The sequence below is a fragment of the Vulpes lagopus genome, chromosome 23 (assembly GCF_018345385.1).
Source record: "Vulpes lagopus strain Blue_001 chromosome 23, ASM1834538v1, whole genome shotgun sequence".
Lineage (NCBI taxonomy): Eukaryota > Metazoa > Chordata > Mammalia > Carnivora > Canidae > Vulpes > Vulpes lagopus.
The window spans coordinates 50,034,361-50,156,256 of record NC_054846.1 but is presented as its reverse complement, the minus strand read 5'-3'; the positions used below and the strand labels follow the sequence as shown (position 1 = coordinate 50,156,256).

The 121,896-nt window shown below is 53.3% G+C and overlaps 5 protein-coding genes and 1 long non-coding RNA gene across 16 annotated transcripts in view; 4 read left to right on the top strand and 2 right to left on the bottom strand.

Annotated features, from left to right (window-relative positions):
- The first annotated feature begins 3,755 nt into the window (after nucleotides 1-3,755).
- MOB3C (MOB kinase activator 3C) lies at nucleotides 3,756-13,048 on the top strand. Of its 4 annotated transcripts, none has more exons than XM_041739082.1 (4): nucleotides 3,756-3,917; nucleotides 7,604-8,072; nucleotides 10,597-10,799; nucleotides 11,124-13,048. In XM_041739082.1, exons 2-4 carry the CDS (start codon nucleotides 7,655-7,657, stop codon nucleotides 11,151-11,153), a joined length of 651 nt encoding a protein of 216 aa, XP_041595016.1. In that variant the 5' UTR covers nucleotides 3,756-3,917; nucleotides 7,604-7,654; the 3' UTR covers nucleotides 11,154-13,048. The 4 variants fall into 4 exon arrangements, with proteins under 4 accessions (XP_041595016.1, XP_041595018.1, XP_041595015.1 ...); XM_041739084.1 differs by having other exon boundaries at nucleotides 3,775-3,891; XM_041739081.1 differs by lacking the exon at nucleotides 3,756-3,917 and adding an exon at nucleotides 4,453-4,568.
- A 3,034-nt stretch (nucleotides 13,049-16,082) lies between these two features.
- On the top strand, nucleotides 16,083-58,643 carry MKNK1 (MAPK interacting serine/threonine kinase 1). Of its 5 annotated transcripts, none has more exons than XM_041738970.1 (14): nucleotides 16,083-16,202; nucleotides 25,472-25,643; nucleotides 32,456-32,562; nucleotides 34,746-34,847; nucleotides 36,963-37,060; nucleotides 40,200-40,279; nucleotides 41,859-41,932; nucleotides 44,465-44,569; nucleotides 48,144-48,199; nucleotides 51,714-51,809; nucleotides 53,926-54,120; nucleotides 54,744-54,908; nucleotides 56,143-56,186; nucleotides 57,312-58,643. In XM_041738970.1, the coding sequence occupies exons 3-14, from the start codon at nucleotides 32,547-32,549 to the stop codon at nucleotides 57,544-57,546; spliced, it is 1,266 nt and encodes a 421-aa protein (XP_041594904.1). In that variant the 5' UTR covers nucleotides 16,083-16,202; nucleotides 25,472-25,643; nucleotides 32,456-32,546; the 3' UTR covers nucleotides 57,547-58,643. The 5 variants fall into 5 exon arrangements, with proteins under 5 accessions (XP_041594904.1, XP_041594906.1, XP_041594908.1 ...); XM_041738971.1 differs by having other exon boundaries at nucleotides 16,152-16,221; XM_041738972.1 differs by lacking the exon at nucleotides 32,456-32,562 and having other exon boundaries at nucleotides 57,312-58,642.
- A 3,001-nt stretch (nucleotides 58,644-61,644) lies between these two features.
- Nucleotides 61,645-67,883, top strand: KNCN (kinocilin). Of its 3 annotated transcripts, XM_041739066.1 has the most exons (4): nucleotides 63,725-63,875; nucleotides 64,993-65,061; nucleotides 65,951-66,025; nucleotides 66,815-67,883. In XM_041739066.1, the coding sequence occupies exons 1-4, from the start codon at nucleotides 63,725-63,727 to the stop codon at nucleotides 66,892-66,894; spliced, it is 375 nt and encodes a 124-aa protein (XP_041595000.1). In that variant the 3' UTR covers nucleotides 66,895-67,883. The 3 variants fall into 3 exon arrangements, 2 of the variants coding, with proteins under 2 accessions (XP_041595000.1, XP_041595001.1); XR_005985319.1 differs by lacking the exons at nucleotides 63,725-63,875; nucleotides 66,815-67,883 and adding an exon at nucleotides 61,645-61,890 and having other exon boundaries at nucleotides 65,951-65,990; XM_041739067.1 differs by lacking the exon at nucleotides 64,993-65,061.
- Nucleotides 67,884-70,666: 2,783 nt separating this feature from the next.
- On the top strand, nucleotides 70,667-76,675 carry TMEM275 (transmembrane protein 275). The gene is given in 4 exon segments (XM_041738003.1): nucleotides 70,667-70,709; nucleotides 76,077-76,265; nucleotides 76,268-76,427; nucleotides 76,429-76,675. Coding segments are annotated over 4 exon segments (639 nt in total).
- A 17,675-nt stretch (nucleotides 76,676-94,350) lies between these two features.
- On the bottom strand, nucleotides 94,351-98,691 carry DMBX1 (diencephalon/mesencephalon homeobox 1). Of its 2 annotated transcripts, none has more exons than XM_041737775.1 (4): nucleotides 98,529-98,691; nucleotides 95,970-96,148; nucleotides 95,363-95,711; nucleotides 94,351-94,799 (listed from the first exon to the last, which is right to left on the bottom strand). In XM_041737775.1, exons 1-4 carry the CDS (start codon nucleotides 98,680-98,682, stop codon nucleotides 94,351-94,353), a joined length of 1,131 nt encoding a protein of 376 aa, XP_041593709.1. In that variant the 5' UTR covers nucleotides 98,683-98,691. The 2 variants fall into 2 exon arrangements, with proteins under 2 accessions (XP_041593709.1, XP_041593708.1); XM_041737774.1 differs by having other exon boundaries at nucleotides 95,970-96,165; nucleotides 98,531-98,682.
- A 21,301-nt stretch (nucleotides 98,692-119,992) lies between these two features.
- LOC121480919 overlaps nucleotides 119,993-121,896 on the bottom strand; it is a 14,190-nt gene continuing 12,286 nt past the window's right edge. Inside the window, exon 3 of the long non-coding RNA XR_005985147.1 lies at nucleotides 119,993-120,335. This is a non-coding gene — a long non-coding RNA (uncharacterized LOC121480919). The remainder of the gene's footprint in view (nucleotides 120,336-121,896) is intronic.

Sequence of the window (121,896 nt, the reverse complement as noted above, 5' to 3'; positions counted from 1 at the left end):
TGTGTGTCTTTCATGAATAAATAAATAAAATATTTTTTAAAACTTTATTAAAAACATAATTTTGAAAAAAAATAATTTTGGACTGACATAGAAGTTGCAAAAATGATAGTTCCCATTTGCCCCGCCCCCATGTCCCCCAGTGACAACACCTTATGTAACCACACTAAGGATCACAACCAGGAAATTGATGTTAGTATAATGCTATTAAAACCACAGACTTTAGGGGCGCCTGGGTGGTGGGTAGTAGGTTAAGGGGCTGACTTGGTTTTGCCTCAGGTCATGGTCTCAGGGTCCTGAGATTGAGACCCGCATCTAGCTCCCTGCTCAGCTCGGAATCTGCTTGAGATTCTCTCCCTCTGCCTCGCCCTTCCCTCAAATAAAATAAATTAAATCTTTAAAAAACAAAAAAACTACAGACTTTATTTCGATTTTATCAGTTTTTTTATGCACTCATTTTTCTTTTCTTCTTTTGTATATAGTTCTATGGGATTTTACAGCACATATAGGTTTATGAACCCACGATCAAGACACGGGTCTGTAACCCAGAGGAAGTCCCTTGCACTATGTCTTTAGAGTCACATTCTCCTTACCAACTCTAACTCCTAGCAGCCACTGATCCGCTGTCCATCACGAGTAGGGTTGGATAGAACTTCCTGTAGAGGCTTTGTGGTGGGCTATATGAAAGGCTGAGCCTAAGACACTGGTGAACTCCCCCCCCCGCCCCCCCCCACCTTTACTATTACCTCCCCTGGGAACTAACCGGAAACTAACCCCAGTGGTTGGACGGTGTGCACCTAGGGGAGGGGGCTATGTCTATCAGATCCATGTTGGGGGGCAGGGCAGAGGGCTGTGAAATTGTCCCAAGGCCCATATGTACACGCTATGCCTCCCACTCCAAGGGTGGGTGGGGAGCCCGGCCAGCCTGTGTGGTTGGAGAGCTCGGATGGATATCTGCCCCCTGCCTTCCAGGACCACAGGGACAAGTGCAACCCCTCTTCTACATAAAAGCCTGCTGGAGGCTTGACGGCAGCACCCCCCCAAAAGACTGGCTACAGCTTTCTGCAGTTTACAAGGACTATCACCTTTTCAACCTTAGCTTCCTCTGTCACATTCCCTTGAGCCTTGTCTTCCTCAAGCTAAAGGAAGTCTAAGCTCAATTCCTCTTACTGCCATGACGTATCCCTCACTTTTTTTTCCTCACTGTGCCAGGATGAAAGACTCAGGATGAGAGATCTTGCCTCTGGGCAGGGAGGGGCAGAAGCTGAAATAGAAACTTTTTCTTGGGAGAATGAGGGGACTGTGGGTGCCATCAGGCTACAGGAGCTGCCGGATACCTGGTGGGGTGAGCTGCAGGGGACTGTAGTTCAGTCTGGGAGGAGTATAGAAATGAGGGCAGCTTCCCTGGCATAGGAGGGGCTGGGGAGTCCCCAGGGAGAGGTCACTCTGTATCGGTAGAGTAACTGGGTGCAGGCCTTTGGGGGCAGGAGCAGAGGGTTGGTCCTGAAAAGGCATTTGGAATGGTGTGGCTGAAACCATTTTGTGGTACAAATGGGGAAAGTAGACTTTCCCAGACACACACAGCAGGACGGTGCCCAGGTCTAGACACAACCCAGCGGCCACTTGGAGCTCTCATAGAGGAGTCCTGTGCCCAGGCTGTGTGATGGAAGAGAGTGCATCCTCCACTAGATCCTTGGTGACTCCTCAGGCTTCAAAAACAGGGCCTTAGTTGAACCACTTATACTCAGGACACAGTGGCAGGGACCAGTGCCTGTCCTGTAGGGTTACAGCATGCCATCAGAGAGGGCAGCTAATGTGTCGTATAGCCAGGACCTTGTTCTCCAAGGTCTGGGTCTTTTTTTTTTTTTTTTTTTTTAATTCATGAGACACAGAGAGAGACGGGGGCAGAGGGAGAAGCAGGTTCCCAGCGAGGAGCTTATGCGGCACTTGATCCCAGGACCCGGGGATCACGACCTGAGCAGAAGGCAGACACTCAACCACTGAGCCACCCAGGAGTCCCAGCAGAGCCTTCTGGAAGGACAGTCTCTCTTGCCTAAACTGAGAGCCATACAGGTGTTTGAGGGATTTGGGTCATCTCTGGCTTCCTCTGCCCTTCCATCTGCCTCCCATCCCACCTGCCAGCCTATCAGCTTGTATTAAGGCAGACACCAGGGAGCAATGTGGATAAGCTGGGAACTTCTGAAATACCTTCAAAATGGATCATTTATATCTCCCACAACAGAAGGTCCTGTGCTTTTCACTCTTCACCAGGCAAGCTCCTGCCCATCCTATAAAACCCAGCTCAGAGGGACAGCAAATAACCATGTTCAAAGCCACAGGGGGAGTCACGTCACATTCCACAGAATCTTACAGACCATGATCTCTGACCACAATGCAATATAATTAGAAGTCAACAAGAAAAATATAAGCCTCCCATAGCCTGAGACACTAAAACCATAGTTGTAAATCATCCGTGAGTTAAAGAGGAAATGACAATGAAATTTCGAAATATTTAGAACTGAAATGATAAGGAAAGCATAAGCAGTTTCCATTTCCTTTATGAAGTCACAGTCTCTGGGCCCACGTGCCAAGCATTTACCTTCTGTTGCCCGTCCAGCTACACTTTGCATCCTCCTCCCTCCAGCCGTAGGGGAATGCCCACATCTATGGGCTGCACAGAGGTTCCTTTGTCCAGGGCTTCCGTGGGATTTGCCCCCCAGTCCTTGGCACCATGATTGCTCTGAGCTGGCTGTGCTTGGCAAGCGTAGACTGCAGCTCCTGTCAGTAGCCCCCTCCTCATAGCCCCCACTTTCACCACCCTGTCCCAGCACCCCCTCAGTCAGGCTGACAGCTTCCGCCCAGGGTAGCTAGCAAAGGGCTGCTCTTGCTAGCCCTTGGTGATATGCCACCACTGTGGCCGCCCTGCACCCTGACTACACCTGTAAACGATGCTTTCTTTAAACTCTCCGCAGAGGGGATCCCTGGGTGGCTCAGCGGTTTGGCGCCTGCCTTTGGCCCAGGGCGCGATCCTGGAGACCCGGGATCGGGTCCCACATCAGGCTCCCGGTGCATGGAGCCTGCTTCTCCCTCTGCCTGTGTCTCTGCCTCTCTCTCTCTCTCTCTCTCTCTCTCTCTCTGCCTGTGTGTGACTATCATAAATAAATAAAAATTAAAAAAAAAAAAACTCTCCGCAGAGTGCCCAGTCTGAGTTTCCAAGAACTTCCTATGGATAACCCCACTCTTTCGAAGCGCTGGCCAGCAGTCCAGAACAGTGTTCTCACCGCTGGATGATGGAGCTCCGACCTTGCGTTCTCCCTCTGTGCGTTGTCCCTACTGCTGACTTGTCAGCACCTGAGGTCAGTAGCTGGGCGTGCTTCATCACCTGATCTTCTGCCCTCAGCGCCCAGACAGGGTATTGATGAAGTCAGCAATATGATTGTCTTATAGGGGATTTGGGGCAGAGTGAAGATTCAGACATCAAGAAGAGAGAGAACTTTAGACCGAGACAAATATAGGTGCTTAACAGAAGACTGAATCCTCAGTTCTGAGCTGGGATTCTTAAGGATTCAGTCTGTTCTCAGGCCATCAAGCGAACAGACGATCCAGACACAAGGGGAGCCGGGTGGGGCATCAGGGCCACGGTAGATGCCTACCCCCGGGGGGGCCCGCCCCACCCGCTCGCCCCCGCCCCCTCCGCCGGGACTGCCGGAGCCCATCTCGCTCCTCCCACCCTAGACGGCCTCCAGCCTTCCCTCCCACCCCCGGGCGGAGTCAGCCACCGGGTCTCCGGGCCTGGGGGCCACAGCACCTTGAGAACTGGTTTGGGACACCTGTCTGCCCTCAGGGGAGGAACCTAAGTTGGAAAGTAGAGAGAGAGCAGACCAGGTCTTAAAGGTTTGGCTTTGGTTGGAAGGAAGGAGGTAAAAAAGATCTTCCAAACTGGGCAGAGCTGGAACAAAGGCCTGGCGGGGGGAACGGGGTGACTTGGGTGGGGTGAGGGGTGAGGAGAGTCCGCGCAGCCTGGGCGAAGAGCCCAGCCCGGTCGGTGGTCGGAGGCGGAAGGGTCACCTGGCCTTCTTCAGGGCCTGTCCTTTCCGGGCCGGGTGAGGGACCCCGCCCGCGCGCCCCAGCGCAGGCGGGCACCGAGTGCGTCCTGGTGCCAGGCACCGCGCCGGGAGCTGGGGGCTCGGGTGGAGGGCAGCCCCGATCCCTGGCTGAGCTCGGGGCCCGGGGGCGGGGACCCACCGGCGGCCCCCGGTGCGCTCCACGCGGCGCGCCTCCGCGCCCACTTTACAGCCCGGGAAGCCGAGGCCGGAGCGCGGCGGGGCCGGCGGGGCCGGCGGCTCGGGGCCTCGTCCGCAGGGAAGCTGCCGGACGCCGCCGACTTCCCGGAAAGGCGGGCGCGCGAGCGCTGGGAGGGGTCCCCTTGCCCCGCCCCCCGGGCCGCGGCGCCGCGGGGCGGGGGGCGGGGGCGGAGGGACCGCGGCCCCGCGGCCGAGAGAACCGGCCCGGCCCGAGGACCCGGAGGAGGCGGCGGCCCCGCGGCCGGAGGAGGAGCGAGCGGCCCCGGGGTGAGCGCCCGCGCCGGGTCGGCCCGGCCTCGCCGCCACGCTCAGGGCGGCCCCAAGGCGGGCGGGCGGCGGCGCGCGGTCGGGGTCCGAGCACGTCGGGGGGCGGGGGGCGGGGGGTGCAGGGGGCGGGGGGCGTGACTCGGAGCGGAAGCGGGCCTGCGCCTCCGGGTCCTAGAGCCGCCGGCCGGCCGCTGGGCGAGTGGGGCGGGGGCCCGGCGCGGCCGGCGGGGGGTGGGGGGGGTGGTACCCCACGTCCACCTTCCTCCTGGCTCTCGGCCGTCGGGGCGCCCGCACCCCCAGCGGGGACGCTGCGGCCTGGTTCCCAGGGGGGCCGGCCCGCGGAGTGGCAGGTGTGGCCCTGGAACGGGCCCGTAGTCCTGGCTTGGGAAGCCGGTTGCCCACCGAGGGAGTGAGGCATCCGGGGCACTTAGAGCAAGGGCCGCCCAGAGTCAGGGCCCCGGCGCTAAGGGGCCCAAGTGGCCGTAGTTCAGGGAGGGAAGGAAAGCCAGTAAGGACACGGGAGTGGAAAGTGAAGAGACAAGTGGCGTGCGGCTTGTGTAGAGTCTCCCTTCCCCTTCCCCTTCCTGAAGTCTAGCTCACTGGTCTGGACACTCAAGGTGCTGGGGGGGGGTTCAGCATATTGGGGGAACAGGAATGGGGTGGGTCTAATTGATGGGAATCTTGCTTCCCCTCTCCCTCTGCTTCCCTCTTTCCCCCTTAACCTCCCCCAGACCAGTGACCACCCAGCACAAGAAAATAGTCCTTTCCTCTTAGTGATGGGCTGAACCCACCTTCTCCCAGTTCCCAGTTCTGCCATTGGAGATCCCCTGCCAGTAACTTGCTTTGTGAACAGTGGCTGCTCAGAAAGAGGGCCTCAGTTTCCCCATCTGTGCAAGAAGTGGGTTGGTCAGTTGATTTCTCAGGGCTCTTACAACTCTGCAGTTCTTGATTCCAAGCTTTACTTAAAGCCTGAGCATCAACCATATGCCAGTCCCTGACCTGGGCTGGAGGGGAGGACAACAGTAGCCAAAAGAGCACCTTTCACCCAAAGAAAAAGACATCTGGGTTCAGTGGAGGGGGCTGTGGGAGGAGATGCCACTCAACCTGACCTTGCAGAGTCAGACAGAGAGACCAGTGTAAGAAAACACACAGAGGCAAGAGTGTGGGGACAGGCTGGGGGATCAAGTAGCAGCCCCCTGTGGTTGGTGGAGGGAAGTGGGCAGGGAAGATAGGCTGAGGTGATCCAGGTGGGGGTCTGTTGGTAAGTGTCAGTAGAGGGTGCTGTGCAAAGTAGGACAACCAGGACCCCCCTCTCGCAGTGGGAGTGATTTTGGAAGCATTCAACCCAAGCAGAATTTGGAATACAGGTGCCATGTGAAGTGTGGAGATCTGTTCTGGAGTCAGGGAACTCAGCGTCCACACTAGGGACTTCTTTGGGTAGAAGTCGAGGATCAAGGAATGGATTACATGACTTTCTACATCTTTGAGGGATTTTTTTCCAAGAGGACAAGATCCTGCTAGGCGACCTGCCCCTACTTGCCAAACACCTGTCATTCACTTAACCATCCCCATCCTGGCCTGCTTGTTGTGAGTACAAGGAAGAATTCTTGTTCCAGACTCTTCTACCAGCATGGCTTATTGCCTGACATGTCACCTTCCTCCAACTATCACCTTGTTCCTGTCCTTCTTCCCCCCCATCCTCCCTGAGCATTATTAGAGACGCTAGAAAGTTCAGTGCTCCAGTGCTCCAGTGTCAGCTCTGAGGTTAAAGCAAGGCTTTGTTTGTGGCTGTATTCAGCCTCAGTCTAGGGCTAGAGTCAGGACTCAGATGATCAGGGTCAGGGCCAGGTCAGAGGTCAGCTTGGAACCACAGCTCAGTGTTTCGTCTACACTCAGCCTTAGCCCTAAATTCTGGTCTCAGCGGGTACCTGGGGCCACCTTTCCCAAGGGCTCACACACCCATAGGGCAGGTGAGATGACTACCATGTGAGTCCCAGAAACCTAGCCTCTATCTGCATGACCCAGGACATTGTATGGGCCAGACTCATGCCTGTTACAGTGGTCACCAGCCATGGTGGAGGTGAAACTAGAATCCAGGACTCCTGCCTCCAAGCCTGGGGCTCTGACTGTTGTTCCAAAGTCTGCTCTGACTCTGAGATGCCTCCATTTAAGAGGCAAAGCAAATTTGTCTGAATTCTAATAGGCCCAGCTGGGTAGATCTCATTGTATTTTTCCCACCTCCTGGTGCCAGGCACGTAGTAGGTACTCAGAACATGTACCATCAGGTGCAGGAGGAGAGGCCAGTGGTTTGTTCTGGTTTGGGGCTGGAGGAGGCTGGCTTGGTGGGGAAGGATCTCTAGCCACTGTCAGAGGAAGTGGCACCCATCTGGACCTGCCACCTCCCCCTCTCCTCCAGCACCTGCAGCCCCACTCAGAGGCCACCCAGCTGGCCATATCAGGGCCCTTTCCTCTTTTGGGGTAATAAAAGGAAAGTACATTTTTGGTAGAAAAGTCCCTTCTGCTCCCTGGGAATCCCCGGTGGCCGGATGGACTACGGGATATCCCATAGGAAGCTGAAGGCGGAGCCTTGCCACTGCCCCGACCCCCAGCACAATGCAGCCAGGCTCTCCCACGCTGCATCAGCTGGCCCATGGGGTGCTCCTGAGGTCATTTCATCCAGGCCCCTGCCTCTTGGCGGGCCTGCAGGAAGCTCCCGCCACCTCTCTAATGGTCAACAAGAAGACGGATGAGCACCTGTTTGGAGCCCAGGCCCAGATCTCTGTGAGATGCAGTGAGAGGGGAGAGGAAACAAAATGAGATGGGAGGGCTGTGTCCGCTTGGCAGAGGGAGGCAGGGGGCGCCTGGAGGCAGGGCAGGGGCCTGGCCCTAGGGGCTCCGGAGGATCTAGACTCCGGGCAAAGGCCGCAGAGGCTGGCCCAAAGCTGAGGGTGTGAGGGAAGTGATGTGTTGGGCAGTCAAAGCCTTTTGGTGAGGACCTGACCACCACGCTCTCTCTGTGTCCTTGGCCCTGGCAGGGCATCCACAGGTCCTGCCCCTGGACACCTGGCCCTCGGCCCAGCCGGGCCATGGCGCTGTGCCTGAAGCAGGTGTTCGCCAAGGACAAGACGTTCCGGCCTCGGAAGCGCTTTGAGCCAGGCACACAGCGCTTTGAGCTATATAAGAAGGCGCAGGCCTCGCTCAAGTCGGGCCTGGACCTGCGCAGCGTGGTGAGGCTGCCGCCGGGGGAGAGCATCGACGACTGGATCGCAGTGCACGTGGTGGACTTCTTCAATCGCATCAACCTCATCTACGGCACGATGGCGGAGCGCTGCAGTGAAACCAGCTGCCCAGTCATGGCCGGGGGGCCCCGCTACGAGTACCGCTGGCAGGACGAGCGCCAGTACCGGCGGCCCGCCAAGCTGTCGGCACCGCGCTACATGGCCCTGCTCATGGACTGGATCGAGGGCCTCATCAACGACGAGGACGTCTTTCCCACTCGCGTTGGTGAGTGCCACCTGGCCGGCCGGGGAGGGAGGGAGCCACCAGAACCCATTCCACAGATGACGCATTTAGTTTAACATAGTGATTCCGTAAGGGGTTGGGGTTGGGGTTGGAGGGGGGGGCATGGGTTTCATCCCCATTTTGTAGAAGAGGAAACTGAGGCTCGGAGGTTAAGTGTCTGTTCAAGATCAGGCATCTTGAGCTAGGACTGCCTGGCTCTCAACTTGGGATTCTTCTTAACTGAAGCTTAAATGTGCCTCCAGGAGCCACCCTGGCAAGACCACTATGATTCTTGGAACCTTCTTGAAGAGATGCCTCTAGGTCCTCCTAGCCTGTCACCCTTCCTGGGTTGACTGACTTGCAGCCCCCTGTTACCTCTGACTCTTGGCTCCAGGAAAGGGAAGGGGGTGGGGATTGGGAGGGCCAAATTGTATCTCAACCTCAGAGGGTTCTGAGAGCAGAATTTTTCCTTGTCAGGCCCAAGCCGTGGGGCCTTCTCTTATCTCAGCTGGGCAGCCCAGCGAGGGTGGCAAGAGGAGATGAGTAAAGCACACTGGCTCCCCACCCAAGGGCAGCAAGAGGGGGCGTGGGCCCAGGCGCTGAGCATGACACTGTATTCATCATGGCATCCCTACCCCCACCCCTACACCCCTCTCCCTGCCCCGCCCAGCCTCCTCTTCCTCTAGGTTAAGGCTATGGGAATCAGAGATGGGTGGGGCAGAGTGGGCAAGCCCAGAGGGGAGAAGTCTGAATACTGAGAGAGGCTGGGCAATGACTCACAATTCAGTGCTCACAGCCCCTCCCCATCTAGGGGCCTGCCATTTCCTGCACTATCATGCCCAGCAGTGGACACCTGCATTTCCCATAGGAGGAACCGAGGCCAACAGAGGGACAGTGCATTGAATCAGAGATTCGGAACTGCAGTGTGGGTCTGTCGGGGTCCAGGGCCGCAAGTCTAGATGAGCAGGACAAGTTTGAGGAGCCTGGGCTGGGCGTGGAAGGGCTCACAGAGAGGCAGGGCTCAGCCCTATCTGAGAGCCGTTAGGACCCATATGGAGCAGGGTGTACCAATGTGGGCCTGTGTCTGGGCTCTTACTACCTTCTAGTCTTAACCTCCAGGCCTGGGAGACCCCAGGTGTCTGCCTTAATCCTGGGGATGGCTCTGCCACAGCAGAGAAGAAGGCATAGTCACCAAGATCTCTACCCTGAGCGCGGGGCACTGTGCAGAAACTATGCCTTTTTCACAGATGCTGGAGCTTCCCTTGGGCAGGAGCTGTGGTGTTATCTCTGCGGGTTGCTGCAGTGCAGGGCCAACAGCATTTGAATCGGCCTCTAGTCTGTACTAATTAATAGCATAGGCTTGGGCAAGTGGCGTTGCCATCATACACTTCTACTTTATCATCATATCTGGAAGGGCTATCCCATATCATATGAGGCAAAAGATGCAGAGGATCCAGCACAGAGCCCGGCTCAAACTTGGAAGGTTCTTTGTGTTACTGTGTAGTTGAAGGGATGAGAGGGACCTGAACTAGTTCTCAAGGAGATTGTAATTCTCAGGATTAGGGATCTGGGGCCTGCTGTGTGAGTGTATGAAGAGGAAGGAGTTGGGATGGGGCTGGAGGAAGAGGCTGGGGTCAGATCATGGAAAGGCTTTGAGTAGCCACCATGCTGCGAAGTTAGAACTTAATCCTGAAGACCTGTGTTTTTTTTTTTTTTGTTTTTTTAATTTTTATTTATTTATTTATTTATGATAGTCACAGAGAGAGAGAGAGAGAGGCAGAGACACAGGCGGAGGGAGAAGCAGGCTCCATGCACCGGGAGCCCGATGTGGGATTCGATCCCGGGTCTCCAGGATCGCGCCCTAGGCCAAAGGCAGGTGCCAAACCGCTGCGCCACCCAGGGATCCCAAGACCTGTGTTTTTTAAAATGGACTGTAGATGTTGATAAACTCACCTTAGAACTATATCCAAGATGTCATGGGGCAGCACCTGCAGATGCACATATTTCTGTGGAGAATTTGGGCAAAACTTTCATCAAAGTCGAAGAAGGCTTGGTCAGTGACCCCAACATGGTTGCAGAGTCCTGCTCTGGGTGATGGGAAAATGTGGGACATGATTTGTATTTCAGCAGGGGAGGAGAGGCATAGTGAGATCTGTGCTTTGCTTAAAAGGGAAGCAAGGAGGGGTGCCTGGGTGGCTCACTCAGTTAGGTGGTTGCCTTCGGCTCAGGTCATGATCTCAGGGTCTTGGGATCAAAGCCTACATCAGGCTCTCTGTTCAGCAGGGAGTCCGCTTCTCCTCCCTCTGCTGCTCCCCCTGCTTATTCTCTCTCTCTCGTAAATAAATAAATAAAATCTTTAAACAAACAAAAGAGGGAAGTGGGAAGAAAGCAGACCTTGGTCTCCCTGTCTGCTGCGGGGCAGTGGCCATCCTGGGTGAAGGCTGCCTGTGGCGGGGAGGGCAGGGTTGGGCAGCGTTTCACCGCCAGGATGCTGATCCCCTCACTGCTGCCCATCCTCACCCCCTAGGAGTTCCCTTCCCCAAGAACTTCCAGCAGGTCTGCACCAAGATCCTGACCCGCCTCTTCCGGGTCTTTGTCCACGTCTACATCCACCACTTCGACAGCATCCTCGGCATGGGGGCCGAAGCACATGTCAACACCTGCTACAAGCACTTCTACTACTTCATCCGCGAGTTCAGCCTGGTGGACCAGCGGGAGCTGGAACCACTGGTGAGGCCAGGCCCCTGCTGCCCTGCCCTCCTGGGGCTGACCTCAGGGCTTCCGGATCTGAAGGCTGCCTACTTGCAGAAAATCCAATACCCAAATTGATAAATTAGGGGAAGGCAATTCATTTAACAGTGGATTCTTTAATAGAGAATTCATTCAAGTCTCAGTTTAGAGACTCAGACCTACAGCTTGGAGTTGGGGTGGGCAGGGGGCTGGGTGGGAAGATGCCAGGTTTAGGCAGAGCAACAGTCAGGCCCTGTGGTTTGGGAAGGGGCTGCCTGGTAGGCTGAGCTCTGAGTGACCCCTTGCTACCTTATGTCTCTGCAGAGGGAGATGACAGAGCGTATCTGTCACTGAGCCCAAGCCTGGAGTCGCTGCCTGTCAGATGGACCATCTGAACATAGAGTCACTGGGGAGGGGACTCTCAGGAGTCTGGTGGTAGAGGACCCTGAAGTCCCTGGGACCCCTCCACACACACAGAGCCCCTGGACTTGTGGTTCTCTGGCATCTGCCCACATGCCCCCTGACTGCTTAAGGAATGGAGAAGGGGAGAGCAAAAGTGGGCAAACAGAAGGAAAGGAGCTACATCTCCACATGATGTCCAAGAGTGCGATAGGCTAGGGTTCTGCTCCAGGACTTACCCCTTCGGTAGTGGTTCCCACACCTATGTGGGGAATGTGGATGTGGCTGAGTTAGCAAGAAACATACAAGAGCGGAAGCAAGCTGTGTGTGAATAAGTGCAGATGACTCTCTGTGAGTGTGTGATTCTCACTGTGGGGTGTGTGTGTAAGAGCTGGCTGCTGTACCCTCCCTGGCACATAGTAGGCCCTCCCTATGTGTTAGGTCAGTGGTTGAATGAAAGGAAGGAAGTAGGGATTGGGACCACCAGACCATGACCACTGTAGGAGTGACGACACAGGTCAGTGCCCCCACTCAGTGTGTCTGACCACGTGTGTAAGTGCACAAAATATGATGTAGATGTAGCTCTGTATTTGAACTTTCAGGCTACCATCTTCCATAAGCATTAGTTCTGGGGAGCAAAGGAACATAAGAAGGGAGTCTTGCCGTGAGTACCTAAATCCTTGGCCCCCCACAGACAGAGATTCTGATTTGCTCACCCGGAGATGCCCAGGAGCTGTCATTTCACTCATCCTTCTGCCTCCAGGAAAGTTTGATTATAGACAGCCTCCTGAGGGCTGGGGACTATCCCTTATGTCCACATAGGTCCTCTGGTCCTTAAAGTGGGAATCATACACTCCAGTCTAGCTTCCGGAATCTATAGACTTGGCTCTCAGGATCTGAAGCCCAGCACAAGATAATCCTCCAAACCAAGGAGCTAGTGAACTCGAATTCAGAAACCCCAGAGAATTGTCTCCCATCCCAGGGCAGTGAAGACGTATTGCTAGTGAATGGACTCTTCTAAGCTTGGAAAGCCCCCATTGTGCAAGGACCTGCCTCCTGCCCAGCCATCCCCGAGACATTCCAGCTGGTTGGATAGCTGTCCACAGAGAACCTGGGATGTTCGTTCGACACTCCATTACCCCACACTGCCACGTCCAGCCCTGTGCCCAGACCCACAGGTGGGGAAACTGAGGCAGGGGATGGAGAGCCAGGATGGAGAGCCAGAAAGGGCCTGAGGATCCCTGAGGATCATCCAGTCTTACAGAAAAATCTGTGTACATAGGAGGAAGCCGAAGCTCACACAGCAAGGCTTTTGTGGAGCTGGAGTAGAAACCAGGAGTCCTGACTCCCACCCCAGAGCATGTGGATTGCTGCATAGGGATATGAGCTGCATGGGGGAAAAAGGGCTTGACAGCCCCTCTCTAGGGCACAACTGTTCCTGCTTTGAGCAAGGATTTCTCATGAATGCCACAGTGCCCTGCAGCCCCTCAGGTCTGCTGGAGCTGTATGCTGAGCCAAGCCTCCAAAATTATGCTCCTCTCCGTGGCCCTGCAGCTGGCTGATCTCTGAAGAAGCAGATGGGGCTCCTGGGGCCTGCCAGCTGGACCCGGGACCGCTGCCTCTGGAGAAGTTCCCAAGGGAAACGCTGACCCAGCAGCCTTGCCAGAGGCTCTGGGGTGCGGTGGGGTCCAGGGGTCAGAGATTCCCTGTAGATTGGAAGATGGGTTCTAGGCTGTGGCCAGTGCTCACTGGGGAGGGGGTGGGAGACAGGAAATCTATTTTTGTGAAACAGAGGGAAGAGTTTATTATTGTTATTTTTGGTAAAATAAAGGAGGCAAACTAAAGCGACATTGGTGGGAAGCTATGGTCTGGGTGCCACATGGCTCCTTGGCAAGCTATGGAGGGAACTGGGCCAGAATGGAGAAGGGAGGGCTTTTTGTCCTGAGATCCCAGGCCATGTGGAGGGCTGGCTGGTGTGGTCATGTCTGGTCTAGCTCTCCAGGGTGGAGACACCAAAGTTTTCCCAGGGCTCTGGGAATTCTGGACCAAGAATTTCTGGCCTAGTCTAGGACCCCCGGAGTAGGGAGGGCTGGCCCTTGCCTTCAGGGAATTCAGTGTCTTGGGAGTCTTGTTTCAGTTCAGGTTCCCTGGCATGGGTATGCTCACCTCACCCTCTTAGTCCGGGTGGTTTATTGGAGCTAATGGGCCAAGGCACAGAGCAAAAATACAGTCCTAACCCTAATCATAGAAAAGGAAGCCCTTCTCAAGAAAAGGCTGTTTGTTGGCTGCTGGTTAGAGCTCAGAGTGGGGGTGGCAAGACATGGGGCTGACCTCTGAGCTTATTCCTCAGGAGACAGCTGAGCCTGTAGCTAAGGACTTGCTGTCATTCCACTGTCTCTTACCTACCAGCTGCCCAGACGAGTCAGCAAAGGGCCACCTAGAGCTCTTTCCTCTCCCTGAGAAGGAGACAGCCCGGCTCTGTGCAGTGGCCCTCCTGGGGGGCAGAGGCCTGGAGTCCAGTCCCAGCCCGGTCCCTGAGGTATGATGGTGGGCCTCTTTCCCCTCTAGACCTTGATTTCCCAGTCTGTTTCATGACCAGGTGTGGGAGTAAGAGACTGACTTATCTCTGAGCTCCTTTATTACTCACAGTCTGTGGATCATTCACAATCATAAGAGTAATAGCTAATACTAAGTGCCGGGCACAGTTCTAAATGCATGACATGTAATAGTTTACCAAATCAAGTCTGTCTTTGGCTAGCTGCCTGGCTCCCTTCCTGGTGCCCAGTATCCCTGCTTTCACTGCTGTACTATCTGGAAGGCCCTCCACTCTGCTGCTCCTTCTTTGGGCTCACCAGAGGAGGCCCAGCCCAGCATTCTAAAACGTGCCTCTGCTTGCACACCCCTGTGACAGGTCACCCACTACCTCCTCAATGACTGGACAGCTCAGACTCAAAGTTCAGTGTCTGGGCTCGTAATTCTTTTGGAAAACACCATGGCAGAGAAGGTAAATTTATCTCAGGACTGTGTGGCCAAGGCCCGCATTTATCATGGGAATGTCTGAATACATCAGGAAGACATCACAAAACTGCTTTGAGGAATTCCGAGAGGGATGCTCAGAGAAGACTGGACAGAGGTAGGGGAAAAGGAGGATGCAGACCAGAGAGCTGGTGCCTCAGCAAGCCAGAGGAAAGCAGAGAGCATTTCCCCCACCGCACAGGGTGGGACTCAGCAGGAGAGGGTCTTGTGAGAGGCAATGTGTTAGGGGTAGAGGGGCAGTTTGGTTGGGCAGCCACTGCAGAAGGCTTTGTTTTCCTGACTGTTCAAGATCCATGAAAATATTTAGAGCAAGGAATGAGGAGGAACCAAGGCACTCTCCCCATTTTGGGGCAGAGGCACGACATTGGCCCTGGTGAACGCCGTAGCTTCTTCTGTGAGGTTTCCTGCTGCCATGCCCACTCTCCCACCCCTGGGAGCTGTTTGTAGTGCGTGGGGAAGGGAGCCACAGTGTGGCTGGAGGTCCACTTGACTAGGGAGCTCTCCTGGAGCCCTTCCTTCTCAGAGCCCTTCAGAGCCTTCACCTAGTATTAACTGAACTTGGTCACCATGAACATAGAGACATAGCAGTTTTGAAAAACTAGACTGAAACAAAGGCCTGAGAGATCAGGACCAGCTGGCTAGTGAGATATTCAAGGAAGAGAGAGAGGAACAGGCCGGCATGGCCACTGAGGACATGAAGCTTGAGGAGCCTAGAAAGTGATGGGTGGGAGAGGTCAGGATATACAGGGGCTTTCGGGCTGGACTGCGGGATTCTGTGACTCAACACAGAAGCTTGAGAGAAGGCTCCCTGTCCAGCCTTCACTCAGACTGAGAAATGTAGCAAATCCCTGATTGTTCTCTCCTGTTGCAAACCTCCTTCCATCATGCAGATGCAAAGACTGAGCCCAGAAGAGGAAAGGAACAAACCTTTATCAGGATGGTGGGATGGAAGTCTCAAGAGGCTTTTAACTAGCGGTGCTGACCACCCCCACACAACAGTCCTGAGACAGGGAAGGGAGATTTTACTTCCATTTCAATAAGGAGGAAACACACTCAAGAGTCAGGACCTGAATTAAACCCAAGTCAGCACTCGCATTCCCTCATTACACTTGCAGCCTGGGGAGGGTTGGGGGCTGGTTGAAATAGTAATGTGAATGCAGTTAAAATATTAATTTTCCCCAAGAAATGAACTTTTTAAGTGTTTTATTTTGAACTACTCGGGGTAACGCTCTACTCAAGGAAACCCTTTACAGTGAAATGCTAGGTACACAAACGTCTGAAAGTTTCTTTCTTTTCTTTTCTTTTCTTTTCTTTTCTTTTCTTTCTTAAGACTTTATTTATTCATGAGACACAGAGAGAGGCAGAGACACAGGCAGAGGGAGAAACAGGCTCCACGCAGGGAGCCCGATGCCGGACTGGATCCAGGATCACGCCCTGGGCTGAAGGCGGCGCTGAACCACTGAGCCACCCGGGCTGCCCCAAACGTCTGAAAGTTTACAGAATTAGCCCTCGTTTTAGGAAAGACTGGCAGCATTTCCCCACGTGCAAAAGGCACTTTAAAAATTCCATCCTAGGTCACGGAAGCTCTAGGTAAATGGTAATTACACCTGCCGCTGCTAGACCGCCTCCCGCCTGGCGCTTCCCCGACTTCCCGACCTTCACTTTGAAAACGCAACCAGCTCGGAGCCGGACTCAGCCAGCCCACCCCACCCCAGCGACCTCCCCGCCCCGGCGACCTCCCGCCCCGGCGACCTCCCTGCCCGGCTCCCGCGCGTCTTCCCAGTTTACTTGGCCCGCCCCGCCCCGCCCCGCCCCCAGGACGTAGCCGCCAGGGCGCACGCGCGGGCCCGCCCCCTCCAGCCGGGCCCGCCCCCTCCGGCCGGGCCCGCCCCTCGGCTCTAGCACCGCCTCTTCCGCGTTCTCGGAGCGACCGGCAGATGGGTGCGCGCGACCGGTGCCGCCGCTGAGGTAAAGGCGACGTGGCGAGGTATCCCTCCTAGCGACCCGGGGCGGGGAGGGGGGTGCTGTGAACGAGTCGGTGTGCCCGGGACGGGGCAGGTCAGGGCCTTCGGAGCGGCCCGCGGTCACGATCCGATGGTGCTGCGGAGGGACGGCCGACGGGAGCGCCTCCTGAGGGCTCCCGTCAGGGACCGGGTCTGTGACCTGCGGGGTTGCGTCTGCGGCAAAGCTCAGGACGCGGCGCGTGTCGCCGCCCCGGGCGCAGCCGGTGTCTGGGGTTAGGATGAGTCTGCGACAGGTGCCCGGGTCGGAGCTCAGTCAGTGGCCCGCCTGAAACTCCGTCCCCACCAGGCTGTTTGGCTCATAGTCCCAACAGCGCGAATCGATTTTCACGTGCGGAGTTTATCATCCGTGTGCGCTACCTTGTCTTAAAAGTTAGCTGTGGTCATCTGAGCGCTCTGCCCATGTGGGGGGCGCTGGACAGTGAGAGAGGAGGCCAGGCGTGTTCTCTTCTTTTTTTGTTAAAATTTAATTAATTAATTAATTGATTTACTTATTCATGAGAGACACAGAGAGAGGCAGAGACACAGGCAGAGGGAGAAGCAGGCTCCACGCGGGGAGCCCGACGCAGGACTCTATTCAGGATCACGCCCGGGCAGAAGGTGGCAAGGCCTGTTGTCTTCTTAGGGAGTCTCCTGAACACCTGTCAGATGGTCAGTGGCAGGTCAAAGCCCAGCGCAGGTGACACGAATGAAATGTTGGACGTGCTTGACGTTGGGCTCCATAGTCCTAGGTTCCTTTTTTTTTTTTTTTTATAAATTTATTTTTTATTGGTGTTCAATTTGCCAACATATAGAATAACACCCAGTTCTCAACCCCTCAAGTGCCCACCTCAGTGCCGGTCACCCAGTCACCCCCATCCCCGCCCTCCTCCCCTTCCACCACCCCTACTTCGTGTCTCCCCCCTGCCGCTTCCTAGCCGTGTGTCCTTGAGTCACTTCCCCTCTCAGAGCTTTGGCTTGTCTTGTATAAAAGGGGTGTCGTAAGGTCGTTGTGAAGGTTGACGAGGATGATGTGTGTCACCTAGTATGGCACCTATTCTAGCGATAGGTCATTTGGGATGGGAGCACTTCAGAGAGGCCCTTGGGGAAGAATTGAGCTGATCCGAGTCTTGAAGCGCCTGTGGACTTTGTAGGTGGAACTGACCGTGCAGAATGGGATGGGAAGGGGACTAGTGCGTTTTGACCGTGGCTCACGTGCCAAGCACCTCACTGGACCATTGATGTATATTGTCGCACCAATGACACTAGTCGCACTAGCAAAAGAGTGAGGCTGGAAGTGTTGTAAAAAGAAGACCCAGGGTTGGGTTCTCATATGGAGCTGAACCAGCTGGAGACTTTGGTGTCCCCTTCCCCAGTTTCTCCCACTTGCGTGCTTCCTTTTCTGTGATCCCAGAATTAATTGGGTTCTTGACTTTTGGGAAGCCTGTTACTCTCGTGCTGTAGCTGATTTTGATGGTTAGAGGGGCTGGCAAGTGAGCACCTCTTAAACTTAGATTGCGTGAGGCTGGACATTGGCAGAGAGAGGCTCTGTGAACAGGACCTGTTGGATTCCAGCACGTGCTTAGGAAGTGTGTATGGTCTCCTGTTATATCGTCGCCTAGCAGTCTAGTCATTTGGTTCCTTTTGCATCCTTTTCGTGGGTGCCCATGTGATCTTCCTCAGACAATGTTCTCATCATGTTATGTCTCTGCTCAGAAACCTTGGCAGGCTTCCTTGCCTACTATATAGAGTCTGGAATCCTCAGCCACAGAGACAAGCCCCCGTAATCCGTTCTCAGACTTCTCTCCTGCCTTATTTCCCTTTGTTCTCCCAAACCTGCACCCTGTGCCTCAGTCAAAATAAACTAGTTTTTGTTCCTTAACCACCCCCTCCATGTTCCTTGGCTTGTACTCTCTTCGTGGCATTCCCTCCTCCTTCTCTCGTCTTTCAAGATCAATGTCTCATGTGACCTTCTCAGTGAAGCTTCTCTGATCCCCTTGGCTGAATTAGTTGCCCTCCTTCCCATCTTCTATAGCAGGGGCTAAACTTCAAATTTAGCTCTGATTACTGTCTACCTTGGGGTATGTCTCCCCATGTGTACTCATGTCTGTTTCATGCCTCCTCTTCCTGGCACATAGTAGGCCTTTGCAGTGTTTGTGGTTGAATGAGTCATTAACATTTTTTATGTACTCACTTTGGTCTTTGTTTTATGAGCTTTCAGGTTCAGAGTGGGCCTTTGTGTTTTTCCTTGTCTTTGCGCCTAAGGAGAGCCCTGGTTTAGATTGATGATGCTCTGACTACAGGCATCAAAGGCAAGAAAGTGCAGGAATTCTGTACAAGGCAAGATTATTCATTGCTGTTATTGTTCACGTGCCTTTGCTGTGAGTTGTGTTGGAAGGTGGTACTCTGTTCAAGGACCTGAGCTGAGTGTGATACAGTTCATGCAGGGGAAAACTCACAGGTGGTTTATTAATCTGGTGTCCTGCCTTTGGGCTTGGCATTGGCCCTGGTTCTTTCCACTGGGAACCAGCAACTACAAATTCAGTTTTCCTTGCCAACAGCTTCAGCATGTGGAACAGAAGGCTCTTTGATTATCATAGAAAAATGCACATTGTTGATGATAGAAGGAGCTTGGGAACCATCTGGTTCTACCTCTGATTTTACAGATGGGGAGAGGACCCAAGAGGGGAAGGACCTGATTAAGACTGCACAAGGAATCAGTCAGTGGTGGAGATAGTGCTAAAAGTGAGATAGTACTAAAAGCGAAAGTCCTGACTCTCTTTCTTATTGAGCACTTACTAGACAGGAAATACTGTTTTCATGCTTTAGATGTAATACCTTATATGTAGCTACGTTATATATTGACTCCAGAGTTGTACTGGGTAGATTTGAGTCCTGGCTCTATCACTTGCTAGCTGTGTGACTGGAGCACACAGTCTATAAACAGACTTGGAAACTGAGGCAGACAGAAATCATTCAGATCTACTTTCTGATTCCACTGCTCTGATTTTTAATATGATGGAAATGACAGTCATCTCCTTACCAGTGGAGTGGAACAGTTTTCTAAAGAGCTTGCTCCCAAATCATGTTCTCTCTATGAGTGAGAGATGTCCTCCTGGCAATGTCCCCCTGTAACCTGGGGAAATGTCTTGAGAGGAACCCGGAATGTGTTGAAGGAATGAATGAAAAAATGAAGCAAGCCAATGAGTATTAGTTTATCATGTTTATCAAGTCAGGTAGTAAGTGCAGTTTTAGAATAAATTCAGTCCAGGATCTTTCTGTAAAAGTACCCAATCAAGGGTGGCAAGATTCAATTCAATAAACACATATTTGTGCTCTTGCTATACACAAAACCCTGGTATTGAGAAATACAGAGGAAAACAACACATTTTCTGCCCTCCTATAAGTAATTATCTTCTCAGAGCCTTCTCCCTCCAGTGCAGTTGGGAAGACAGAGAAGCACATAAATAACTGAAATCAGACTGGCTGTGGTAAATGTAGTAAGGAATGTAAACAAAGTGGGAGTTTGGGAAAAGGAGAAATCAATCCCGGCACAACCAAAGGGGGTCTAGAGGATTCCTGAAAGTGGACATTTGTGCTGGGCTTTGGAAAAAAGTTCATTCCTATGAGAAGCTGCAGTTTGAGCAGTGGTCTAGAAGTGGAGATGAACAAGTGTGTGTGTGTGTGTGTGTGTGTGTGTGTGTGTGTGTAGGAGAGGATTGGACTTCGTAAGGAGAGGAAATAAGCTGAAGTGGTAGATTGTGGCCAAAATGTAGAGGAGAGTTGGGAGGAAAAACATTAACATTTATTGAGGGTCTGCTCTGCATTGTGACTTGCAATATGTTAGATGCTTTACACACTATAATTAATCCTCACAATCCTACAATATGGGTATATTTTTCCCCAACTTAAAGATGAAGAAGCCAGACCTTAGAAAGATTAAAGTGTCCAAGGACAGGTAGCAAGTAAGTGACAGAGCTTGATCCAAATTTAAGAGTGTTGGATTTCAAAGACCTATGTTCTTTCCATTATGCTGCAAGGCTCCTAATACCATGACTTGGGCTTGTTTACTCGGGCTGCATAATGGAGGCCAGCCTGGAGCAAAGAAGGTCCCAGAAGGAGAATATCAATGAGGAGCTGTTGGAATAATCCAGTTCAGGCTTAAACTGTGAACCACCAGCCTAATATGGAAGTTACCTGGTCCAGATCTGCTTGATTAGTTTAATGTGTGAGCATTTTTGGCAGCTGCTGTAGCACCATCAACCAAGTGAGTTGCCATCCTTTGCTAGTAGAATCTCAGAATCAGTTTACAGAGGCTGCTGGCAACCTTATGTTTCACATTCAGTTCTAATGTGAGATTAGCAGTTCGTTACAGAAGTGTCCGGGGAGGAAACCCATTTGGCGGATACCATTCCTTCATTTTCTTACCATCATATTCAACAAGAATCTATAATAGAAGAAAGAGATCCACACTCAGAGTCACTAGGCTGCTACATTCAAGTCCTGGTTCTGTTCATTATCATCTATGAGCCCTTGATCTCAGCTTCTTTCTCTGCAATATTGTATCTGTGTTGCTTTCCTCTTCCTGGCTTGGGGTAGTGTAAAGAAGTGGCCAGGAATATGCACCTGGATTCTGAGAGATTAGGCTTTAAATTCCAACCTCTTATTCTTCTGGATTGACGATAGTTAGGTTATATATAGACTCCAGAGTTAGACTGGCTTAGATTTTAGTCCTGTCTCTGTCACTTGCTAGCTGTATGATTGGAGCAAGTTATTTAACCTTCCTAGGTCTCGGTTTCTTCATCTGTCAAATGGGGATACAAATACTACCTACTGCATAGCATTGTTAACGAGGATTGAGATAACATGTCAAACACTTAACACAGGGCCCAGCACAGAGTAGGTGCTTGATGAATGTTAGCTTTAGTAGTAATCATATTAATAACCATGATTATTAATGCTATTGTTTTTATTTTTATTTTTTTAATTTTTATTTATTTATGATAGTCGCACAGAGAGAGAGAGAGGCAGAGACACAGGCAGAGGGAGAAGCAGGCTCCATGCACCGGGAGCCCGACGTGGGATTCGATCCTGGGTCTCCAGGATCGCGCCCTGGGCCAAAGGCAGGCGCCAAACCGCTGCGCCACCCAGGGATCCCATAATGCTATTGTTTTTATAGAAGATATATTTATTTGGTTGATTTTCCCTACTTTCTTACTCTGACATCTATTTTTCTTGCTTTCCATTGCTTCATCAGGAAACTTTGAAATAATACATTGTTCTATCACAGAGCTGCAAAGTATAACATGACAGAAAGTGCCTGCAGGAAAAGGGTCAGTCGAAAGTCAGTGGCTCATTATAAAATCTTACCTGACTTGTGTTTTCGCCTACCTATCTCCACAGTAAACAGAAACAGAGCAGCATATTTATTCCCTTTTGCACAGCCTTCAACAAAAGTGCTAAGTAAGACCCCTCCAATTCACTTGCCGAAAAATACAGTAACAGTATCTCTGGAAAAGTGGTACCTAATTTGGTTCTTCTTTCTCTCCAGCTTAAACGCCTCTGACCTTAACTTAAGTCATTTCTTCTTATTCCATTTTCCATGAATGTGGAAAATTTTCTTCTGATTATGAAGGCAGGATGAGATCAAGATTTTCTCAAGAGAACCTTTTGTGTACTTAAAGCCAGAATCCAGTTAGGCCTCCTCTTCTCTTCTCCAGGCTAAGCAGTCTTGGTTTCTTTTACCTCACTCTTAAAACCTATTTTCCGTTTCTTGGATCACATTGGTCATGCTTCTTTTCTTTCTTTTTGGTTTTTCTACTTCTTGGCAGTGACCCAGACTGCTTTGTCTGCTAATAAGAGTCCAGCTAAAACAGTTTAAGAGAAGAATAACTTCAGGTGTTTTCATTCATTTATTAACATTTATTGGGTGTTTGTCCTGTGCCGGGCACTTTGCTAGATGTAAGGTATCCAGAGAGAAATCAGACATAGTCTTCACCCTATTCCCAGCCTACAGTCCAGGGGAGGTGTACAATCACATGTTACATAAGTGTGGAGAGCTGGAAATTGTTGAGGGCAATAAGTAGAAACAGATCATCCATTTTGCCTGAACTATAGGTCAGGATTTCTGCAGAGGAGAGGTAGGACATAATGCAGGAGGGGCAAGGTTGAGGAGGCCCTGAGTGACAGCCCAGGAGTTGGGTTATTCCAATGGTGGTGGACACCCATTAGAAGTGTTGGAGCAAGGAGATGACAGGCTCAAATTGGCTTTTCAGACCAAGGATAGAGATACTATAAGTTTTAGTCTTCTCTGTCCTTCAGGGATGTTTTCATATTACTTGAAAGTAATATGATGGATTCCTTGTTTGTATACAGGCTTTTTGCTCTAAAACTTCTATAGAAAAACTAGTTCTTGAACTCTGGAAAAACTTCATTCTGTATACAGGCAGGAAGTTCAGAAGAAATGAGAGGGAATTGGGTGCCCAGCCTATATGAGACCCAGTGGCAGGCTGCTATATGTAGATGTGTTCCGGCCACATTCATCCTTTCCCAGCCCTGTCCCAGGAAAAGGTCCAGGAAGGAAGAGAGGGCTCCAGAGCTCATTGGGGTATTTAGTAAGCAATGCTGAGAAGATTCAGGCAGAGTGAGAGTCAGAAATTCTTTCTGAGGAGGATAAGGGGCCCAGAGGAATTTGAAATGATGCCAGAAGGAATCAGGGCCAACCAGGCCCTTAGAATCCTAGGTCATGAATCTGAAAACCTCCCAATTCTATCTCTCTGCCTTTGTACTTTGTTATCAGTTTATTCCTTCTGGCTGCCTTGTTGTGGTTTACAGAGTACTTTTGAGGGCCACAGATGATCTGGGGAAGCCATATCTCAAGCTAGAGTCATAATTGCTATTTATTGAGTGCCTACTCTGTGCTAGCAATTGTGCCATGAACTTAAAATACATCAGCTCATTTAATTCTTACAACAACCTGCAGCATAGGTGTTCTTGCCCCCATTTTATAGATGATGACAGTGAAGCAGAGACATTAAGTATTGTGGCCAAGGCCACTTCATTAGTAAATAGGAAAGCCAGAGTTGAATCTAGGCCCTCATGGCTTAGAAGCCCATGCACTTTCTACCTCCCCAGCCCTTGAGTAGTTCCAAACAACAGAATAACACAAAATCCATAAAGGGGAATTCTGTTTTTATTATAGGCCTGCTAGAGATGGAAGTGAACAGAGATGCATTTGTGTCCGTATGTGAGCTGGGGGGAGGGGAGGAATGAAGTTAGGAGGAGAAATAAGCAGGGTTGCAAACTATGGCCTATATGCCATTATCTGGCTTACCACCTGTTTTGTATGGACTACAAGTGAAAAACACTTCTTATATTTATAAATGGTCAGGGGAAAAATTCAAGAGATTATTTGTGACAGGAAAATTATATAAAATCCAAATTCGAGGGGCACCTGGTAGCTCAGTTGGTTAAGCACCCAACTCTTGATTTTGGCTCAGGTCATGATCTCAGGGTTGTGGGATCAAGCCCCATGGTTGGGCTCTGCGCTCAGTGCAGAGTCTGCTTGTCCCTCTCCTTCTGCTCCTCCCCCACTCACACTCACACTCTATCTTCCAAAGCAAATAAAATCTTTAAAAATAAAAAATAAGTTAATTAATAAAATCCAAATTTTAGCATCCATAAGTGAGGCTTTATGAAAAAAATAGCTGCTACATTTATTCCTTGTTGTCTATGGCTGCTTTCACTCTACAAAGGCAAAATTAAGTAGTCATGACAGAGGTCATGTGACATAGCCTAAAATATTTATTATCAGGCTTTTTGTAGGAAAGAAATATTTTATGGATGAAGTAATTTAGTCAGATCTTTACTAGAGCCCTTTTTGAGCCAGATATTAGGTTAGATATTAGAAATAAAAAGATGGAAAAGATCCATCCCCACTCCATTTGAGGAGTTTATGGCCTAGTGGGCAAGCCACATATATATGTGAATCGCCAGCTCTGTAACATGCCGTGGATGTGATGAAATGCTGGATGAGGTAGAAAAGAGCTAGGGACTGCTGTAATCTGTGGGGCCACTTTCAGTAATTCGTGAGGGGCCCTGAAGATGAATAGGTGTTATTCTCAAGAAACCACATGTCGGGCTGAGGGACAGCTTGATCGTGTGCATGTTTGGAATGACAAGGTTAGAGGAGAAAGAGACTGTGGAAATGATTTAAATGATCTGTGGCTAGGCAGCTGGCAAGGCAATAGAATTCAATAGAGAAGAAGGGAAGGGATGAAGGATAGGGGTTGGACAAGTTGAGTTTTAGGATACATGATTTGAGGTCATGGTGAAACATATCTGGCTTCTAGTTGGAAAACCATTTTAGAAATGTTAGCACACACACACACACAAAAAAAAGAAATGTTAGCACAAGGCCCCAGAATTCAGATTTAAAAAAAAAAAAAGATTTTATTCATTCATTTGAGAGAGATAGAGCAGGAGCAGGAGGAAGGGACAGAGGGAGAGGACAAGCAGGGAGCCTGACGCAGGGCTCCATCCCAGGACTCCAAGATCATGACCTGGCCTGAGCCAAAGTCAGACACTTAACTCATTGAGTCACCCAGGCACCCCAGAATTCAGATTTAAACTGCATGTTCAGAGCTTTTCCGCTGGAGAAAGGGGAAGCAGGTACTCATTTGACATATGGTAGCTAGAGTCTCAAGATTGAAAATTGCAGTGGACATATAGAAAATGAAGTCATCACATGGTAAGCTAGCGATAATTATGCATTGTTCATGTTTATACTGCCTGCTGCTTTTAGCATCTTCTTTATATTTCTGGCTCTGTGGCCTCCTGTCTGAGACTGGGACCTAGGCACCAAGAGATGGAGTCAGAGCTCATTCATCTCTAAAAATGTGGATGCCAGAGAGGTGTCAGCTTTTACCTTCTGCAGAACACACCTCAGTGAACAGAGCTGTCCAGATCTGTCCTCCAGGTCCAGGTCTGGAATCCCACAGTGGAAACAGAATCTGAAAACTTTTACTCAGACTCTCATTAAATCTTCACATGCTTAGTGTTTGCATTTTCAAATGATCAAATGCCTTATTTTAAAGACAGGAAATCTGTGACAGCCTTGTGTATATCTACTTACCAGTGTGATGTATAGGTTTGAAGGACACATAGGGTGATCTTTATCTTCTCTGATCATTTTAAAGAAGTCAGATTTTTATATCTTTTCTTTTTCTGCTCTTTAAGGATTTTCATGCCAGATGAAGCAAAAGCCAGCGGGGAAGTGAAGAATGCCTGCTACCTCCAGAGACTATTGAAACACTTCCTGTATCTGGAAGACGGCAGCCCTCTGGCAGGAGCATTACTTCATTATTTCATTTCAGTTTACAGAGGATTTAGTTCTCAGAAGCTGGGCAAGGTAAGGCTGGATACACATTTTGCTTAACCTTTTAGATTGCTTTGGGTTGGATGTGGGTGGGAGATTTTGGTGTTCAGTGGGCAGCTAGGATTAGCTGGGCTGCCTGGCATGCCTAAGACAGTCACTTAGTAGGGATGAGCACATTTCTACCAGAATACAATAGCAGAGAAGGTCATAAGGAAAACCGTGTAGTAAGTAAAACATACTTATTTACTTTTAATTATAAAAGTAAAACAACTGTGCCATAAATAACAATATCAAATACAAGGTATCAAAAGTATAATTCTGTACCCACCCAACTTCCATCTCCCAGAGTAACCATTGTTAATAATAGCTTGAGATGTATCTTTCTAGTTTTTTCTTTTACTAACTTGTATTTGTGACATACATGATGCTATTGTGAAGTGTTCTTGAATGCCTGAGGCTCCATCCTGCCTGGCAGGTTAGAAAAAATGCCTTAGTTGTAGATTGAGTCAGATGAAGGTTGGGCAAGGATGGTTTGAGTCTGATCTGTGAGCTTTTATAGTCCTTTGTGGCTGTGTATCACCCTTCTTCCTCTGAAGCTTCCCAGTGACACACCGGCTTCCCTTCGCCCCATTCCCAACCAGTTCCCCTTCCTGAATTCTCCCCTTCTTTGATGGTACCTCTGCTCTATGGTTACCTGACTTTAGTTCAGAAACATATATTGAAGTCCCCCTCTGTGCTGGCTCCCTGCTGGGTAGGGGGGACACCCAGAGAAAATAGGCCCCCTTTCTTCCTTCAAGGAGGATAGGCATCTCTGACTCTTCACCATCTCTAGCTGCTTGGCAGAACTAGAACCAGTTCTGCCTCCAGCTTCATCCCCTCACCTCTTTCTCTTCCTTCCATCCCTGCCTCAGCCACAGGCCTTCCTTGCTTTTTTGCTGGCTGCGGCAGCCTCTTTCTGCTCTCCCAGTCCCCGGCCAGCCTCCACTTGGTTCTGCACATCACAGCCAGTTTCATGGCCCAGTCTCTTCTCACTGCCTAGAACAGTGGTTCACAAGTGGTGAAAGTGGGCTCTGCAGATGTTGGGGGTCCTTAAAACCTTTACAGGGTATCTACCAGGTCAAAACTGTTTTCATAATAGCACTAAGATGTTATTTGTTGTTGCAGAGTGGCAGTGGGTAGAAGTGCTGGTGCTTTAGCATGAATCCAGGCAGTGGCCCAGAACTGTCCTAGCAGTCATTGTATTCCTCATTGCTACACTTTCAGTTTTCTTAAAAATGCCATTTTCACTTAAGAATGTCCTGATGAAGCAGTAAAGATTGCTAATTTTAGTGAATCTCAACCCTTGGGAACACATCTTTTTAATATTCTGTGTGACAGAGTGGAAATACTCGTAAAGCACTTATGTGCATACCAGAGTACAGTGGTTGTCTCAACAAAAAGCATTTGTGGGATTGTTTGAATTACAAGCTGAACCAGCCACTCTTCATTTTCCCTAGAAAGAATGACTGGGGCTCGGTAAGGCTGCAGAGTATCTAGGAACCAGATGCCAGAGGGCCTTGTGGCCACATTTATAAGCCTCAGTGATGTGATTTCAGCCTGCCCTTTTCAGCTTTTTATCCTGTCCTGCTCAAACAAACACAATCCTTCACTCTTGCTTGCTCTTTCTGAAGCAAACACTTCCTTTACCCAGGCTCCATCCTTCCTCTGATTATTCCTCCCCCCAGGAGATGCCATGACAGTTCTAAGGCTACTGTGATCCCAGAGTCAGAACAGTGGAAGAAGATGGACCTGACTCCAGACCTTTTCCCTCTGGAAATCTTGCTATCCCAGCCCTGTTTGAGGTCTGCTGTGACTTGGCACCCTGCCAGCACCCTGGTGGGTCTCTGCCACTCTCACTGCGCTTGAGTGAGATACTGTGGTCTGCCTAATGAGAGCCGGCCTCCTACACACAGGACTCCTGGGTAAAACCTGTGAAATGGCCTAGCCCCTTGGAATCATGCTCACCGACTGTCCTTTGATTGAGCTGATGACACAGGTGATTCCTTTCACCCATCATGCCTTAAATTGACTAGCTTCTGTTTAAGTGTACTTTTTCCTTGACCTTGTCCCCTACGTAGTAATGATACCATTAGAAACGAAATCGACCAACTAATAGGTCAGAGAAAAGAAGAATGTAGCCTTGTACCTGATACCAGAACTATCATGAAATAATGTGGTTGGACTGGTTTGTAGCTCATCCTCAGTAATATGCCAAAACACAAAATACACAGTTATCTCCAAGTAAAACAAACTTCTGATAAATCAGATTTCAGAATAATATAGTAATGATAATGTGATGATAATGCCTTTGTATTGTGTAAGCTAGAGCAGCTTTGCCCAGGCTTTTTGACATCATAGCACACACAGAAAATGATACTGTTCAGCGCAGTGATGGGATCAGTATCTTCCATCATTCACAGCACATCAGTAGGGAAGCTCTGTGGTAAGGTTTCTAAATAAAAGCATTCTTGTTGGTGCCTGGCTCACTCTGACAGGCTATCCCTCCTGCCTCTCAGCATGAATGCTTAAACATAATATTAATAATATTTAATATATGAAATATATAATATTAAATATACTGCTAATAATCTCATAGTTAAAAACTTGAATTTTAAGCCAGTTTGTCTAGATTTAAATCCTGGCTCTGCCACTTACTAGCTATGTGGCCATGGGGAAATTAATCACTTAATCTCTTTGTACTTCAGTTTCTTCACCTGTAAAATGTAGGATAATTATACTTCTCTCATAGAGTTGTAAAGATTAAAGAAGTTAGGCTATGTAAAATGTAGTGTTTTGCAAGATGCTTGGGACATTGCCTGGCAGCTGGTGAGCCCCATCTAAGTGTGTGTGCTGTAGCTAGTAGCAGTGTGCACCATGGCTGCCAGTAGTACTCCTTCAGAGAGTACTATTGATGAGCTCTTTCTTCCCAGGCCCCTCATCATTGCCTCCTCCTCAGCCTCATGTTTCTCAGTCTTGGTTCTTCCTTAAGAGTGTCTACCCCCTTCCTTTCACTTCGTCAGGTTTCCATTGTTTGGGGGCCTCCACCAGCTGGCGACTAGGAAGCGACAGGATGGACCACTGTACTCATCAGCTTGCTCTTACCACTCTTCCTTCTCTGGAAAGCCCTTGTGACTGAGGGAACTAACTCTTATAGGTTGGGAGGAGGAGTGAACCATAGACTTTGAAAAGGACTCTCGAGTACTCGGGAGGAGTGAATTGCATTTGCTGAGCTGAGTTAGCCAGCAAAGAAATGTTCTTATGGGGAAAATGATCATCTTCGGTATCACACACCAGATGCAGGAGCTGGTCAGTTCTCCATAGGCTCCACCAAAACATGGAGAACAGATCTGCTGATCTGGTGGGCAGTGTGGCTCATACAACTTTTTGGAGAAATGACAGTTCTTTCAGAGGTATGGGCCTTAGGGTCCCCTGTGGGGAGGCCAGCAGATGAAGAAGACTTGCCTGTTGGGAATATCTGTCCTACCAGTTGAGATGCCTCAGCCCCTCCTCAGCTGCTCTGGGAGTTCTCTCTGATTCACACTGACTGGCCAGGTTGCCTCTCTTTAGGCTTAGCACGTGCTCTGTCTCTGTCTCTCTCCCCAGGCCCCACCCTGGCCAGTTCCCACTCATCCTTCAGATGTCAGCTTAGCTGTCCCTTCCTCTCATTACCAAACTGGGTTTGATATCTACTTTCACTCCATGGCACCTGGTACTTCCCTGTCACATGGCACTTGTCCCACTCTATTGAAGTTGTTTTATATGTCAGTGGATTTAAATTCCTAAGAGCAGGGATGCTTGGGTAGCTCAGCGGCTGAGCATCTGCCTTCAGCTCAGGGCATGATCCCGGGTCTGGGGATTGAGTCCCATATCGGGCTCCCCTTGGGGAGCCTGCTTCTCCCTCTACCTATGTCTCTGCTTCTCTCTGTGTGTCTCTCATGAATAAATAAATAAAATCTTTTAAAAAAAACTCCTGAAGGCAGAGACTATGTCTTCTATTCTCACTGTCTAGCACGGGACAGTCGGTGGGTGCCCAATAAATACAGTATTTGTTGAGTGAGTAAGTCAGCGGTGCTTTCACACCATGTCTTCTTTGACCCTCACCACAGCTTAGTGGTGTAGGGAGTCCAGGCCTTACTCTGACCTCTTGCGGTATATGAAGAAACTGATACTTAAGAGAAGCTATCACAGATAGTAGACACAGTGGTGGGGAGCCAGGATTTAAACTACTATCTTACAGGCTCAAATGCTCATTACATAATTTTGGTTTTTACAGAGTTTTTCTTTCTTTCTTTTTTTTTTTTTTTTTTAAGATTTTACTTATTTATTCTTGAGAGACACACAGAGAGAGGTAGAGACACAGGCAGAGGGAGAAGCAGGCTCCATTCAGGGAGCCTGATGTAGGACTCGACCCCAGAACCCCAGGATCATGACAAGCCAAAGGTAGACGCTCAACCACTGAGCCACCCAGGTGCCCCAAAGTTTTTCCTTTAAAAAAATATCATTAAAAAAAATTAAAATAGTGTTTGTTGTTTTTCAATATCATAAAAATAACATTTTCAAAGCACTAGTATTCCTGAAACATTTTTTCCTCACTAACTGTTGAGAATCTGTACAGAGAAATCTAGATACAATTTTATTTTAAAAGATTTTATATGAGAGAGAGCACAGGTGAGACAAGGGACAGAGGGAGAGGGAGAAGCAGACTCCCTGCTGAGCAGGGACCACCCTCCAACACGGGGCTTGATTCCAGGACCTTGGGATCATGACCTTAGCCAAAGGCAGATGCTAAACCAAATGAGCCATCCAGGCATCCCTAGACATGATTTGAAATACTGTATAATTAGATTCTAAATTCCAGTGTATGTTGGAGAAAAATTATTGTGTGTTTTACTGAAAATAAAACTTGGCTAAAACAGTAATAGCATTAAAAAGCAACACATTTCCTTGTATAAAATTTGGAGAATGCTGGAAAATATAAAGCAGAAAATAAAAATCACCCCATCACACAGAGAAAACTACTGTAGATTAGAAATGTCCTGGACTTGAAAGGCAGCATTGAGCTTGAATCCTAGTGAAACCACTAATAAGATGTTTGGTGTTTGGTAGATTGTTTAACCTCTGAGCCTCAGTTTCCTCACCTGAAGTATAACAAAATATTTACCATATGGGATTATTATAAGAATTAGAATTATTGTAATGTATGTAAAATACCTAGCGTGGTTCCTGGCATATATTAGGTACTCTTTCAAATTGTAGTAGTATTAACATTTTTGTGTATTTCTGTCTAGTATGTCTACATACCTGTGCATACAAGTATTTTTTTAAGATATATTCATTCATTTTAGAGAGAGAGGGAGAGTGAGTGAGTAGGGTGGGGAGGGGCAGAGGGAGAGAGAGAGAGAAGCCCCAGCAAACTCCCAGCCGAGTGTGGAGTCCCATGCAGGGCTCGATCCCACGACCCTAAGATCATGACCTGAGTCAAAATCAAGAGTCAGATACTTAACCGACTGGGCCACTCAGGTGCCCCATACACCTATGTTTTTCCTGCATATTTATATCAAGTATGTCCTTGGGTCCTCACAGGGTTGCTGTAAAGGGCAGATATTATTTTAAAGTCTGTTCTGTAGATTAGGAGGCTGAGACTCTAAGAGGCAGAGTAACTTGGCATAGCCTTGGTAATATCTGAACAAGGATTTTCACTTTGGTCTCCTGATGCCAAGCTCACATCCTCCCCTGTCAGCAGTGTGCTTCCTCTCCAGCTCCACCTCCACCAGTACATGCATGGTAGACCACTGAGCCCTGACCATGGGGAAGGTAAGGGCAGGAAGCCATGAAAGTACTGGGAGCCTTCACACCAGCTGGGATCTATCTGAAAACTTAAAAGAAGTGCTCATTTCCTCCTCTGAAATAACAAACACATTGCCTGATCCTATAGCAGAGACCAGGCTTCTGGCTAGAATATCAAGAACCTTCTAGGCCATAGAGCTTTTTCTCAGGAGGAGTTTGTCAGAGAACTCATAGAACTAAATAGCTTCACTCTGTACTCTGTAGGGCAGAGGTGTACCCACGTTTCCTTCAGCAAGTGCACTTGTTACTTAAAGGGCCTGGGTGACTTGCACTGCACCTAACACTAAGTATGTGCATCATTTCATATCATTTCATTTCAGTGCAAGTTTTCTGATGGTTGGCGTGTATCTGACACTGTGCCATGGCTTTTAGGAGAGGCAGGGATGAACAAGCAACAGTCCTGGCCTTTAGGAACATTGAAGAATGGGAGCTCATGGCCAAAGCCCATCAGTGCTTTAATAGAACTTCTAGCAGGGTGTTTGGGAGCAGAGGAGGAGCACCATTAGTTCTGTGCAGTAAAGCCATCTATTTGCCTAGTACCTAACTGATTTCCAAAGTGTTGGTACAAACTGAACTCATTCAAAGGGGGTGGAGACTTTGGGGGTGGGGGGAGCAGAGACTTTTGAGCTGGGTTTTAGTGGCTGAGAATAAGTCTCGGGCCAAGGGAAGGAGGTGAGCCAAGGACCAGTGTGATTGTGGAGCCTTACGCCCCAAGGAAGCTTTCATCAAATGTTTGCATACTTAATGAATTAAGGTCCCACAGACCCTGCCAGTGGACTGTCTGTGATAGAATAGAGATTATGGACAGGCTTCAGATGGGGAACCTGTCAACCCCTCAGTAGGATGATGACACCTCTCCCTCCCTTCCCCCACGATATAAACAGGGAAGCTAAGCATGTTGTTGTTGTTGTTGTTTTTTTTTTTCATTTCACTGCCTTCCTACATTTTTTTCTTTCTAGTTTCAAAAACAACTCTCCTTCAACAAGTTCTGTTTCCAAGGAAAGTCTTAACCATTTGTCCCTTCTGGCGTACCCTCTTCCATTGAAATCCATGCAGAATAGACCAGGTACTCTGTCTTTTTGTGTGTGAAGCCATAAAATCTAATATTGAGTATGCGGCAGTGCTCAGAGGTATGATTCTTCCACAAGAGGCTCCCTCAGCCCTGCTGTGGTAAAAGCCAAGTATAAATTGCCGCTAACAGGGTTTTCTAGCCAGAGTCGTAAGTATGTCTGAGCATCCCCTATGAATTATAATGCTGCTAGCTCTCTTGCTGCTCCTCTGCATTGCCTGCCTTTGGCTGTTTTGCTTGTCCTTAGGCCTTCCATCCAAGTACAGGCAGAGGAAGGAGAAAGAGAAGCAAATCCAGAATCGGTCCACTCTGCACTTACCTCGCAGCACTGATGATAAAACAGATGGACTGGCACTGGACTGCACACAAGGGCAGGGCGAGAGGGACAATGGCTCCTCCTCCTCAGCCTGCGTGTCGCAATGGCTAGTGCCCCTCCCTGTGCTCTGGAAGAGACCCCAGGGTTTCATTTCTGTAGAATTTCTTACCGTGTTGGGCAGCTTTTTCCCTTTAACTTAGCACAGTGAGGATGGATGTTGTGTGCTAATATTTAAGTTGGATCCTCTGAATTCATAGTGTGTTGCAGTCCCCAGATAGATCTTGTGCTTATACTGTTGGCCAGAGTAGTATTTTGAGATCCTCTGTGGATTCCTTTTGTCCATGTGTTTATCTGTTCTCTAAAGTATAATTGAAAACCTGCTGGCATCAGATCCAAAAATGGGAGGAAGAATGCACCTATACTGAGCTTTCAGACACTTGGCTTCCTAACCATGCTTTCCGGATTATGGTTGAATGTACCATTGTCATGTGTGCTTTCTCCTGATGGCTGTTGTGTACTCGTTTCTGAGAACGATGTATAGATGTGCGTTGGCCCTAATCAGTCTTCTCCAGCAGACTTGCCATTTCTCTGACCGTATTCAGCCAGGGTCCTCTGAGAAGAAAGTGGGCCTTTCCCCCCAATGGGCAAAGAGCCAACTTCCATTACAAAATCTCTTAGAAAAAAAAAAATCCAACAAGCCAGAGCCTGTGTTTATTGAAGGTTGGTCTAAAAGTCTCTTACACTGAATGCCCCACCAGCACCTGAGTGCCTCTATTTTAGAAGGATGTAAAGGTTTAATCACTCTGGTGGGGATTTAGACCCAGAGACTTCAGATAAATCTTATTATTTCTAACTGCAGGCAAAGAGTATTAAGGCTCCACTCTGGATCAGGGGCATGACATGTTCTATAAGTAATTTATCTTTAACAGGGGAAGGCCCTTACTAGAGTGTCTTAGAAACAGTGCCATGATTCGGCCCTGGTTCCCTGTTCCTCCTTTCTCTTCCCCCCTCTCAGCCTCCTACCTATTCTTTCCATCCCTACCTACCCTTTCCTGCCTGGTGTGGCCAGTGTTGAAATGTCTGCCTCACAAATGCTCCCTTTAACATGGGGAGCCTCCCTTTAACCTGCTGGCCAGTGAGAGATAATAATATTTTTGCAACGAATGACCTCACCCAGCAGCCTGGTGTAGACTCATCAACTGCAGACTTTTCAGACTTCTAAACAGACCCTGACCACGTCCTCTCAAATTAGGAGCTGGGGAGTAGGGGAGAGTATGCTTGGGGTCCCACAGGTACTCTGGTCTGTGCTCCTAAACATAAAGTAATTTAGGCAATCCTCAGAGCCGCTCTCTGTCCTATTGTACCTCCAGGGGCAACTCCACTGAGGCCTGTGGATCCCTGTGCACATCCACCTGGGTGTCACTGAGCCTATGATTTCATTTGCATGGGCCCCTCCCAAGCCACACCCTTGTAGCTCCCTGGATCCTGCCTTTCTGGTGCTGAGGCAGGAGGACGTCACAGGTGGGATGCTGCTTATGGATTCATTGTTTTTGTTGCAAACTGCAGTTTGAGTAGTGGCAGATCTGAATCCATGTGCTAATGAGCTTGGTTAGAGCAGGCTCTGCTATCCTCTTTTAATCTAGCCTGTCTATCTGAGTTCCTTTCCACAGTTAATGATCTCCAATAATGGCTTTGCCTTTAGTTTTGCCTCCTGGGTCAAACAAATCAATAGTCCTCATAGATATTTAAAAACCATCAGTGTAAAGCTCTTGGTTCCCCCCACCCCTCCCCTTTTTTTCCCTTCTGGGTGAACTTATGGCTTGATCAGTATAGTGATATTTCCCTTACATCTCTTTTCCCCCAGAGATGGGCAGCAGTGAACCCCTTCCCATTGCAGAGGGTGACAAGAGGAAAAAGAAGAAGCGGAAGGCCCGGGCCACTGACTCCTTACCAGGGAAGTTTGAAGGTTGGTCACACGACTTCTCAGATCTGGGCCTGTGGCTCCCCGGGCATGAGAGGAGCATCTTGGTAGCCCATAGGTGTAGATCAGAGCATGCATCATCTGAGTCAGCTTGTCCTTATCTGTGTGACAGGGATGAATGATGGGATGAGAGAGCTCTTGGATGGTGCACTCTGAAGAGTTTCAGTGTTCACTGTAGGATAGAAAGACCAATCTGTCAGACTTGTGTATGGAGAGAGATTGGTTGGTACATTTTAGCCCTTTTCTGATACGATCTTTTCCCCCGCTATTCCTGGAGTCACTGCTGAGAGATAGAACAGCCATGTAAGAGGATGAGAGAACACCAAGGGCCACAACTCCAAATGAAAGTTAAATCTTCTATAAACAGAGGATTTGACTCCTAGACATCACAGCTACTTGTGCTGTATGAGTTTGAGTCGATTTTAAGAGTGCATGCTGTGTTCAGGGGACACGATGTTGGATCGTCAAAGATTCTGAACACTGTGTGAGGCAGAGGCTCAGTGCTGATCCTGTCATCACTGAGTATGTGATGATGAAGTGAATCATCGAACACTTCTGCAAGGGCCTAAAAGGATCAGTAGCTCCTCCAGGAATGATATGCCCCCTTCATCCATTGTGTTTCTTTCACTGTGAGACCTGAAATACCTTCCCCTCATGGTCCCTCTTTCCAGTGATGTAGGTACACTAGTGAATTGATTGTTTTGTAGAGTGGTTCCAATAACAAGCCCTTTATGAATCATGAATATTGGACTTCCACCCACCAAGCTATCCTGACATGTATGAAAGGCTAATCCAAAGTATCCATTGTGAGTGAAGCATGTCATTTAAAATACTTAAAAACAACAGTGTGCATGCTTATAAATAACTGCAAGACCATACCGTGATGGATCCAGGATGGTACTAAGTGTAGGGTTTGTCTGTTTGTCTTTAACTTAAACAGTATATATATATGTATAGGGGTGGAGGGAGGGATGGACAAAAGTCTCAAGGTTTTTAGAATAGTTTCCAGATCAACAGGTCTTGCTCTTACAGTGAACATGAGAGTATTTCCTGTTATTCGAGGATGACTTGTACAATTATAGGCCTCTCATGCTAAGAGTGATAAAATCTAATTTCATGGTTTGAAAGTATTCTGCACACCCTGTAGGTTTAAATGCTGGGCTGCCTCAAGAGGAAAAAAGGTAAAGAATGGAATTCAGGGGAGGAGGAGGTCAGCTTGGCAAAGGCCATGATGGAGCTGTGGCTTCCTTTGGAAAGGAATCAAAGAGTCTGTGCTATTTGTGAGCTTGGGCAGGTCACCTAAATGTTCTTTTACCCCAGGCCTAATACTCTGTTAGAACTGCTCTGAATCAGCACCCTAAAAACCTCGAAGCATCCGTTTGCATCCTCCTTCTGTCTCCTGTTTCCTGTGGGTGACTTCAGAAACTTCTCAGAAACCTCCAGTGACTTCTATTAAATAAAATAAAATAGTGCTTTATTTCCCTTTTTATCACCAGGGTCTAGCACAGAACTGGGCATAGAGCAGGTGCTTAACAAATGAGTAAAGAAATGAATGATGTCCATTGAAATCATACTCCTGTGAGGATCCCATGGTTTCCCTACACAGATCTAACCTTTCCCTCCCCCTGTTTTTTTTTTTTTTTTCTGTGTCTTGTCCTTTTTTTTTTTTTTTTTTTTTTTTGTCTTGTCCTTTTATGGTAGTGCTTACTACTGCCCGGTTTATTCTGGGGTCACTTGTCTACATGTCTGTCTTCCCCACTGGACTGTGACCCTCAAAGGGCAGGAACTATATTTTATTCCTCACTCTGTCCCTATTAATAAATTTAATACATTGTTTGGTACATAACAGGTGCTCAGGAAGCTTGGGCAGAACTGAAATTCACTGACCTCATCTCTAAAATGAGGAACAGGATGCTTTCGATGTGGTCTAGCTGTTGAGAAACTGAGTCCTGTGATGACTGGAAGAGTTGATGGTCTTCCTTGTCATTGTGTGCCCGTGCTGTCACACCAGGGAAGCTGAGTGACAGCAGCTCTTCTGTCCATCTGAGCTTGCAAAGGCATGACTTATCTTGTTTTTCCTCTCACCCATTTCACCTCTAGACACGTACAAGCTGACCTCTGAACTGCTTGGAGAGGGAGCCTATGCCAAAGTTCAAGGTGCTGTGAGCCTACAGAATGGCAAAGAGTATGCTGTCAAAGTGAGTGTCTCATCTGGGTGCCAGGCTTTAGCTGGTCCGAAGCCAAATAAATTTTATATTCTGCAGTATGACAGCTCAGTAATAATGGGGACTCCAAAGATGTTCTCACTGGATTCAACTCTTGGTTTCTGTACTTACTTGCCGTGTTAACACTTTTTTTTTTTTAAGATTTTTATTTATTTTTGAGAGAGAGAAAGTGAGAGAGCACAAGCAGAGAGGGAGGGAGGGGGTGAGGGAGAAGTAGGCTTCCCTGCTGAGCAGGGAGCCCTGACTTAGAGCTCCATCCCAGGATCCTGGGATCATGACCTGAGCCGAAGGCAAAAGTTCAAGCGACTGAGCCACCCACCCAGGCTCCCCATTACTTAACACTTCTATCCTTCAGTTTCCTTCTCTGTAAAATGGGTATAATCATAGGGACTGTAAAGTCTTGATGTGGGGATAGAGTATGTGTACAGTACTTAGAACAATGCCTCACTGATAGTAAGCTACCTCTTATTATTCTGAAAAATGGAGTAAACTTCAGAGAATAGACAACCAAATATCAGATTAGAAGGCCTAACTGAATCTCGGTTTTACCAAACTGCTACTTGACTTTGGACAAGTCTCTGAAATTCCTTCAGCCTCAGTTCCCACATGTCTAAAATGAGGGTAACAGTACCTGGCCTTCCTGTCTCAACAGAGTGGCTATGAAGGTGAAAATAAAAATGAACACTGGTAGAATTAGAAACACTACCAAACACACAGTGCTATAAAGTGATGTGCAGTTATCATCAGAAAGAGGACTGAGCACTCAGCTTTGGGGCAGGAGAGGTGGCTCCTTGCTGCATGGCCTTGGGGTGTCTCACTCTACCCCTCTGTGCTTCCATCTGCTGGCTCCACATGGAAGAAGGGATAGATCTGGAGCACTGGTTTTCAAAGTGCGGCAACATCAGCGCTGCCTGGAAACTTGTCAGAAATACAAATTATCTGGCCCCATCCCAGACCTGCTGAGTCAAAAGCTAGGGGTAGGCCCAGCAATATGATTTTAACCAGATCTCCAAGTGGTTCTGACACTGAGGTTGGAGAAGCCCTGATTTAGGGCTGTTTTACATTTAGTGTGGATCAGAATCATCTGGAGAACTAATAGCACAGAGACCCAGTTTTCTTGGTAGAGGATAGGGCCTGGGTCTTTGTAGGTTCACCAAGTTCCCCAGGTGATTCTTATACCCATCAAAGTTTGGGAACCACTGATCTAGAAACGAGGTCTCGTTAAATCCAAGGGGGCGAATCAGATGTATTTCACATCATCCACATGCACCCCCAGGTCTAAACCCTGCCTCATACAGGCAAACCCAGCCAAAGTGCCTCCTGAAAGAAGTGTTTCTTCTCTTAACCAACTGGCCATAGTTCTAGCTGTGGATTAATAAAGGAGAACACTTCTGCCAAGCCACATTCCTTTTTGCTGAAGTGTGGCTTCATGTGGTAACAAAAACACTTACCTCAATTCCTTTTTGGAAACATCAGTATAAATTACAAATAATTTTTTAAAGAATATATTAAGTGTGGTAATAAGCCACAAATATAAGTTGATTTTCAAAAGTTTGGGACATTTATGCATCCATCCAGACCTGTTTCTTCAGGATTGGATCATAAAAGGAAAATCTGGCCCTCTGTGCCCCTGGGCATCTTTGGTGCAAACATTGAACCCTGGCTTGGTCATTCTTTGGTTTGAGCAGTTCGGCACATGTCTCTTATCTCTCCTGTCTTTTGGAAACTCCCTAGAGATGGGCTACTTCTCCCAGCATGGCCCCACAACATTTAATTTTATTAGGGCTTCCCTGTAGCCATCCAAATGATGAATCCTAGAGTCTCAGGGTTGAAATGAAATTTCAGGATAATCTGGTCCTGAATTTCTTCCATAGCTCCTCAAATAGTTGTCCATGTTCTGCTCCATGACCTCTGATAGCAGGAGCCCATTACTTCTGCAGAGAAAATAATGCCATTGCTGAATAGCTTGCCTGCTAGAAGGTTCTTCCTGACTTTAATCTGAAATGCTAGGTAAATGAACGAGTTAAATAGCTTCTGTGCCCCAGCATTGCACCTCTCTGACTGCCTAGAACATGGGCCCATGATGGTTTACTACCAGACATGGACTGTATAGACAGTTACACCTGGTCATGGGTGTTTGTGCTGCAACACACTGAAGAGGTTTGAAGTATTCTATGCAGCGGTCTGGAAACAAAGGAGCAGGGTGTTGCCATCTGTGCTGCCCACTCCATACGTAGGACCTTAAGGCAGAACCAGCTCTGCTGAAGACATGCCCCCAGGCTCTACTTGCAATGGTTTGGGGCTCTCGGTGGGTCTGTGGAGATGTTCAGAGTTAGCCAGTCCCTGTTTTAACCACCTGTTCATCTCTTGGCTCACCCAGGCCTTCAGTTCATACTTGCCAAGCATCTCTAGGTATAGGTGGGAGAGACAATGCCTCTAGGTTCTGTGAGAGAAGCTGGATGGCACATAGACAGGGATAGGATAGCAAGGCAGCTCTGGGGTTGAATGCCAACCCTGTCACCACTTATCAGAGCTGCGGGCAAAATGTTTGACCTCTTCCTGTCTTTTGGGATTGTGTTATAAGAAATAACTGAAACTGTACCTGAGTTGCTTAATGTACTGCCTGCAAAGGCTAAGTTCCCTGCAAAACTGCAGAGATGGGGTCTGAGCTAGGCCTTGGAGCTTTAGTTCCTCTCCACTGTGTCCTCCATCCCCCTTGTTCTTCTTCCAACCCTGGAAGATCCTTCAGTGGAGGTTGTAAACCTTGCCCTTAAGACAGGAAGAGATGCCCTTGAGGTAGGAGCTGGGTAGAGGTAGCTTTATCTTCTTGCTGGCAGCCTCAGTGTCCCCTGGTCAGCTGGGGACAAACAACCCCATTGGTTTCCACAGTATTTGCTTGTCAGAGTCAAAATAGGCCCGGCCAGCCTGGAAAGCCCTTGGCTGGTCTCTTGTGTTGCTGGCAGGGTCACAGTGCCTGTGTCACCAAGGCCTACTCCATGCTTGCCCTTGTAACTGGATGTGGGCTGAATTGGGCCTTGGATTCTCCCAGAGGGCTCCTGCTGAGAGGTGTTTCAAGGTCAGATGGGTATGACAGGTTTTATTCTTCCCACAGATCATCGAAAAACAAGCAGGGCATAGTCGGAGTAGGGTATTTCGAGAAGTGGAGACGCTCTATCAGTGTCAAGGAAACAAGTGAGTACAGTCTTGGGTCCTGTCTCAACAGAGTGGCTATGAAGAACTTGCTGCTTCTCTTGTGGGGATGCTTAGCTGCAGAAAAGGTCATTTCTCATCACCTCCTGACCCCAGCATTTAGCTGTCATGCCTTGGCCACAACTGTGGAGGATTTTTTCTACTTTCCGTGTTTAAAGAGAGAGAATGGAGAGAGGAGACGAGGCAGCAGCCTTTGATTCTGTTCAGGCTGAAGTACTGAAGTACCCAGGCAAGTCGGAAGAGTGAGCAATCCGAATGAAGGGCCGGGAGAAGATGGGGTCCCTTCCTTCAAGTGCCTATGGGAATGAGGTTGACGGAGTGTCGCCTGGTACACGCGGGCCCAGCTTTTGGGACTAGCTGAGGACAGGAGAGCTAGTACGAATCCTTACTGTGTCCCACACCCAACATAGTAGTGTATGTGCAGCTGCCACTCAGGCTCCAGGAGCCCACTCTAGAGCTCTGCTGGCCAGCTGGGTCCAGGTGGTTTCCAGCCCCGCCTCAGCCAGCTCACCACTAGCTCCAAATGAGTGGTTCTCCCATGGTGGCTTTAAATCAGGGTCACCTCTAAGACTCTGCTTCCCCCCCCCTTCTCCTTGCACAGCAGGGTCAGCGGGGAGCCAGCGGCCAGGTATTGATGGCTTTGTCATTAAGCTTGGAGGATGGGGGCTGCTGTTGATTTAACTCCAGGCACTGCTTCTACAATCTTCTTTCAAATCAGGCCATTTTAGTCATCTTATTTGGACGCCTTCACACTAGTAAAAGCCCGGTGTCTCCCAAAGTGGTCAGCATTTTTTTACGAGGGACAGATTTTTATTTTCAGCCCTGCAGCTTCTGAGTTCAGCATTAGAGCCTCTACTTGGTTTATTTCGTTCTTTAAAAGAAAAAAAGCCCCCAACACGTCCGATATCCAGGCCGGTAGCTTCCCTCCTGAGTTATAAGACGACCTTGTTGGCAGAGCTCCGTAATGCTCAGGCAGACAGGGAGTGCTCACCGGGGAAGGCCACAAGTGCTACGGCGGCCTGGAACGCGGCCGTTTCATTAAGCAGCGCTTAGCAGTTAGGGTCTAGCGGTGCCCACGTTAGGCCCCAAGTCTATTTGACAGATGTTTCCATTTTCTCCAGGCAATGTAAATACTGCCCCGTGATTTATGGGCAAGAGGGAGGGCAAGTAATTATTTGCTGCTTGCCTCCAGGACACACACCTACTATTCAGTGTTATTAGCCGCAATTGCTTCCAGTCGGCTGCAGATTTTATTCAGTTTAATGTGACCGGGACTTTTTTATAACTCTACCTAGTGGGTTTTAGGGTTGGGGTTTGACAGCACAGACTTGGTGAAAACACCAGAGACTGAACATTATGGAAAGATAAGGTGACCTGAGTCTTGCTAACACCATTGGCTGCTTCTCAAATATGGGTCTTTAATAAGCATTCTGATTTCAGGTTGATTTCTGCCCTGCTACGGGGCATTGTATATTTTTTTCATTGTATATTTGTAAGTGGGCTTTAATATATAATACCATTTCCCTTTTTTCCCCTTTCCTCCTATTTTTTCCTATTTAAGGAACATTTTGGAGCTGATTGAGTTCTTTGAAGATGACACAAGGTTTTACTTGGTCTTTGAGAAATTACAAGGAGGTACTTACTGTTGAGTATGTGTTTGGATTTCTGATTAAGACCCAGGCTGGTGATCATCCATCATGAATCCCAGAGACTTCTAAAATGAGTCAAGCTAATAAAAAGGATGAAGGACTTAAAACTGCCCTTGATTTGGGAGAAGGGAGGCCGGAGGGAAGGATAATAATTAGCATTTTGCAGAGCCTAGAATGTCACCTGTGTGGACATTCTACAAATGCCTTCTCATTGTAATAGGACTCATATATAGGTACCTTTAGTCATCAATTTATCAATCTATTGTTTTGACCTGTTCACTATTAAGTTAATTATTGGGTGGAAACTCTTACATACATTGTGAAGTCCAGAAAGGTTCACCAGGGAGAGGAGGGTCCCATGGCTTAGGACATAGATCCAGGATAGAGAGGAGGCCTGAGAATCTGTATCCTTCAGATGGAAAGATGCCACTCTTGACTGTCACCACCAGTGCTATCACCCACACACATAATCACTGGAATGTGTATTAAACTTGCTTGCTTTTCTGACATAAAGAAGAGGATAGAGCAGCCCTTGCCCTCACCATTACTCACCCAGCCTAAGGATAGATTTGCAGGGTGCAGGTTAGGGAGGATATCTGGAGCTGAGTGGAGAGCCATGTGGCAGGGTTTTGGTGGCTAAAGGAGCATGCTTTAGAAGCCAACAAAGCTGGATCTAAGTGTAGCTCCATCACTTACTAGCTGTGTTACCTTGGGCAAGTCACATAACCTTTCTAAACAGTGTTCTCATCTATAAAATAGGGATAATGACAGCACCTTTCGATAGCCCTGAAGATTAAATGAGATCTTTCATGTGAAATGCTTGGCATAGTGCCCTATAGACAGTAAGGGTCCAATAAATGTCACCTATTAATATTATTAAAACAACTGGGTATGCCAAAGGCTATCTTAGAAGTCAGTAGTATATTACTCTCCATTTGCCCATTTAACAAATTTGGAAACAAGAGACTCACTACAATAGGGCAAACCTGAGACCTAGCCAGGAGCCAGTTATCTGGGAATGTTCCCTAGCATGCTGGGATCCTTTCATTGTTTGATCTGGCAAGTAAGAGATGTTTCATCCCCTCCCCATGCCGAAAACCAGCAATAAGTAAACCTATGCCATTTTTTAAATGATTTATTATTAGGGAGAGAACAAAGGGCTTATGGAGAGGAAGAGAATCTCAAGCAATCTCACAACCCTAAGATCATGACCTGAGCTGAAATCAAAGAGTCGGACACTCAGCTGACTGAGCCACCCAGGCACCTCTGTGCCATTTCTAACATGCAGTGCTGGCCCCTCCAGCCCAGAAATACTAGCTTCCAGTGGTGAGCACAGACTGCATGGAACCAGGCCATGTGCTCATGCCTGTGCCATATGTTCACACCCCTGCCCTGCCCAACAACACCAAGATGTTACATTTAAAATGCTGGGAGATGGGGCAGTTGGGTGGCTCAGTGATTGAGTGTCTGCCTTCAGCTCAGGTCATGATCCCAGGGTCCTGGGGTTGAGTTCCACATCAGGCTTCCTGCTTCTCCCTCTGCCTATGTCTCTGCCTCTCTCCGTGTGCCTCTCCTGAATAGATAAATAAAATCTTTAATAAATAAAATAAAATGCTAGGAGTTATTTGTAAATGTATTGCTTAGAGTGCAGCCCTACTGAGGCCAGACCCACTGCAGTAGGTAAAGAGACTACGGTTGGCTCAGGGCAGCCCATGCCCCAGCAGTTAGACCACATATCCATTTGAGGGACAGTCTAGTCTGGACAGGTGTTACAGCCACATTTACTGGACTTAAGTCTTCCACATACTGGTATTTCATCTTGAGCAAGTTGCTTAGCCATTCTTGGCTTCAGGTTCCCCATCTATAAAAGGGGATAGCCATATTTTGTACAGTTGTGGTGAGGCTAAGGTAATCAATCTATCTGAAGACTATTATTACATAGTGCTTGGCACACAGTAACTATCCACTAAATGTTAACCATTGCCAACAAAATAATAATAATAATAATAATAATAATAATAATAATAATATAATAGGAAATTCAGAAGGAAAGCACTTTTCCCCCTTCTACTAGACTTTCTAGACCTTTACATAACTGGCAAGGTTGGGGCATTTCTGTTTGAAGGCTTGTGCTCTTGTTTGAATCTGATATCAAATGCAGAGGGGGAAACGTTCTTATGGAGAGGTCCCCCAACCTTATGTGAATTCACTTTTAGTTCTTTCTTATTTCAGAAGCCAAATCTGCCCCAATGACATTAATATTTTTCGCCATGCAAATAGTTGTTGTCTCTCCCTTCTGTGCTCATCATGGGCAGGTATAGAAGATGGCAACCCAATTCTCTTCAGTCCATTTTTGTGCTGGCACCTCCTTCTCTGTGCCAGGTACCACACTTGGTGCTGGACATTTAGTGATGAATAAGGCTGTATCCTCACCCCAAAATTATGGCAACTTGACCTCTGAGAAGTTATACTCCTAAGGCCCAAAAAGGCATACTTCTGTGTCTTGTCTGTTCCCCAGGCTCCATCCTGGCCCACATCCAGAAGCAGAAACACTTCAATGAGCGAGAAGCCAGTCGAGTGGTACGGGACGTGGCCGCTGCCCTTGACTTCCTGCACACCAAAGGTGAACCAAGTCTTTGCCTCAGTGATTGGGTTGGACCAGCCAGTCTCTGGGGACTGAGGGAGAGGTGCAGGCCAGGCAGAGAAGTAGGCCAGAAGCTGGTACAGCTGGCACCCCCACCCATGAGGGTGAGGGAGCAAGCCAGGATGGCACTAGACTTTCCATGTGGATGGTGGGCAGATGTGGCACTATTAAGCATAGGGACACAGGAGAAAGAACGGGGAGGAAAAGGTAAACTTAACGTTGAATAAGATGTATGAGTGTATGGGTATGGAGGATCTCCTTTTCCTGTGACAGAAGGATACAACCGCATCATAATACTATTCTAGTGTAAATATTTGGGTGTTACTATTTCTAGTTGTTTTTTTTTTTTAAACTCAGGACCCTGTGATCAAGACCTGAGCTGATATCAAGAGTCGGATACTTAACCAACTGAGCCACCTGGGCTCCCCCTTTCTAGCCTTTTGAAATATGTCCTCTGTATCTCTCTTTTCAAACTCGGCATGGTAGTTTATAACTAGTTTTATGTCTTGTTCATGATAAATAGAAAATGCATTTTTCTCTTAAGATGGTTAAGTTTGAGATATCTGTTGAACATTATGATGATAAATTGCAGGTTGCTGTTGTTCAAACTACACTTCAGTTTGCAGTCCCTTATCTAGAACTGATTATTTAAGAACTCTTATAGTGAATTAAATCTTTTTACAAATTATGTATTTTTGTATTTTCATAAATGTGTTTGACTATTACATTTTTAAAACATGCCTAACAGCAGTGCCATGGAAAAACGAATTCTGGCGTTACCTTTTTACGAGCTATATGCTCTCTCAGTAATAATGTCTACCTGCAGAGTCATGGTGAGAAGAGAGAGAATTATATCCTCAGCAGTAGTCACCAGTGCTATAGTTAGCGTTAAGCACTGTTCTCACTCGCTTATGGAACCTGTGCACAGCCTATGTATGAATTGTGTACCTATAACATAATTGGGGCCTAGTGCTTGGCACATAGTAGTTTTTCAATATAATAGTTACTTTTTAAGATTATTTATTTATTTATTAGAGACACAGAGAGAGAGAGAGAGAGAGAGACAGGCTCCATGCATGGAGCCTGACGTGGGACTCGATCCCAGATCTCCAGGATCACGCCCTGGGCGGAAGGCGGCGCTAAACCCTGGGCCACCAGGGCTGCCCCATAGTAGTTCTTCAATATTGTTCTTTCCTCCATCCTAATCCCCCCCACTTGACAGAAAGCATTTTGATTCCTAATATTAATTACCTTAAAATAAAGTATTCTGGGGTACCTAGGTGGTTTAATTGGTTAAGCGTCTGCTTTTGGCTCAGGTCATGATCCCAGGGCCTGGGAATGGAGCCCGTATCAGGCTCCCGGCTCAGTGGGGAGCCTGCTACTCCCTCTGCTCCTCCACCCACTTGTGCTTGCTCTCACTCTCTCTCTCTCAAATAAATAAAGTCTTTTAAATAAATAAGTAAATAGAGCATTCTGTCTGGATGAGGGGTCGGGGTGGATTGAATAATTGGTGACTTAGCTCTGCTCCCTTCACTGTGGTGGATATTGGCTGGCCACATAGGTTGTGAGTGCCTAAGAACACTTGTAGGCATGCTGGGCATATGTCCTACCTTGTGCCAGCAGTGTAATGCAGACTGGGGAGGAGGGCACGTGTGCAGGGAGTTAAGCCTCACTGGTCTTACCTCATTTCCTCCTGCGGCTGAAGGGAGGTCTCCACACCGACAGTGCCCATGTTTGGCGCCTGACCTGCACATGCGATGAAAGTTCCTAAAACGGGTGTCTGTACTTGGCCCAGCATGATGAATAGCACTGGTTCTGTTTCTGAAAGCCAGGATGCATGTAGGTAACACCTGCTTGACAAAGATTTACAACTGTTCCCCAAGCTGTGCCTCTGCAAATTGCAAAACTGGGTCATGCTTTTTGTAAGACCTATACCTTAGAGGCGGGGCAGAGGCAGTTTTATTTTTTATATATTTATATATTTATTTATTTTTAGAAGAAGGCACTAAAGGGAACAGAGCTGGTGTGTGTTAGGAGTTCTGAAGTGCTTGCTAACATCTAGCCAGCCAGTTGCCCAGGTGACTTGAAGTTGGGATGAAAAACAATTTCTGGCTGAACTTGGCTGTTTTCTAAATAACTTCACACTGGGAAGATGAATTGGGCAGGAATGGTTCAGCCCGGAAACAAGTTCCACACTTTTAAATACTGGGCATGCCGCAGCTTAACCTCTGGGAAATGAAGCAGAGCAGCTCGATGGCTGGCGTGCTCACAGAGGCAGGCCCATTATTCCAGCATGGCGCTCAGTTCTCAGGCTGGGGGACGACTGGGCCATAGGCACCTATTTGGAGAGCAAGTCTCCATGTGTGGCTCGTGATCCTTCTGTGGGAGCACTTGGTGTAATGGAAAATATCTTTCACTTTTAGTGCAGCTAGCTGTAGCCCGACTCAATTTGTACAGGCTGGACTGAGTTGCTCTGGGTTCTCATTCAATTAGGTGACTGATGAAGTTACTTAGCCTGCTGGAGCTCAAGTTTTCCCTCCCTGGTGAAGTACCTCAGTTGGGCTGGGCCTCTGCCTCCTACCAGGGAATTGGAGGGCTGCCTGAGAAGTTGGTCATCAAGGGAGTTTTGGAAAAGCAGATTCTGCTTTTCCCTATGACTCCATGAATCCTCTGAGCATTAGCTGTTTGGCTCTTGCTCCACTTTCCAGCCCTTCTGTCTATACATCGTACATCCCGCAGGAGGTAGGACGGTTGGAGTTTCTATGTCCACCGTGGCCCTATGAGTTGGTTTTCTGTCCCTGTCTGTGTTCAGAAGATGGTCCTCCCCCCTCGCCACTGCTGCCTCAGTGCCTTGTTGGCCAGGTCAGCCAGGTCAGCAGCTTTTAACCACTCATGGAGTAAGCTGCTATCTGCTGGCTCCTTCAGGAGATCTAGTCAAAATGCAGGGAAGGTTCCTCTTAAGAACAGCCCCCTTGAATCAAAGCAGTCTTTGTTGTGCTTCCGCCAGGACTGTCTTGGACATGCAGAACAGGTGAGAAGGGGATCAGGCAAGCTTTGGAAGATTTGTTAGCTAACCCTTGGTCCTCTGAACATTCAGGGAGTCCCACCTACGGAATCTTTTTTTTATAGTTGGCCACACAAGAAGAAATGAGATAGAGCAGCTTCAGCCCCCTGAGATGCTCTTAAACAAGGCACTAATTATTTCTGCATTGCTATTCCAAGCCTGGCCATTTGCAGGACTCTGCTTCATTTTAGGCTTCTTATTCTTGGTTGTCACTGCAGTACTGAGAGGTAGGCTGGCTGGGATTCATTTAGCCAGACTTCTTATCCCTGCCAGACTTCTAAAGCTTCGGGTTCAAAAGAACTTGCAGAATCAACTGTGCTTTTGGTTTGTCCCTGGTTACTTCTGCCTCCTGCAGCTCGTTGATTTTTTAATGTACCATAATTGGGAATTAATCTACGAACAACAGCATTTGGAAAAAATTAATTGTGTGTGGAATGTTTGATAATTATGTGCATATGTTAACCATTTCTTTGCTCTTTGTCATTTCAGGCATCGCTCACCGCGATCTGAAGCCAGAAAATATATTGTGTGAGTCTCCAGAAAAGGTACATAGGGCTGACTTGGGGAAGGGGCAGTGTCAAAGTTTACATGATGTGGGGAAGCCACCTCCACTCTCAGTTAGGTCGTTAGCAGTTTCTTGGCCACAGATACCAACCTGCACTGATTATTACGGACACGTGAGAATGTTAGACCAAATGTGTAGTGTTTCTGCATTCCTTTTTTTTATTTTTATTTTTTAAGATTTTATTTACTAGAGAGAGAGAGCAAGAGAAAGAGAGCATGAGCGGCGTGAGGGATGGAGGGAGAAGCAAACTTCCCACTGAGCAAGGAGCCTGATGGGGAGCTGAATCCCAGGACTCCCTGGGACTCCAGGATAATGACCTGGGCTGAAGGCAGACACTTAACCGACTGAGCCACTCAGACGCCCCATGTTTCTGCATTCCAAATTGGGTTAATCCCTGTCTCATCTTTGCTCTTTATCAATAGTGTGATTGGCTTAAGCCTGAGAATTTGTAGAATACATAAGACCTGCACAAAATGTTTTCTAGACTAGTGCACCTGTCTTTAGAGCGGTGGGTGTGAGTCATAAACAACAACTGAATCTTCTGTGAAGCAAATCTTTGCCCTAAAAGGATGTTTATGCTATGGTATATATGCCAGCTAGTGCCCACCACTTAAAGTAATAATTAGGAAGCAAGCTCCTGAAAAGGGTTTCTGCTTCCATTTGTATTCCCAAAAGTGCCCATTAAAAAGCAAACATGTATATGTAGTATTGAACAGATGCAACCTATTTTAGACTTGTACTAGCAAATGGAAGCATTTGCACTAGCTATAAGTGTGTCAGCAAATGGAAGCATTTGCACTGCTATAAGTGTGTCAGGATCTGACAAATTCGGTGTTTCTGTGAAGGGATTGAGGCCCTGGTGGTTCTGCTGGCACATATTCATGGCTCTGTGTGTATGTATATGGGTGCGTATGAATGAACACATATTGTTGGGCTGAATTAAGGGATAGCCTATAAATAGGAACGAGTGAATGTGTTGAGTGTAAGCTGCTGCTTATAACTCTTTTGTGGGGAGTAGTAATACATTAGCTCAAATAAGGTCTTGTGACTTCCTGTCAGTGGGTCTGGCATAAGACTTCATAATTTGTAACTGTTATTATGATTGTTAATAATCATAGTTAATAGTTCTTGAGTGCTTACATTGTGCCAGGCACTTATATTTTATTAAGTACTTATAAAATCTTATGAGGTCAGTACTATTATTATCCTCACTGTATGGATGATGAAACTGAACTGCAGGTAGATTAAGAAGCCTGCCCAATGTCACCCAGCTGGTAAGTAGTAGAGTATAGATTAAAACGAAGATAGTATGACCCCAGAACTCCACAGGCGCTCTGAACTATTCTGTTGCCTCTGGGTACAACATGCTTTCATGGCTTTTGTCCTCTCATTTGATCTTAGTGGCTCAGGATTGTTGCTCCTTTTCTGTGATTGAAAAACTAAAACTAAGAGCGACTGAGCATCAAAAGGCATTATCCAGAAAATGAAAAGATAAGCCACAGAATGGGAGAAAATATTTGCAAAGCATGTATCTGATAAGGATTTAATATCCAAACTATAAAGAAATTCTAAAACCCAACATTGAAAAGACAACCCAATTTTAAAAATGGGCAAAGGTCTTGAATAAATATTTCTTCCCAAAAAGTATACAGAGGGCCAGTTATATGAAAAGATGCTCAACATCCTTGGTCATTAGGGAAATGTTGATCAAAACCACCATTAGGGGCACCTGGGTGGCTCAGCCAGTTAAACATCTGCCTTCTGCTCCCAGGGTTCTGGGATCATCTCCTTCCCCCATCCCCCAACACCTGACTCCCTGCTCAGCGGGGAGCCTGTTTCTCCCTCTCCCTCTGCCCTTGTCCTGGCTCATGCTCTCTCTTACTCACTCTCAAATAAATAAAATCTTAAAAAAAAAAAGAAAAAGAAAAAGAAAAGAAAAGCCACCATTAGACACCATCTCACAGCTACTAGGATGGTTAGAATTTTAAAAAAAGGAAAAAACAGCGAAGAGCAAATGCTGATGAAGCTGTAGAGAAATTGGAACCCTCATACACTGCCGGTGGGAACAGAAAATGGTGCAGCCACAGTGGAAAGCAGTGTGGCAGTTCCTCACCAAGCTTAACACGGGGTTGCCATACTGCTCAGCAGTTCCACGCCTATGTATTTATCCAAAAGAACTGAACACAGAGGCTTGAACTTGAACATTAGTGTTCATTGGAGCATTAGCCACAACATCCAAAAGCTGGAAACAACCCAAATATCCATGAACAGGTAAATGGATAAACAAAATGTGGTCCCTCTGTACAATGGAATATTGTTCAGTTCCGATCCACACTACACTGTGGACAAACCTTGGAAACAGTATGCTAAGTGAATAAGCCAGACACAAAAAGACAGATATCGTGTGATTCCATTTACATGAAATACCTGAAATAGCCAAATTCATACAGATGGAAAGTAGATCGGATGTTACTGGAGAGAAGGGAGGAATGGGGAGTTTATAACTGATGGTTTTGTTTGGGATGATGGAAAAGTTTTAGAAACAACACTGGAGATGGTTGCAGAACAGTGTGGGTATAATTAGTGCTGCTGTGTTATACATTTAAAAATGGCTGAAGCAGATTATTTTATGTTACACATATTTTATCACAAAAAGGCTAAGTGGGGGAAAACAAGAGTACAAGAGAGAAAAGAAGGAGGAAGGGAGAGGAGAGGAAAGAAAGGAAGGGAGGAAGGGAAGTTGAGAGACTGTGCTGGCTTCCTCAGCAGGTCAGTGGCTAAGCTGGGACGCCCACAGCCTGCATTTTTGAGGGGCTCACTGTGCCGTTCCGCATGCACGTGAAGTGTCCTCCTAGTTGGCTCATGCTATCTGTGGTTTCAGGGGCAACATCCAGTTTGGGTGACCAGCCATCACAGTTGGTTCAGGCCTGAGGGGTTTTCCAGGATACACAACTTTCAGTACTGCAGCCAACAAAGTCCCAAGCAAGCAAAGACAAGCTGGTCATCCCAAGGCACCTAAAGTGGTACCCTCCACTGAATGAGTCACAAGGAGTCTTTTCACGAATACATACTTAGTTCTGTGATTCTGCAACCTACACCATCATCTGTCATCTGTGGGCAAGAGTTCCATAGGTTTGCTACTTGTTTTACTAAGTTCACAGTAGTCTGACACCACGTACCACACCCACTTTCTCTTAGGAAGTGAAAAAAGAATATGGGGCAGAGGACACCTTACAATAAATCCTCAGGTGATTTCTAGTTAGCCCAAGGAGAGTAAACATGATGTGACAGATAAAGCAGGGCTTTGGCATGGCAGCCAGAGAGAGAAAGAGACAGAGTGTGTTATGTGCAAGAGTGAGAGTCAGCGAGTAAGAGGCCCCTACCCTCCACACGGGGGGAAGGAGTGAGGGAGGGTGAGTGTCACAGTCACATTGGTCTCTTCATGCCCTTGGGTTTCTTATATTTGTAACCTTTGATTTTTCCTTCGTTTTCAGGTGTCTCCAGTGAAAATCTGTGACTTTGACTTGGGCAGTGGGGTGAAACTGAACAACTCCTGTACCCCCATAACCACACCGGAGCTGACCACTCCAGTATGTATGGCTGGGCACCCTGTACCACCTCCTTCAGGGCTCCTGTACATTTGAAGTACCCCCAGCCCAAAGGTGGAGTCCAGAACAGAGGGCTAAGGAAGGAAAATTGAGTGTTTCTACCTCACTACCAGCTGCCTGAGTTGTCCTTTGGCCACGGCTTTGTGAGCCACCGCTACCCCGTCAGTGCTCAGTTGCGAACAAAATTGACATGAGAGCTTTTAGTTTGGGGCAGGTCCTCTGCCAATGATGAGACAAATTGTATCTATGGGAACAGACTGGGCCCTGACTCCTGTCCCAGGTGGAGACAGACATTATCCCACGCCAGCCCTTTGCATCTGAGCACATGATAGCTCTGAGTCCCACTGTCCCTGGCAGCATCTCAGCACACCCCCCTGTGATGGAGGATGGAAAGTGTGGTCTCTCTGTGGCCAGAACTGAGAGGTCCCAGCTCTCTCCATGTAGAATCACTTGGCTAAGTTACCTTGTTGCTTCCTTCACTTCGCATTTCATGCCCAGATGTGCAGCTAGGAGCTGTTCTTCCTAAGACGTCTCTTGTACATACCTGATGTACTATAATTATTATGAATCTTTTGAGATTTTCACGCTTCATAAGTGAATTTTCCTAATAACCTTTTTTAAGACCTGCATTTCAATATGCTCATGTCTTATTAAAATTGACATTATTAGGGATCCCTGGGTGGCGCAGCGGTTTAGCGCCTGCCTTTGGCCCAGGGCGCGATCCTGGAGACCCGGGATCAAATCCCATGTCGGGCTCCCGGTGCATGGAGCCTGCTTCTCCCTCTGCCTATGTCTGCCTCTCTCTCTCTCTCTCTCTCTCTCTCTCTCTCTCTGTAACTATCATAAATTAAAAAAAAATTGACATTATTAGAAATGTTTCTGTATTAGCTACCTTGTTCTCAAAGTCATTAACTCTAATTGCCAATAACATGGAAAATATCCTTTCTCTACTTCCTATCTTCCCATCTAATTAGTTGTGTGTGTTGAAGGCCAGGGAGGTATCTCTTGGCAAGCCTGAAATAATGAAGAGGGGATCAAAAAGAATTTGTTTTGTTTTTATCAGCATTTTCTATGCAAAGATGAAAGGAAAGAATCCCAAATTCTTTTTTTTTTTTTTAATTTTTTATTTATTTATGATGGTCACAGAGAGAGAGAGAGAGAGAGAGAGAGGCAGAGACACAGGCAGAGGGAGAAGCAGGCTCCATGCACCGGGAGCCCGACGTGGGATTCGATCCCGGGTCTCCAGGATCACGCCCTGGGCCAAAGGCAGGCGCCAAGCCGCTGCGCCACCCAGGGATCCCGAATCCCAAATTCTTATACTGGATTTACCACTCATGTGCTTGAACCATATCCTTACCCCAATCTAACCATTGTTTTCTCATCTATAAATGGGAGAAGCAGGGAGATTCGATTTGTTCTAAGAGCTCTCCCAGCTTTGATGGTATCTTAATCCTATATTCTCATACCTCCTTTGTGTAAGCTGGAGGAGAAGCTTGGCAGGACTTAACTTTAAGAACTCCTTGTTTTATTGGGGGAACCTGGTGGTTCAGTCAGTTAAACATCCGACTCTTGATCTCCACTCAGATCTTGATCTCAGGGTCATGAATTCAAGCTCCATCCTGGGCATGGACCCTACTTAAAATTTAAAAACAACAGCAAAAAAACAAGAAAAACCTCCTTGCTTTATGGGATTGAGTGTCCACAGATGCCTTCCCAGAACCGTGCCCCTGGTATGTTGAAGTATCTCTATATTAAGTGTCTGCAGAGAGCTGAGGTAGAGATTCCTGCAGCTTCTTGACCAGGGGCCTCTGCCTATCAGAATAGGACCTGGAATGATAGGAAGGTGACCTGGAACTGGTCTTGTGGATCATGGGGAATGCTAGGACTCACTCCATTTATAAATGCTCAGTCGGCCCAGCTTTTCTAAGTGCCTTGGTGGTATCAGCCAAGCCCTGGCTGGCTGTCCTGACAACTCCCTGCTCTGCAGCCTAGCCTCCGGCTCAAGTTCCATTACCTTCTACTCTTCACCATCTCCTCTCCCTGTGACTAAACCTCTCCCTTCTCTGCTGTTTCCCCTCCTCAATCTTGGCCTCCACAGTGTGGCTCTGCAGAGTACATGGCCCCGGAGGTGGTGGAGGTCTTCAGGGATGAAGCCACCTTTTACGACAAGCGCTGTGACCTGTGGAGCCTGGGCGTGGTCCTCTACATCATGCTGAGCGGCTACCCCCCCTTTGTAGGTCACTGTGGGACCGACTGTGGCTGGGACCGGGGAGAAGTCTGCAGGGTGTGCCAGGTGAGCACAGGACCCACTGCACCAGCCTTGCTGGGGGTGGTCATTGTGGTTATGGGATGCCCAATGGGACTGGGCTAGAGGTGGTTTCTGCTCTGGAAGGAGGTCTCTAATGCCCTTTCCCCTTCTGCCCAAGGGCCAACAGTAGGGTGAGAGAGAGATAGTCAGACACTTAGCCCAGTTGGGCATTCAAGGGAGAGTTGCTAGAGGGTAACAGACCTGAGCTGAGTCTTCATGGGGGTATGAGACAGCTGCAAGCATGTGGGGAAAAAGAGTGTAAGTATAAGGTTGGTGCTGGGGGGAGCCAAGACCTGATAGTTTGCCAGGGGCTCATTTGTGAGGGCCACATATGAAGGGCCAAGGAATTTCGGCTGTGTTCCCTAGTTGGCATACCCACCCAGCCCTCCAAGTGGCCTAGCCACCCCTCCCTGTGAGGGGCATTCTGTGTGTGGTCTGAAGACAGCAGGAAGTAGGGATCAGGGGAGGGGCCCTGGCTTCTGGCATCCTGAAGCCATGAGCTGCAGCTTCAGCAGAGGCTGATGTGACCCAGGGTGACCAAATCAGTGGCAGGCACATCCTGCTTGTTCCCTGGCAGGGTGGCCTCAAGAGGAATCTTCTTTACCTAGAACAAGCTATTTGAGAGCATCCAGGAAGGCAAGTATGAGTTTCCTGACAAGGACTGGGCACACATCTCCCCTGAAGCCAAAGACCTCATCTCCAAGCTCCTGGTTAGAGATGCCAAGCAGAGACTGAGTGCTGCCCAAGTCTTGCAGCATCCGTGGGTGCAAGGGGTGAGTAATCTGGGAGGGGCGGCATCCTATCTCCTCAGGTCTGTGGCCTGGCCATGAGGAAGCTTTTATAGTAGTAGCAAGTGCTGGACGGCAGCCCAGGTGCTCACCTGTGCCAGAGGGAGACCATACGGCAGCTTCAGTCCTTGTGCACGTAGAGTGAACTGGCCACTGATGTTGCCCCAGAAGGAGCCCCTTAACCGGTCATAGACTTGGCTCTAACCTTGGCCTAAGACTAGGCTCCTAACTGACCCTTGCCTCTTAGGAATGAACAGAGGCCTCTGGGGGATTTGGCACATGCATCCTGCCGTTCTTGGAGGCACACAGTCTGGGAAGCAGCCTGGTATTGGTGCTGGGGGCCTGTGGCACCCTCCCCTTATATAGACGTATAATCAGCTAAGAACGCCCAGAAGCAGGGCCTTGCTTCCCTACTTACAGTGAGGATGCATTGGAGGCACGTAGATTCTCCTCGTGGTCCTTGGGTGCAGCTTGCCTAAAAGGGAAATGGTGGTATTTCCCCCAAACGAAGGATCCAAGTCTTTACCAGAAAACATTTTTAACCATCCTCCTCAGTGAGTCAGGTACTGACTTCTGCCCCTCTGAGGGGTCAGCCAGGCCTCCGTGATTCACTGTGTCATTGGGCTGCCAGGCCCTGGCCAGCCTCACTGGCCCTTCCAGGAGAAGGAAGCAAGCTTTGCCAGCCCCATGTTATGGGGGGGACCCAACCTAAGAACCTCTGAGTGGCTAATTCCCAGCCACTCAAGAATTGCTGTCTTTACTGAGCACCTACCCCTTGCCCAACTCTGGCGAGACTGGGATGAGTAAGACCCAATCCCTGTCTTCTTGTCTTGGTGGGGAGAGGGAGACAAGGGAATAAATGATGGAACAGTGTAGCAAATGCTTATCGAAAGTGCCAGGGGCACAAAAGGACGAGGCTTCCCCGCTGCTTGGATGGAGGTCGGGAGGTGGCTGGAGTGGGAAAGTCAAGTGACCCTCGAGCTGGGTCTTGGAGGACAGAGAGGACTCTGCCAGGCAAGGGATGCGTCTCCATGCAGAGTCAGCTGGGTTCAAGCTGTCCTCTCTTGCTCTGTCCTTGGAAGGTCTGACCCTGCAGGCACGCTTGGCCGAGTCTCTGTGCTGGGCCAGGAGCCTCTAGTAGCCTCTGCACTGGTGTGGGCTGGGCAGCTCTTGAAGGAGGGAACAGTGCTTACCCCCACGTCTATCCTTCCCATTCCAGCAAGCTCCAGAAAGAGGACTCCCCACGCCACAAGTCCTCCAGAGGTAAATGCTCCAACCACACCTGATGCCCTTCTTTCTTTGGCTTTGACTTTCCCTCAAACTGTCAGCCACGTTGGGTGGAGGTGGGACGGGGAGCCTAGCTCTAGGCTCAGGTGTCGACCTCCTGAAGGGGCTTCCCCACCTGCCTTCTCTGCGTGTCTCCTCCTTGCTTTCCCCTCTTCTCTTCCACCACCTGACGGCCTCCCCTGCCCTCCAGCTCCTTCAAGCATCTCGGGTACTGTTTGCAGGAGAAAAAACTCTTTCCATATCCACTGGCATCTAACTAAAAATCACCATTTATAGCCCAACAACCCTATCTGTAGGTGATTCACCCCAAGGTTTCCTCCTGCTGCTGCAGGTTGGTGAATGTAGCAGGAGAGGGCGCTGCGAGGCAGTTGGACCAGTTGTCACATCACCACTAGACTCCATAATAGTAATGGTCAACGCATGCCAGAAATGGTGCTAAGGGCTCTACAGAGATTCTTTTCATAATCTTTATGATAAATTTAAAAGAGAGGTGCCCCAGTTACTCCCATTTTGCAAGCATGCAAAATGTGGATGAGAAAACCAAGAATAGGGAGATTGAGGTAACTTGATACTCAGGGCCACACAGTTGCCTTGGGAGTTGGACTTTGAACCTAGATCTTTGACTCTAATGCCTTTTAACACAAGACCAGGTTTCTAGTGAACACTGCTCTGTTCCCAAGGCTACCACACCATGGGCACCCCTCCAGGAAGCAACCTCAGGACCGGTTGCTGGGAGTTGTACAGGGAAGTCTTGCATCCCTGTATTCTCCACTGATGTGAGCCAGAATGCCGCTGCCCGTTACATGGATGCACCTGTTACGTGCCAGGCCCTTCCTCTGGGGGAGCTGGGTGCAGAGTGTGGGAGCATGGAGGAGGGCGCTCTGAATGGAAGGGGGCATTTGTCCCAACTCCCAAGTCCAAGGACTGTAGGTGAGGCTCAGAGGCATTCCAGCCTCAGTGAAATCAGATTTCAAACCCAGGCAAGAAGGACTTTGGTGGGGAAGCGGCCCAGAAAAAGCCGGGGAAGGGGGGATTCTGGGCGCTGGCAGGCCAGGGTGCCGAGCCCCACTCCCCTCTGCTCTGTGCTGTCCTCCCCTGTAGAAATAGCAGCACGATGGACCTGACACTCTTCGCAGCTGAGGCCATCGCCCTTAACCGCCAGCTTTCTCAGCGTGAGGAAGACGAGCTGGCACAGTCATCCGAGTCCCTGGTCGGGGCCCTCTGCTCTGTGAGGCTTTCCCCTCCCTGCAAGTCACGCTTGGCCCGTCGAAGGGCCCTGGCCCAGGCAGGCCGCAGCAGCGACCCGGAACCGTGCCCAACTCCCGCCGCACTCTGACCCACTCCTGGCCACGACTTCCGAGACCTCAGCCTGCCTAGGCCCCGCCAAAGTCCGCAGGGCAAGCAGAAGAAGCTGCTCCATGGCCCCATCCTGGAGAAGGCCCTGAGATTACCACCCAACCCCCTATTTCCCCAGAGCCCTCCAGGAGAAAGCTCTATCCAAAGGGGTTGTCTTTGAAAAGGAAAGCAATCACTTGTCACTTTGCATAATCGCCTGCGGCAGGGACATCTCTCTGCTGGGCTCCTGCCCACCTGCTCACCCGCCTGCAGATCCGGGATCCAGCCTGCACTGCTGGGTGGCTGGCGCAGTGTTGGCTGGGGCTGCAGCCTTCAGGGAGCCAGTCTTGAGAAGCGGCAGCTGACAGAGGCTCTTTCCTCTCTGCACTGTCACACACACACCCCCAACACTGGTCCTTCCTCTGTCCTCCGGATGTCCTCCCCTTGGCTAAGCAAAGCCATCCCCTCAATTCAGGAAAGGGCAGGGAGCCTTCCACATTCAGGAGGCCAGATCACTCTTCCAGTCTGTAGCGCGGGAGAAGCACATAATCTTTCTTTGCCGGGACCAAAACGTGTCCCTCATTTATCATCCTCTTCCTTGTTTGGGATTGCTGCTGAAGTCCGTATTATTATTATTTTTTTTAAGTGTTCTTTTTAACCATGCACTTTCAGCAAAGATGGAACTTTAAAACTCCACTGCAAGCCGGATTTTCCAGAGCATGTAATGGTTTGCTCTTCCTTGAATGTCCAAGCATGTGAAAGATTTTATTCAACTGTTTCTTATTATTCTAACCAGTTTTAAGCTGTTAAGATGATGAGTGACTTCGAGGCTGTGTCTGCTGGAGGGCAGCATCAGTCCCGGGCAGTTAGAAGGGACTCTGTGCCCGATGTGGCACCAGATCGCCGGCAGCCCTGGTTCCAGCGATGGGCTGGCTGCTGCCGGAGAGCATGAAGGCGCATCTGGCCTCGGAGAAGCCGAGCTGCTCAGCTGCCTAAAGAAAATGGGTTTGTACAGGTCAGACACACAACACCACAATGCTATTTATACAATGTGCTTGTTTTAATAAAACTGTTTTAAATTCTAGCTGTGGCCTTCTGGGTGGTCCTTTATTCACCTGTGAACCTGAGAGGGAGACAGGCCTTCTGGAGAGGGGCCGAGTCCAGCCCAGTGGGGAGAAAGTGCCCCTAGTTAGGACCTCTAAATCTAGCCTCTCATTGGATCCGCAAAACAAGGTGGAGGAGATATCATTGCTCTTCTTCTTTTAGGTGAGAAAATGACGTTCGTCAACACTTATCAGAGAGGAGTAAGAAACAGCCCCTGTCCTGTAGCCTCTAGGGTCTCCCGATCAGGTGGAAGAGGTGGCATCAGCAACCGTCACACAAACTGGCTCCAAAAGATGCCTTAATAGGTGTACCCTGCGCCCAGGCCAGCCCCGCGCCCAGGTGGGAACAAAGGTCCCCTTTGTCTGGAGCAGCACCCAGCTTTTCCAGAGGATCTGTTGCTTGCCCAGGACTTGCCAGAGTTGGAACGAAGAAAAATGGTGCCTCACATCCTCAACTCTCATGTTCAACATGCCAAGGGCTCTCATGTGCTTTGTCCTGTGTCACCCTCAGAACCACACTGGAGAGGCCTGGGCTGGGGAGGGGCTTTATAAGCTCCCAAGGGGGTGGCAGGAGGGAAGTCTGAGGGGCTGGCAGCTTTTCTCCCCAGGGGCGAGGGGTGATGGGGTCACTCTAGGGGCTGTCCTGTGGCTTGGATGCCCCCATACTGACGCTGACATACTTGCTGTTGACAGTCTTCCCTTTGCAGCAACTGTTCCCACCCTCACATCCCATCTACCGGGAGCAGGATGGGTGGGAAAAACAGGTCTACAAATCTAAGCCTTTGGCCCAAAGTCTCCCAGTCCCTGGGGATTGGGAACCAGGGTATGAGTTTTATCTCGACTTCAGCCCCAACCGTCAGTCCTTCGGGTTGGCAGGCTGAGAGGTGATTTCTGGGGGCTTTCTGGACTCACTGCCCCCCCCCCATGCTGCTCTGGGTGCAGCTCCAGCCAGTTCTCAGGCTTCTCCACCCTCTACCAGGCTGCCTCCCCGCCCTGGTCCACCTGGTGAGGGCCCTGGCCCTCTTCACAGCCCCGCCTGGGCGCCACAGTGCCTACTCTGGTTTTGTTAGTGTCATTATGCGCTTACTAAGCAACAGCTGCTTGTGGAGAAATGTCCAGGCGTTATTTACTTTTCACAGAAGTCATGTGAGCTAAGGTACTATTATGTTACCCCACTTAGAAGAAGTGAGCAGAGAGAGCAGAGAAAAACCTAGATGTCCAGGTAGGAAGACAGAACTGGGATTCTTCCCTGAGAGACATGGGACCCAGAGCTGTGCTGCCTGGGTTCAAATCCCAGCTCTTTGCCCTGGGCAAGTTACTCAAACTTTGAGGGCAACGGTTTCTTCAACCAAAAATTGGGGGTGCTAGTGGTTTCCTCATGGTGCTGCTGTGCAATGATGGATTAATAAGTGCAAAGTTGCAGGCAGGTCCAGGCACTCAGAGCAAGTGCACGAGGCTGGCTGCGACTGTTCTGGTTGTTACAATGCTGTCTCTGGAGGCACAGTTCCTCAGCTATGGTGCCGGTGATGGAGACAAGTTTTCCCCCTCTCCTTGGCTTCTGTGGATGGAGATAGATCTGGGCTTTCCAAATGGGTCCGGCCTCTGGCCCCTTGTGGGGTTCTCCTGCCAACAAGTTGCTCTGCCCCTCTGGGCTAGGATCCCTGTCCCGAAAGGGCAGCCGTAGTACCAGAGGCAGAGTCTGAGTTTGGGCAACAAGGGTCCTGGGTTCTAGTCCCGCCACTCTTCACTCGGTGACCTTGGAAAGTCCTTTGCCCTTTCTGAGGCCCAGGCCACGCACCTGACTCTTCTAGGCAGTGGTGGGCATGGCAGACACACTGAGTGGGGCTCTGGGGCCTGGAACTGTGGCGGCCAGTCTGGTGGCTCTAGGGCTCAGGCGTGGACCGGGCCTTGGGAGAAAGCTGGCCCCAGCGGCCGACATGTCCCAGACCTCAGGCCTCCTGTGCGACCCCTGTCTGGGGGCCTGGGCAAGGAGGCCAAGTCTTCCTCCCTCCAGATGTCCACCTGCCTGAGCTCCTGGGGGCCCCTGTCCCTCCGGGCTGAGTGCCTCTCACCAGACCCTGCTCCCGAACAGCAGTGCCCTGGGCCCGTGCCAGCTGCTCCAGCTGCTTAGGTCTGGAGGGGAGCGAGGAGCCAGGTCCCCCCACGGCTGGCACTCTTGTTGCCATGGTAGCAGTTGCCTTGGAAGCCACTTCCCCGAGTTCAGCTTCTGAACAGTCTGGGAAGGCTGCCCGTCCCCCAGGGGATCGGTGCATTAATCACGCTCTTTTCCAGGGTCCTCACCCCTCAAGGAAGATAAACGGAACTAAGCCATGCCGAGGCCCCCGACTCTTCCTCCCCGCCCCACGCCAGCCCGGGACCCAACCAGCGCCTCTGGGAAGGGGAGAGCCTAGGCAGGCAATCCAGCTGCGACCTCGACAGGGAAACAAAGAGAGATTTTTGTGACGGGTCTCGGCTGTGACCCATGGCCTGCCCACGCGCTGGGGTCCAGAGGCCCAGGGGGCCCAGGCTTCCATGAGCAGGGCTCCGGGGCTTACGGGGAACAGGTGGGGCTTCCATCTCCGTTACCTGGTACAGGAAGCACATCAGCCAAGGGCAAGCTTCTATTTTCTTTCTCGCAGAGGAACAGCCTGTGTTGAGGAGAGGGTCAGCAAGCCTCCCCCTCTACATCAACCACTCGAGAGCAGGCCTCACAAAGATTTCCAGGAGCCTTTGGTGACACTCCCCCGTCCAGAGGGAAAAGATGAAGGCCTTGACTGAACACAAGGTCTCCCTCCGATGGCGTGTTGCCAGTTCCTCCACCTCAGATAAGGCAGGTTAGACATTCATGGACCCAGAAAGGCCAGAGCGCCGCCCCGCCGACGGGAACCCGGGCACTGAGGTTCGGTCAAGGGCTCTGGGGCGATGCTTTCTGTCCCCGGTGTTTCCCCATCTGTCTTGTAATGGAGCTTGGACAGGCGTGCAGTTCTGCGGTCTTGCAGCTGATACGGGCTTACAGTGTCTCTCCTCTGGATTTCCTCCTCCGACTGTGGGCCCTGAGGGATTTATGATGTCAGAAAGAAAAAAGAAAAAAATAATAACCCTCTAATTTAGAATTTGGTCTCCTTTTTAGAGGTTAGAGTGTTCTTCTGGAATCTGAAAACTCACTGTGCACAGGCGTCCCTGACTCCAGCCTCTGCCTTCTCCACTCCGCTTCAGCAGCCGGGCAAAGTGAGGTCCAGGAGGTGAGTGGCTGCCCAAGTCGCGCAGTGTGAGGTGCCCCGTCCTGCTGACCGCGGGAGCCGCTCTCGCCTTACTGCCCAGCCAGTGATGCAGACACCTCATGGGGGTGAGGACATTGACATTCCCAAAGCTCAACATCTCAGGGACACATTTTCATAGACAATTATTTTGACAGCTCCTTCTAAAACTAGTCAGTGGGGGATCAATTATGTGTGACAGAGACATGGGTTGTCATTTGATGCCTAATTAGAGGAATAATCAGACCTCATCCTGGAGAGAGGCGCGGGGGACGTTGGCAGCAGCCGCTGTAGCTGAGGAATGCCCACCTCTGGGGCTTCGTCTTCCAGGGGCAGGGGCTGCGGGGGCGGGGGGTTGGGGTGACACAGCCTGGGGTCCCGCTGGGGCTCTGCAGACACTCAGCAGAGGGCAGCAGCAGAGAAGCGGAGGAGCGAGGGGCAGGGGGCGGCTCGCTGGCAGGCGGAGGGCCTGGCCCTGTCAGGTGACAGACATCCAAACATCATAGGGGAGACAGAGGCACCCAAACAGAGGCCAGTTGGGTGGTGATGGGACCCTGGGAATAGTGCCAGCGGGAATCCCCAGGGCGGGATTCTGGAACCAGAATGGATCTGGGCCTCCCTGATCCGCAGAGGGCCAGAGAACGCAGCTGGCTGCAAGGACTGGGTCTGGGGGTGGCATAGGGCTGGGCTACCGCTGCCCAGCCTGGAATTGGTGGGTCCCACCAGTAGGACGGGAGTGCCAGCCAGGTCCTAGTCCTGACGCTGGCCACTGACACCCAGTCCCTGCCAATCCTTCTCCCCATTGTTTTCCTGCAAGCTCATGCCCCCGCTCCCTGCTCTTCCTTCTCAGCCCCCTGCCAGGGATTCTGGGAGGGCTCCCCTCTCAGCCTACGGCAACAAATGGGTGGATCCGGAGCCTGCCTGAGGAGAAGGAGGTCAGCCTCAAACCAGGACCCCCCAGAGGCTAGCAAGGGGGCAAGGGGAGAGCCCGAACTCACAGGAACACCTCTTTCTGTCCTCCTGTCCCTGTCACTGTTCCATCTCTTGGCCTCCCCCAGGTCCCCTCCCATGCCTGCCTCTGAGTCCCTGAGCAGACGCCCCATGTGCCAAATGACAGAAGACAGCAGAGTGGGCCCTGAGCACTGGCAGGGAGTCTCCTCACATCCCTGGCTGCTACACCCCGCAGGAAGCCCCCGGGCCATCCTGCCACCTCAGCCCGGCAGTGGACCCTAGGCTGAGTGCCCCAGCAGGCCCCTGGCGCAGCAGCAGCTCACATTGCAACCTCATGAATAACTCAGGACCTCCGTGCTGCCTGCGCCGCCCAGGAACCCGTGCCCCCTGGGCCAACCTCCTCCACTGCTTTAAACTTTAATAGGCCGAGGCCCAGTGGCCCGGAGCCAGTGCCGAGCAGGCTCCAGGCAGCCATGGCAGGATGTCCTGGGCAGGGGGGCTCAGGCTAAGCTCTCCTGAGAGGAAGCTAAGTGGGGCCGACCCCGTGGGGCAGGCCCGGCTTTCCAGAACTCTGACAGCCAAGGCAGGATGTGATCAGGCCAGAGTCCCAGGAGTGGCCCCCAGATTCAGGGGCCTTCAAAGGAGGAAGAGCAGGCTGCGGTGACCTGGCACGGATCCCAGGTCTAGGTGCCACTGGGGCCCTCAGGAGCGCAGTGGGATAGGGTTACCAGCCCCAGACCTTCCTGGCCAGAAATTCCCACTCTGAAGGCAGAGCTCCAAAAAAGACACATCCAGGAGGACTGGGACCTCCAGGGCTTTCCTTGGGACAGGCCCCACTAGCTGCAGACAGTACCCTGGGCAGGCCTCCATGGACATTCCCATCAGCAGCCGAGACTTCCGCTGCCTGCAGCTGGCCTGTGTGGCCCTCGGCCTGGTGGCTGGCAGCATCATCATCGGTGTGTCTGTGTCCAAAGCTGCAGCTGCTGTGGGTGGCATCTTTATTGGCGCGGCCAGTCTGGGTGAGCAGGGGCCGGGCTTGGAGAGGGAGCAGGGGCATGGTCAGGTGAATGGGAAATGGAGGGAAGGTAGAGGTGTGAGCAAGGCAGCCGGGTGTGGGTGCCGGGTGCAGGGAGGCAGAGCAGGGGTGTGGGGGGGTTCCTTCTGCCGGGGGTAAGGAGACTGTGGAGAAGGCAGCTGGTTGACACGCTCCTCTCTGGCTGCTCAGCCTCTTGGCCTTTAGTCCCAAGCCCTGGGCTCTTGGGTTTTTGGTGGAATCCATCAGCCTGTAGGGGGTGGGTTGACAGGGGGCAGGTAAAAAGAGGACAGAGGTCCCAGTAGGACACTCTGAGCCAAGATAGGACCCAGCTCAAACTGTTTCCTGTTTTCCTGGTGTATCTTGGCTGGGCATCTGTCTGTCCAGGCATCTGTCCATCTGTCTATCTGGGCCAGTCCCACTGATATCCCCACAATGATGCTGAGTACCATCCCTCTCCCCACTCCACCACCCTGGGGCAAAAGCAGAGCCAGAAGCACCAGCCTGATGGGTTCTTGGCATCCGTACATACAAACTCCTGCCAAGGGCCACAGACACTTGGTCTGGGGATGGAAGGGGACAGGAGGGGCAGGGCATGGTCCACTCTTCTGCTAACCCCTCCCCAGGACCGGGTGGAAAGGAGCCTGCTCGGAGCTCCCAGTGCTGCCCTGGGGGAGGATGGGCAGAGGAGAGTTGGTGGTGGTGGTGTCAGCAGGGCCCATCTCCAGCCGGCTGAGAAGGAAGGAAGCCAACCGTGCTAATCACCTGGACAGGCTGGAGCCAGAAGCCTGGGCCTTCACAGCCTTGGAGCCCCTTCCCTATAGAGGCACTACTCCCTGTCCCCTCTCAGGGCCTGGTGTTGGGGAGCCACCAACGTAACTGTGGGTGCGTAAGCGTGAGGCTGTGAATGGGGCTCCGCAAAACTCCCAGCCCCACGCTTACGCATCCATAGTCCCAACCTGCACACTCACACTCCTCCCGTGCGCATCTATATCGCCCTCCGAAACCACCCCCAGGCTCACAGCCTACGCACAGCTTCGTGCAGCCTGCACCCACCAGGCCCCCTCCCCTCTCTCAGAACCCCTCTGCCTCTCTATTTCCAGGGCTCCTCATCTTGGCCTACCCCTTCCTAAAGGCTCGGTTCAACATGGACCACATCCTGCCCACCATAGGTGAGTCCTCTCCCCAGCCCCCAGCAGAGCCCTCTTCCCGGGTCTGCCATGTGTACATCTGAGGCACACTGCGTGGTGGAGCCAAGCCCATGCGTGTGACTGTACGGGTGGGTGTGTTGGAGTTGCTGTGTGGTGTGTGTGTGTGTGGTGTGCTGGCATTGCCATGACTACAGTGCAGCCGACTCCAGCCTGTTGCTGCAAATGTGCCTCAACCAGCCCAGAGCATCAGAACTCCCATCTTTCCCTGAGGGAGTTTCCAACTCCCCCAAAGCCTCCAAGATCTCCAGATAAATGCATTTCATTCCTTGAGCCCCCATAAACACCCTCTACCACCCCTAAGACCTCAGGACCCTTGTAGAGCTCCTTAATTCATCTCAAGCTCCCCACATTCCTGCTGCCACCTCCATCAATCCAGGCAGGGGGCTTCACATATCCCTAGTTTTCCCATGTCGCCCACCTTCTTAAAAGGTTTGCCATCTGGGCAGCCTGAGTGGCTCAGCAGTTTAGTGCTGCCTTCAGCCGAGGGTGTGATCCTGGAGACCCGGGATCGAGTCCCACGATGGGCTCCCTGCATGGAGCCTGCTTCTCCCTCTGCCTGTGTCTCTGCCTCTCTCTCTCTGTGTGTCTCTCATGAATAAATAAATATCTTAAAAAAAAAAAAACAAAAACAAAAAGTCTGCCATCTTCCCCTTCAAGGGCCTGTTTCTTCCAACTCGGCTCCCAAATCATCCCAGATCATGTGGGAGACCTAAAGGAATGTGGTGGAGCTGAGACAGCAGCAGGGATGTAGATGAGCCAGCAGGGAGGACTTCCCTGCCCGATGCAGGACTTGATCTGAGAATGGCTTAGTAACCCGGGGGTCTGGGGGGGGTTTGTTCTTATCCCGCAGGGAGCCTGAGAATCCACCCCCACCCAGGGCCAGACCATGCGGAGGGAAGATCCAGTGCCAATGGCAATAAAGAGGGTAAGTGTTAAAAACTCCAGAGTCCCTCTTCCATCTTTGCCCTCTGGCTGAGCAGCTTGTGCAACCCAGGGAGAAGCCTTGACACTGCCGGACACTGCCGTCTGCAGGAGCCAACAGATTTGGGCAGTGCTCCCATGCGTTTGGTCAAAACCCTTCTTGCTCCCAGCTGAGCCGGGCTCCTCCTGTTTGACCTCAGGGCTTCTCCTTCGTGCCCAGCATGGACACTGGGACTGTCCCTGGGTCCCACATTCCAGGCTCTGCTCTGACTCTCTTCTCCCATGATGGAATCCCAGCTCAGAGCTGGTATCTGAGACGGAACATCTTCTCCTCCCATCTCCGCACACTGGAAAATTCTAGGGCAGGAGTTTCTCAAAGATGGCCTCGGCCCACCACGCCTGCCACCAGGGGTTTAGGGGACTGAACCCCCACCAAAGGTCCCATTCCAGACCCTGCTCCCAAACACCATATATTTAAGTCTGTTCCTTTCTCAAAACAGCCATATGAGGGAGGTACTGTAATGAGGCCCACTGTATATGGGAGGCAACTGAGGCACAGGGAGATGGAGTAAGGCAACCAGGAAGCAGTAGGGCCAGAACTGGAGCCCGGAGTCCTCTCTCTAACCACCCCCACCATGACCCCATCCTCCTGAAGGGCCATCTGACCATCTAGGACCCTTTCAATTCAGCTGAAACTGGCCCCTTGGCCCCGTCTCTCTCCCCCGCGGTCCCTCTGGGATCTCTGCCCCGGAACCTGTCTGCTCAGGCAGCCCTGTCTTGGTCTCTCCCCCAGGAGCCCCCAGCAGCCTGTCCACGGTGAGCAGAACACTGGAGAAGCTGAAGCCGGGGGGCCGGGGGGCCGGGGAGGGCTGAGGCCGGGGCCGAGGGGCTGCACCCTCCTCCCCACCGCCCTGCTCCCACAGCCCTCCTGGGTCCAGACCAGAGGCGAGCCGGCCCCCGAGGTACCAGCCCTGCGGTCGCCTGAGCAAAGCTCTTGCAGATGGATTCCCCGGGCAGCGCAGGGCAGGGCCTGAAGCCAGGTGCCGCTGGGGGCCCACGGGTGACCCTTGGGTCAGGCTTTTGACCCGGGTTTTCCCTCTGGACTGCAGCTCAGCGTCCTTCCCTTTCTGATCCACTGACTGGTTGCTCTGGAATTTGGGGCCAGAGAGACCTCAGTCTCTTGTTCCAGGCGGGCCACAGAAGCGAACCACAGGCCCACAGGAACCACAGAGGGGATGCCCCTCAGCCCTGAGCGCCTGGCCCTGGGCCTCTAGAGCTCAGTGGCTACACAGAGGGGCTGGACCAGAGTCTTTCAGGTTCTCAGAAACTCTGGGCAACTCCTCAGGGACGGGCTCTTGGCAGCAATGAACCAGACAGCAACAGGTCTGGGACAAACAAAATGGTCACTGCCATGACACGGAGGCCAGGTGAGGCGCCGCCCTGGAGGCTTCCAGGAGGAGGTGGCTCTGGAGCTGGGTCCTGTCTTGAGACTTTTGTATGTGATTCCACCATTCAAGGCTTTTTGTGACCTGACTCCAGACAAGATCTCCGGCCTTGCCACTTGTGCCCAGCCTCTCACTGCTCCTGGACAATTTCTGACATTCCAGCCTCCAAGTCCTGGCTTGTGTCCTCCTAGAGGCCTCCTAGTCCTGTCTGCCTATCAAAAGCCCCCACCTTGAAAGGCCCAGTTCCAAGGATCTCCGTTACACAACACCCTCCTTGTCCTCTCCCTGTGCCTCTGTCTCCCTCTCTCCACAGTGTCTAGCAGGCTGAGGGCTTCTTTCTCACGAAACGTTTATTAATCCTACTGAAACCTACCATATGTTGCCCTTTTCTGATCACCATCAGGGTATACAGTAGGTGCTCAATAAATGTTAGTGGCTTAAATTTAATGGAAAACCAATTCCCCAGTCTTTCCCTGGAGGGCCACGTCATGGCCCCCATGTACCCACAGGGTTAGAGGCAAGGAGGCCCTGGCCCAGGCATGTATGCTGTGCAGCAAACATTGCTACACTCTCCATGCCTCTCCTCACTCACCTACGTCCTCAAGGTGGAGCAGGTGTTTGACTGCCACAGAGTCACCATGTGGCCTCTGTCCTGGTCTGTGAGAAGAGGACAAGCTAGGAAGAATCTCATTGCTCAGAGATCGGTGAAGATGACACCTCTTCTGGGAAGCCTCCCCTGACTTCACTGTGCTCCCACAGCCCCAGGGCTTCCCGCCGTCACAGCACACATCACTCTGAGTGGTCCTTGTCTACTTCCTCTCGAGAGCAGGGGCCAGAGGACCAGGCACACAGGTACCCAGTGGATGTCGCAACACCAAACCCGAGGGAGAGACCACCTCAGTATACAGATGGTAAAGCTGAGACCCTCCAGAGAAAGGGACTCATGGAGTCCTGTGGGGAGATCTGACCTGCTAGTCTGGGGAGTTAAGGAAGGCTTCCTGAGGGAAGTGACGTCCGGATACACCCTGAAGGTTGAGCTGGAGTTAGCCCTGTGAAGGGAATCACCTGCGGTTCAGAGGACACTCTGAAGTGGAGGGTGCTTGGTGCAGGCAGCCCCGTGGAAGTCACAGCCCTGTTGACCCATCTGGAGGACTGACCAGGCTGGGGCTGGAGTCTGGGGATGACTCACATCCTGCCTCTGCTTCCCCCACAATCTGGGAGCAGGGGGTGCTGGGCAAGAAGCTGTAGGGCCTTGTACCTCAGTTTCCTCATCTGCAGCCAGAGGACGGGTGGCGCCCTGGTGCCCTCTTTTCCAGGGCCACTGTCAGGAGGAAGGTTCCTAGCACACGGTTCGGGTCAGGAAGGGTTTAGGAATGGAGGAGCAGATGAATGAAGGCAGAGGCTGGAGGAGATGCTCTTGCAGCTGAACCCCTCCAGGTTCTGGAAATCAGCACCTCGGTCTCCCACCCAGCGCTCCCTCCCCACCCCTCACCCCCAACAGGCCCTTAGAGATCCCTCAGGGAGCCAGTGTGGCCTCCTGTAAGGGGCTGGTGGCCACACCCCATTGTGGGGTGCGGGATTGTGGGCGGGGACTGGGGAAGGGGGGCTGAGAGCAAGCCCCCTCCCCAGGAAGCCTCCCGCGCAGCTGCACCCGCCCGCTCCCCGAAGGTGGGGGACCCCCTGGGCCCGACGGAACCGCCGCTGCACCCCTGGCTCCGTGGAGGGGGGGGTGGCAGGGTCTGCATCCCCGGCCCCCAGGGTCCGGGCGGGAGGCCGCGGGGTGCCGGGAGCTCAGTGCGGGGCGCCAGAAGCCGCCAACCCGGAGGAAGGAAGGGGAGAGAGGTGGCGCGGGAGCCCGAGAGCCCGGGAGCCGAGGGGCCCAGCGGCCGCCTCGACGCTGCGCGAGGGACGCCCGGACCCGCGGCCCGCGCCTCCCCGCACCGCCCCGCCTGGGGCCTCCGGGGCCTGCGCTCCCCACTCCCGGGCCCCCCGGGCCCCCCAGCCCCCCGCGCCCGCGAGCCCCTGCCCTCCTGCTGGCCCGAGCTGCTCCGAGCCCCTCCGACCGGCTCAGGCAAGTGAAAGCCCCAGGGGGCGGGGAGGCTGGAGGGGAAGGGGGGCCGGGAGGGAGGCTGGGGAGGGGGGACTCCCTGCAGCCGCCGAAGCCCGGGAGGGAGTGGGGCCCGGACAGGACGTGGGGACTTGTAGCCTGGGCCAGACTTCTCGGAAAAGAGGCGAGAAAGACGGAGCGGGAGAAGGGGACAGACGGCCTGGGGTGGCTGCCTGGGGCCCCTGTGCTGGACCCTCCCCCTCCCTGCTCTCTAGCCACCCCCCCACCCCCCCCACCCCCCGAGAATCTGCCCAGGACCCTCCACCAGTCCCTGCCCAGGCTCGGGTCATCAGGGAATCAGAGAGAGGCGGGCACACGGTCACTTCAAAACCAGGACACAGGTGAAGCCAGGAAGGCAGGAGACCCCTGTGACCAACTCCTCTCTTCACTGTTTGTTTCCCCAACATTCCTTGGGTACCTGGGGACAGTCGGGCACTTGGCTGCAAGGTGGATATAATGCCCGCCCTCCGGGAAGAAGGTTGGAGGATGCAGACCTGGACACCCGACTTGACCTGCTGATCTGGGGAGTTAGGGAAGGCTTTCAGAAGGAGGTGAGCTCCCGGCTGCACCCCGAAGGTTGAGCTGGAGTTAGCCAGGTGAAGGGAAAGTCAACCATGTTTCAGGTGGAATTGCAGGGGGCATCATGTTCGCCTGACCAAACCTGGTGAGTTCAGCTCCGCTTGAGCAAAATCAAGGGGGCCACCTGGAAGAAGCCAGCCAGGAGGGCAGCAGTGGGGCGCCCAGGAGGGATGCAGCTGTGAGGGAGAGATGGGGAGGGGTGGGCAGGATAGCCATGACGTTGAACAGGAAGGGATGGATTGTAGAGATCCTCAGATGGAAGAATCTGCAAGGACTGGTGATGGATGGGCTTGGAAAGGTGTGGAGGAAGGCCAGAGCAAGAAGGGAGAGCGAGGGTGAACCCCAGGTTTCTGGTTGGGAGTCTGGGCTTTGGGGGAGAAGGTGAAGTTTTCAGGAGCCTGTTTCCAAGAGGGAGAGAATACTTCCAGAAGGGAGGCTTGAGTTGGGCCAAAGCTGTGGTAGCTAAGGACTGAACTGTAGGGAGGCAGCTGGTGGCCCCGGAGAGAGCCGTGCGATGGGACAGAAACCAGACTGGAGTAGAAATGAGTCTTCCCGAGGTAAAGTGTAGACAGGCAGGGAGTGTAGACCGTGCTTGGAAGGAGGGGAGAGGGTGTTAAGTGGAGGCGGATGTGGGGTAGAAGGAGGGTCTGGTTGTGTTCTAGGATGGCAGAGGCATGAGTGCTTCCAGGAGGAGGTGCAGGCACAGTGAGGGGGCCCCCAATGAGCACTGCCCCGGCAGGGGGCGGGTTCCCCGGAGCCTTGAAGGCCTGAGTGATGCCAGAGACGTGCTAGCTAGTGATTTGCTTTTCACCTGTGAGGCTTAGCAGTTTGGGCGTAGACTTGGAAGAAGCAGCCCCACTGAGGTAGAGTGGGCTTTGCGGTGGGGGGGGGGGGGGGGGCTTTGGCAGAAGGATGAAGGAGAAAGTGAAACTGCAGGACCAGGTAAATTGCAAGGGGAGTCACTGAGGTGAGGTGGCACAGCAGGAGGCTCCGAGGAACTGCTGAGAGCTCCGGGGCTGCCCCTGGCCGGCTAGAGGCCCTGCAGGGTCCCGGCTGAGAGCGCAGCCTAGCTGTGCATCCTGGATCTGCCATGTAGTGTCACCGTGTCTGTGACCCTGGGCACGTCATGTGACCTCTCGAACCTGTGTCCCCATCTGGAAACAGAGATGGCAATAGCCTGTGCCTATAGAGTCGTCACGGGACTGACCTGAAATGACACGTAACTCAGATTGAGGGCTCAGAAGGGTGTTCGGCACAGAGGAGGTGCTGTAGCAATAAGCTTACGGTCAAGGGTAGGATGGCAGGCTTCTGGGAGGTGGAAGGGCTTGTGGTGCTGACAGGGGCGACCAGGCGCCCGGGAGGGGGCTGGTGAGGGAGAGGCTCCCTGAGCTGGAATGGAGGAGTTGGGCGCTGGAGCTGAGGAGCCAGCCGACCAGGAGGGCGCAGGATGGGGCGGTTGTGGCAAGGATGCTGAAGTCTCGGGGTGGGGGACTTGGGCAGGAAGGCCACCTCCACACTGGGCAGCCCCCGTCCTTCCCTCCGCTCCTCCCACTTGCTCCAGGCAGCTGGCAGAGGGGAGGCAAGGCCCAGACTGAGGCTGGGAGCCAAGTCTGGCCACAGACCCAGCCCCTGCTGGGGGCTGTGGCCCAAGGAGTGTGGTGGGCAAGTCCGAGCCCCCGGGGCAGCCAGGAGCACCTCGCCCGGCTCAGTGTGGACTTGGTATGTGGCCCCCAGAGCCCATGTTCCCGGGGCCCCCAGCAGTGCGGGAAGCTGGGGTCCACTGGGCTGGCAGAGACCATCAGCCCAGACGCCCACTTTCCCGTAGTGAACCTGAGCCCAGAGCGGGGGAGCATCAAGTACCCTGAGCCTTTGCAGGCACAGGGACCCGCTGTAGAGGGGAGGGCACCAGCAGCACAGCTAGAATGGAACTCCCATCACCCTTCCCCGAGGCCCCAGCTCTCCTTATCACCAAATCACACACATGCACGCATACACACACACACACACACACACACACACTCCCAGGCAGAGAGAATTCTCCAGAGCACGTCTACTGGGGAGAAACTCCTTTCCACTGGATAGACAGGCAACTGAGAGAGTGTCTGTCTGTGTGTTGGCCTGTGTGTGCAGCTCTCAGAGTGTACTATGGCTGCGTTTGTGTTTCTGGGTATGTCTGGTCACTGAGTGTGCGTGTGTGTGCACATGCACATGCACTCAGGGATTGGGAGAATGGAGCCCAGGAGCCAGACATAGGATCTGGGAGGCCACACCTTCAGACTTCATCCTCGAGCCTTAGTTGCAGCTTGGGGAATCTGTGAGGGGACAGGGGTTGACTGGGGTGGGGGTGGGAGCAGCTCTTTGGGCTCCGGGGAGGCACAATTCAGTTGGCAGGAGCTGAGAGCTTTCAGGGCAGTGAGTAAGCCGGCACTGACTAACGGTGGTGTGGGAGGTTCCCTGAGGATAGGAGAGGGTGGGGATAGAGACCATGCTAGAAGTGTTAGTTGGTCCAGATTTTCAGGGACTGAGGGGGAAGAGAAGGGCTAAGATTAAGGGGAGTGGTTTGGGGGGTTTTCCTAGTGAGGAGTAAAGAACCAGGCTGAGCAAACCCGGGACTCGATCCCACCCGGAGGATGGGCACTCGTGGCTAGTGCCTGGACTCAAGCCCCAACCCCTCTGCCCAGAGGATCTTGAGCCCTTAGAGCAGGATCCTGGGCTTGGGAGGCCTGGCAGCTGCCACTGGTCAAGCAGCTGCTCTTGTAGAACCGGACATCCCAGATCCATGGACTGGGCCAGGGGAGGAAGTGACCAGCTGATCTGATGGGGCTTCAGGCAGGGACCCCTTTCCATGACCTCTTGCCTCCACCTACTGAGGGCCACCCTCCGTGGGCCCCAAGCATCTTGATGATTAGCTGGATAGTGATCAGTTGCTTTATTTTTTAAAATAGTCAAACATCTCTATACCTTCTAGTAAGCAGAAACTCTGGTGTAGGGGAAACATGGGCCTTTCAGCCTGACACGTCTGGGTTTGAACCCGAGCTTTACTTGTTACAACTGAGTAAAGCAGAGAAAGTTCCTTCACCTCTGCAAGGCTTGGTTTCCTCCCAGTGACCTGGGTTCAGGACTGTAGCAGCTCGCAGGGGGGTAGTAAAGATTCACCGTATTAGCATAGGCACAATGTTCCGCACAGAGTCACTGGTCACTGGGAGAGCCCCTCCCGCATAATCAGAACCCCTGGGCAGCAGGTGGCTTCTCAGGGCAGTGACACAATCCCAGCCCAAAACAAAGAACAGCCCTATCCCAGATCAATGTATCATTTTTAAGAAACATAGAAAAGAAAAATATCAATTTTTAAGAAAAATATCAATATTTTAAAGAAAAATATTGATATTTTTGATATTTTGATGGTAATTTCTGACAGGTTCTCATTGTCACCTCCACAAAGCACAGGTAGTTGAATGAGATAGCAGGTTGAGGAGTTCAGAGACAATAACCCGGCTAATCCTTTCCCTGCATTTAGGCAGCTGAGGCATAGAGAGTGGCCCAGCCCTCCCAAGTTGCCCAACCAAACCAAAGTTGATAGTCTTGGTCTTCTGAGGCCTCGCCTCTGGTGTCTGCCTCTGCTCCAAAGTGGCCTAGACTCCCAAACAGAGACTGCAAGGCCTCTCCTGCCAGAGGCAGGGCAGCAGGGAGGGTGACTGCTTGATCGGGGTCATGGGCAGTGGAATGACAATGGTCAGGGCTCTTCCTGGGTGGGAAAAGCATGGTTCTGGTCTGGCCTGGGCCATAGCCTCCCTCCCTGTACCTTCTCATTCTAAGCCTCAGTTTCTCCCATCCATTGATGAAGGCTTTGAACTAGGTGACTTCACCAGCTTAGCAGCCTGGGGTGCTCACTAAAGAGAAGGCATGTTCTAGTCCCAACAACTTATGATTCAGAGCAAGGACCATCCCTATAGAGAGGCTTGAAGGATTCGGGAAAGAAGAGCATCATCTCAAAGCCTCCTGCTTCTGAAACTAAATGCTCCAGAAGTGATGCAGCTGGAAGTGCTGCGGGTACACAATTCATTGGCCAGAACCACTCACATGGCTCCACCTAGTCACAAATTGTCCAGGAAGTACAATCTTTTCTCTTTCCTTTTTTTTTTCTTTTTTAAAGATTTTATTTATTTATTTATTTGACAGTGAGAGAGTGCACAAGCAGGGGGAATGGCAGTGGGAGACGGAGAAGCAGGCTCCCGGAGGAGCAGGGGGGCCGATTCGGGATCCAGGCTCAATCCCAAGACCCTGGGATCACTACCGGAGCTGAAGGCAGCTGCTCAACCAACTGAGCCACCCAGGCGCCCCCAGGAGGTACAATCTTAACATGTGTTCAGAAGGGAGAGAACGAGAGATCTAGTGAAGAGCACCAGGGACACCCCACAGCAGAGCCAGCCAGAGCACCCGCCTCAGAACAGTACCCAACATCACGACAGCCCCGGCTGCAGGGCCGCAGTCCCACAGAGGGAGAAGGAGGCACAAACTGAATTGCAGTAGCTGGGCAACCTCAACATCTCAACCCTTTGCCCTGGACATCCCAATCAGCCAGGGTGGAGACACCCACCAGCCCTTGGCCCTCTCTCTGCCTGGGGTGGGGCCTCTGGGAGTAGGTTCATTTTCCAGAGTCAGCTCTGCCTCCCAGGAGCCAATGGGGATCATTCACTGACAATTAGTACCCAGAAGCTCAGCCCCTCCTCAGTGCTGGGTGTTGCACTGAGTGTGTGAAGCCAAAAGGAGAAAAGTGAGTTTACCTTTCTGGAGACAGGCACAGAACACGCCAGCCCCCTCTGCTGTTGTTGACATTTGAGCAGTGTAAGTGCCGATTACAAGAGCTTATCTACAGGCCATGAGGAGAGGTCAAGCCCCATGCTCCAGTCACTCAATGAGCATTGAGGACGTGTGGCACTAGGCCAGCTGAGAGCCCAGCAACCAGGTTTCAGGTCCTGGCTGCACCACAGCCACTCAGAGTGGGTGAATTTAGCTCATCTTTTTGTGCTTCAATAGCCTCATCTATTAAACGAGGATATAACAGTAATACCTAATCCCATGCAGTAAAAACTAAAGCAGAGGTTACTGCAAACAGAGAGGCCAGGCAGAGAAAGGCTGCCCCGAGTGAGGAATGTGCTGGCCCTCCCTGGCCCTCGCCTTCGCTTTCACTCGCTCAGTCTTCAGATTCTCTCCTACCCCACTGTGTGCAGGCTTTGGACACCTGGGAAGGACCATTCAGGTGCCAGCCCTGAGGCACTCTCACCCGAGGGAGAGATCAACCGTCCTGGTTCCATACTCTGAGCAGCGTGTCCAGATCTGAGCCGTTGCAGCCCCCTTCTCTGGCAACCACCACCGTGACAGCGTGGGTGACAGTTACTGTTCAAAGCACTTGATTCAGCTGAAAGCATCTGGCCCCCCGGGCCAGACACAAGGTCATTAGGTCCTGGTCCTGGCTCTCAGACCGGGAAACTGCTAGACCTCTCTGGGCTTCAGTTTCCTCACCTGGACCAGATGGGGCTTGAGCAGATGATTTTTTTTTCTTATATATTTTTAAATTGGAGTTCGATTCGCCAACATATAGTATAACACTCAGTGCTCATCTCCTCAAGTTCCCCCCTCGGTGCAGATGATTTCTAAGGCTGCATGCCTGCTTCCACGTGGGGGATGGAGGAAGTTGTCTAACTTCCGGGAGCTGACACCCACCCTCTAATTAGGACGACTGAGTCTCATTTGATGAGCACTTTACAGCCATTCACTCAATTAATTTAATTAATGCAGGAAGGCTTCCTGGAGGAGAGGAGCTGGAGGGACAGCGCCCGGCCGGGGCCTAGAGAGGATGGCAAGACCGGCCTCCGCGGACTGCAGGGCCTGAGTGGGGGAGCCACGGCCGTCTTCCCACCCAGGCCGCGGGCAGAAGCCGGGCCCCCTCCCGCCATGTGGGCCGGGCCGGCGGGCGGCGGGCCGCAGCCGGAGCCCCCCCCAGGCCCATGCGGCCCGCGGACGGGAGGCGCGCGGGGGCCGCGGCCCGGGGCCGTCGCCCGCGCTCTTCTGCGCCTGCGGCCTGTGCGTGCTGCTGGCCGGCCTGAACGTGACGCTGCGGGCGCCCTGGCCTCCTGCCCGCCGCGGGGCAGCGCGCCGCTCGTCCTCGTCGTGGGGCCCGCGCTGCTGGCGCTGGCGCTCGGCTGCTTCGCCGCCTGCTGCGCGTGTAGCCGCCGGGGCCCCGCGCTCCCCGCGCGCTCGGCGGCGGCCCCGGGCGGGGCGGGGGCGGGGCGGGCCGCTGGCGCTGGCGCTGGAGAGCAGCGAGCGCCCGGCGCAGGACCCCACGGCCGTGCAGCTCAGCCCCGCCGCCTCGGCCGCGTCCTCGCCCTCCAGCCCCGCGCCCGCAGCGCCGGGCCCCAGCTCAACCCGGGCCGGCAGCGCGTCGCCCCCTCGCGGACCCGGGGCCGGCCCGACGCCCCGCCCGGCAGGCCCGGAGCGCGCCCCCTCCGTCGGTGCCGCTTGAGAAAAAAGGAGGCGGCGGAGCGGGAGAAGGGCGAGACGAGGGAGATTCCGTAGGGTCCGGTGCTTCGCAGGTGGCTCCTGCGTCCCCCCTTGGGGACCTCTGGAGGGGAGGATGCCACGGTGCGGGGCCGCGCCCGCCAGAGGAGGGAGACGCCGGGCCCTGCTTCCCCTCCCCCCAGGCTCGACGGAACCGGCCACGTGGGCGCCGTCAGCCGAGCCGCCCTGAGGGGGACTCACTCCCTGCAAGGCCCGGACCCCAAGGGGCCGCAGCAGGGCGGGGAGGCATGTCACCGGGCTGTCTCCTGCCCCTGCGCGCTGCCAACGGCCCCAGCTTCCCCTCCGCCCTCCCTGCCCTCCTGGTCTCTACCCCAACATGATCTTTTGGGCGCAGCGGGGTGGGGGGGTCCCGAGGTAGAGCAGGGTGGAGCACGCCCCTGGTAGAGGGTGAATGGGGGCAGGCTGCTCCACCCCGGAAGGCCTCCGTGTGGTCCGCACTGCGCCTTCCCGATGTGCTTCGCTCCTCAATAAAGCACCTTCTGGGTCGAGTCCACCGTGATGGTGCAGCTGGGAGGGACAGGCTGACCAGGGAGCTGTTAGCCGAGCAGCCTTAACCTGGGGTCCTCCCAGCCCACTGCTTCATCTGCTTAGCACCAGCCCCTCCTGGAGACCTGGAAGGGGACCCCAGGGGTGAGGCCTGTGTGACTGTGAACATCCGCAGGAGCAGGCCTGAGACATGGGGCCCTGGATGCACATGAGTGTGTCTGTGCGTGGGGTTGCCTGGCTAAGTGTGTGAGGTGAGGAGTGTGGGAGTATTTGGGTGACACTGTCTGACATCACACATGAATGTGAGCATGTGTGGGTATGTGTGGTGGTGATTGCGGGGGGTGAGTCACCCATTGAGGAGGCTGAGAGAAGGGCTCCCCAGGGCTCCACAAAGCCGGCAGCTTTCTCCTGGTCTGCCTGTGCTCCGCGTGGGTGGGTCAGGGCACCTCAGGGCTGCCTCAGGAAGCAGCAAGGTTCCCGGGGCCTCGGTGGAAGAAGCTGCAATCCTGAGTCAGTCCCTCCTCTCACTGCAGCACCCCCCACCCCCGGGCCCCGCCAGTGAGGGTGGGCGCCCCTTGCTGGCCATAGCTCCCTGCCCACCCACCTTTGGGTTTATCGGCCTCCCTTTTTCTTTCTGGGCAAGCTCTACTGCTCTTCTGCCCTGGTCTGGGACTCCCCACCAGCCCTGGGAAGGGCTGACCCCTCCGTTCCTCTGACCCCCTCTCTGCCTCTGCCTCTCCTGCTGACCCGGAGAAGGGGGGCTCTATCTGCAAGGTGCTAATAAGCAGGTCAGCTCTATTAATTCATGTGGATCGATAGGCCCTAACCTTTGAAGCATCCAGCCCCTGGAGCTGATGACCTCTCCCCAGAGCATTTCCTCACCCCCGGCGTGTGTGTGTGTGTGTGTGTGTGTGTGTGTGTGTGTGCCAGCGCACCCACCATCTCCCATGCACATGTGAGGAAGGCCACCCTCCCAGGCTTCAAGCGGTCTCATCTCCTCTGGATCACTGGTCTGCAGCCTCAGACGCCACCTGCTGCTACCTCGGTAGAGCGGGGGTGAGAGGGGCCAATGCCCATGCTGCCTTGGGGTGTGGTCTGAGCACCCTCCTTAGGAGGGGGCACCCCACATTCTAGCCCGTTCGCTAGGCCCAGCCCAAACCCCTCTCCCACCTGCTGGCGGAGGCCTGGAATTACACCACGAGGGCTCCCGCCTCTTCTCTGCAGAACACTTGCAGGGTGGGTGTGGGAGCCCGGCTGCTGCGGGGGGCAGAGTGAGGGTGGTAAGGGCTCAGGGCAGTGGGCCACAGATGGACGGTGTGAGTGAACAGAATGGGGGCGGCTCCAGGGGCAACCCTGGCTCCCTGGAGGGTCCCTTCCACAACCACCCCCAGCTGAAGGTCATCCTTTGTCCCATCTGTGCCCTCTCCCCCCTCCACGGGCACACCAGGAGATAGTCTCCTACCCCAGGGCCCTCTTCCCAATCACCCAGCCCTAGCAACCACTCCTTCCCCTCCTCTCCTCCCTCCCCACAGCCCACTGCCCCCCCACCCCGCCCCACCTTTCTGGGCTGCTATTGCAGGGGGCTCCCACCCACCCCCACTCCTTCAGGCCTTCCTAGGGCAGACACCACTGAGAAGGCCTGGGAGCACCCCACTCTCTCACACACGGGCTGGACGATTGCTCTGTCCCCACCCGTCTGCAGGCCCCTCTCAGGAAGGATCCAGGGGGGTCCATCCGTGGAAAGTGAGGACACAACCCTGACAACACAGGGCCGAAAGCCCCTGACCTCGAGGAATGGGAGCAGGGACGCAGCAGAGGAGCCCTGGGATGGGGACCAGACCCTCCGACGCCCACCCTGAGACTGAGAGTTGAGGCACCAGGGCCTGTCCTGCAAGCCCGGGAGCTGCAGTGCAGGACACAAAGCTGGTTCTGAGAGGACGGGTGCTTCCTGGGGCCTGTGGGGCTCAGGGGTGACAAGGTGGGCCCCACTTCCCAGAGGGAACTCCTGATAGCATGGGAGGAGGGAGCCCACCAAGGAGCTGGGAACCCGGATCTCCTCCTTCCCACTGCAAGCAGTGAGGGAGCCACTTAGGACCATTTTTTATGAGTTGACTGAGCCCTAAAATGTGTCCAGTGCTGGGAAGATAGCGGCAAGCGGGCAAGCTCCGGCCGAGGGGGGCGAGCATCCTCCCTGGGGGGACAGACAACACAGAAGTAAGTAAATAAGACAAATATTAGGGCAGCCCCAGTGGCTCAGCAGTTTGGCACCGCCTTCAGCCCAGGGCCTGATCCTGGAGACCCAGGATTGAGTCCCACATTGCGCTCCCTGCGTGAGGCCTGCTTCTCCCTCTGCCTGTGTCTCTACCTCTCTTTGTGTCTCTCATGAATAAATAAAATATTTTTTTTAAAGAAAAGACAAATATTAGCTAGTGGGAGGGCTCTGCAGAAAATCACGGGAGGGCCTGGCGGAGAGACTGGAGGGGCTGCGAGGTCTCCTCTGCGAGGTGCCATTTAAGCTGAGCTCCCTCAGACAAGAGTCAGCCACGCAGAGTTCTAGGGCAAGGACATTTCAAGGTCAGGCGATGGCCAGTGCAAAAGCCCTAAGGTGGGGATGAACTGCTCCTCTGTGTGTCCTGCCAGGAAAGAAGGGCTGGAGGGCTGGGGGCGGGGGGCTGGGGAAGGGGCTCGGTGCTCAGCTTGCGGGCGGCTTCGGAAGCCAGGGTGCCGAGCTGGGCTTTTATTCTCCGTGAAGTGGGAGCCACTGGAGGGTTTGAAGCAGCGAAGTGATGTGGTCTGATTTATGATGGTAAAGGCCGCTCTGCCTGCTGTGTGGAAAATAGAGTGTCGCGGGGCCAGAGGAAAGATGGGGGGGGGGGGGGGGGGGGGAGGTTACTGCAGGGTGACATGCTGGCCCCACTGGACTGGTGGCTGGGAAGTGGGGGACTCGCCTTCCCTTTTGACGTCTCCCTGTGGGGGAAGTTGAGGAGTGAAAGGAGAGAAATCCAGAAGGAATCTCTAGAATTTTGGTTTGAGCAGCTGGGCAGAGGGTGGGGAGGAGCCAGGGCTGTGGGAAGATGAAAGGTCTGTCTGTTATCAGTGGAGCTGTCCTGGAGTTGCTGGGGGCACAACCCTGAGTTCTGGGAAGAGGATACAGATTTAGAAGCCACTGGCAGATGGGTGGTGGGGAAGCCATGAGTCTAGAGGAGGCAACTGAGGAGAGAGGGAGACCAGGAACTCAGAATCTAGAATAGTCTAGAATAGTCTAGAAACCTCTGGATCTAGGGGGAAGGAAGGACCCCTGAATGCCCAGTTCTGAAACTCGCCCAACCTCCCGCTGATGCAAGTGCCCTTCTGATGAGGTCTGTGGCCTAGGAGTTGGGGATTCAGGAGAAGCGAGTGGAATGTGCGCTCCGGAAGGTTCAAGGTTCGCACGGCCGGCTTATTCACTGCTCTGCCCTCAAGTACTCACCTGGCGCCCGGCAGGTACGCATTAGATATTTGTTGAATGACTGAATGAGTAAAAGGTGTGGATCTTATCCCAGGGCCACGACCAGAGGTCTCCAGTAATAGGGAATTCTTAAGATGCCGGCTCTGGGCGGGAAGGGAGAGATGCTCCTTAAATGTGTGTTGGGAGTCCTCTGGCCCGCTCCTGTTTTCTGCTTCCTTGTGGGAGGTAGGGTGACACAGGAACATGCAGCGGGTTTGGCAGATGCGCCTGAGGGCCAGACTCCCAAAAGGAGGAAACGGCCAGGGACGCCTGGGTGGCTCAGCCGTTGAGTATCTGCCTTTGGCCCAGGGCCTGATCCTAGAGACACGGGATCGAGTCCCACGTCAGGCTCCCTGCATGGGGCCTGCTTCTCCCTCTGCCTGTGTCTCTGCCTCTCTCTCTGTGTCTATAATGAATAAATAAATAAAAATCTTAAAAAAAAAAAAAAAGTAGGAACCAGCTAGATTGGCCAAGCCCGGGGAAATCGGCACTGCTGAGGAGTGCCACCAGAGGGCACCCTGGGCACATGACAGTCCGATAGCGCCGGCCCAGCCTAGCCAGACCGCACAACTGCCGTTTCCCCTTCTGAGGGCCAATGCCCTGAGGAATAGGGGGAGAGAGAACTTGCGCACATAAAGGGTAGGGGTGAGGCGTGTTGGGTCACCCAAATTTACTGACACCTCCAACCCTCAAACCTGACCTTATCACCGAAGGAGGCCTGACTCTTCAGGACAAAGATAGCCTCTATCCGGGTCACAGGTAAGTCCTGAGTCTGGGCTTGGACTGAATCTTCACCTTGATCTTAGACTGAGCCCTTACCCCAGTCCCTACTGAGTCCTGACCTAAAGTTGATCCTGCTCATACTCTGAGCCTTGAGACCCTGCCTGGTCTCTGTGCTGAATCCTGATCCTGATTGTAGGCCGAGTTCTGAATCAGTCCATAGACGGAGCCCTGATCTTTATCAAAGATGTGAACCCTGACCTGGGCACAGACTGAGTCTCGATCATGGACATACATTAAGCCTTTATTCTGGTGACAGACTGACCCCTCAGTGTATACACCGAGCCCTAAATCTGGTCCCAACTTGAACTCTGACCCTGATCCATACACTGAACCCTGACCCTAGACAAAGACTGAATTTTCATCATGGTCAAAGACTGAGTCAGGTTTCAACCCCAGAAGGAAATTACTCCTGGAAATACTTTGAAGGATAAGAGAAGGTATTCTGGGCCTCAGAATGGTCCAGAACTCCTGGACATTGGAGCTCTGAGAGGCCAAGCAGAGACAGGCATCCCAGGACATAGGGAAGGAAGGCCAGCTGGGCCTTCTCCAGATACCCTTGGAGCCTTGGGGGGTAGGGGGGCTTCCTGCCTGCTTGTGTGTCTGGGGGGCTCCAGGCTGGGAGTTTCATCCATCTGCACTTCTGACTCCCAAGGAACCTTGGGCAAGTCCCTTTGGTTGTCTCCCCCTTGTTACTTACTGTTCAGGGACAGGGTAAGGAGAAGATGACCTTCCATGTGAATGTGTCGTCGCAGAATGGGCCATGACTGAGGCCCAGCAGGAAGAGAAGCCCCTTCACTCAGGGAGCTCGCTCTGGCTGGTCAATCCAACCAGGCAAGGAAAAGTGACTCATGCCCAAGGTGGCACCAGCCAGGCCTCAGCCTCAGGTGGGCAGGTGAGCATGAAGGTAGCGTGGGTTGGGGAGTAAAAGTCCCAGAGGTCCCCCTACATTTGGGGGTCTGCTGGTGTAAGGGCTGGGGGGGCACAAGGGACCACACACCTGTCCCCAGGGCACACGGACCAGTTGAGTTTCTGCCCTACTCGGTTCGGCTGGGGTGCGTTGCCCTGCAGGGCCCCCTGGCCAGCTCACCTTGGGAGGTACTGAGGCAGGAGTGGGGGCCAAGCCAGGCAGGAGCCAGGCGGGGGAGGGGACGGCTCTAGTCAAAAAACGCTGACGCCAAAGACAATGAGCTCTCCGAGGCTGAGGCAACTCATTTGGTCCCGGCCACGCTTTATTAAATTCTCATAAACCTGTCAGGGGGGACAGGGCTCGCTTCAGTTTACCTCATTAGCCCGACACAATGACAGTGGGGGGGGGGCGGCGAGGGAGGAGGCGGCAAGGGGAGGCCCTTGCTCAGCGCTGAGAACTGAGCCAGCCAGGAAGATAATTGAATTAAGTGGCTTTTGTTAATGGTTTTTAAGACTCCGAAGTGTAAATAACATTTAGGGGCTTTCTTTTAATGGTGCTGGGGTTTTAGAGACCCAGAGAGCTTAGAGGAGACCAGGCAGGTCCCTGCCCCTCTTCCCCACCCAGGGGAGCGGCCTGGAGCACTGAAGTTAGACTGGGAGGAGCGAGGGGAGGGGCCAGAGAAGGCAGAGAAGGTTCCACAACTTCCCGGTGGGTCTTTGAACAGAGAGGGGTGAACAGAGAGGGGCCAGGGACCTGAGCAAGGGAGGGCGGGGGTGGGGTGGGGGTGGGGCTGACGGAGATCACCTGCCCCCCTGGGATGCCACCAGGGGACAAAATGGCCAGAGAGCCCCCTGGGGTGTTACAGGAGGCATGGCTTGTGGGTGTTTGGGGGACCTGGCCTCTGGGGGCACCCAGGGCTCATTCCTCACTGATGGGTCACGGGCACCCAGGTTCTGGCTTTGTTGCTTACTGCCCGTGCGAGGGGCTCCCTTGGGAGTTGGCGAGCACCTCATGGGGGGCTGTGCTGGTGGATCACACCTCCCAAGGGAGGCTGGACTGAGCTATAAGGCCCTGCACAACGGGTGGGAGGCTCACTTCTCTGGAGGCACAAGGGCCTGGGGTCGCCACGTGCAGGGACACAGAGACATGGGCAAGGTGTTTTGGAACCCGACCCCTGGCTTTCCTCAGCGGCAGCTTCTCCCTCCCTGCAAATACGACCTGGTCCAGGACCTTGTCCAGGCCTTCGCTGGGCTGGAGGTAAAGGGCCCTGACAAGATCCCAAGGAGCTGGAGGTGGGACCCAGCAGGACTGGCCCTAGGCCAGCCCACAAAGGGTTAAGGCATTAATCGCCCTGCATGCGACAAAGGGAAGTGAGTTTTCTGATCCAGAAAGGATCAGTCCCTGGGACGCCCCATCAGACCCTACAGCGTGAAATTACACCCCAGCAGGGTGCCGCCCCCGGGCCCCCCCCCCCCAGCTACCCGCCTAGGCCTGGCACAGGATTAGGGCCTGGAGTCATCAGTTTAATAGATCCCACCTACCTACCCCCTCTCCCCCCAGAAGGCTTCAGTCCTGCCTGCAGGCCCGGGGGGGCCAACCTCTGTACCCACCCACTGTCCACCTGGCTAGGGCTCTGCGCAGTCATCTCTGACCTCACTCTTGGTCTGGTGGTTCCATCAGTCTCCTTGGCTGAGCCCTGACCCCGCTTCCTATTTTAGTTTCTTCATAACCTTTCATCTGGATCCCAGGTGTATTTGTTTCCTTGCTTATCTATGTGTCCTCTCTCTCCCCACCAGCACTAAGTGCCTTTGGAGCAGAGCCAGTCTTTCCAGCCCCGTACCCCCAGTGCCCCTGCCCTGTGCCCTGTGTGGCCCATAGATGGCGCTCAATAAAATTAGCTGACTGAGGTGCCTCCCACCCACCTCACAAAGACTGGGCTGTGGTCCCGTAACTCGGGACTTTGGTACTCAAGGCTGGGAGGTTGAGCCAAAGCCTGTGCTAGGCCAGGGCTGTGGCCTCCAGAAGAGACAGGAGGCTGTGCCATTATCATTCCGCCTCAGGCCCAGCCTCATCATTTAAAGATGCCATGAGTGAGACAGAGAAGGGAGAGGCCCTACGTGGCCAGAGGGTGCTCACTCATCCTTGGGTGCCATCCCTAGAGACTCTTGCACCCACTTCTTTGGGCTGCTGCTAGGCCTTCGCCACACAAGTGCCTCTCAGCCCCATCTGCACCTACAGCTGGGCACCCAGCATGGGGAGGGGGCCTGGATGGGACAGTTAAGGAAACGAGGGGGTGGTGATCTCACACAGGAGAGAAAACCCGCAGGACATTCGGAAACTAAGGCTGTCCCAGGTGGACAGGCAGCCTGCACAAACTGCCCTCCAATGTCCACACAGGGAACAGCCCCCCAAAAAAGCCAGGGGTCACCCAAGGCCACACAGCAAAGCCAGACAGGGATCGGGTTCCTGAGGTTCTAGGCAGAGCTTGTCCTTCACACTGCTGCTCCAGTTGAATTTGACAAGGCTGGTATTTAGGTTGAACACCAACTCCGAGCCAGGCTCTGGGCCATGCCAAGTCCTGCTCAGGGCGTTCGTTCTATGTGGGTACGGGCAAGAACCGTATGTAGTGGCCAAGAGGTTTCGGGAGAGGGAAGGGGCTTCCTCTCCCCTGGTGTAATCAGGCCAGGCTCCCTGGAGAGGGTGGCTTGTGAATGGGTTCTGAATAACGAGTGGGCTTTCCCCGGGGGGACCAGCAGGAGCAAACAGGTGGGAAAGGGCACAGTGAGTGTGCGAGCTACCATGTGGTTTCTTTGGACGTCCCAGAACAGGACAAGCAGGCACGTGCACAGCCCCCCGACCCCACGGCAGGCCAGGCCCGACGAGGAGGTGGCCGCTTTCAGCTCAGTGTGAGGAAGAGCTTCTGCGTAGACCTGGTAATGAGCTTCCCATCCCTGCAGATTTGCGAGCGGGGGCAAGGGGTTGGTGACCCCTGGCCACAGGGGGCTGAACTGGAGCCCCCGCAGGTGTCTGAGAACCAGGAGCAGGAATCTCCAGCCCTCCAGCAGGCAGCCCGCCAGCCCACTTTGTCCAGTCCCTCAGCAGGACCTGGCGGCCAGGATGGGGGAGGAGGGGAGAGGAGGCGGAGAGGCCCTCCTCCAGCTGCTCGGTGCCCTGCTGTGCATCTGCAGCTTCCACCCCGCCTGGTCTAGGGACATCGCACAGGCCCATATCCCACGTCCAGAGGCAGACGGGGCCACACGGTCCTTCTCTGGGTGGCTTACAAAGGGGGGTCTGAAGGAGGGACTCCCTCTGGAGGCTGTGCCCAGGGAGGCTCTGCGGCCTGACGATGCCCAAGCATTCTGCAAGAGCTGAAGCGTCCCCTCCACCTGCCCCACGTCACCAAGCATCCGCCTCAGCCTAACCTGGATTCCTCCTGAGGGAATGGAGATTCCTTCCTCCGAGGGAAGCTGGGAGTAAGGCCCCCAGTGTTTGCCCCGCTCTGGCTGCCCGGCGCCTCGCGCGGAGGCCAGCGGCTGGACGGGCCGGGACGCTCCAGGCTGCCGGGCCGCCGGGCCGCTCAGGTGGAGATGGCAACAAAGAGCGGCTTTGTGCACGCGGGCCCGCGCTCACACGCACCCGCACACGCCCCACACAGGCTCTTTCCAAGAACGGCTCCCGAGCCTGGTTGCCAAGATAAAGGAGCCACTGGGCGGTCAGCCCCCAGGAGGAAATATCGCTCCCGTGGCCTTTGTTGTTCAAAGGGCTTTGCGAAATCTCCAGACTCCTCTTGGAACTGATCCCAGGCTGAGGTGGCGGTTTCCCCGCAGCTGGAGATGGAGGCCAAGGATGGCACAGCCTCCCGGGCCTGGCGGGAAGCAGGGGGAGGGGGGGGAGCAGAGCCGCCCCGGGGGGCCAGGCTGGGAGTCCTGAGCAGCCCAGCAGCTTTAATCCTTCACTTCCAAGATTAGCTCACTCGATTCCCACAAGCCTGGGGGTAGGCAGAGATCTCCCCATTTTATAGGCATAAAACAGAGGTTGGGAGAAGCCTACAGCTTATTAAATGGCCCTGCGGGGAACTGATGCTGGAAATGAGATTGACTTGGCCCCAGTCACGAGCCCTGCCCTGGCCCCGTTCTGAGCCCCATATCTGACCTCTAATTGAGCTGTGACTTGCCCTAGACTGAGCCTGGCCGCTGGCCTCAGCTGATCCCTGATCCCAGCTACACACAGCGCTTTGACCCCGACAGAACTGCGGCCTACCCCAGCCCGATCCGTGATCCTAGCCTCGGATCCCTCTCCTGTCCGCTGTAAGCCTCCTGAGGTCAGAGGTCTGCACTTCTCATTCTCCCCTCTACTTTACATTCCCACTGTGACTGCTCAAGCAATCTCTGTTTTACCTACCAGACTATATAGGGCCAAGGGGCGGAGTCTATCTCGTTTGCTAGCACTTAGTAAAGTAAGAGCAACAAATAACAAGCACTTCTTGAGCGTTTGCTAAATGTCAGGCCTTGGGCTCCGTGTTTTACAGAGGCTGTCTCAATAATCCTCACAAAGAACCCTGAAGCAGGTGTTACCCTGAGTCCATTTTACAGATGAGGACACTGAGCCCCAAGGTCACACCAGGAGGCAGGGGGCGGGGCCAGAAGTACAGGATGCTTTTAGTAGTTCACTCATCCATCACATTCAGCTGCCTGGTGAGGGCTGGGGGCAGAGAGGGAAACCTAAGAGGAAGTGGGCAGGTGGGAACAGCTAAGAGCTTTCTGGAGACTGAGTTTCTGAAGCCATAGAAGGGCCGGGGAGGGGCACCTGGGTGGCTCTGTTGGTTAAGCATCCGAATCTTGATTTCGGCTCAGGTCGTGGTCTCAAGGTGAGAGGGAGCCATCGAGCTGGGCTCCAGGCTCAGCAGGGAGTCTCCTTGGAGATTCTCTCCTTCTGCCTCTTTCTCTCTCTGGGTCTCAAAAATAAATTTAAAAATCTTAAAAAAAAAAAAAAAAAAAGGAAAAAAAGAAAAGAAGGGCCAGGTGAGTCAGACTAGGGACACTTGATGAGGGAGCCAGACCAGCTACATAATTTGTGGAATCCAGTTCAAAGTGAAAGTGCAGGGCCCTTGTCTAAAAAGTAAGGATCTCAAGATGGCAACATTAGAACATTCTAGAGCTTGAGGGCTTGACCACAGGTCACACTCCCAGGAAGGCAGCCCTGAGAGGGAGGACAGTGTGTGAGGACAGACGTGTAGATCAGGACACCAATGTTGGAGGGGCAGCGAGGGTCGAGCGCTGATTGTTGGGTGGGCATTTGGGCAGCGTCTGGGGCAGGCACAAGGCACCAGTCATGGAGAATGTTCGGGCAGCAAGGTGGCCGTGCGGCTGGGGAGGCCTGCGTGTAGAGGGGAGTTGGTGCCACTCTCTGAGTGTTCGGGGGCGCCTATGTGGAGTGCAAACTGAGAAGATTGCACATCTGGGGGGGTGGGGTGAGTGTGTGCAGAACATCCAAGCGACAGAATGGGCTGTGTGTCTGAGGGCTTGCGTGGGATGTGTGTCCATCAGGGGGAGACAGACAGCAGACAGACAGCCTGCAACTGTGTAGTCCAATGCAGACGTCAGCATGTCCCGTGGGTATGAGAGAGAGGATGTGTGTATGTGACTGTGAATGGGGAAGAATGTAACTGGGAGTGTCTGGGAGTGTGCGTGTGACTGTGTGTGACAAGGTATGCGTGTCCCAGCCGCCCTGCTGGCACCGGCCTGGGCCGCCTTCCCTGTTGGGAGGGGCTCGCAGGTGAAGATGCCCGCCACCCCCCCCACCCCCGCCGCAGGCCCTGGGGGACCAGAACCCTCCAGAGACATTCCAGCCTGCCTGGGGTGGGGAGGCCGCTGGGGTGATCCAGGCCGGCCGAGGTGTCAGGTTCCCCGGGATGCCAGGATGCCGGGCCCTCCCTCCGCAGCCCTCTGAGGGCCTTTGTTGGAAGTTCAGACAAACTTGTCAGGGGGGGCGGGCAGGAGGAGGCCACCTCCTAATCGGCTTTCCCAGAAGGGAGAGGAGAATGCGGGGTGGGGGCTGGCGCTGGGTCCGCGGCTCTGTGGGAAAGGGGGGGAGGGGCAGGCCTAACCCTACTGGCCCCAACGGGGTCTATCCCCCACGACCTCTCAGTAGGTTCTCTGTCCCCTGGGCCCCTGAGGAACCAGACCCCTAGACTCAAAGAACACTGGGGCTGACACCTAAGAAAAGGATGATTTGGGGGAAGCTTGAGGGAACCCCGCACTGCCTTTCTCCTCTCACCCACCACCGGCTGTGCCCCCTGCACCTGCTGCAAGCCAGGCCCCTCGCCTCCTCCAGGGTTTCTCCTCTTCATCTCATCCGAGCCTCCCCGGAAGCTGGACAGAGCTAATGATTCCCACCAACAGAAGAGGACACTGAGGACCAGAGAGGGGCAGTGACTTGCCGGAGTAAACAGCAAGCTGAGGGTAGCCTGCCCCAGCTCTGTAATAGAACCTTCTTTGCTTCGTTGCATTTCCCTGAGGTCCCATCCTCAGAGTCACCCTGTGTGATCTCATGTAGTAACGAGGCCTTCGTTCGTCCTGTCTGTTGACAACCACCAAGGTTAAGAGCATGGATTCCGAGGTCAGCCAGGGTCACACCTTGGCTCTGTGGTCATGGGCAAATATTTAACCTCTCTGTGCCTCAGTTTCCTCAGCTGTCAAATGGCCGTAAAAGTACCCACCACATAGAGCTGTGCGAGGATTGGGTGACTGAATACTTGTAATGTACCAGGCACAGAGAAAGTGTGGTGTAGTATTTGTTAAATTAAAGTCCTGGTCAGTGGTGTAGACAGACCCCTCTCCTGAGCCCCGGTCCAGGACACTCCAACATCTTCCCTTGAATAAATCCTTAAAGACTCCTCAACTGTAGCAAACAAGGCCAGACTGGGCCCAGGCTCATTCCCTCACGCACTCCTGCCCAGGGGTCTCCATCTGCCATGTGGCCCACCCAGAGACTCAGGAGCACCCTTGACCCTTCCCACACCTATAATCACCACAGTAACTCTACTTCCTAAACATCTCGCTCCCCTCTCCTCCCAGTCCACAGGGATGCCACCCTCCTCTCACCAGGATGTGACATCCGTCTCCCCACTGGTCTCCCAGCCTCCTCATGAACCCCATACTTCAAAGAGGTGGGGGAGGTGGGTTTACTAAGATGAGGTCTGATCGCCCCACTCCCCCACTGCAAATGCCCCCCACGGCCCTGGGCTGGAGGCCAAACTTCTCCTTCCATTCTCAGCCCCTGACTTGTAATGGGGTCACCCGATTCTTAATCCCTCCAGGGTCCAGGGGCTCTCCCAGTAGCTCAATCCTGCAGCTGTGTGTGTGCCCTGCCTCTCCCAGGACACCTCTCTTGCCCTCCTGGCCAACGCTGGGCCTATGAAGCACAGCTCCAGTCTTTCTCCCAAGGGACCTTCCTGACCTCCCCAGGCTGAGCTAGGGACCCCTTTTCTGTACTCCCATAGCTTTCTATTTTTTGAACCCCAAATCACCCTGTGTTGTAACTCTTGAGAGCCTTGTTTTCCTCACTCATTTCTAGGTACCTGGCACCCAACACAGGGACAGGCATACAGCAGATGCTCAGTAAGTGTTGAGTAGATGAGCGACTCAAACTGCAGGATTATTACCCAAGCACCTTCTACACCGGGAATGTGTGTACCGTGGGGCTGAAATATGGAGGAGGCACACAGTGGCTCAGGTCTGGGAGGAAGCAGTGGGAGATTTGGGGTAGATACTTGGTCTGCCAGCCTCTCCTAGGGAGGTGGGAGGGCTGGGTGAAGGGGGTGCCCCTCCTCTGCCCTAATCCAGTTCAGCCCCACAGGGAAGAGAGGAATGCGTCTCCTGGGGTCAGCAGGGACCAGGGAAGTGGGGAGATCAGCACCCTAGGGTCCCTGTGGCTTGAGGCACCTGCCCCCTGGAAGTACAGGGAGCAGCTCCCTGCACACTATTAGGGCCTGCTGGGGTCCCACCAGGAAATCTCCAGAGGGGACCCTCACCACCCCCAAGCCCCAGCCCTGAGATTGCACTACCCCTCCAGGCTCAGCGGCCCTGTGCAGATACTCTGGAACCCCAGGGAAGGGCAGTGGAAGCTGAGCAGGGAAGATGGCTCGTCATCTTTTTCTTGAAATGCAGCAGAAATGCACACACACACACACACACACACACACACAAGCAGACACTTAGGAATTCATGGCATGGGTTCTCAGACTTAGAGGCTATGATCACACACACATACCCTGCTCGCCCTGAACCCGAAGGACCTTCATAAATCTCTAATCCATCCTGCCACCCATAGCAGAGATCCATTCTTCATTCTCTGCTTGCTCATCTCTGAGGACAAAGAGCTCACTCCCTCCAGAGGCCACCCAGCCCACTGGAGAACAACTCTGGCTTTAGGCCCAAATGTGCCTTCCTGTCATCCCTCTCTGGTCCTGGCTTACTTGCCATTTCCATGGAATCCTGTGCCTCTCTCCATCCTATAGACCCCTCAGCCCAGGCTACCCTGAATACCCCCAGGGGCCCTGCACCTGCCACAGAAGCAGCCCACAGAAGATGGGGCCCCCTCCCACCTGATCCTCCTGTTCCCTACGACCACTCCAGGGTGGCATAACAGCCACAGATTGGCAAGAGCTGCGAGGCCATCCCGGGAGGGGCCCATCACGAGGCACGCCTGCCTGGCTCCCCGACTCCCCCCCTGGCCACAGCACTGGGCAAGCAGTAAAGAGACCTTGAGACGCCGCCCACTCAGCCCACAGCAGGCATCTCTGGGAATGAACCTGGACCAAGGGCTGTGCTGCTGGATTCTTTTATTAGCCAAGAAGGACAAAGAACAGGTCACAACATCACAGGAAGTCAGACGGACAGACGGATCACAGGACAGTCTCATGCTGCACTACGCAGGAGGCAGGGCAGGGAGGGGGGAATCTGAGTCTTGATTTTTTTCAACTAACAATAAATAAATACGGTACACAGTGTTTTTGCCACGGCCTGGCACGACCTCTAAGCACAAATGGTCACGAAACAGCTGGTTTGGAAAGCAGTCTGTATGGCCCGCCAGCTGCGGAGTTGGGGTGGGGGCCCGGGCCCCTGGACCATGCTCTGGGGGGGGGGGGAGGTGAAGCAGTAGGGAGATGGAGACACCTCAGATAAGAGGGAGAGGTGGGGCCTGAGGCTTTCCTGGAAGGGACAGCCAGAGACAGAGCCTCGGGGTGAGCCTGCAGTCCTGGAGGGGCCCACCCCAAGCCTGTGCCCTGGGATGCCCTCCTGTGGCTCTCTAGCCACCTGCAGTAACTCGGGCTGGTTCTCTGAGCTAGGCTGACATCTGCCCAGGGGCCAGGAGTCAGTCGCAAGCACTTTCCCTGCCTTCTCTGGGCTGGTGGGACTGGCTCAGTTGAACAAGGAAGTATTGACAAAGATCTGAGGGAAGCCGGCTGAGCCTGAGGTGAGCCTGGCTCCAGGGCGGACTTGCCCCTTAGGAGGTCAGGGGAGGCTTCCTGGAGGAGGTGGTGATATCCAGAGCTGTTGGATCCCAAGGCCCACTGACAGTCAGTCACCTGCATCCAGGGACTGCGAAAGGTGTCAGTCCCCATGCCTCATCTAGATGAGACCGTTTTCATTTGAGAAACGGACCTTCCTGGAGCTGATCCCAGAAGGCAAACCAAAAATCCCTTGTCTCCCAGAGTCTCCACCACTCCTTGGTCCTCCCACCCAAGTCTCTTCTGATGCTCCCGTGGCTGTTGGATTCAACTTCCAGATCCCAGACCCCAGATCCCGGGTCAACGGATCCCCCCAGTACCTGCCTGCTTGCCTCATCAGGGTGAGGTGCTTCGCCTGGATTCAGGGCTCTCAGCCCCGCCTCCCATGGAACCAGGGCCCAAGGCCCCACTGTCTGCCTCGGGTCACTCTGTTGCCTTGTTCAACGAGCCTTCCTGGGCCAGGCTACCATCCTCCTCACTTTTTTCCACCGAAAGCCTTCTCCATTGCCCCAGCTCAGATAGATCACCCCCACACCCCCGCCAAGGATGATGGGCACTGACTCCTCTGCAAACCAATCCTACCTGGCACCAATAGACGACCCCCTACCCCTTACCACAGGGAAAGGAGACACACCTGAGGAATCTTCACCCCAGTTTCCAGATGCAGTTTCTCTAGCAGGGGTGGAGAGTTCAGGGCTGAGCCACAAAGGGTTGGGGACCATGACTCGGAATCTGTGCCCTCTGCTCGCCCTGAGCCCCTGACACTACATGAAGGCACAGCAGTGGGGCGACCACAGAGGCTGGCACCATAACTCAAGACCTTCTCAACTAGAAGGGACCCATTCTATTTATTCTATTTTCTGGGAAACTGGGGCCCCAGACTGGCCATGCCCATGCAGAGGCCTCTACACGCACCACTCATCGCGCCACAGCAAGGCAACAGTGATTTCCCAACTCATCCACTATCCCCTATACCTTTGAGAGCCTTCTTGTGGTTGTTAGGTTAGCTAGAAACTTCCGCCCTGCAAGGCCCAGTGAGCACAGACATGCAGAATGTTACAGCTCCACGGGACACTACAGTCCATCTAACCCAGACAGAGAAACAGGCCCAGAGGGGCTCCCGGCGGCCTCAAGGCCACACCGCTTGGGAGGGAGTTTGCTGAGCTGGGTCCCCGGCCATGAACAGGAACACCCCTTCCCATGGCAGGACCAGCTGGCCTGAAGCCCCTGCTGTGGCCGCCGGCCCTGGGACCCCACGTCAGGAGAGGCCGAGCCTATGCACTGTGGTGTGGTTCACACTTACTGTGATCAGGAGTTCAAGTTCAGCCTTCCTTCCTGACTCAGGCGCACCCTGCGATGGACTCTTCCCCCTGAGCCTGGGGACCAGGGAGTGGGAGAGGAGGCCTGCCCCCATTCCTCTGTAGAGGCCTCTCTTTCTCGGGGCGCCCCGTCCCTGGCGGCCTCCCTCGGCCAGAGGAGCCTCACCAGCTGGAGCCCCGAGGTCAGTCCTGGCTGACGCTGGCAGCAGGCCTATGTCCTGGGGCTCTGCTGCCAGCCTCAGCCTGACCCTGCCTCCACTCCCCTCCTCCTCCACCTTGGGATGGGGCCTCAAAGCTGAGGAGAGAGAGAAGAGAGCGCGACGCATGAGCCCTTCTAGACATTGGGCCTGAGGGAGGGTGGCTGAGGGGGCGAGGGCCAGCTCCGGGTGGGCGGCAGGGCCTCCAGGCCTCCAGCCAGGGCCTCGCCGCCTCCACTGGGGGCAAAAAGGGACTCAGCTGAGAGAGGGGCCGGTGCAGGGAGGAGACGGCAGTGGGGAAAGAGCAGGAGAGGAGGGATGGGGAGAAGCCGAATTACTACGACTAAAAAGTCACAATCCCAAACAAAACGAAGCCTGTGGACCGACACCACCACACAGCCAGCACCAAGAGAGAAAGTGGGAGCGGGCAGGAGGGGGGCACGGCAGGGGGGGGGGGGAACAGGACAGAGGCAGCACAGGGGAGAGGAAGACAGAGAGGAGAGCCAGGTGGGCGCCGTAGGGGAGGCAAGGGCTACAGGGGCCCTGGGGCAGGCGGGGGCCTGAAAATATAGCTTTATATATTTATATTTATATGTCACATTCCACAGAGCGACTCACTAGGGGGCAGAGGGGAGGCAGGGCGGTGGGCAGAGAGGAGGCCATGCAGGGGGCAGGATGTGGCCACTGAGGGCCTTGCTCCCCGCAGAAGGCTGCAGGTGCCCTGGCCTGCCCCCCCCCCCCCACCACTCGGGCCTCCCCGGGATCCGAGCAGGGCCATGCAGAGGGTGTGCAAGTGTGGGCCTCACCTGGGGCGGGGGCTTGGGGAGGGGACAGCGAGCAGGACCCCAAGGCCCCCGGGCTCCCTGGGCTCGTGGAGGTAACTCCTTGGGGCGCCCGGGACCCCCCCACGGCCGGGCGGCGGCCAGCGGTCAGTTGGGCAGCGTATCGAGTCCCAGCGAGGCGGCGTGCTGCTTGGCCCGGAGCCGCAGGTTCTCGATGCTCGTGGTTTTACTGTTCAGGGCGGCCGAGGCGGGCGCCAGGCCTGCGGGGGGCGCGGGCAGCAGCGGGGACCCCCACACGCCCTGGTGGGCCGCGGCGGCTGCCGACAGCGACTGGTAGTAGGACTGGCAGTGCAGCGAGCCGAGCGGGGCCATGTTGACGCCCAGGTAGGGCACGGCCGCGGCGGGGCCCGGGCCGCCCACCTCGAAGGACGAGTAGTGCACCAGGTTGTTGGTGGCCGCCATGTGCTGGCGGAACTGCTCCTGCAGGCGGAAGAGGCTCAGCGGGGACGACGAGTAGGAGTGCGAAGGGCCCAGGAGGCCACCGGCCGCGGGGGCCGCGGGGGCCGCGGGGGCCAGGGCCAGGCCGCCCGGGGAATCTGCAAGCAGAGAACCGGGGGCCGGGCCTCAGGCCGGCGGGAGGGGTGCCCTCGGCACCCCCCCCCTGAGCATCCCTGGGTGCCGGGCTTTGTGGGGAGCCCCCGAGGGCCCCGTGTCTGACTTCTTGGGGATACTCCTTCCCAAGGGCGCCCACTGCCCCTCGGCCAGCTCCCTGCCAGGCCTCAGGATGTGTGTCTGAGGCTCGCCTCCTGCCGCAGCTCTGTCCCCTTGAAACTGGCCTCTGGGTCTCTGTGACAATCCCGGGATCGGTGTGGCACTCACCGAACACGTGCTGGGGTGTCTGTACTGGTCGTTAAAGTGCCATCGCATTTCCATAGTGGTTGATAAATAGCTTTTGCCCCGAGCTCCCCCAACCCTCCCCAGACCCCGCAAGACCTTCTCAGGATTCAGCAAGTAAAGAGTGAATAGCCAGTGGCCCACTCCTTCCTAACGGGTTGGGGGGGTCAGGGCCGAGCGCCACACGTTAGAAGCTGACCCCACTCCCCGCCCCGATCCATCCCCCCTACCCCCCACCCCCGCACAGGCACCTGCCAAGCCTCACCTGCCTTGGGGCTGCTCCTCTTGCAGCCCAGCCCCTTTCTCTCAGCCCCAGGGCTCTTCTCCGTTTTGGGATCCTCCGCCCCTGCCCGAGGGTCCTCCTCCCGCTCTGGCTGGTCCTCAGGGGCTGACTCACTGGCCGACTGCTCAGACAGGCTCAGGTGAAGATCAGCAGGGGGGTCACCACTCGGCAGGCTTGGGGGCTGTTCAGTCTCCAGCTGGGTGTCTGGGGTTGGGGCCTCTGGCTTGCTTTCCCCATGGGAGCCCTCGGCCTCCTTCTGCTTCTGGAGCTGCTCTTTCTGCAGGCTGCGCTGCTTCTTCCGGAACTTGGCCCTGCGGTTCTTGAACCACACCTGAGGATGGGAGAGGAGCTGCGGGTTGTAGTTCTGGTGCTGCGAGAGGGGCCATGTGTGCTAACGGGGCTCCCCCCACCCCCGGGAAGCACACACCCTCAACCCCTTTCATACACCTTCAACCCCTTCGGAAGCTGCCCTCCTGTAGCTGCAGGCGCTGGTGGAGAGGGCAGTGACACCTGGCTCCTGGGCGGCAGGAAGCCAGGCAGATGGCCTGGTGCTTGGCTGCAAGGTCTCCTAGGAGGAACAGGGCCCTACCTGCACCCGGGCCTCCGGCAGGTTGGTACACATGGCTAGCCTCTCACGCATCACCACGTCCGGGTAGTGAGTCTTCTGGAAGGTCTTTTCCAGGGCCTCGAGTTGCTGAGCAGTGAACGCTGTGCGGCTGCGGCGCTGTTTGCGATGCTGCGAGCCATAGCGGGCCTCCAAGATGATGTCTTGAAATGTACAGCCGTTGGAGGGCAAGGAGAGGGGGCCCATTTAATTATGGGAAATGGGGGCAGCCCAGGTGGCTTAGCGGTTTAGTGCCACCTTTAGCCCAGGGTATGATCCTGGAGACCAGGGATCAAGTCCCACATCAGGCTTCCTGCATGGAGCCTGCTTATCTCTCTGCCTATGTCTCTGCCTCTCTCTCTCTCTCTCTCTCTCTCTCTGTGTGTGTGTGTGTCTCTCGTGAATAAATAAATAAAATCTTAAAAAAAATAATTATGGGAAATGGGGAGTCTGCTTCTCCCTCTGCCTCTGCCCCTACCCCCACTCATGCTCTCTCGCACACTCGCTCTCTTTCTCGCTCTCAAATAAATAAACTTTTTTTAAAAAGAAAGGAAACAACTCAGGATAGAGGTCTGCCTATCAGCCCTTCTGCTTCACTAGACCCCGGTGGATGGACAGTAACTTGTCTCCCCAGGCTCCCATCATCCATAAATGGATCCTGGACGGTCTATATTGAAGAGAATCTGAGGGCTACCAGAGTTCTTCCCCAGACTCTGGGGAGTCATCCACAACATTCTAAATGAGGAAGGAAACAACTGGGTGTCCAGAAAGGCTCAGACTTTGGCTTGCTCTTTCCTCAGTTGAAAGGGAGCCCTGAACTTCTCACAAATTGTTACTAACCCCAGCCTGGACTGAGTGCATGCTGGTTACCTGGGGACTGGGGATCCCTCAGGCGGCCGAACCCTGGTGAGAGAGCAACAGCTCGACATCCTGCTACTGGCCCCAGGGACCATAAGGGTGGGTGATCATAGGGGAGGCCGGGCTGTCTGTACCATCGGCAAAACTTTCTGCCAGAAGGTGAGGCCTCCAAGCAAAGGCCCACGTGGAACTGATGTCCCCCTTCTTGAGAAGTAGAGAATGGGAGTAGGGCGCAAACATCCAGTTCCTCTACCCCACCGGGGGGGGGGGGGCTCCATCCCTGATTCCTCTGTGTCCAGCACAGTGAGAAGCTGGTGTCACCACAGGGAATTCACACACAGGGAATTCACTCCGAGGCAGGGAAGCAGCATAGCCAAGGCCAGAGCCACATTCCCACATTGGAGACGAATGCCCCACACTGATCTGGAGAAGGTAACCAGGGGCTCAGTTTTATCCACTGGGCCCTGCCCTGAGGCCTGGCAGAGTCTCCAGGAGTAGGAATGGCTGTTCCATCCTCCCTTCCAGGCCAGCACCTCTTCCCAGGCAGGGTCCTCATATCCTGTCCCTCTACTGTGCCTTTGCTCATGTGGTCCCCTCACCAGTCATTCCTTTTTCGGGCCTGGCTCTGCCCCACAGCCTGCAGGAAGTCCTCTTAGACTGTACCAGCTGCCCCACCACCAAATCCTGCCCACCCCCCTGCCATGCTCTCCTATGCATCTCTGAGCACCTGCTCTCCCTGGGGGTGCTCTCAAGCCCCCAGAGTACTGCCTGGCACGGCGCTGGGCCCAAGGCAGCTCACCAGCCACTCAAGGTTTGACCTGGGACAGGAGAGAGTGGGTGGCACCACCTCCCAGGAATCATGCCCCTCGCTTATGCTGTCAAATCCTTCTCAGGCCCCGGGAGAGGCTGCAGGGCAAGGCAATGGTCAGTTGAAGGCAGAGGGGGACACAAGACAGCCACTCCCTCATGGGCACTTACCTTGGGACCTGAGCAATAATGACTTCTGAGCACTTTCTAGTCTCTGCCCAGTACTTTTGCATACGTTACCTCAAATAACTTCCTGGCCAGCCTCTGGCCCCCACTTTGTAAGGGGAGACGCAGGCTCAGAGAGGAGAGGTAAACAGGCCCAGACTGCAAAGCTTATATTTTAGCCATCACCCAGGCCCACCCCCACCTAGACTGAACCTCTCTGAGCCTCAGTCTCCTTGTCCATAAAAGGGAGATAACAACCCCTCTTTATCAGACCTGAGTAATTTGACTCACAAAGTCTCACACAGCCCCTGATGCAGAATTGGCATTCAAAACATGGGTGCTGTAATTATTTGTGGGACCCCTGTGCCCGGAATAACCTCCCCTGGGCACCCCAGCCCTCTCCCAGCTACTGCCCAGCCCTAATCCTCGGGGCTGCTCCCTTCCCGTGCCCCCATCTGTGAGATGGGCTAACGAGTCCCCTTCGCAGGGTTGTCGAGGGAATCTGAAGGCTGGCCACCCCCGCACCATGCCAGCCAATAAGGGGCACTATGGATGCTCATGCAGAGGTTTTGCATGGACACCTCTGTGTATTGCGGAGTGACCTGGGATGTCCAGGGCCCCCACAGGAAACACGGCCAGCACTCCGCCCCCCACCCCTCGGGGACCGCCGCCTCCACGGTTGTGTCCCCAGGGCCCCATCCCCAGGGCCCTTACCAGCCAGGCGCTCAGCCAGCGTGAGCGCGTGCACCGACGGCCGGTAGTCCGGGGTGTGCTGGGCCTGCTGGGCCGCCTGTTGGTGCAGGTTGTACATGGCACTGAGAGAGTTCATGGCGTGCAGCGAGTAGCCATTCACCCCGTAGTGCTGCATCGCGGCGTGCGCCTGCAGACGGCAGGGAGAGGGAGCATGAAGCAGGCACCCCGCTCTAGCCCCCCCAGACCCTGGACGCCCCCTCGTGCCCAAGAGCTCCTCCCTCTCTGGGCTCTGGGGTCAGACGGCCTGGGCTGGAATCTCAATTCGGTCACTTAGGAGCTGTGTGACGTTGGGGAAGTCACTTATCTTCTCTGACCCTCAGTTTCTCCATCTGCTAATGGGGCTAATCATAGTACCTACTGCAGGAGATCGTGCAGGGATTTAGAGAAGGCTTGACCATAGGGCCTGGCACATGGCGTGTGCTAGAAAATGTTAGTCATTGTGATTTACCAGCCCCATTGCTGCTCTCTGAAGACGTGTTTTCACTTAGGCACCCAGGTGCTTTCTTATTTGTACCTTCATTGATTCACTCACACACTTACTATTCTATTCATTCAACAAACACCTAGTGGAGCCCACATGGGGCCAAGTCCAGAGCTGGACTGAGGACACAGAGGCATTTGCTCCAACGAGATAGTAGGGTCTTAGACCCTCTCGTGCCCCACAGACATAAGACTACTGACTGCTACATATTCACTACCATTACCTTCTTCTATTTACCATTTCCTCCGAGAGCAAACCAACCCCATTTGCAGATGGCTCTGCTATGGCTTAGAGAAAGAGCAGGGCCATACAGAGGCCACACAGCCAAATCAGGGCCCCTCCTGCGCACCCAGCTTCCGCCTCATTCTTTGGCGGCCAAATCTTCATCCTTCCTACTGAGATGGCCCAGCTCAGCACGAGGTCCTATGAGCCCCAGGTCTCCTCTGGACCTTCATAATCCTCATCTGAGAGTCCACTGCATGTCAGCCTGAAATGTCACTTTTGGAATGTGGTCCCATGTCTGCAGTCTCCCAAAGAAACAGGTGCTTCCCGTTTCCTGGGTGTAGGAGGGAAAGGGGGACAGTGGGGCAAGGGCAGGTCCATTTGGTAAGAGGAAGAACTTGCCAAAGCATCTCAACTCCCCACCCTCACTGACGTAGACACTCAGGCTGCACACCACTAAACATCCACAGCGTACACGCCTGCGCACACACATCTTTCACACACAAATACCTGTACGTGGACATCCTCAGCAAGGCACTCACAGAAGTGGTCACCCTCAAACACAAACTCGGCAACATTTACCCATTCAGTGTCATTCTTCCCATGCTTCTGCACACACTCTCACGGATATCTATCCATGCAGCAGACATACCCACACACAAACCTTCCACTCTCACACATTTATATATTACACATATTCATCCAGTAAATATGTATGAAGCACCCAAACAAAGTCCTTGCGTCCATGGCACTTACATTCCAAAGGAGGACAACAGAACAGCAAATACATACATGTAATAATGTCAGGCAGGAACAAGTGCTCTGAAGAAAAATAAGACAGAGGAGGAGAATAACGAGAGGGAAAGGGAAGATTGTTTTAGAACATGAGGTCAGGAAAGGGCTCTCTGCTATTTGAAGGAAGCCATGCGAAGTTCTGGGGGAAAGGCTTTCCAGGCAGAAGGAACGGCAAGGACAAAGGCCCTGAGGCGTGAAGAAGCTTGGTGTGTCTGTAGACCAGCAAGAAAAGCCAGGGTAGCTGGAGCACAGAGGGGGAGGGAGCGAGCGAAGGGGATGGGACTGGAGGGAGAGGAGAGACCAGATACCACTACGCCCACCCAGCCCACCCCTCCAAGATAGCTTCTGGAGCTTCCACAGGGCCACTGTAAGGAGTGGGCTGGTGACGGGAGACTCCTGGAGGGTCTTGAATAAAGAGTAATGTGATACCATTTGTCATGAAAAGCTGGCTGCAGAGGAATCAAGGGGAAACGCAGAAGGACGCCTAGGTGGCTCAGCGTTTGAGCACCTGCTTTCAGCTCAGGTCATGATCTCGAAGTCCCTGAATCGAGTCCCGCATCGGGCTCCCCGCAGGGATCCTGCTTCTCCCTCTGCCTGTGTCTCTGCCTCTCTCATGAATAAATAAAAAAATTTTGAGAAGAAGAAGAAGAAGAAGAAAAGAGAGAGAGAGAGAGAGAGAGAGAGAGAGAGAGAAAGAAAGAAAGAAAGAAAGAAAGAAAGAAAGAAAGAAGAAAAAGAAGAAGAAAGAAGAAGAAGAAAAGCAGAAGAGACCAGGTCACAGAAGACTAGGCCAGCAACTGAGGTGCCTTCCGCCAGGCGGTAGGGGTGGACCTGGTGAGAAGTGGTCAGATTCACGACATCTTTTGAAGAATCAACAGGACTACTGATAGGTTAGCTATAAGCTGTAAGGTAAAGAGGTCAAAAAGGATGACGCCAGGTCTTGGCCGGCTCAGTCGGTAAAACATGCGACTCTTCATCTCGGGGTTGTGAGTTCAAGCCCCACACTGTGTGTAGAGGCTACTTAAAAGGGATATTTTGGGTGGTTGAGTTAAGAAAATCCCTGAACAACTGAATGAAGATGCATCTTTTCTTGAGCCAGGAGCATTGAGGGAGAAGGGGGTCTGGGAAGGGAGCAATAGACATCAAGGTTTTTTGGGGGGACATGCTAATTGTAAAATATGGATCTGACTTCCAAGTAGGGGTGTTGAATTGCCAGGTGGATATACAAGTCAGGAGCTGAGGGCTGGATTTATAGATTTCTGAGTCAACACTCACATGTAACACCTACCAACAATGTTTACTTACAGAGGCCCACTCTATGCACTATAAACATGACCCCAAGGGCAGAGATCTAAGTGAAGAGAAGGACAGACAGGACAACACCATGTTTAAACACTGTATAATAGAATATACCATAGACAAAGCTAAGGAGCAAACAACAAACTTGGAAAAATCTTTACCATATCTATGACCTAGCAAGATTGATTTAAAAAATAATAAATAGCACAAATAAAAGTACGAGAATGTCCATAATATATAAAGAACTCTTTTCAAGAAACAAAAAGATGGTCACCTTAATAAAAGACTGCAACATAACTGAAGAGACAACTTATTAGGAAAAACACAAATAACCACCTGACCTATGACAAAAAAAGCTCAGCCTTCCTTGTAACCAAAGAAATAAAAACAGAAACAATAAGATACAATTTTTTTTCACCCATGAGATTCACAAATATGAAAAAAAAATATTAGCCAGGGTTATCTAGAGGAGTGGGAAATGGTCCTTCTCCTACTTCACTGACAAAAGAGCTTTTTTAGTTCCTGCATCAAAGGCCTTTAGAAAGAGCATCATTTAACTCAACAATTCCATTTCCAGAAACATATCCTTCAAATATGCAGAAGTGTGTACAGGAATGTTTATCACGGCTCTGCTTACGTGGCAAATGATTGGAAACCTCACTGTCCATCGAGATGGTTAGTTGAGTAAACGAGAGGCCAGTCATGCCGCCAGTGGAAAGCTGTGCCACAGTTTGAAACAATGATGTGTATCTGTGTGTGCTGATGCTCACAATATATCGTTGAGTGGAAGAAATAGGTAACAGTATGCATGATGTGATCCCATTTTTGTAATGTATGTATAAATATGCATAGAAAAGAAGTCTAGAAGGTTATACCCTGAAATGTTAACAGAGGTTATCTCTGGGAGGTAGCAGGTGGGATTACTGGTGATTTTCACATTTATATCTTTTCCTTTCTTTCTTTTTTTGAGGGTGGGGAGCCTCATCCATGCGTTCCAATGGATGTGGGGATGGAGCCAGGCCCCGAAAGGTGTCACAAGCTTCAGGTGGGGAAGAGGGAACAGAGTGTAGAAGTAATTTTATCCATCCCCTTCCCCCACCCCTGCGAGGCTTTGTTGCCTTAATACTCGTAGCTGTTGATGTGGTGACATCTTAATTGACTTAATTATTGCTGCTCTCACAGTTTTTGATGCACGACAAGTCTTTATTAACTAAAGCCAAGAGAGGTACCTCTTTCCCTCTCTCTCTCTCTCTCTCTCTCTCTCTCTCTCTCTCAGCGCCACAACTGCCCTGGCTCACTGGTCCTCTGAAGGTCTCCAAGACCTTCCCAGTCTGGCCTCTGCCTACCCCTCCAGCCAGATGCCCTCCCTTCCCCCAGCACACAGCAATCTCAGGTTACCTGCCACTCCCCCTTGTCGCAGCCTTGCCTATGCAGCCGCTGGGCCCTCCACCTGAAACACCCTTCCCTCCACCCCCCTTCACCTGCCAAATTCCTCCTTCTCCAACCAGGTGAGTTCAACTGACGCCTCCTCCGAAACAGGGCCCTTCCCAACAAGTCCCTAAAAGGGCATCTCTCCCCTCTCTGGGCTCCAGACAGCCAGCAGAGGTCACGGACATGATCATGCCAACAACAAGAAAACAAGAGCGACAGCTCCTGATTCCTGAACATGCCCTTCGAGCCCTAGCTCACCACACAAAAGCACCTTCCAGGGATTTTCTTAACTGAGCACCTGACTCGGAGTAGTGTGATGACACTTCCACCTCCCTGGCTAGACTGAGCCCCTTGAGGGCAGAAGGTGTATCTCATGCCTTTCTGGACTCCCCACCGGGGCCCAGATCACAAGGTCTGGCACAGAGGCAGGGCTCTGGAGGCAAGGATCGAGGATCGAGGATCGGATGAATAAATGAATGATAACAACTATGTATGAAGTGCCTCAGATACATCAGCCATCTCCATCAGTCCTCCCAACACCACAGGGGGTAGGGACTGTTTTTATCAGACGAGGAAGTGGAAGGTGAGAAAGACTGATTAATTTGTTAAAGGGCAGGCAGCTAGGAAGTGGTGGAACAGGTTTCCACGGTGAGATTCTTCCCACCAGCTAGTGGTTCTAACCCCAGGCTCTTACTCCAGTACGTTCTGTTCCCTGTTGTCCAGCATCTCTGATTCGATCGAAGGCAACAGCAGAGAAAAAGCACATTTCCCCACTGTGCATGCTCGTGCATGCATGTATGTGTGTGTGTGCACGCGTGCATGCATGCACGCACACATGTGTTGTGAGATGAGGCTGTGTGTGAGCCCAAATCTTCCGAGCTGATCTCCTCTCTCCCCAGCCTCACACTCCTCTTCCGCACTCCAGGTAGACATCAGGGCCCCAGGTCTCCTCGGAGGCCACGGCAGGGTCCTTGTCTGTGGGTGGCACTGATCATCGTGGTACCACATGGTCCCATGTCTGCGGTTCCTCTCAGCTTTCATGTGCGCCCATGTCTGTGCGCAGCCTGACTGTGATTGGCCACATAACTCTGTGTGTGTGTCTGTGTTTATGTGGGTGTCGGCAGTTATTTATGCTTATGTTGTTGTGCGTATGTATGTCTGTGGCCCCATGTGCATACCTGAATGGATGTGTGTAAGCGTGCGTGTGTATGACCAGGGGAACATACAGTAAACGTACCTTCCAAACAAGGTCTGAGGGAGAATGAGACAGAGAAATACAAAGAGAACAAAACAGGGAAAACCAAGAAGATGGAGTTGATGCAGAGACAGAAAGATCAACACAGAGAAAATGAGATTTGCCTCATTCATTTTTTTGTTTCTGCAACAGCCAGCACCGAGCCTGGTACAGAGCCAGTGTTTAGTGAATAGCAAATGTTGAATGGATGAGAAGGAACCTCAGGCTAAGAGAGATGAGGGACCAGTGCAGGAAGCAGGGCCACCATGGCCCCATATGGTCCTCAGAGCAGAATGGACACTCAGAGTCCCAGTCCCATCACCTCCTGTGTCCCCAGGACCAGAAGCCAGGGTCTGGGGAGAACCCTGCCCAGTGGACCCTTTCCCAGCAATCAGCGCAGCCCAGACCTGCCGCCGGGGTCCTCAGCGAGGCCCAGCAGCTGGAACCCCATCCACATCCACTTCTGATGCCAGGGCCCGAGAAACAGGCCCAGAGCCGCCCAGGCCAGAGTCTGCGGGGCCGGCAGCAGCCTCCAGACAGGGTGCTGCGCTCCTGGCCCCAGGCCGGCCCCGCGCGGGCTCAGCCCACTGCACACTCCAAACAGAATCAATTATATATTTAAAAGGTGCCGCCCCGCAATTCCTGGTGAGCCAGGAGAGCCATCCATCACGGCGCGGCCGCGTTTCACAAGCTGTCGAATTGTGCTTACATTGGTTAAAAGAATCTTTATATTTCATTAAGCAAGCAGATCGGCGGATCTCCCGCCACAGGCGCCATATAGATGGCTTTAATTTTCCAAATCTGCAAATGCATCCGTTATGTCCCCGCGTCGCTGCTGGCTGCGGCCTAATGCCCAGCCAATCGAAGAATCAAGCAGAATTTTATTAGGGGGCATTTTTTATAAATTAACAGCAGGACTGCTAGGAAACTGCACGCGAGGCGTCTTTGATCACCGGGAGAGTGGACTCTTCCTTCCCGGGTCACTCCCCGCTCAGCACCCCCACAGGCCCAGGCCCTCTCTCCTCACCTCCTCGTCTGTTCTGAATTTTTAATCCCGCCTCGCTGTGGTGTCTTCTGGATCTCGCAGGTGGGGAGCGAAGCAGAACAACTTTGTTTAAAGGGATGGAAACAAAGCAGGAGGGGAGGAACCAGGATCCTCTGAGGACCTGCCTCCTCTGTTCCCAACCTGGCCAGACACATTATCTCAGGAACAATGACAGCCACCTTATAGCGCATACACGGACCATGAGCCAAGCCCTCTTCTCACTCACAAGCTTCAGAACAACCCTCCCAGGTAGGAATTATGATCTCCATTATGTGAATGAGAAAACCGAGGCTTGGGGAGGTAAAACCACCTGCCCCAGGTCCCACAGCATGAGAAGTGTGTAGCCCAGGGCTGGCCAGCCACCTGAGGGAGGCGGAGGAGGAGAGGGTCCCTCACGTGGGTACATGTGTGTGCACACACATGTCTGTGTGTGTGTGTGTTGGAGGAAGGCAGCTGAACAAGACGACCCAGGAGACTTCTGGCTCTAAGCAGGTGTGTCCACGATTTTGCGAGAAGCTCTGTGCCTGGCACACGCCAGAGACTCAACTGCGGGAACCTCACTAATCTCTTACCTCAGCTCTAGGAGGGAGCCACTGTTGCTATCTCTGCTTTACAGAGGAGGAGCTGAGGCTCAAGGAAGGTGAGTTACCCTGGACTGATTGGGAACAGGAAAAGCTGAGCCCCTATCCCAGTAAGAACCCCTATTCCCACATCGGTCCTTAGCCCTGAGTTGCCAAGAAAGAGCAATGGGAGCGTGTGATGTTCTGAGCAAGGACCCCGCGGGCACCAGGTCTGAGCGTGGACTTCAGATGAACGTGTCCCCAGCTGCTCCCTCTCTGGTGCTGTTTTACAGCCTCACTCTCAGGTCACTGCTGAACCCTCCAACTCCAAAAATCTCCTGTCAGGAACAGGCACTCAGTGGTGCAGAGAGCCCAGGAACTAGCCAGGACCTCCCCTTGCCAAGGGCCAGATTTCCCCATCCATGGCTCCCCTCCCAAGGGGGTGATCCAGGGCACCCAACAACTCAGTGATTCAACGTGGCCAGCAAGGCCACAGGAATTGGCCGAGGACACATTCTAGAGACACATATAAGGGCCAATGGCTGGAAACGTGGCATCATTTCCTCTCAGTGTCTGAGAGCTTGGGAATCTGGGGCACTTCCCTCAGATCCTCATCCCCTAGACTGCCAACCCCTGCCCCTCCGCTCCTATCGGTGCACATTTAAACCCATTTCCATTTCCCCCTTTTAAAATGAAAGGACTCATCTCTCAGGCCAGTTATCTCTGTTCCCTTTAAAGACTAATTACTTGAAAAGCATTTCCAAAGTCATCATTTCCACTTCTCCCTAACCCACTACACCACACCACCCTCCCGCTGACCACTGAGATAGAGCTCTCCAAAGTCATCGTGTTGTGCCTCCTCCTCTGGGAACACTGTTCCTCCACCAGCATTCCCTGAAGAACTCCTGATCCCTCACGCTAGGCTTAGGCTTCCCCTTTTCCAAGAAGCCTCCCCCGGTACCCCAGGCTGGGCCAGGTGACTCCTTTGTACTATCATAGCATTGCCTCACCAGGTGAGTTGCCTACCTGCCTGCCCTTCACTCAAGACATAATAATCACTATTTTTTACCAGCCATCCTGATAGGGACCTGACAGGTAGCATCTCATTTAATCCTTAAAACAATCTCCTAATTCCCATTTGACTGATAAGGGACCTGGGATTCAGAGAGGTAAAGTCATATGCCCAAAGCCACACAGCTAAGCAGTTTAGCCAGGATGAAATCCAGGAAGTCTAACTCCACAGTGTGAACTCAGTGCTCACCATGAACTTGCCAGCTCCGGGGCTCCTGTAGGCAGGATCTGGCTCTAGAGCACTAGCTCTAGAGTACTAACTCAGTACCTAGCACAGGGGACATTAGACCCTCATTCCTCAAGGAAAGAGAGCCACTGTTTGTCAGGCAGTGGACTCTGTGGTAATGTAATGAGTTCTAGCCCCATGGGCTCAGATTCTGGGGGAATGGTCAGATGCCCTGGATGAGAAGAGACCGGCTTTAGAAATGATAAGAGCAGTAGAGCCCAGACCTAAGTGAGCCAAATCCCAGAGTCTCCTCCTAACCTGTCTGACCTGCCCTACCCATGCAGGAAAGATCGTATGACCCCACCAGAAGCCACACCATAGCTGGCTATAGCTGTGACCCTGACCTTGCCACCACACGATGCCCTGGCCACTGCTCTCACTCTGGTCATGCCCCATCTCCCAGTGGCATTTGATACAGGTACCATGACCCTACATTGCTACCATTAATCTCATGCTGCTTGATCCATGTGGAGACGGAATGGACTATTGCTGAGGTCCAGGAGCTCCAGCAGCCCCCTTCAGCTGAGGGCCCTCAAAGTGGTTCTGGATTTGGAGCCGAAGACCTCAGATGGGCCTCAGGGTGTGTACCTTTGCAAGGGTCAGATCAGATGGGGTGCTGGCCTGGCACCTAGAACTTATCAGTTCCTCAAAGGAGATTCTGACCTCCCCACTTGGTTCAGGGATGCCCTCCCTTGGCCAGAAGGGAGAGCTCCAGGGTCAGAGGTGGGCCTCAGGACAGGCCCCACCCCCAAGGCCCTCTGGAGGAGCCCAGGAGCTTAGTTCCCTACACAAACTGTTATCCATTAACATCCAATTATCCCTTGGTCCGAGCCATTAATTATAAATCAGAAGCTAATTGGGGTAATTAGCCCCCTGCAGGCTAATGGGCCGAGACTAAGGGAGGCCTCTCGGCCTACCCTCCTCTGATTTTCTGAGGTGCTTAGTGTTGGGGGGGTGCAAAGAAATCAGGCGGCTGGAGTTAATTTTTTTTAAGGCAGTGAAATGAGGCAGAGGGAGGGAGAAAAAAGATGAGAGAGGCCAATTTTTGTTCTTTTTTTCTCGAATCCCGAATCTCCTTCAGTGGGTCTGCTCTTGGGGACAGTCTAGGGTGGGGGGGGAGGCCTGACCCCGCGTCCTGGGAGTAGAACGCCAAAGTATTGCTTCCTCCCCACTTCCTTTCCAGCATAGATGCAGCTAGAACACCAGAGAAAACCGAGGAGACGTGGTCGGAGCCAGGGGGGCGCAGAGGTCTCAGCCCCGCGGAGGAGGGGTCTGGCCGCCTGGTGCGCCCCGGCCAGGGCTCCGCGGGCCGAGCGGGCTTCCCCGGGCTCGCCCACACCCAGGCCGGCGCGGCGCGGGGAACCGGCTGCAGGGTCCCCGCGGGGCCGCCGCTCGGGGCGCGGCCTCGGAGGAACCCGGGGAGGAGCGTGCCGGGCGGCTCGGGGAGCGTGGTGCCCGCCCGGCGCGGCCAGGACGCGAACAGCCCGGGGCTGGGGGCCGCGGTGCCCGTGACCTGGGCGCACCCAGGCAGCGCCCGCGGCGGGAGGCTGGCCGCAAGCGGGAGCCGCGTCCGCGGGAGGCGCTCCGATCCCTACAACTCCCGCTTTGCGCTGCCGGAAACCGGCTCAAGTTGGAAGAGCAGTCGGAGGCGAGCTGGGACTCCCGGCGGGTGGCGGCGGCGGCGGCGGTGGCGGTGGCGGGGCTGCGTCAGGGAGCTCGTCCGAAGCCCCAGCCCCGACGTGCGACTAAACGGAGGGAGGCTGCTGGGTGGCGGGAGGGCCGGACTGGGCCACCGAGAGCCCCGCTCAGTGCCCTCCGGCCGGAGGAAGAGCAGTGACTCCCCAAGGTCAGAGATGAGGGGTGCTCGGAGCAGGACGGCGCCCGGCCCGGCCCACACCCCGCTAGCAGCCCCCCCCCAGCACCCCTCCCTACTCCGCCGCCCGCTCGGTAATGGGCTTTGGCGGGCGGCGCTGGCGTCGCCCGGGGCCTTGATTAGATATTTATTGCTGTCATTTACATGGGCACCGCAGGGCGGCCGAGCGGGACTGCGGGGGGGGGGGGGGGGGGGGGGGGGGAGGAGGGGAGGAATGGGGACGGGGGGGGGGGGGGGCGGGGAGGAGGCCGGCACCACATGGACCGGAGAGGCCGGGAGAGCGCGGGGGAATTGGGAGCGCTCAGGCCCGGCGCCAGGTGTAGACACGCAGGCCCTTGGGCTGCGGGGCAAAGAGGGAGGTGGGGTTGTTGCACCTCTGAGCTTTGTCCTCGGCGGTGTCTGCGTGTGAGGAGCAGTGAGTGTCCCTGTGAGTTTAACCTATGTACGTAACTGTCAGAGGGGTTCTGTGAGTGCGTGTCCCGCTGATCTGCCTGTGTGCCCCTATGTGTGTGTGTTCCTCTACCTGTGTAACTTCTCACCTTCGTGTGTCTTAGCGAGCTACCCCTAGCCCAGGTGAACCTATGCATGCGGCTCTGGGTGGCAGTCAGTGTATGTGTGGCCCTGTGTGTCTGTCCATCAGAATGGCCCTAAAATGTGTGTGTGTGTGTGTGTGTGTGTGTGTGTGTGCAGGATTAGCTCAGAGATGGGGGTGGGAAGCTGTGTCCTTTGATCAGGTTCGCCCTTTTACCCCACAACCTACAGGTGGGGGTCAGGGTGCTCCAGCCCCCCAGAGCCCAGGCTCCAGGGAAGCTGGCACAGAAGGCAGTAACCAATCCCTCATTCCAAGCCCACAGGGCCAGAATACCACGGTTGGGGTCCTTTGGAAACTGTTTCCTGCTCAAGATCTAGCATGGGAAGTGTGAGTGGGTGTGCAGGGGCCAGGTCTCCAGAACAAGTTGTTTGTATCTGAGCAGAGAAATGGCTCCAGTTGCATGACCACATTGGATAATGCCACATGTGAAAGTGACACTGACGGTGTGCAGGGGCCCCGAGACACTCACCCGGTGCCCTTGAAGCTGACCGGCAAGCCCGCCAACAGACAGAACCCATCCAGAGGCCCAGGCTGCTCGCCTTTGCGGGTGCCTTCGCCTGGGGCGGGTTTCCGCTCCTCTGCACCTTTGCCCTTCCGTTTGGATTTCCACACAGGATTTGTTACACTGCAGCCAGCTTCCCATGTCCCAGCAGAAGTCCTCGCGGGAGAGGTCTGCCAGGGGGATGGTTGTTTACCCCCATTCTGAGTAGGGATTCCTGCTTCTGGTCCAAAGATTGTGCATACCCCAGCCACAGAGGAAAGAAATTTGAACCAATTATCTGGATAATTTGCTCTCACTAGGTAGCAAATTCGATTTTTTTCTGACCGCCTACACACACACATTAGCACAGCTGGCTCGCAGAGAGGGGAGGTAGGGACTAGGGACTAAATTCACCGATCCTTGGGTCAGACCGCTTTCCCTTTGGGGAAGTACTAGGGACGCCGGGGAGTGAAAGGCGAATCCCAGCAAAATTGAAAACAAGTCCCTCCACCCCCCCTAAAGCTAATAGACGACAAGACCTCCCAGGAAGATGCTGGACGGGGCCAACCCGCCTGCAGCGCACGGGAGCCCGAGCTGGAGTGCAAGACACAGCGGCCACCGCCCGCCTCCGCTGCGAATTGGGAACTTGCACAATTTCCACGGCTGCAGCGCCAACAGCCTCCGAGAGCGAACTGCCTTCCCCCAACCCCTTTGGCAAGGCCCATGGAGTCTGTAAAGCCTTTCGCTCTTCCCGAGGTCCTTAAACCCGGGGAGCTTCACAAAACGAGCACCAGCCAGGCCGACTCAGCCTCTGCAGATTTTTCTAAAACGAAAAAGGTAGCCCGGGTCCGAGCGCAACCCGTCCTGAGGCTGCGCGGGAGACTCCGCGGGTTCGCTGCTTGGGGGGGACTCTGAACACCAACGACGGCGAACAGGCCGCGGATCCCAGGCCCCCCTCTCCCATCCAGACCTCCTCATCGAACAAGTCATCAGCCTCATGAGCCCCCATCCCGCCGCCGCCGGAATACAGAAAAGTTTAAGCCCCAGTTTCGGGGCGAATTTGCAGGAGACGTTACGGCGAGGCGCCCCCCGCGCCCCAAGCGCGGAGCCCGGGAACTTGTGACGGGCGAGAAAGTTGAGCCAGCGGCGTCCGGGACACCGCCGTTCCGCTCCTGCACCGGGTCGAGCAGCCGGGGAGAGCGTGCAGCGTCCCGGCCCCGTGGCCGCTCCTCCCGCTGCGCCGCGAGGGCCGCTCCGGGGACTGGCCCCAGCCTGCGGTTCCCGGGCTGCGCTCCCCCGACCCACGCCGGCCGAGGCCGCACAAGGCAAAACGAATTCCGGGGCCCGGGCCCGCCGCGCCCCGACCGTCCACCTGGGGCACCCTAGCCCGAGGCCGCACTCGCGCGGACAGAGGCAGGCTGCGCGCGGAACCACCCCGGGCCGGAGCACTCGTGCAGAATCGCCATCCCGAGAGAAAAGGCGCGCTCGGCGGCGGCGAGTTGGAGCCGGACCTGAGCCGGATCCCGGGCAACGTCCCGGGCACCGAGGGGTTCGCCAGGCGGCGTGGACGCGGAAGCGGGGGGGGGCGTGGGCGGCCCCGCGTTCCCCAGCCCCGGCCCCGGGCGCATCTGCTCCGCATTACCCCGGCCACCTCCTCCCCACCCCCTCCACACTGAGAAGGATTTGTCTCCGCTTAATATCCAAACCTTTTTTGTATTTATTTTTTTTCAGGGGCGAAGTAATATCTTCCAAATGAGGCACAACCGTGACGGATCCGAAGCGTTCTCTGCGGGCGCCTGCGTCTCCGCCGCGGCGCTCCTGCCCACGCTGTCTGCGCTCTGCCCCGGGATTCCGCGCGCTCCGCGCCGTCTGCCTCCTTGGGTCGCTCGCGGCCTCTGCCTCGTCTCCAGCCCTGGGTATCGCGCCCGCGCTCTCGCCCCGCGTCCCTCCGGCCTGCCCGCGGCCTCCTGTGTCCCTGCGCAGCCCGTCTTGGCTCCGGGTCCCCGACCGCAAGCAAACTTTCCAGTCCTCCCGCGGGCCCGGCAGGAGCGCAGAGCCCAGGCGGTCCCCGGGGTTCTCGGCCACGGCCCCCCGCCCCGGCGCCCCCCCGGCTCGGCCCGTCGGCCCCGCCCGCTCGCACCTGGTCTCCCCGGCCGCGCCGCCGCCGCCGCTGCCATCTACGCGCGCCGCGGCCGGGGCCGGAGTTTTAAACGGCGTTTCCCGGGCGCCCGGCGCGGGCCCATGCGCTCCCTAATGGCCCCGGCGGCTGCCAATCACGCGCCGTTCCCGCCCCCGCCCCGCCCCGCCCCGCCGGGGCCGCGGAGCCGCCGAGGGCCTAGGCCGCCCGGGTCCGACGGCCGGCGGGTCTGGGGGCCCCGCCAGCACCCGTCACCTCCTTCGAATCTTCAGTCGTTCGGGATCCCTGCCTCTCTCGGTTCTGCCGAAGTCGCAGGCCAATCCCTGGGACCGGGGTGGGGGGTCTGAGACACCTTTCCCTCCCAAGGCCTCACCCGCAACTGGGGGCTTGGCACCAGGATCAGCTGCGGTGGCTTGGGGGCGCTCCGCATGACCCCCACCCCCACCGCCCTCCAAGATTGGTCCTGAGCTGCGCGCGCACACGGACACACTCTCTCTCCCCATAGGTCCCACGCCACCGGCACCGGCAGCCCTGCCACCCCCACGCCACCGCAGCACCACACAACCTGAAGTCAGAACTCCGGGCTAGCACACTCAGCCCATACACAGGATGGCGCTCCGAACCGCCGGCCTCCAGCCTGGCAGCTGCAGGCTTCCTGGAGAGGCTGCCATAGGAGACTCAGCTTCCCACGCAGAGCATGCACCTGTCTCAGGGGGGACAGACACAGGGTTCCAGACCCACATGGGGAAAATCCTAGGCCCCGGGTGCTCACCCCCACATTCCTGCCAGTGCCCTACTCCCTCCAGGCAGGACCAGTTCACAGGAAGATGACATTCTGGAGCTGGCTCTGGGGCCAGGTGGTGAAGGAGGCCAGCCACCTGTCTGAGGTGTGTGTCAGAGGGGCAGGATGACGCCCACACTACTGGTAGTGCCTGAGTGACAAGTGATTGTGTTGAGGCTCTGTGTGTGGCTGTGCGGTGACTGGAGAGGCACTTGGCCAAGGGTGTGTAGGTGTGGGGTGCATGTGGTGTGTGTCCCTGTGTGGCTAGGATTCTGTCCAGTCTGACTTTGGCCACAGTGGTAGCAACTGTGAGTCAAATGTGGAGCGTGTCCCTGTAACAAATGTTTTTGTGACTACAAGTCTACGTATAACTGTGGCCCTAAGTCCCTTTTGTGTGTGTAACCAATCTCTGTGTAATTGTGAGTGCAAGCATGATTGTGGATCCAGTTGGCTGTGTGTAAGACGGACACAGGGTGAGCACGTGATCTTAAACTTGGGGCTGGAGCAGCTGGACCCTGGCTCTGGCATTCCCTCTGGTAAGTGAAGCTCTCAGGAGCTGGGCTGTTTACTTGGGGGGCAAAGGCATGAGAGGTGGAAGATGGTGGCTGGCTGATGCTGCCCGGAGATTTGACTGTCCGGGCCTGGGTCGAGGAGGTCAGGAATTTTGGCCTGGGCAGGGCAGAGGGGCCATGGACAGATTTGAGGATTGATCCCCAGGCAGAGTTACGGGCTGAGCGCCTCGAGGGGGGGTGGGCAGGGAGTGGTGGGCCTCAGAAGGGAGGGGAGAGGAGGGGGCGGTAAGAGGATTAGGCCGCTTAGACCCTTCTCTCCCACCAGGATCCCCCACCCCCACCCCAAAGCTCCAGAAAAGATTTCTTCTGCCAAAGCAAAACCGTTTAGGCTCCATTTAAAGGGACAAGAAAGGTGGAGGCGGGGGCTTTAAATAACCTTTTAATTTCCCTTCAGGGATCCAGCCCTGTGAGGGAGGGGAGGGAGCAGGAGGGAAGGGAGGGAAGGGGAATGAAGCCTGTCTCTTTGGCTTAAATTATCCAGACTTTGGCCAGGGGCTTCACAAGCAGGAGAAATGGTGGGAAGGACATTGCGCCCCCACCTGGCTGCCCTCCACACACATGTGCACAGACCATCCTGGAGAAAACTGTAACCCCTGCACATGCACACGGTTATTCAGTCACACAGAAACCTCGATACAGGTGCACATATGGAGCATCCCATTTAGAGATGCACAAATGGAGGAGGGGTCCCTGAAGTCCCTTCCATGGAAGCAGAGATGTGGAATCCCTCCCTGCCCCAAACCATCTCTGCTTGGTGGTACCAGGGGAGGGTGCGCTGAGGGCGCTCCCCCCAAGAGGAAGCTTGGCTTCAGTTGAGACTCCCTTCCCAGCAGGAAGGGGCTTCATCTTTCTTTGCCCAGAGACCCAACTCTAACCCATCTCTCCCTAGTCCTCATCCCAGAGAGGACAGGGTGGGGCAGACTGCAAGGGTGGGGACCCCAACCCAGTCAGGGTTTACCAGGCCCAGACTTGCAGAGCAGGGCTGTTGAAAATAGTGGAGTTTCTGCTAGTGAGCAGAGGGGGAGCAGGGCGAGCAGATGATGGGGGATAGGGTCCAACTAGGCACCTGCTCTTTTTTTTTTTAGATTTTATTTATTCATTCATGAGAGAAACAGAGAGAGAGGCAGAGACACAAGCAGAGGGAAAAGCAGGCTCCATGCAGGGAACCTGATGCGGGACTCGATCCAGGGTCTCCAGGGTCATATCCTGGGCCGAAGGCGGCACTAAACCGCTGAGCCACCCAGGTGGCACCTGCTCTTTGAGGGGAACTTGTCTGCCACACAGACTCTGAGCCTGGCTGGGGAAACCCCTCTTATCCCAGGCCTCGGCCTGTTCCAGCTGTCCCAGTCCCAGAGGTCTGGAGGTGGTGGCTGGGTGGCCAGTATGCCTCAAGCCTCATGGTACACACTGGGCCTCCACAGACTGGAGTTCCCGGGCACCTGGAGAATCCCCCACTACCCTGTAGGGACACCAGGCCTCACAGAAGAGCACAGCGGCATGGGGGTCATCACTATATATTCTCACCCCCGTGTACTTCCAGAAACATTGCACCACACAGTGTTTAGGCCCCAGGCTGATTGTAGATTCTTACAGGACTGGGGGGCCGGGAAGGGAGGGGGGAGGTGAACAAAATCTCTGGCACAGGCTGGGACAGAAAGAGAGGAAAATGAGAGAGGAGGGGCAGAGGGAAAGGTGTCCTTTTAGGAAGGCTTGGGGTGATGGGGAGCTTGGCAAGCCACAAGGTGGGTGGGTTTTACTGATTTAACAAAATGATTCCAAAGGTGCCGCCGTCTAGACAGGAGCTAAGAAGTAGAAATGATTCAGGACTTCTCTCCCCTGCCAGCCCCTGGAACCTCCCACCCTCCCCCCCCCCCCCCCCCCCCCCCCCCCCCCGCTGTGGCTGACACCTTCAAAGGGCTTAAAAGGAAGGCGTCCCAGACTGGCTGGGGACCCGCCCCCAAAAGACTTTCCTGGGTTGCTGGGGCTGGGAGTGGGGGAAGCAGTGCATTTCGGGATGCGCTAGTATGTTTGTGTGCATTCATTACCCTGAGAGTTTCGGGCACGGGAGTTACATGTACGCACTCCTATATTTGCGCATAACGTGCGCGCAGGCTTAAATACACGGTATGTGAATGCGCACTGTGCCTGTGCGGGCTGCGCGGCCTGTTGAGGCAGATGCTTCTAAACTGGACCCAGGCCGTGGGTGCGCAGGGATGGGTTAACTGGGGACCTGGGAGAAAACCGGGTGCTGCTAGGCCTGGAGACTCTGAGACCACGGGGTCCCAGCCACCTGTGCAGAAAGGTCTGGGAAGTGAGGGTCCGAGGTTCCCCAAAGCCCCAGCTCTGGGCCCAGTTTAGAGCAGCGATGCCGCACCAACCCCTTCCCCGCCGCCCCCACATGCACCCTCAAGGAGGACTCTGGCCTCCTCGGCCCCTCACAGCGCCAGAGGGAAGGGGGCAGACGCCCCAAGAGGCCGCTCGGTGGGCGCCCCAGACCCTCGAGCGGCCCGAACCCCAGCCCCATGGAAGAGGCTCGCCCCGCAGACTTGCGGCCGTGCCCCTCCCCGCTCCTTCGCGGAACCCCACTGTCCCCCGCGTCCCGATGAGACGCGAGTCGGGCCCCCAGTCCTGGCTCCGCATGGGGGGCGCCGCCCCCCCCCTGCCCCCACGGCCGGTGCTCCCCGGGGCAGTGGCCGTGGCCCGCGGCTTAGAGCTAATTCGAGAGTCGAAGGCGGCGGCCCGGCCCCCCGCGGCCTCCGCCCGCCCCCCCACCCCGGCCCCCCGCCCCCGCCCCCACCCCCGGGCAGGGCCGCGGGCCGCCCGCATCTGCGCGGTCCGCGGCGATTCATCATCTTGATCCATGGCGCGCGCTGACGGCGGCCCCGGCCGCGCTGACAAGACTAACAAAGCAATTTGCCACGAGCCATCTCCTGGACAGGTTATTAGCGCGGCCGCCGCTTAAAGAGCCCTCCCCCCGCTCCAGCCCTGCGCGGGCCGCTACCTGCGTCCCCTCCCTACGATGCCCACTGCCCCTCGCCGCTCGGATGCCCCTGCGAATTCCCGGCCCTCCGACCACCCCAAAGTCAGCCCCCCGCAACACGCACTCACCCTGCTGGCTGCCTGCGTTCCTGCCTCCCCTAGCTGGGGGTCCCTACCTGTTCCCCCCGCCTTCCTACCCCCTTCCCCCACGTCCCCAGCCGCCCCCCAACCCCCCACCACACCTGGCCCCTTCCCACCGTGTCTCAGCCTTATTCTCAACACTACCTGAATTAACTCCCACCTTCTTACTCCCAGAGGGTCCCCCCCCACTTCTCTGCGCCCTCCTCACCCCCTCTACCTATCCCCCTACCATCAGGGATTGGAAAACCCTATTAATTACCAGCTTTGGGAGGAAAGGGGTGTCCCCTACCCTGCTTTTGAATTTCCTCCCACCACTTTTGCCCTCAGGTAACCTAACTGTGGGGATCCGGGTGGCCCAAGGCAGCTGGTTAACTGTGGAGGTGGGAGGGCACTCTGACTTCTCCAATAGTACCTTGATAAGGGACCTTGATGGTGAGTTATGTGGCCTTTCTCTGAGGGGAGGCCATAAATGCCAGAGGAAAATGTTGGTCCCTATCCAAACAGAGGCTCAGAGAAATTCAGGGCCACACAGCAGGTCAGTGCAGAAGAGGGACTGGAACCAGGTGTGTGGCCTCCCAGGCCTCGGCTTCATCTCTGGATGCACCCCCTCTGGAAGTAAAGGAGGCGAGGAGATCTGGGCACCCTTCTTAAGCAACTCCTCTCCCACCTGCAGGGAGGGGTGGGGAGAGCTATAAATGAAAGGAGGTGTGTTTGGCCAGATTTATCTATGTATAAAAGATAATGAGAGAAGAGCATGCCACATATTCGGGCCCCAAAAGCAAAGTGACTATTTGATCATTTCAGACAGAAATCTTCCTTTTTAAAAATCCTCTGGGTAGGGTGGATGTGGTTCTTTAGACATATGGCAGATCCCCATGAAGGGACTGGATGTGTCCTAGGTGAGCTGCTGGGTGTGTGTGTCTTGTACAGATAAAGCCAAGTGGTGTATACTTGTGCAGGTGGGGGGATGTCAAGTGTGTCCCTCTGGATATATGTATGCACTGGGGGCCAAGTGTGTCTTTTTGAGTGTACATGGAGGCCTGGGGGTGGGCAGCAAGTGGCATATGTGTGGACATGTCAGTGCATACCTAGGGTAGCTGGCTTCAAACCAGGAAGGAGCCCCCACCCCATTGTTGACTCTTCTCCTAGATCCTCAACATTTCCACACTGTCAGCCTCTGTAGCTGGGTAATACAGAGAGGAGAGATGTGGCCAGGCTCTGAGAACTGGCGGGGGGGGGGGGGGGGGTCGTGGCGCCCCTTCTAAGGGATTTGGATAGAGGATGGGCACTCTCTCTGAAGGACAGGAGGTCTTGAACCTCTACCATGACCCAGGTTGGTGCTGAGTGCCCAGGTGGGGGCAGGGGAATGGACCATGTGCCAGGAACCTGACTTTCTTCTTTTCCTGTAGCCAACTAGGCCGTGTCTTCACCCTCAGGGAGACCCAGCTATGTCGCTGCCTGCGCCACCACTGCGTCCCTGACGTGAAATATGGGGGGCGCAGGCCGCGCTGGGGAGATTTGTCATCTGTGCTCAGCGGGTGACTCTATCTGCAGACTATTAGAGTATAAAATATATTTTACAAGAGTTTTAGCTACAGGTGACTTGCTCTTTATTACTAGATGTGGGCAAAATCAATACTTCTGTAACTAAAAGATCATTTATTTTGCTTTTTGAAACATTTTTCAACAGGGGCACTGGCTAAGCTTGCAAAGCTATGATTAAGAGTTATGGCGGCTCCTGTTTCCCTTAACCCTTTAAGGACCGCAGTCCAGGCGCTTCTAGTGCTGGTACCTGGCCCGAGAAAGCCAGACACACAGCCACACATCCCAGTTGCAGTAAACACAGGCACACTGACTGAAGCACACAGGCCCCTATAAAGCCATTGTGCAGATCCTCGGATCCTCAGGTATGTATACACACACTCTCCCAGGTATGCACAGAAGTACAAGAGCATACACATTCCTTTCCACCCAGAAACCCAAATCAAATGCACATTTGCACAAATGCATGCTTCACGAAAGCCACCAGTGCATATGTCCACATACAAATGTTTCCCACCTCACATCTTACACTCACATATGTGCACCATGGCCCTGAGATGTGCACGATCACATCACACTAGCTGGTGACTCAGGGTCGGTGGCCAGCCTAGAATGGGGACTCTGAAAAGAGGTTGGAAGATGCTGAAGGGGGGCAGTGGGTCTCATGAATGCAGCTATGGCCACTACTGGGCGAGGAATGGAAAGAGGCCAGGAGTGTCAGAGCCAGAGATGGGATCTGTGGAATCTGGGCCCGACTCCAGTCAATCCAGCTCTCCCCAGGGCCTCATCCCCATGACTGCCCTGGACCTTTGCTGTCAACTAAAGTGGGGGGTGAGGCTGGGGGGTCTGGAAGCCACTGTATGAGAAAGCTGTAAAGTCACATAATTCTGTCAAAACTGCTCATTGGTGACCACCCCCAGCCTGGGTGGGTTCAGAATGATTAAGTGGCCACATGCCATTTCCAGAATGGCATCACTTAACCATCCTGGGACCATTAACTGATTCAGCAAATCAGCATTAGCAGTTGTTACTTATCTCAGGACTGGGGGGTAGACATGGAGGAGACAGGGACTTAACCCAACCATAGGTGAAGCTCTAATGGGGAGATTCCAGACCATGAGATTGGCCAAATGTATCAGTTTTCCGTCGTTGCATAACAGAGGACTCCTAAACTTAGGTGGCTTAAAACAAACAATTTACAGGCACACCTCAGGGATATTTTGCAAGTTCAGTTCCAGACCACCACAATAGAACAAATATCTCAATGAAGCAAGTCAAACGAATTTTGGGTTTCCTGGTGCATATAAAAGTTATGTTTTTACTATATTGTAGTCTGTTAAGTGAGTAGTAGCATTATATCTAAAAAACAATGTACAGGGACACCTGGGTGGCTCAGTAGTTGAGCATCTGCCTTTGGTTCAGGGCATGGGATCAAGTCCCACATCTCAGGCTCCCTGAGGGGAGCCTGCTTCTCCCTCTGCCTATGTCTCTGCCTCTCTCTGTGTGATTATTTATAAATAAATAAAATATTCTAAAAACATAAAAATAGGGCAGCCCCAGTGGCCCAGCGGTTTAGCACCGCCTTCAGCCCGGGGTGTGATCCTGGAGACCTGGGATCAAGTCCCACATCGGGCTCCCTGCGTGGAGCCTGCTTCTCCCTCTGCCTGTGTCTCTGCCTCTCTCTCTCTCTCTCTCTCTCTCTATCTGTCATGAATAAATAAATAAAATCTTTAAAAAATAAAAAACAATGTACATATCCTTATTAAAAATACTTTATTGCTAAAAAATGCCAATGATCATCTGAGCTTTCAGCAGGTCACACTCACTGATCACAGACCACGCTAAGAAATATAATAATGACAAAAAGATTTGGAATCTTGTAAGAATTACCAAAGTGTGCCACAGACATGAAGTGAGCAAATGCTGTTGAAAAAAAATGGCATTGATAGACTTGCTTGATGCAGGGTTGCCACAATCCTTCAATTCATAAAAAGAACAGAGTATCGACAAACTGAAATAAAGCAAAGCTCAATAAAGCGAAGGACACCTATATTATATCACAGTTTCTGAGGGGCAGGAATCCAGGAGCAGCTTAGCTGGTTCTGGCCTGGGGATGTCTTTTGGATGGCAGTTGTATTGGTTGGGCTACACCCTCTGAAGTCTTGACTGGGGCTGGAGGATCTCTTCCAAGAGGGCTTCTTGGCATGGCTGGCATTTGGTGCTGGCTGTCAGCTGCGGTGCCTCAGTTCTCCTCCATGCAGGCTCTTCAGCAAGGTAGCCTGGACTTCTTTCTTATTAAATGGTGGCTGGAATATGAGAGAGCGAGAGAGGTCAAAATAGAGGCTGTAATCTTTTATACCTAATCTCAAAAGTGACATCCCATCACTTCTGCTATGTTCTTGTCTTGGTAAGCAAGTCACTGAGTCCAACCCACACTCAAGGAGAGGACAGTGAACTTCCACCACTCAAAGGAAGAAGTATCAAAGAATCTGGGAACATTATTTCTTTTTTTAAAAAGATTTTATTTATTTATTCATGAGAAACACACAGAGAGAGAGAGAGAGAGAGAGAGAGAGAGAGAAGGGCAGAGACACAGGCAGAGGGAGAAGCAGGCTCCATGCAGGAAGCTCGGTGTGGGACTCGATCCCGGGACTCCAGGATCACACCCAGAACCAAAGGCAAACTCTCAACCGCTGGGCCACCCAGGCATCCCTGTGGACATATTTCTTAAACTACCACAACTAAGCAAGAGGATGCTTCCATTCTACCCAGTGTCTGCAAAATGGCAAGCATCTCTTGATGCTTCCAAACAAACCCCAGGAAAACCATGGAGCATCCCGAGGTGAGGAAGGCATGGCCAGGTGATGGTGGACACACAGAGGTAACCCTTGCTCAGGGCCACAGTATAACAGTATAATTGCACAGTAATTCCAAGCATGGCCATGGAGCCAGACTAGCTGTGTGACTGTGGGCAAGTCACCCAACCTCTGTGCCTCAGTGTTCTTATATGTAAAATGGGGGAAATAATAGCACTTACCTCCTAGGGTTGTCATAAGGGTTACATGAGTTCACAGCACAGTACCTGGTATGTTATAAATCCCACATGAGTTTCAGCTGATACCATCAGTTCCTACCTCTCATTGGCGGATCCCTCCCTGTGGACAATTTCTCACAAGGAATTTATCGAACATCTTTGATGTTCCTCAAGCTAAGCCCATATAGCCACCACCAGCGCCCCAGTGCCCCTGGGCCCCTCCCTGTCCTGATCCCCTCAGGCAGGCCCGGTGGAGGGCTAAGCAGACAGGCTGGGCTCCATGAGCTCCATTTGACCCTGCCAGCCCAGCTCTGCCTTTTGTGGCCTCTCTGGGAATGTTGTGCAATATGTTGGCCACAAACATTTTATGAGCAAGAAGACAGGAAGAAATTTTCTTCTATCGACCCGCGGTCAGGCCTGCTCCCTCCCCCTCCTCTTCCTAGGTCTCCTTGGTGATGAGGGGGACAAGGTGAAGCCTGCTCTCACCGAACAGAGAAGCAGCCCAGTCCCACTGGCCCTTGGCTCCACCTCCCCAGGGTGAGACATGAAGCAACTAGCGCCCCCACCTGCCCCTGGCCCTTGAGAGGTAGGCAGGCCTGGGTCCTGGACACACCCCAGCCCCTTGGGGCAGGTACCCTCTCCATGTGCACCTGGTCCAGGAGTCCTAAGATGGTTTGCCCAAACAAGAGAAAAGTAAAATTTAAAAAAAAAGTAAAAAAAATAAATAAATAAAAATAAAAAAAATTAAAAAAAGTAAAAATTTTAGAGGAAGTTGTGCAAAAAGCTACACCTATTCAATATGAAGCTCTATCCTCTCCATTCTGATATGATGT

Coding starts and splice junctions, on each gene's coding strand:
- MOB3C (XM_041739080.1), top strand. CDS start 7,182: ATGCAGCCAGGCTCTCCCACGCTGCATCAGCTGGCCCATGGGGTGCTC. Junction 7,350..7,603: donor GAGCCCAGGCCCAGATCTCT/GTGAGATGCAGT, acceptor TGGCCCTGGCAG/GGCATCCACAGGTCCTGCCC. Junction 8,073..10,596: donor CGTCTTTCCCACTCGCGTTG/GTGAGTGCCACC, acceptor CTCACCCCCTAG/GAGTTCCCTTCCCCAAGAAC.
- MKNK1 (XM_041738970.1), top strand. Junction 37,061..40,199: donor GCAAAGAGTATGCTGTCAAA/GTGAGTGTCTCA, acceptor TTCTTCCCACAG/ATCATCGAAAAACAAGCAGG. Junction 54,121..54,743: donor AAGTCTGCAGGGTGTGCCAG/GTGAGCACAGGA, acceptor TTCTTTACCTAG/AACAAGCTATTTGAGAGCAT.
- KNCN (XM_041739066.1), top strand. CDS start 63,725: ATGGACATTCCCATCAGCAGCCGAGACTTCCGCTGCCTGCAGCTGGCC. Junction 65,062..65,950: donor CCACATCCTGCCCACCATAG/GTGAGTCCTCTC, acceptor CTTATCCCGCAG/GGAGCCTGAGAATCCACCCC. Junction 66,026..66,814: donor TGCCAATGGCAATAAAGAGG/GTAAGTGTTAAA, acceptor TCTCTCCCCCAG/GAGCCCCCAGCAGCCTGTCC.
- DMBX1 (XM_041737774.1), bottom strand. CDS start 98,682: ATGCAGCACTACGGGGTGAATGGCTACTCGCTGCACGCCATGAACTCT. Junction 95,712..95,969: donor TGCCGGAGGCCCGGGTGCAG/GTAGGGCCCTGT, acceptor TCCCATCCTCAG/GTGTGGTTCAAGAACCGCAG. Junction 94,800..95,362: donor GAGGAGCAGCCCCAAGGCAG/GTGAGGCTTGGC, acceptor CTCTGCTTGCAG/ATTCCCCGGGCGGCCTGGCC.